At 37.6% G+C, this 127,693-nt stretch overlaps 9 protein-coding genes and 1 long non-coding RNA gene across 14 annotated transcripts; 6 read left to right on the forward strand and 4 right to left on the reverse strand.

The window, feature by feature from the left end:
• Positions 1-5,049: 5,049 nt before the first annotated feature.
• On the reverse strand, positions 5,050-24,637 carry LOC130723563 (uncharacterized). Of its 3 annotated transcripts, none has more exons than XM_057574668.1 (14): positions 24,378-24,637; positions 23,224-23,449; positions 22,715-22,889; positions 21,816-21,899; positions 21,499-21,740; positions 15,775-15,994; positions 12,888-12,967; positions 12,688-12,772; positions 11,651-11,782; positions 11,442-11,555; positions 11,285-11,332; positions 8,753-8,837; positions 8,038-8,094; positions 5,050-5,553 (listed from the first exon to the last, which is right to left on the reverse strand). In XM_057574668.1, the coding sequence occupies exons 2-14, from the start codon at positions 23,442-23,444 to the stop codon at positions 5,453-5,455; spliced, it is 1,644 nt and encodes a 547-aa protein (XP_057430651.1). In that variant the 5' UTR covers positions 23,445-23,449; positions 24,378-24,637; the 3' UTR covers positions 5,050-5,452. The 3 variants fall into 3 exon arrangements, with proteins under 3 accessions (XP_057430651.1, XP_057430649.1, XP_057430650.1); XM_057574666.1 differs by having other exon boundaries at positions 23,224-23,457; XM_057574667.1 differs by having other exon boundaries at positions 23,224-23,669.
• A 6,316-nt stretch (positions 24,638-30,953) lies between these two features.
• Positions 30,954-31,897, reverse strand: LOC130726475 (uncharacterized). The gene is made up of 2 exons (XR_009014871.1): positions 31,485-31,897; positions 30,954-31,411 (listed from the first exon to the last, which is right to left on the reverse strand). It is a non-coding gene; the product is annotated as an uncharacterized LOC130726475 (long non-coding RNA).
• Positions 31,898-49,456: 17,559 nt separating this feature from the next.
• Positions 49,457-51,897, reverse strand: LOC130722802 (uncharacterized). The gene is made up of 5 exons (XM_057573651.1): positions 50,520-51,897; positions 50,334-50,435; positions 50,056-50,240; positions 49,690-49,905; positions 49,457-49,603 (listed from the first exon to the last, which is right to left on the reverse strand). The coding sequence occupies exons 1-5, from the start codon at positions 51,895-51,897 to the stop codon at positions 49,457-49,459; spliced, it is 2,028 nt and encodes a 675-aa protein (XP_057429634.1).
• A 4,010-nt stretch (positions 51,898-55,907) lies between these two features.
• Positions 55,908-57,490, forward strand: LOC130722805 (F-box/LRR-repeat protein At3g26922-like). Its single transcript, XM_057573654.1, has 3 exons — positions 55,908-56,855; positions 56,938-57,099; positions 57,203-57,490. Exons 1-3 carry the CDS (start codon positions 55,908-55,910, stop codon positions 57,488-57,490), a joined length of 1,398 nt encoding a protein of 465 aa, XP_057429637.1.
• Positions 57,491-72,960: 15,470 nt separating this feature from the next.
• LOC130722728 (uncharacterized) lies at positions 72,961-80,482 on the forward strand. Of its 2 annotated transcripts, XM_057573555.1 has the most exons (13): positions 72,966-73,508; positions 73,586-73,739; positions 73,924-74,006; positions 74,239-74,298; positions 74,381-74,593; positions 74,687-74,815; positions 75,466-76,116; positions 76,519-76,711; positions 76,825-77,018; positions 77,298-77,402; positions 79,042-79,181; positions 79,524-79,802; positions 79,913-80,482. In XM_057573555.1, the coding sequence occupies exons 1-13, from the start codon at positions 73,161-73,163 to the stop codon at positions 80,175-80,177; spliced, it is 2,814 nt and encodes a 937-aa protein (XP_057429538.1). In that variant the 5' UTR covers positions 72,966-73,160; the 3' UTR covers positions 80,178-80,482. The 2 variants fall into 2 exon arrangements, 1 of the variants encoding a protein (XP_057429538.1); XR_009014085.1 differs by lacking the exon at positions 79,913-80,482 and having other exon boundaries at positions 72,961-73,508; positions 79,042-79,286; positions 79,524-79,663.
• Positions 80,483-81,666: 1,184 nt separating this feature from the next.
• Positions 81,667-88,295, forward strand: LOC130726978 (probable methyltransferase PMT8). 2 transcript variants are annotated; one of them, XM_057578299.1, is made up of 8 exons: positions 81,667-81,880; positions 82,552-83,016; positions 83,272-83,436; positions 83,544-83,726; positions 84,323-84,917; positions 86,120-86,232; positions 86,361-86,581; positions 87,677-88,295. In XM_057578299.1, exons 2-8 carry the CDS (start codon positions 82,735-82,737, stop codon positions 87,996-87,998), a joined length of 1,881 nt encoding a protein of 626 aa, XP_057434282.1. In that variant the 5' UTR covers positions 81,667-81,880; positions 82,552-82,734; the 3' UTR covers positions 87,999-88,295. The 2 variants fall into 2 exon arrangements, with proteins under 2 accessions (XP_057434282.1, XP_057434283.1); XM_057578300.1 differs by lacking the exon at positions 81,667-81,880 and adding an exon at positions 81,941-82,126.
• Positions 88,296-93,503: 5,208 nt separating this feature from the next.
• LOC130726979 (protein LIGHT-DEPENDENT SHORT HYPOCOTYLS 4-like) lies at positions 93,504-96,522 on the reverse strand. The gene is made up of 2 exons (XM_057578301.1): positions 95,288-96,522; positions 93,504-93,902 (listed from the first exon to the last, which is right to left on the reverse strand). The coding sequence occupies exon 1, from the start codon at positions 95,922-95,924 to the stop codon at positions 95,289-95,291; it is 636 nt and encodes a 211-aa protein (XP_057434284.1). The 5' UTR covers positions 95,925-96,522; the 3' UTR covers positions 93,504-93,902; position 95,288.
• Positions 96,523-102,673: 6,151 nt separating this feature from the next.
• LOC130722808 (uncharacterized) lies at positions 102,674-103,373 on the forward strand. Its single transcript, XM_057573656.1, has 2 exons — positions 102,674-102,940; positions 103,044-103,373. The coding sequence occupies exons 1-2, from the start codon at positions 102,674-102,676 to the stop codon at positions 103,371-103,373; spliced, it is 597 nt and encodes a 198-aa protein (XP_057429639.1).
• Positions 103,374-108,120: 4,747 nt separating this feature from the next.
• LOC130722809 (replication protein A 70 kDa DNA-binding subunit C-like) lies at positions 108,121-109,807 on the forward strand. Its single transcript, XM_057573657.1, has 7 exons — positions 108,121-108,270; positions 108,357-108,624; positions 108,899-108,952; positions 109,077-109,199; positions 109,306-109,523; positions 109,620-109,706; positions 109,793-109,807. The coding sequence occupies exons 1-7, from the start codon at positions 108,121-108,123 to the stop codon at positions 109,805-109,807; spliced, it is 915 nt and encodes a 304-aa protein (XP_057429640.1).
• Positions 109,808-119,769: 9,962 nt separating this feature from the next.
• Positions 119,770-120,282, forward strand: LOC130722813 (uncharacterized). The gene has a single exon (XM_057573661.1). It carries the CDS (start codon positions 119,770-119,772, stop codon positions 120,280-120,282), a length of 513 nt encoding a protein of 170 aa, XP_057429644.1.
• The last annotated feature ends 7,411 nt before the right edge of the window (positions 120,283-127,693 follow it).

A 127,693-nucleotide genomic window follows, 5' to 3' on the forward strand; every position in this document is an offset into this window, starting at 1 on the left:
TCTGGCTCATCCACTAGATTTGCGCCCCTCGCCTCGCGGAGTATATCCGTTAATTCAGTATTCATTACCATGTCAGCTTCCTCCCGCTGGCGATGGGACTTGGATTGTCATGGCCGGCGTTGTTCATAATCATCACGCCGTGGATACAACTGCTCCTTGGTCGGCCTCAGTGCCGCCTTCCCTTTATCTTGCCTTTGCTGCTTGCCATCCCCCTTATCTTCGCCATTCTTATCTTTTTTCGCGCGCTTGGGCGACGTGTCGCCCTTTTCCAACTTCGCGCGCTTTCTTTTGAAAGCGTCGTCCTCCTCGTCAAGAATATAAGTGCTGGCGTGAGCACGCATCTCTTCCATCGAACGCGCCGGCTTACGTGTCAATTTGCTGTTCAACCCTCCCGGTAGCAAACCGTTTTTAAATGCTAGAGCACAAGCTCGAGGCTCCTCGTCCTCTACCTTGACCGACGCCGCGTTGTACCTTGCCATGTACTCCTTCAGTGACTCTCCTTCTTGCTGGCGAATATTGTATAGGTCATTGATCGTTACCGGCTGATTCTTATTCGCCGAGAATTGCACTAGAAACTTGGATGAGAAGTCTCTGAAATTCGAAATCGATCCGCGCGGCAAAGTTGTGAACCACGCCATCGCCGTCGATTTGAACGTCGATGGGAACATCCTGCACTTCACCGCATTTGACGCCGCAATTATCACCATCTTCGTATTGAAATACAGAAGATGATCCTTCGGATCGGAATCTCCGCTGTAAGAATCCAAAACTAACGTTTTCATATTATCCGGAATCGCCACACTCTCAACATCCTCCGAGAACGGACGGAACTCAGCCACGGAATCTGCTTCTCTGCTTCCATCGTCCCGCTGCTCGCGACGGTAGATATCCAACTGAGCCTGTAGATGCTCATTCCGCTGCTGGATGTTGCCGATGCTGCGCATCAGATGGCGCCATTGCTCCTGTGTCACCGCCGGTTGTTGCTCCGGAGCAGGTGAATTCTCTGGTGAGCGCTCCAGAGATCCAACCTGTGAAGGCGATGGAGGAGGTGGTGGTGATGGAGGAGGAGAAAGCGGCACAGAAGTGCGTGTAGCCTGTACTCCCGCCGTTCGTAACGGAGAATCAAGGACAACTCGATGAGGCCGTCGAGGCGGCGAGATTCGCTGTCGCACTGGTGAATGATGTTGCCTCCTGCGTCGAGTCTCCATCAAAACCAGGAACGATGCAAACTCGATCGGAAAACGAACACCGGTTACAGAATCAAAATCAGAAGACCAGAGAATTGCTTAATCACAATCAGAGATAACTTCCTGCACAATCAATCCACGTGAATGGGAGTAGAAAGTTTACAGTCCCCACAGACGGCGCCAAATGTTCTAGCAATGAACATTGAAGAAAGGTATAGTACCTAGAGAGTGGAGAATTGTGCTGGAGAGAGAATGAGAATGAGAGAGAGAATGCTGAATTTCATGTGTGATTTTATAAAATGAACCAAAGTCCCTTACAATTGGTAACTCCCTCCTATTTATAGAGTTTGGTCACTACCTATTGGGCCAATTGGGCCTCCGAGACAAAGGCCCAACTTAAGGCCAGGGCCCCGCCTCGGGGCGGGCTACACGCTGGGCGTTGCCCCTCTAGGGGCTCGCCCAGTCCAATCTGCCATGGTGGGTTTTTGGCTCTCTGCCATGACTGATAATCCGCTATAATCCGTCATTATTATTTGTCAAATATAATGGGTGTTTTGCTCTCCACCATAGTTCATCATCCTCCATTAACAACATTGCGTGCAAGTGGAAATTATGAAACTTCTGTTCACTTTCAAAATCTTTTGGAGCCTCTCAGGCTAAGGCTTTAGCAGCCAGCTTTTGGTGTTGTTCTTTTATTGTATTCATGGTGTTTGGCATCTTCTTATATGCTTTCTTTTACATCTTTCCATTGTGAATTGTTGTCATTGTCATGATGTATGTATATTTTGCTGATAATTAGAACTCTTAAGAGTTAGGATTTTGAGTTAGACGTATTATTGAGAATGTTGGATCTGGTCTACCGTACTTTGCATTTCAAAAAACTATTGAACTTGCAATATATATATCAAGTAGTCTGCGTCTAGTAGGGATTTCCATCTCTTTATGGTATTAGAGCCTGCTAGGTTAAGATACAAACTTGATGCAGATGGTAAGAACTATGTGGAGTGAAAATGTACAGTGGAGGTCAATTTTAGAGATATGGTAGCGTTGTCTGTTAATAGAGACATGTTAAGCAAACTTTAATGAAACCGCAAAATAAAACATAGAGGATAAACATATTTTGACTAGAGAGCTTACCCTGTAAAATAGTGATTGATTTGTAATATTTTTTTGCAACTTATGGGAAGTATATACCAAGGAGTTGACTTCTCTCCGCTTACAGGTCTCTGGAGGAGATGATAGCCCAACAGAAGAAACTGTAGCCTTGACCTGAAGTATGATGTGGTCAAGTCCAAGTTCTTGTTGATTAGGCACGTTAGGAGTGGAAATAGGTCAGGCGGCTCGTCAGGGGCCTATGGCTCGGCTCGTTTGAGGCTCGGCCCGGCTTGGCTCGTTTACTAAAAAGGTCAGGCTTAGGCTTTTTAAAAGGCTTGTTTAACTAAAAAGGCCAGGCCCAAACAATTTAAAAAGCCTATTTGGCCAGATAGGCCAGCCTACTTATATATTATATTATTAATAATATAAATATAATATAGTTATATATAATTTTTTTTAAACTGATGTATACTTTAGTATAAAAGAAAACCCTAAGTCCATGCCCTAACCTAGACTAGAAACGTTCCCGACATATTCAACATAGCACATCCTCAGCCTCACAGGACGTAGGCTGCAGCCAGTCGCCACTGTTGATCTGCGGCTGTCAAGTCCACCTCTCTTGCAATGATATAGGTTTAGTTTTTGAAATGCAATGATACAAGTTTTTTTATTTGAAAAGAAAGTGCAATGACATATAAAATGCTTATTAGCCCGCCAGCCTAATGACCTTCTTTTGATAAAATTGTCTGTTAAGTTAGGCTTTTAAGAAGGCTTGTAGGTCAGGCCAGACCTTAGAAAAGGTCAGGCCAAGCCATAAAATTTGGCCTATTAATAGGCCACAGGCCAGGCTTGGGCCACCAAAAGAGAATGCAGGTCAGGCCTAAGCCACGCAAAGCTTGGCTCGGCTCGGCCTATTTCCACCCCTAGGCACGTAGATAATATCACTAAACTTCTCTTTTGGGTCATGGAGTCTTCGTTTGAGGAACCCAGATCTACTACGAATGTTGATACATCTTATCATTGTACACTAGTAGTCTATTTTGACACTCATGGTGGAGGTATAGGGATTCATGTGGTCGTATCGACAAGGTGCAACGTTTAATGTGGAAAATTGGGCCAGTTCAAAACAAATTGTCCAGATATTCTATTGCACCAACTGTATTCACACTAGTAAGCAAATCCTCGCTTTGCTAACATTGTTTCCCAATCATGTGTTTCCAAATTGTTATTGCTACAAGAGCTCAAAAGGATATGGTAAGTGCCCAACAATCTCCAACGGAAGGACATTTTGTCGTACAAAATGTTTCTCCTCCCATTCCCCCAACTTTTGGAGGGGATACAAAATTGAGTTAGGAGGGGCCTTAGCCCCCTCAATTCCCTTCCTAAAAATCAAACCAAACAATAAATGTTTAACAAAACCTCCCTCCCCTCCATTCCCCTCCAATCAAACAACATGTAAATCCAGGACACTAAATTTTCCTCTCAAATATCTACCGGCACACCCTTTTGTAAAAATGATGTTTCTCCGAGCACTGGCGTCCTTCTACAGAAGCACGATAGGTGGCCCTCAATATTTGCCTTTGACTTATACAGAGGCACATTGTGCCATGCTTAAGAATATTCTTTGCTACCTTAAATGGTGTCATCTTTCATGGCTTCTTGCTTCAAAAATCTAAATAATCTTTTCTCACTACGTATATCGATGTTGATTGGGCTAGAAACAAATATGATTTCACTTGAACCTTTGCTCATCTTGTTTATTATGGCTCTAATTTTAATTTCATGGAAATCTTCCAAGCAACGAGTCGTTACTCAATCATCAACGGAAGGAGAATATAGAGCTTTTGCAATTTGCAGAAGAAACTTCTTTGATTCACTCTATTGACAGAGTTATAGGTATCCCTATTCCATAAATTCTTTGTGATAATCTCAATGCCCACATACTTCACCCATAATCCAGTTTGTCACATATGAATAAAGCATATATAAACATCTAATTTGTTCGAGACTTTGTACAACAAAGAAAACTCAAAGTTCAACATGTTTATTCAATTGATTAGCTAGCAGATTGTCTCACCAAACTTCTTTCTAGGGCTCGTCAAAGACAGCTACGAAACAAAATCAGCGTTACTGACGCAAACAGGACCACCAAGGTTCTTATCTTTCTAGTGCTGAGGCAGTTTAGTTGTATTTAAATACTTTCAAAAAAAAAAACAATAACAATCAATTATTATTCAAATCTTCACAATTTTCTTTAGCTCAGGGTATCTACCACCAACAATGACTAATCATCTCATTACGAGCGCTCACACTAAACGATAAATAGCTGATCACAATATGCGTTTGAGGATCAAACCCCCGACCTCATGGCTAAGGGACAAAGAATATTCTTTATAAAGAAATGAAGAATCTTGGTCTTAGAGGAAGAAATTTTCGAGATTATAACTATTTAGGGGAGGTTGGAGTTATAACAAGTGTTTATTTTGAATGAGTTAACAAGTTAAAAGTAGGAAATATATTGTTGACCAAAACATTAAAAGGAAATATATAAGTGTAAGTCAATGGTAAAATGAGAAAGTGAAACGAAACTTAGTAAAGCTACTAATGAGGAAGATGCTTTATTATCAAACAAACAGGTGCTAATGTTGACAAACATTATTAGTTGTTCATGCATGCACGAGTCATATGTGTACCACTAAAATTCATAAAATCAAGAGATTTTGTCACATTAAACAGAATACTAAAAAAGACAATTTTAAAACCTGGATTTGAGGTTCAAAGATTTTCTCATAGAAATCAGATAGGAGAGAATGTTAGCCTACAAACAATTGAGTCCAAAAAGAAAACCTATAATAATCAAACCCTATATATAGTACAAAAATGGGTGAAATGATTCAGCAGTAACTTAATTACAAGATATATGTAGCCCATTGCAGCTTTGATAAAAGGTGAATTGAAGAATATACACCTTAAACGATTTTTCTACACAATAAATATCCCAGTCAGCCAAGAAACCAGCTATCCAGAACCAGAAGTTTCAGGACCTTGGATTCCAAATCTATCAACGCCTTACTAACAAAAGAATGTTGGGAAAAGGAAAACTATCAGTTGTCATCAACATTTGGTCATACCTCAGATGGCCATTCACAAGTCCTATAAATTAGTTCAGATCATTGTGATTCATTTTTCTCAGGAACTTCCATTTGAGGAGGTAAGAGGTTTAAGAAGCTCCCTTTGACAGGTTGATTGGCAGCCATAGCCGATTCGTCATCTGAATCACACAATAAAACAAAATTATTCAAATAAGATGAGGAACTACCTATACCAGAAGATATATCAACATACGCCATAAGCTCTTCTTGAGCCTGTTCATGCACGAGTCATATGAGTAATTGATAAAAACCTTGGGAGAACCATACAACAAAAGCTAGCTGTTGTAGTTGGAGAGCCAAAGGCCTTATAAACCCCACATTAGAATCTCATACTTCCATCGTGGAACTCAAGTCCCATACCTTGGAATTGGGTCCTAACAGTAACAATTAAACTTCTGGCGCTCATGTGATAATGATCTTTCAACAATTATTATGGACTAGATGAGTGTTTGCTTCCATAAACACATTTCAAAAGGCTATTAATGCTGCATTCATTTTCCGCATTGTAATGCAAGTCTGAGAAAATAAAGGAAAAAAAAATGTATTTTCCCCATACTTTGTTCTATGCTTTTAAGAGAAACATAGCAAGGAAAGGAGAGAATAAATAAAAGCAAGACTTGTATGTTGTGCAATGTCAACAAAGCCATAAAGCAATGATCTATATATAAAACCGAAGTGAGTCGTCAAGTGCTGATGAGCGATAATCTTATTGTTAAAGAAACTAAGCCGCGAAAAAACCATAACTTCAGACAGACAATTATACTGTGTGCTGAAGGAAAACATGAGATGGCTTCACCTATGGTTGTCAAGCGAGAAGAAGTCGTGAATCCAACACCTGAAGCAGGAGAAGGCCAATCGCAGCATCTGGACAGCCGCAATTATCTATGCTGCATATTCACTGAATGGAGAAAACTATCTAAAGTGGGCCCAACTCATTCATACAATTTTTAAGGGAAAAGGAAAGTTGAGTCACTTGATTGAGGCTGTTCCTAAGAAGGAGGATACCAAGTTTAATACACGGGATGAGGAAGATTCAATGATCATGGCTTGGCTACACAATGATCCAAGAAATCAGTGACATTTGCATGTTCCTGAACTCGGTAAAGGAAATTGGGGAAGCCAAAGATGCTGCCAAAGTATATGAAGTAAAGGTGAAAGCTTCGGCAGCAAATCAGGAAAATATGATTGTTACTGAATATGCTAACCAGCTTAAATCACTATGGATAGAATAGGACAACTACAGAGTCATTAAGACCAAATGTTTTGATGAGGCAGCAATACTCAAGAAGTGTATTGAGCAAGACAGGGTCTATGATTTTCTTGTAGGTTTCAAACCCGAAATTGACCAGTAAGAGAAGAGAGAGGGATTACCAGTTAAGTGGTTAGAGGCACCAAAATCCAAAAAACAAGGTCTAACAGGTGCAAAATGAGAGAGACAAGCAGTAGAACGGAGACATCAAATAGTGACAGAGGCGAACAGTCAACCTTGGGAGTTTCTTTCATGTATTTTTTTTTAGCATTCAACTTCTTAGTAGTGATTACTAGCGAACAGTCAACCTTGGGAGTTTCTTTCATGAGGACACATCAAATATAACAGACTTGGGCGAAGTGCAGAACTAGGAAACCACAAAATCAGTCAGCTGACGTCTCAAATGTGAGATCACGAACCAAAAGTGGTTAGTGCCACTAACAAACAAGGAGAATTCGGTGTACAAAACCAGACTGGTGGAGCGGTGAACGGACTGAGTGGAGGGTAGTATGTGAACTCTACACGCTGGTGAACCTGTATTGGAAAATCGCATGTGTAGGCACGTAACTGAACCTCTGACAATGGTTCACAGAAGAGAAACTAATTGGTGGTCTCTAAGACAGGTGTTGGCGTCACGTTGGACACCCAACGAAAAATGAGAAACTAGATCAGCCCCTTACGGCACTGGCTGAACTCTAAACTAGGGTTTCAAACCAAGCTCTGTTACCAACTTGAGACTAAAATAATCCAACTGTTTAATAATGTGTATGTCATGGTTAAGATATACAATATTTATATACTAAGTCTTAGAGTTTGGGCAAGGTCTTACTCTACGCAAAAAGCAAGCTTAGGGTGAGGATTGCTCTACCACTATAAGGACTTCTTTGGTTATGTCTCTAGTCAATGTGAGATCTTAACACACCCCCGGCTAAACATCTGGAGTGTAAAGTTTGCATGACTAAACATCTGCAGTGGTCCAATTATGGATGACCTAATAACAAATCTACGATAGGCTCTAATACAATCTTAGGATTTATGTTAGGCCTAAATCTACCCAAAAAGCTAGCTTGGGGGTGATTATTTCTCTACCCTTTATAAGAGATTCTTGGGCCATATCTTTGGTCAATGTGGAATCTTTAAGATACAAAGGTTTCCTAGTCAATCCCTAAAGTTTCGGGGTCATAAATCAACTAAGTAGATAATGTTATTACAAGGAAATCTGAAAATAATCAAGTTACAGAAAAAGAACCAATATATCTCAAAAGGTATCAATGCACTACCCCTTAGTGAAGGAACCAATAGTTTACAGAAAGAGAACATTTGAAAAAAATGGAAATGAGTACGGATTTCTTACCAAATAGGGCCTTAATAGATGGCCTTTTAGATTTTGTGCTCTTCTTCTTCAATTCAGCTGATAAAGTACACATTGCCCAAATTACTTGTGAAGATCAGTGCAGTGATAAAACAATTACAAATGGTAATAAAATGGAAAAAAATAATTAAGAGAAGGTAATGTCTGCTTAAACTATAAATTGCCACCAGTATGATCAATATTGAACCATGGTACATTGACATTAAAATTACTAAATACGTCAATATCCAAATATTATTACTAATGTTTGTTTCATAAATAAGTATATGTGAATAATATTTCACATGCAACGGGCCAGGAGTAACACAATCTCCAAATTTTTCCAAGACATGTTAAATTAAATGGCTTACTGAAAACAGGATCAGAATCAGATAATCAGGCATCTATTTAAGGAAACTGTAAAATTAGAAGCAAGTAAAAAAAATTCATGGCAATAAACATCTCAAGTTAAGCCATGGCATTGGCACGTTCAGTCACCATACAATATGAAATCTCAATTAAACAATTTGGGAATCAAATTAGAATGATGAAGTGAATAAAACATTCCATTATTAGCTGGCAAAAGAATCCAAGTACACAAAGGAAACAATAAATTAAAAGGGTTCTTTTTTATTCTGGAAAGAAAATAATGACAAATTTGCAATGAGATGAAAGAGATATAAAAAAAAATTAGAGAGAGACGGAGGGATATACATACCAATTCCAGGTATTTCATTCTCATTCACGATTTCAAAATTCTTATATGTATAGCCAACGAAGTTAATATCTTTAGATGGAAGCATCTGCAGCAAATTATTTACCCAAGAATTAAAGCCAGACTTCAAAAGACCATGACAGTAAATGTTTAAATACTGATGAGTGATGATCCATGATTTTCAAATCAAGAGGCATTGCATTCATAGTTACTGTTAACAGAACTTCTGTTAAATACCAGTCTCATATAAGGATTTATTTGCAAACTAAATATTTCTATAAACAGGCTGCTACACGTGGAAATGCAAAAGCAAAAAAATAAAGCTCCTGAAAATTACCCAGCCAATTCAAGGGACCTTATTTTCTCAACTACACTGTAAGTTAAATGGACAGGGTTTTTAGTCTTTCATCGTAAGAGAAACTCATCAGTCATAGAAGCTGGATCAGGACATAGAAGGAAAATGTGTTTATTCACATGAAATCTGTTGATTCAGCCAGGTATTCGAGAAACCTATTTCTCTCCCACTCTAGATCCTTCTCCAAAACTAAAGATACGCCTCTCTTTAAACGTCTCCTCCTTTATTTTATAAACATCTTGTCTCTAACTAACTCCCTAAAGCAACTAACTCTAACAGTCACTAAAAGATATCTATCAGAAACCAATCAAGATATGCAATAAATATATTACAGGATAGGTAGATATATAAGACCAAAAAAATATATAGGAGAACATATGAAAGCATGAATACTTTGAGTTTTGATAGATAACCCAGTAACCTGATTATGTATCATCTAAGGTTCAAAGAACAAGCCAGGGGAGAGCCTACAGCAAGGTAGTCAGAAGCGGGATTTAGTAATAAAGCGTGGAGGGTCCAGAAGCGTAAAGCGCTAAAGCGCTAGCTAAAGCGTAGGCTTTAGCCGCTTTTGCCAGTTATATATATATTATATATATTTACACTTATAAATATTTATATGCATCTAAATGGTGTAATTGATAAAAGGTGAATAAATAATACACACGAAATTTATAGCCACTTGAATAACAAATTATATATTATAGCCATTTTACAGAACCCATTAACAGTTACAGAACCTGTATTAATATTATAGCTATTATGCCATTTTACAGAACCAATAACAAATTAACAACAGGAAATTAATTTTCTAAGTGGTGTGCTATGTGCTATTGCCATCAAAATACCACGTGGATACACGGCTGGAAGCATCATTATTTTGGATAATATATAAATGCTGTAAGCTTATTTTGCCTAATAAAAAAATGGAAGAAAACAATGATCGAGCAGAGGTAAGTGAGAAAGAGGATCGAAGTCTCGAAGAGGAACAACACAGAGAGAGAGAGAATCGAAGAGGAACAGCAGAGGGAGAGGGTCGAAGAGGAACAACACAGAGAGTTAGAGGGTCGAACCTGCAAATTGTGAGTCGCCGGCGCGGCGGCTGTGCAGACGGCGAGAGACGCAGCAGCTTCAACGAGAGAGAGAGACTCAAGATAGAAGAGGAATACTTGAAAATTAGGTTTAAAATCCCTAATTTTAACAAGTCGGGTCAGAAACGGGTCAAAAAACCCGGAAACGGGGAATCTGGCAGAAGCGGCAGAAGCTTCAAAATCACGCTTCTGGGCTTTCGCCACGCTTCCGCCAAATTCCGCCTTAGTCGCGCTTTGAAGCGCAGCTTCACCTCAAGCGCGCTTTAGCACGCTTTAGCGCTTCAAAGCGCGCTTCTGACTACACTGGCCTACAGCATAAAAGTCAGCTTATGATTGATGTATGACAACCCAAGAGTACTCAGGTAAGGTACTCTCTTGATAAACCTAGAGTACTCCTGAAGGGAGGAGTACTCCTCCATCTCAAACGGTGTTGTTAATGGCAGATGGTGGCCTATGGTGCCGGAGAGCTAAAAACCCGCCATATATCACAAATAATGGTGGGATATCAGCCACGGTGGAGAGCCACAGAACCGGTATGAGAAACCGCTGTGGCCGATATTTGATAACATGGATCTCAAATATCTTGCACTCTATAAATGAAGGAAATTCAATATCATATGTTAATCAGAAGTGTCCCCGAGGGTTAGCTCAAGTGGTAAGAGCTAGGGACATATGGGTTGGGGCCTTGGGGGGGAATGAAGGGTGAAGGGGCCAGGGTTCAAACCTTAGTGAAGGAACTAATTTACTAACATTACTAACAACTAACATTTGCCTATCAAAAAATAAATATGTTAATCAGAAGTGCCTCTAAAGTTTACACTGAAGGTCTATTTATAAACTCAACATAGCCAAACACCCAATAAGCTATTTCTATTCTGAGTTGAAATAAGATAATCCTCAACAAAATAAAGTTCCTAAATCCTAAATAATAAATAAAATCCCAAATTTAATTCTAGAAAACCCTAAGTGTAAAGTTAAAACCCCTAAATAACCAAACTAATAACCCAATCTACATCTGTGATATTAACAAATGACACAATTACAGAAACTATTGTAGACCAACCATAAACAATTTGAATAGCAAGAACCTACCTTTCTCCACGGCCCTGCCTTAGCAGAAGGTTCAGTTTGCTTGTCCGCCTACACAGGATTAGTAAATAAACATAGCATAATTCAGGTACCCAACAAAGCAAGAGTAATTAAGTAATGAACTCTTCTATATCGATGAACAAAAAGATATATAAAATACCTCTTCAAACTTCTCAAAATTTTGAGTATCTAATTCATCATTGACCTCAGGTATAAAAGCAGCTTTCATTTGGTACAATTTGTCCCATTCAATACCATCGAACCATGGGTGAGCCTGAAAATAAAATAACCCCAACTTATTGATTGTTGTCCTACTGTAACCCTAAGTAAATTATAGAAATTAGAAAATGACAAACCAAAACACAACACCTTTATTTCATCAGCTCCTTTAGTTCCCAGCCTCTGCTCCACATTACACAGGAGTCTACAAATAAGGTCCTTAGCCTCTGGTGACAGTTTAGCTTCTTCTGGAAATTTTAAATGAGTTCTCCAATTCACAATCTGCATATATGGAATGTGAGATAAAATACAATCATAACTAAAAAAAACTAAAACTTATAGAATAAAAGGAAGCCATGCAGGCAATCAACATGGAGACATCATAAATAGCTGATAACTGTGAAATGTATTTATTAACTATAAAATGCCAAAACTGGCAACAGTAGTTTGAGATAAAAAATAATTTGCAAGCAACAGGTAAAGCGAAGAAAAAATAAAGTAGACAATATCATAAGAAAAGAAAGACAATCTCTACATTTAGACTTTGGAAAGGCATCTCATTTTTTCTAAAACTTGGTCCTAGTAAATTCAATAGTTCTAAGCCTTTCTGAACTTCTTCCAGTCTGTGAGATTATTTATATCTACAAATGATACAGCCAGTTTCTCAATTAACCCAGAGCTACATCCTCAGTTGCGGTCATGTTTTCATGCATCTTAACATTCTCTGTAAACAAATAATAGTTTAAACTATTTAGTTCAAACAGTAATGAGGCATTTAATAACAGATAGACAAATCTAATCTATTGACAGGTAAACTGGGTGTTAACCATAAAAGAAAAAGGGCTACATGCTTCAAAGGTTGGCCACATATTCAGGAATCTCAACTAGAAACGCTAGAGGGTAATATGTTCATTGGAATTCTGGGACCTCCACACACGTGTGAGGGTTAATAGTCTACGCCTCTACGGGACTCAAGAAAATATTAATGGCAAGGTCATCTAGAAATACTGGTGAGTGGTAATTCCTACTTGGCATATGCTTCTGAATTCCAATATGGCAAGATGGGCTTTTTTCACAGAATATGAGCCTTGTAGAATACAATAGACATAAAGTTCTCTATGTGATAAACTTGCAACAAACAAAAAGCATGATGCATTGCAATAGGCGGTCCAGCGTCCAGACATTACCTTTCTACAAGTTTGCATTGGTTCATCTGAATAAAAGGGCGGATACCCGACAAGCATTTCATACATTATAGCTCCTAGAGACCACCTGGAAGCATTGACACAATATCAGAATGAGGTGTAAGAACAAGTACATAAAATAGGAAGGGGAGGCTTCGAGAGGTTTCTGAAACAGGAAAGTAGATTATCATAAACTAAAATACCAGTCACATTCCACGCCATATCCTTTCTTCAGCAGAACTTCTGGAGCAATATAATCTGGTGTTCCAACCGTAGAATAAGCCTGGAGTATTGCAAGGAAAGAAAAACTTAAAAAGCCATCAATCTATATAGTCACCATACAATTATCAGGTAAAAAAACTTGACCAAACCAAAGCTAGGGATCACCAAATTTATGTTGATATTAAGGGTTAGACAAGGAGCAAAAGAGAGAATAGAGACTCAAAACAACATTATAGTAGATTGATGTTTGTAGTGATGTGTTACAACTTACAAAACAGTAGATTGACATCTGGTGTAAATGATGTTTTACAAAAGACAAAACACTAAACCCTATTTATATTAGGACTTAGGTTAAGTTCTAGACTCCTCCTAATAGCTAACTAAAGGAACAACAACTGGGTAAAAATTAAGATAAAATTCCTAAGAATAAGATAAGGAGAGTTGCTAAGTGGTTAGGATCATAAGATCTGTAAAAAGTAAGATAACCCAATTAACCCTAAAATAACATAAATCATTCAAATCTGTTAAGTGTCATTCTCTCCCTTTGAGATATTTTATAGATATTCTAATAGTCCTTGTGAAGCTAAAGATGACTGAGCTTTAACCTTGCTATAAATGGATAATTTAGAAAGGAATATACCAAAAAATATGAAGTGAGCTCAAAAAAACATGGATGTGAAAAACAACTCAATGGTTCTAGGGATGCCAAAGGTATGAGTATTGCAGGTAATATTACTCAACAAGATGGCAGGAACGATAATCCTGATGAAAATTTCTTGGCAGGCCTCTCATGCATAGCAATCCCCAAGCTTCTCAGCACAAAATTATGAACTTCAACTAGTAGGGAAAATGTCGGCAGCCCAAAATTTGAAATTCAAACTAAAGGTGGTCTGTATCACAATCATGATAATTGACCACTGAAAAGACTAATTAGTGATAAAGGATAAATCACCATTAATATGACTCACGATGAGAAGCCAGTATAAAACTATAAATTGCAGCAAAGTATCCCTATATGACTTGGTGGTGATGATGAAATAGAAATCACCGGAATTACCTTTAGTGGAAGAAAAGTCATCACTAGTCTAATTGTCAATGGATTGCAGGATTGGTCAACAGGACGAGATGTCACTATTTAAGTGTCACAGCCAAAGTGGGGGTGAAATAGGTATTTCAGCCTTGGGGTCATTGTGGGAATAGAAGCAGCTGTGGGCCAGAGTACATGGGCCAAAAACTGAAACCACAACAAAACGCCTCTCAGCATAGGTATGCAACAACCTAATGCATGATTGGACAAAATAGGGACTGATATGGGTAAAAAAAAGTGAGACAACAAATGAAATGGTGGTGAAAGCAGCCAGAAACATCATTGGACACAGTCACATGCTGGTGGAAGCTGATGGATGTTGGGAGCTTGAGGTTGCATGTGCAGGCTCTAACAGTCTGCAATTTCAAGCACTAGCAGATCTGGACATGCCAGATCTGATGATCGCAGCAATTGGAAGACACTGACAGAGAGAATGACACACAAACAAGTGCGGTTGAGAGATAGAGGATGTCTGAAGGAGAATACAAAAAGAGAGGCAGCAAATCTTTAAGAAAGAAGTAGAGTTTAGGAAGCCCGAATCTGTGCACAGTGAAAGGGATAAAAACGACATGAAGATAAAGTGGAGGTCCAAATTTTAAAGATAGGACGATACTGTAAGGACGAGTAATGGACGATGGCACCTCTTTGATACCAATACCATTTAGGAATTATAAGACTTAAGATAGAGAAACTAGGTAAAAGAGAATAGCAATATCGAAGAACAAGAATAGTAGACAGATATGTGGCGTAAGTGACGCATTACAAAAGAGAACTAACCCCTATATATATACTAGGAATTAGGTTAAATGCTAGATTCTCAGTCCTAATCAAATAAAGGAATAAATAACTAGTTGAAGATGAGATAAAATTCCCTAAGAATAAGAAATGGCGGCTAAGAATGTAAGATCCTTATAAGTTAGACAACATATCTATCATTAAAATATCATAAGACATCCTAATCTATTATGCATAATTCTCCCCAACTAAGAAGAAAATTTTAGATATTCCAACATTATGTATAACAGCACCCAGCATTTACAAATGTAAAGCATGCGTGCTCATAAGAAACAAGACGTTTATCCATTAAAATGGTCAGACCTCGGAAGTATTAAAATACAGGTTTAAACTAAAAAGGTAGTCATTGTAGTTTCATTATATTTGAGTTTTGATCCATATAGTTTATTTCTTGGATCTCTGCCTATATTTTCAATTATTGGAATACTGTTGTACTTATTTGGATTATAGTCTTCATATGTTTCATTTTGATGTTGGCCCCTATTTTCCCTGAAGGTTTGGTCCTTATAGTTTCAGCTTACAAATTTCTAAGAAATCAGTCTCTCAAAGATCAACATTCACATTAATGAGACTATAATGATTGAATTCCAAAAAAATTAGCAGACATACAATTTAGTCCTTGAAAGATGTTAACTATGTTACTTTGATCTCCAAAAGTTACCATTCAAGTTGGGCCCCAAATGGATGAACTTCTTGTCAAGTTGACAATTTCAAGAATCAAGAGGGTATTTTAGTTAGCCAGTAGACAACTTTAGAGACTGATTTGTATAAACTGAAACTTCTGGGCACCAAAGCAACACAAGTAATATCTTTCAGGGACCAAATTCTATATTTACTTGCTAAATACAGAATAGAGATCAAAATCCAAAATAATAAGGACTACCTGTTTATTTTAACCTTTAAAAAGGTGCCAAGTGCCAACCTCAAAGTTCATAAAGAATAAACTAGTCAGATCTGTTTACGAATACTATTATTGAGAGACTTACAAGCATTCGTCGATTTTTTTGCCAATGCTGCAGTTGCTCCTGTTGTGTTCGTTTAGGAGCTGCAGGACGTCCATCACTTTGAAGGGCCCCACTTCTGTTGCTCATAGCAGAGAAGTCCTTCTCCTGCAGATTACTGCAGTCTAGTGGTTTGCATAATCCAAAATCCGATAATTTCATGTGCCCATGTCTATCTAGCAGTAAGTTGTCAGGCTTGATATCTCTGGAATGCAATTAAAATCAGAATATCAAATATTCATTGAACTGTAAGATAAATACTGATAGGTACCAGAGAATTGAGATTAAGGACAAGAACTAGAAATTGTATTAATGCACTGAATTCCCCTGATATGAACCAGTAGTAGTGCTTGAAGGAAATACAAGAAAGGAAATACAAGGATATGAGCAATTTCGAGAGTGCTCTATCTCTCCCAAAACCAGTCTAATTTCTGCCTACCCCTCTCTCTCTCTTCCTCACCAACATATATTCTATTTCCTATGGTCCCCCCCTCACCCACATGGGTGCTGCCACCTCATTAGGCGGTTATCTAGGGATCCTAGCTTCTAGAATGTTGATCACCAGGTGCAGCTGGCACTGGCTTGGGCCTTCTCTCATAAACTCTGCCAAATCTGGGCCTAGTGTTTGGGTTTGCATCATCACTCCCCCCTTGAAGAATCACCTTGTCCCCAAGGTGATGGTTAGGGAATTGTTCCAGGAGTTCAGTAAGATCTTCCCATGAGTTCTCGAATGCTGGAAGGTTCTTCCATTTCACTAGAACCTCAGTTTTCCCCTGCTCCCTTTCTCTGACCTCCAGAACAGTTTCTGGTTCTACCTTAAGTTCCCAATCCTCTGTCAAGGAAACTGGTAGAGGTTGGCAAGGGGTCCCTTCATTGATTGCCTTTTTGAGCAAGGAAATGTGGAAAACTGGATGGACTAGGCTCCCTTCTGGTAATTGGAGCTTGTAAGCAGCAGGATTGATCTTTTCAATAACTGGAAATGGTCCATAGAACCTGGGGCTCAGCTTCTGATTCTTTCTTTTTGCAAGGCTCTTGAGCTTGTAAGGTTGAATCTTGAGGTACACCATATCACCCACTTCAAATTGTACATCTCTCCTATGCTTGTTGGCTTGTAGTTTCATCCTGTTTTGAGCCCTTTCCAGATTTTCTTTCAGTTCCTTAAGGATCAAGTTTCTCTCAGCAGTCATTCTTTCAACCTCATCTATTGATGTTAGGGAATCAGTCCCCTTAATTATAACAGGGGCCTCTCTCCCATAAAGAGCTTTGAATGGAGTAGTCTTGATGGCAGAGTGATAATTGGTGTTGTACCAATATTCTGCCCAACACAACCACTTAGGCCATTGTTTTGGTTTAGTTCCTGTCACACACCTTAGGTATGTCTCCACACATCTATTAACAACCTCAGTCTGCCCATCTGTTTGAGGGTGGTATGCAGAACTGAACTTCAGCTTAGTTCCTGCCAACTTGAATAATTCTGTCCAAAATGCACTCAAGAAGACTCTGTCCCTATCAGAAACTATGGAGGTTGGAAATCCATGTAGTCTCACTATCTCCTTGATAAATAGACCTGCAACTTCCTGAGCATTATAAGGATGTGAAAGAGCAAGGAAATGTGCATACTTGGTAAATCTGTCTACCACTACCAGAATTGTGTCTTTTCCCATTGCCTTGGGTAATCCACCAATAAAATCCATAGATATGTCAGTCCATACTTGTGAGGGAATTGGTAAAGGTTGTAAGAAGCCAGCTGGACTCAAAGCCTCATATTTGTTTCTTTGGCAGGTCTCACATTTCTGGACATAATTCTGAATGTCCAATTTCATTCCTTCCCAGAAAAAGAGACCTGATATCCTCTTGTAGGTCCTAAAAATTCCTGCATGCCCACCTTGGTTTGAGTCATGAAACTCCTTCAAGATAGTGAGGATTTTCCCAGATCCCTTGGGAATGACTATTCTCCCTTTGTAAAGCAATCTTCCTCTCCTCAACTGGTAGCCAGCAGCAGCATTTCCTTGAGTAATTAATTCTTGCATGATCAGCTTATATTTCTCATCTGCCATAATTTCAGCTTCTAGATCTTCCCATTCTGCACAGTGAACTGATGAAATAGCAGAAAATTGCAGCTTCCTAGACAAGGCATCTGCAGCTTTATTCTCAATTCCTGGCTTATACTTAATCTCGAAATCGTATCCCATAAGCTTAGATACCCACTTCTGCTGTTCTTCTCCCATCAGCCTTTGATCAGCCAAGAACCTCAAGCTTTTCTGATCTGTGTGGATAATGAATTTGTGGCCTAATAAGTAGTGTCTCCATTTCTGTACTGCAATCACCACTGCCATTAGTTCTCTTTCATATACAGATTTGGCTTGTGCTCTCTCTGATAGGGTTTTACTCATATAAGCTACTGGTTTTCCTTCCTGCATGAGCACAGCTCCTAACCATTTCCCTGATGCATCAGTCTCTAAGACAAAGGTTTTCTCAAAATTTGGGACTGCTAGAACAGGGACAGTGGTCATCACTACCTTCAGTTTCTCAAAAGCTTCAGCTGCTTCTTTACTCCAGCTGAAATTGTTCTTTTTCAGTAGATGATTGAGGGGTTGGGCCAGTTTACTATAGTTTTTGACAAACTTCCTATAGTAACCTGTCAACCCAAGGAACCCTCTTAGTCCTCTCACTTCTTTTGGAACAGGCCAGTTCAACATATCCTTGATCTTGTTAGGATCAGCTGCTACCCCTTCCTTTGAAATGACATGTCCCAAGTAGACCAGCTCATGTTGCCCAAAAGAGCATTTCTTCTGATTTGCCACAAGATGGTTCTCACTCAAGGCTTGCAACACCTTCCTCAAATGATCCCTATGTTTTTCCTCATTCTCACTGTAAATTAGTATATCATCAAAAAATACAAGTGCAAATTTCCTAAGATAGGGCCTTAGAACATGGTTCATGAGAGCTTGAAACGTTGAAGGTGCATTGGATAGTCCAAAGGGAAGCACCAAGTACTCATAGTGACCCTCATGGGTCCTAAAAGCTGTCTTAGGTATATCTTCCTCCTTCATTCTGATTTGGTGATACCCTGACTTCAAATCAAGCTTGGAAAAAACCACTGCAGCTCCTATCTCATCCAATAATTCATCAATTATTGGTATGGGGAATTTGTCTGGGATTGTGAGCTTGTTGAGAGCTCTATAATCCACACAGAATCTCCACCCCCCATCTTTCTTCTTTACCAATATAGCTGGGCTGCTAAAAGGACTTGTGCTTGGTCTAATGATCCCAGCCTTGAGCATATCTCTCACTAATTTTTCAATCTCATTCTTCTGATAGAAGGGGTATCTGTAGGGTCGAATGTTGGGAATAGGGGCTCCTTGTTGTAATCTGATAGCATGATCAGTGGTTCTTTGAGGAGGCAAACCCTTGGGCTCTTGGAAGACTTCTGGGAATTCTGCCAGTATTCCTTCCATTTCTTCTGAAATTTCAGTTGTGACTCTGGTTTCCTCAATTGAGATTCTCATAAGAAAGATAGTAATCTTCACTTTCACTTCTTACTGTTCTTTTAATGGCCTTCCAACCAGCAGCAACCTTGCACCATGAAGGTTCCCCTTGAAGAGACATTTTCTGACCATTGACTTCCCACTGAATTGTGAGCCTCTGGAAATTGGCCCTGATGTTGCCCAAACTGGCCAGCCAATCCATTCCCAGAACCACTTCAGTTCCTCCTAACCCAAGGATGAAAAAGTGTTGGATAATTGGAATTCCCTGAACTTCAAGTTTCAGGTTCTTACAAACCCCAGAGTTCCTTTCCTTGGCCCCATTCCCTACCTCCACTGTGTATTCAGAAGTTGCAATTACAGGCAGGTTCAGTTCCCTCACCAAGTCTTGTGAGATGAAATTACTAGTGGCACCACAATCAACCAACATTAGCACTTCTCTACTCCCAATCTGCCCCTTAACCTTGAAAGACCTATTGGATGTTAGCCCTTCTTTACTGTTATGTGACAATTGCAAAACCTTCCCTTCCAAAATAAACTCCCCATCCTCTGCCTCTTCAAAGACCTCTTCTTCCTCATCTTCCTCTTCACCCTCTACCAGAACTAATTGGTAGTTTCTCATTGCACAAATGTGCTCTTTTCCCCACTTCTCCCCACACTTAAAGCACAACCCCTTCCTACTTCTTTCTTGCAGTTCTGACTGAGAGAGCCTCTGTCCTCCATTCCACCTCCTCTCAGGAAGTTTCCCTTCATTACCTCCTGTTCCCCCTTTAGTCATCTGGTTCTTTCCTTCATTTTCTGGGATTCCAGTACCACTCTTATTGTGGTTAGTCATTGTTGTGCTAGGAAATTTCCCTTTGCTGTCTCCATTGTTGGGGAAAAATCTTACTCCCGCACCCCCTTTATCCTTCCAACCTCGTTTGTCATCTTCTCTTGCCTTCCCTCCTCTCATGGCAAAGTTCTTCTCTTCTAATAGCAGAGCTCTATCCATTAACTCTGCAAGGTCATCCGCTGGGTATAGTTTCATTTCAGCCTTAATTTCTTCATGTAACCCATTCAGAAAAACCCCCTTTAACACCTCCCTGTCGGCGTTCCTCATGGGTGCGGCTAGAAGCTCAAACGCTTCTCTGTATTCCATGACACTTCCTCGCTGTTTGGCGTTAAGCAAAGGTCCAAACGGGTTCTGGACCAGATCCGGTTGGAAACGACGGATCAGAGCTTGCTTGAACGGTTCCCAGGCGCGTTCAGGGGCTTGCTCTTCCCACCACTGAAACCAGCTGAGGGCTCGGTCCTCCATGGCAATCATCACCATTTCTATCTTCTCTCCCTCGTCGACTCAACTGAGTCGGAAAAATCGCTCCACCTTCGTTATCCACCCATACGCGTCATTACCGTTGAACATCGGTATGTCGACTCTTCTTCCGGTGACCGCCCTCAGATGATGGCGGTGTTGGTAGTGCTCTCGGTGTTCGCGACCGAGTGTCGGGTCTCGTGACCCGGTTCGCGACCCGGAATGTACTCCAGCGTCGCTTCGCATCAAAGAGAGTGAGCTTGCGTCTCTCGATGTTCGCCGATGGCGTGGGGTCTGGGAACGGCCTCGAGTGCGCCGCCTGTCGCGACCCATACAGAGTCGCCGGAGCTCCTCGAACTGTTCCTGTGCCACCTCCTTCATTTCAGTGATCGAACGCTCCAAATGATCTACTCGTGTTTCCATGGCGCCGCGGGTGAGCACCATACACAGCTCCCTTTGGATCGGGAGCTCTGATACCAATGATAGGTACCAGAGAATTGAGATTAAGGACAAGAACTAGAAATTGTATTAATGCACTGAATTCCCCTGATATGAACCAGTAGTAGTGCTTGAAGGAAATACAAGAAAGGAAATACAAGGATATGAGCAAATTCGAGAGTGCTCTATCTCTCCCAAAACCAGTCTAATTTCTGCCTACCCCTCTCTCTCTCTTCCTCACCAACATATATTCTATTTCCTATGGTCCCCCCCTCACCCACATGGGTGCTGCCACCTCATTAGGCGGTTATCTAGGGATCCTAGCTTCTAGAATGTTGATCACCAGGTGCAGCTGGCACTGGCTTGGGCCTTCTCTCATAAACTCTGCCAAATCTGGGCCTAGTGTTTGGGTTTGCATCAAATACACATGACCATGAAAGCAAGTACGGTAAAAGTTCCCGTCACTTGGTGGTATTATTGACAGCTTGAGTTTACCTATGAATATAATTATGTTTATGAATTGACTCTATGGCTAGGACAGTCTCCCCAACATAGAACCTGGCCTCATCTTCTGTCAGTATATCCTTCCGCATCAGCAACGTCATCATATCTCCACCAGGTAGATACTCCATTATGAGATATAAATTCTCTTCATCTTGAAAGGAACAATAAAGTTTTACAATGCAATTGCTGTCAACTTCTGCAAGTAAGTTCCTCTCAGCTTTGACATGTTCAACCTATAGAAAAATTATATCAGTATCCAATAAGTATAAGAAAACATATTTACTCTAATAATGTGATAATATCAATACCTGGCCTCTTCGAAGCATCTCTGATTTCTTAAGCTTCTTCATAGCATATACATGACCAGTTGCCTTCTCTCGGCAGACTCTAACCTATAAAAAGATGAAATTACAAATTGCACGAAATAATCAGATAAAATATCTGTATGAGAAATTAAAATATTTCAGTTACATGTGACAGTAATCTGAGTTATGTACACAGCAAGAGAAATAAAAAAGAAATCATTACTAGCTTAAAATTCTACTCCATAAATGCATGACATCTCAAGGCCAGACTTCCTCATAAAACTCAACAGGCTAGTCAAGTCTCCAAGATGAAAATAGCTAATATGCATAAAATAGAATGGGATTTTCTTGGCAACTGGATTAATTTAGAAAGTTTGTTGTTTCAGTAGACGATTTAAATCAGCAAAAGGGTCAAAATACCAAATTTATCTAAAATGTTAAAGGGTAAAACTCCATTATTACTACTACTTATGAAATGTGAATCTAGATTTGAAGTTCTACTTCTCCTCGGCACACCCTAAGTTATATCCTGCATCTACATGTTTCTTACATGCATTGTAATGTGTAGAATTAAATCCAGAGTTATATAACCAATAAGCTGTCAGGACATGACTTGTTAAGATAACCAAATTCAGGATTCTCATCCACCTCTAAATATCAGGAACAGCCATGGCAATAGAGCAATGTCAGAGAGATATAAAATTATAACAAAAAAAAAATTGTTTCAGTCAACATCTCCAATCACCACACATACAAGTACGTAACAACTTAAGTCATCTTAGTTAGTGTGAAACAGCAAGATTATTGCCAAGATCTGTTAACATAAAAATCGTTAAGGACAAACATATAGGAAAAAAACATAAAGGTGTGTTTACTTGGATTCATATAACGGTAGAGTATACCTCTCCAAATGCACCCTTTCCAATCATAGTCAGGGGCTCAAAGTCATCGGCCCCCATCTTATGTCTCTGAAGGCGCATGTATTCTGTCTCCTTCTTCTCCAAATACTTAAGCAAGTTGTTCTGCTCTTCCTCAGAGACTTCAGCATCAGCCAACTTTTTTTCTAGCATATTGCGTCTGCAAAAAAAATAATGAATTTCGGCCTTACTAAAGACTCCAAATAATTTCCATTTTTAGAAGGTATCTGCACATAATGTATAGTGCAACATCAGAGACATTAAAGGGCATGACGTCAAGCATGCTATACAAAATTATATTTCAGAATCCAATGTTCAAGAATACTTATTGAGCAATAAAAGGAAAAGATAATAAGGAAATCACTTATTTCGATCTGCTTAGATATGACAAATAACATGTTACAACAACTACTTTATATGGAACGAAACTCTTTAATAACATTAGATTGGATTGTCATCAAGACGCAAAACGTATGAATTGAAGTAAAGGATACCTTTCTTTTCTCTCCTGCAGGCTCTGCATCTGCTTCTTATAATGATTCTCTATGTACTGCTTTGCAGCTTCAACCTTCTGTTGGGTTACATTTGAGGGGGTTTCTTCGTTTGTTGGGGGTTGCAGCCCTTCTTTTGCCATGCCTGTATCTTCCTTATTCTTCGAAGGCTTCGTTTTATCCATCGCCTTAAACTTACTAAACCAGCGCCTTGTACTTTCCATTTTATCTGTTCACCTTTTGAACTACTGTGTTATATACTGTACTTCACGAAACACTAAAGAGTATGCCAAACAAGGATCTCACTTTGCCAGACAAACAGGAAACTAAAGGATAACCAATCAGCAAACTTTAGCATCAGCCACACAGTTAATAGCTGATCAGAAGAAAAACTTCAACGCACAAATGAGTGAAGAAGTATTACATTAGATTCACATTAACTGCCACTTCTGTCCAAACAGGAAAGTAAATGACAACCAATCAGCAAACACATCAAGCGCAAATAAACCAAAACAAAAATGGATTTAAGGGCTCATTTAATATGCGAATCAAGAACATGAAGCGGAAATGGTAGATCATAATGAATCCAATTTCAAGTAAAGCACTTGCCAGAGAAACTGCAGTACAACAAAGGAGTAAGAACCAAAACCTAAAAACATTTCAAAAGCGGAACAACCAGTGACAAAAACTCCAGAAAACAAGAGGCATTCCCTAAGATCCTCATTGACCAACAAGATTTCAAAAGCTTTTACTTTCCCATATGAACAATGCTTGAATGATGAATCTAAAGGAAACAAACAAATGAATAACACTCTCCATGCAATTCTGAACTTGTCAATTTCCTCCAAAGCACACAACACATACAGACAAAACACCCAGCAACACACAGTGATTCAATAATTGGCAGTACATACCAAAATCAAGGAATATGGTAAAAAAAATTCAATCTTTCGGACAAGCACAGTGCTGAATCACCCTCACCCCCAACACACACATACAATACAGACAGAGAATAAAAAAAATAAAAATCGGATTTTTTTTGTTACCCCACATGTTGTGAGCAAACAAAGAGAAACCCAGTAACAGAAAATTGAAATCGAAGTCAAAAGTGATGAAAGAACAGTAAAAGAGTGGAAATTTGGATTGAAAAAGCAAACCTTGAATTGAATTGAGATGAATGAATCTGAAACTGGAAGGAGTGTGATGTTGTTGGAAGAGAGAGAAGGGAAAGCAGCGAGATTAACGGTGGATTGAGAGAAAGGAAAGGAAAGAAAGGAGTTTGGTTTGGTTTGATTGATGAAGAATGTGAGTGAGACGTGAAATTGGATTCGCTCGCTGGCTATATGGCTATATGGCTTTTTCTTTTTTCCTTTTGGTTTTTGTGTTGAAAAGTTTGGAGTTGAAAGTTGGAAGGAATGCACTTTTAAATTAATATAAAAACCAAAGAAAATGGATAGAGAGTGGACGCGGTTCTATTCTACTCTACGCGGAGTTCACTTCTCTTTCTCTTCACTTCACTTCACTTCAATTCCAGCTTACCCAGCCCCCAATGAATACGACTTGTGATCATGAATCAATCAGATGAGATGAGATGAGATGAGATGGATTTTTTCTCAACTCACCAATCACCTCACTGAGACAATAACAACATCATTTCGCTTCATGATAGTTAGCTCAAGTAGTAAGAGATATAGAACATAAAGATTAACTCAAACCTTAATCAAGGAATTAATTTACTAACATTATTAATCACTAACAATACATTCGCCACATGCCCCACGAAGGACACCTCCACAACCAGAGGAATGATCGGTCTTCATTGCTCCATCGACATTGAACTTGACGGAAATTAGGTTTGGTACCCCACCTATTGGGTTTCGCACTCCACTTTATTTAATACGGTATTTAAAGTTCCGTATTTAATACGAATAATACGGAACTTAAAAAACCGTACTGTATTTGAGCATATGTGGCACATTTTCAACCATTCATTGCATACAAAAAAATACGGAATTTTAAATTCAGTATTGAATACGGAAATTTAATTCCCGTATTGAATAAAGTGGGGTGTCAAACCCAATAGGTGGGGTGGCAAACCCAATTCCCGAACTTGACCCGCCCGAACAATTGCTTCACCCAATGTTGTGGAGATGTTGTAACCTGCGTTTGGACTTGCAACACTAGAGTTGGAGAGGAACGACAAGGGAGTTGCATGATCAGGAGTGTCATTGCAGCTGCATTTCTGTGGGTTGCGTCGATCACGACAGAGTTTGGAATACGACCACGTTTCGTATACGCCACACCACACACGTCGCCATCGCGAGATTCGCTAGTAAGTTCTTGCGAAACCAAGCATTTTGATTAAGTGAAAAGAACTGGGTCACAAGGCATCTGTTACGCAACCAATTGCAAACTAGGGCAACGCGACTGCAATATCTTAAGATATGCAATAAGGATTCGGGGTTCTTAGAGCAAAGAGGTCACATATTTGAGGTCATGAAACCCCTCATAGACCTCTCCACATTTGTCATCAACCCATAATTTAGAGCTTTACGCATGAACGTCTTCACTCTATGCGGGGCCTTCACCTTCCAGTAGGATTTAAAGGGAGTCTCTCTAGGGTTTCTCATGGGTGGTGCGCATAGCAAGTCATACGTCATCTTTATGGTGAAGTCATTGTTTGATGTTGTGACCCAACACAAAGATCTGGACCTAGAAACTATCAGGCCCTCCATGAGACAGAATTTTGTGAACCAGCCTAGGAGAAAGAAAAAATTGAAAAATTATCATATAATAATCCAAAAAATGCAATAATTCAGAAATTGCCAGAACTTTTACCCAAAGAGAATATGGTTTATTAATCAAACCCCAACCAATCTTTATGAGCAAAGAGACTTTGTTAAACTCCTCAATCTGTTAGAAACCAAGCCCCCTATGGAGTTTAGGAGAATACACCATCCCCCAATTCACATGACTTACGCTCCTCGGCTCCCCAAAGAAAGCCTCGTTGCACTTTCTCCAACTCGCCACACACAACTTTTGGAAGGAGCATGGTTTGCATACAATAAGGAGGGAGAGCCTGAAAGCATAGATTTAGCCAAAGTAGCTCTACTTGCGAAACTGAGAAAACTTGCCTTCCAAGTAGATAACCTCTTCTGTGTTCTCTCAAGATAATGTCTCCTCCGTAGGTCTCTTATGAACCAGTGTGACCCCAGGATATCTTTCCTTATTCGTGGAGAAGATTGGACAAAAGTAACCCGAAAGGGATACAAGTAGCCAAGCGAGAAGCAAGTAACCCGTAAGGATACGATCTTGACCGTATCAGAGAATACCGGACATATGTAACGCCAAAAGAGATACAACCCATCGAGCAAGAAGCAAGTAGCTCATAAGGGATACAATATTGGCCATCTTGAAAAACGACTTTGACATAAGTAACCCAATTAGGGATATAGTCCACCGAGCGGGCAACAAATATTCTATTCAAGGAATAAAGTCTCATCCATCTCGCAAATATCAGATGTAAGTAACCTGATAAGGGATATGGTCCACCAAGTGGAGAGCAAGGAATCCATTCAAGCAATACATTCTCAAAGAACGAAGATAAGTAACCTGAGAGGGATACAATCCGTCGAACGAGAAGTAAGTAACATCAAAGGATATAGTCTTGCATGTCTCAAAGAACGACTTGGATGAAAGTAACCCGTTGAGGGATACAGTCCACCGAGCGGGTAGCAAGTACTCCATTCAAGGAGTGAAACCTTGCCCACCTAGACCAAGATTGAATGAAGGTGGTCCAATCAAGGAGTGAAGTTTACAAGTGGTACATAAGCAACCTACTCAAGCGAACACAATCCACCATTCCAAAGATTTAAGCTTATGAAATGGAGTCAAGAATGAAAAGCAAGCCAAATGAGTTAATTAAGAAACACAAGAAAGGAATGGCAATCAAGCGACAAATGTATGGTACGAGACAAGCGCTCTAAGAATACTATCCTTTACTATGGTGATTGGTCACCTAAACGCGTAGAAGTGGATGCATACGAGAGGAAGTAATAAACGACGATGAGAAATAAAAACAAATACATTATTTACAAATCAAAATAGGAAAAAAAAATTCGAGCACTTACAACGGCCGATTATATATTATCGACCGGAAAAAGTAAACAAGGGATAATTTAGGGAGCCGAAAGGTTCACATAAGAGCAAGGCACATAATCCTGGCCAATCAACTCACAAATTTTCCCTTATGGGCTACCTTTATGGCTTCAGCGCCCTAAAAAATGAGACTAGGATTAAGGATACAAAGTTGATCAACAATATTTTCAAATGTGATGTCAAGGGAACCCTCCAAAGAATCCTGCAATTGATCAATGATGGTTTGAGCATTGGCAAGCGAAGCTTTTTTTGTTTATATTACGGGCAAGGGCCTTTGAAGGCTCAACTTCCTTTGATCTGAGTGTGTTGGAAGATGAAGCGAGCAAACTCTCAGCCTTTGCACGCTTAATCTCCACCATCCGAACATTTGGTTTTTATGTTTTTAATCTCCTTAGTGAAATAAGCTTCCTTATCATTGGCTTGCAAACTATTATATTCTAAAACTTCGATTTTCTCTGCAATGATAACTTTTTTCTCAATCTAACAATCGACTTCAACTTGGTTTTTAACCCTAGCTTGTTTGAGTAAGTGCTTAATCTTAAATCTTTCGCGAAGGATCCTGACAGCTTACTCAGAATCCGTCCAAAATTGGAAAAGAGTAAGTCTTAATGAATCAAGCAATCATTAGCGACTAAAAGAACTGACAACACCGAAATGGTCCAAATCTTCTAAGTGGGGCCCTTTGTAATCATTTGATCGATATGGACTCCAAGCTCGATGATGTAGGGATAGAATTTTTACCCCGATCCTAGAAATATTTGACAGTTATACTATGTGCTTTTCCATACGGTTTGGATCCATAACCAGTCTAGAAAAATTTTCACCGAGGATTTGACCTTTTTTTGTTGTGGGTTCATCGAGATTCTTTTGAAGACGCTTCTTTATTGAAGGGGACGTTTCGTTTTGGATTCTTCTTCTCTTCTTACTTAAGGTGGGCATAGGATGAAGAATGTACTCCTCATCCTTTCTCTTGGTCGCACGTCTTTTCCTCTCTTGGGTTCAGGGTTTGTCATCTGAGTTTTCAACTTCTTCTTGAAGTCCTTGATTTTAATCTTGAGATCCTTGAAAATCTTTTTTCCTTTCTTCTTTCTTATTCTCACCATTTGACCAATAAGCTTGAACTCAAACATGATGGAATTTGCAGAGAAAAAGTATGGGAGCAATAATGAAAAGCCAGAATTAAGAAGGTATAAGAGAATATGAGAAATGTGAAATTGGATTAATCAAGTATTGATTTCCTAGACTCATAATTTCTTTACAATAAAGCATAATTTTGTTTCGAAGACCCAATAAAGAAGCAACATGTAATACTTATGCTCGTAAATGATGTCCATTCAACATAAACCTCCTTGCAAGATCTCTCGGGAACTTTCCCACTGATTGGAAATTTGATAGAATTTTCATCATTCTTCCAAAACACTTTTAAAATCGGTAGCATTGACAAAGACAAACTCATCTTGAAACCAGGTTTTAGTTTAGGCTTAATTGCACATTTGGTCCCCCACATATAAGTTTCTCACGATTCTGGTCCCCAACAAAAATCAATTGCATTATCCCCAACGAATACCTTTGTTTGCATAATTGGTTTTTCGTCCCATTCCGTCTAAAACTTAACATTTTTTGCTAACGTGGCTTTTTAAAATTATATTTTAATTGAAAATAATAATTTTTATTAAATAGCAAACTCATAAATAAGAGAAAAAAACATGGTGAAGTTAAACCTAGGAAATCAAAACATCTTCATCTCCTTCTTTACAATCTCACAAACATCTTCATCTTCTCCATCCCATCATCATCTATTTTTCAGTACTCAAATTAATAAACCAAGATCTAGAACCTCAATCTTAATAATTTTACCAACAACTTAATCTTAATAATCAAAAGCCAAAAATCTAAAGTTCTAGATACCCATATATATTCTTCTTATTCCCTTTCACTTCCACTGTGCCTCTGTTGCTTTGGATTCTTCTTCTTCCATTCACCCACCATGCCCCTGCTTTAGATTCTTTCTTCTTCAAAAGAAAATACCTTCATCTCCATCTTCACCACCAATGGACCCTTTGCTTCTGACATGATCCACAACCCAGGCCATCACCACCACTCCCCTCGTCGATCCACCAACACTCGCATGAGTTGCTTGCTTTGATGTCATCGCTATTCAGATCCAACGATTTAGCGAGGAGAAAGAGAGCTTCAAACGGAGACAAATCTTTGCACAAAACCTAAGAAGAAAAAGCTTCGATTTGGAACAAAACCCAGGATCAAAACCCCTTTGAACAAAGCTTCAACCTTTGAAGCGACAAAGCTCAGATTTGGTACTTTCGTCTTTCGATCTGGTGGCGCGGTGCGATTTGTGATTCTGGGTTTTGCAGACAGAGGGGAAAATGGAAGAGGAGGAGAAGCAGAAGCAAGAGTAGAAGACGTTGTTTCTGAGGTTTCATCTCAAGCATGGTCACTAGGGGTGGGCATCGGGCGGTTTCGGGCCGAAAAGTGTCCAATCGAGGAAAACCGCAGCATACATATTTCAGTCCACCTCCGTCCGTTTATTCCCTTGGATTGTGCGGATTTCGAGTTGTGCGGGTTCCGGTTCAAGCGGGTGGGTTGAAACGGTTGTGGATCTGGGGGACAACATGCAGCGGCTGCACAAGGCAAGGAGAAAGAGGCCCCTCGCTATTTGATGGTCGTCGTTGGTTCCTAGACAAGGCATGGAGAAAATACACTCGTGGAGCGAAGAGTGGGTGGTGTGGTTTTGAAGAGAACGGGGGAAGAAAAAGAAGGTTTTGAAGAGAACGGAGGTATTCGTCGGGGACGCATAATACAATTGATTTTTGTTGGGGACCAAAATCGTGAGAAACGTATATGTGGGAGACTAAATGTACAATTAAGCCTTTAGTTTATTTGGTGTAACCTTGAATCAAATTCCGATCAGAATGGCTTCTAAGTGTGACAAAGCTACCACCAATTTATGAGACATAAAAAGGGAAGAAGAATAGATCTTCCAAACCTGGAATATGGAAATAATTAAATAAAGGGTTAAATATGTGCGGGCCCCCTGAACTATAGCGAGAAATTGACATTCTTCCCTCAACTAAATTTTCATTATTTTCCTTTTGTTTAACTTATAAAATTGTTTGTCCCCGTAGGATAGCTCAAGTGGTAGGAGCTGGGGACATATGAGTTGGGTAGGGGAGGTTCAGAGATCAATTCCCGGCGAGTGTAATTTATCTTTCTGGTGTACCAAAAAAAAAACTTATAAAACTGTATTGCTTTCATCCCTTTACCGAATTGGGAGCTGAGTTGGCATGCACATGTAGGTTTTATAGGTTTTTATTGATGTGGAATTGTTTTTTTATAATGCTCGCTTGGAATATCACATGGACTAAAATAAATAAATAAATTATCATCTTTCATCATCTTCCAACCCTGCTTATCTTCTTCTATCTTCAATCCCCTAACATTAAAATCCAGGGAATTTATCTTCTTCTTCATCACTCATCATAAAAAAATTAAGCTAATCTAACCCAAAACCTTGTTTTATACGAAAAAATTGGCTTTAATAAATAGACATAAACATATAATCTAACCCATAACCAATTTGTATGTGTACACTTGAATCATGCTACAAGTAACAAGGAGATCGTACAGACAAAAATGTTGATCATTGGTTGTGTTCAACAAATATCATCTGACTCACAAATTTTTTCTTTACAAAATCAAGTGAGTATCTTAATGTTGTTTTGGTTCTAAAACGCATACACAAACTAGTGGAAATCAGCAAACAAAACGCATACACGAAATCAAGTGAGCACCTCGTTCTTGTTGCTTAATGTCATGATCTTCATCTTCATCACAGAATCATCAACCATGATCTTCATCATCATAATCTTCTATTTCAAACCAAAATCTCGAAAAGATAAAAACCTAGAAACCCCAAAATCCTACCTTTCTCACCAACCTAGAACCCATATTCCTCTCTCCCGTTCTTTCCCACCTCTTTGTCTTCAACAAGCATCTCATACCTGCAAACAAAGGTCTGCCACAAAAAATTGAAAAAATACCTCAACTTTAGCCAAATATAGAGAAGATAGGGAGATGGAGCTTTCGACCTTGGATGGACAGATCTAACCCGAATCGTGACGGTGAATCCCGACGGTGGTTGTAGACGGCGGCTCACCCTTAACTTGCGACTGCAACTCAATCTTCACTTGCTGCGAGAGCTGAAACCTTCATGCAATGGTGAGGTTCAGAGGCAGAGTGAGGTTGTTGTGGAGAGTTTGAGAGGAGGAGGAAGGGTGCAGTGGTGAGGAGAGGCTCAGAGGGAGTGGTGGGGGTGGTGGTGGAAATGGTGGGCATCTGAAGATGGAGATTCCAAAGGAATAAACAGATGTCATTGCAAATCTTTGGAAAATAATGTGAATTTTGACTAAAATATTCATGCAGCAAATTCAATTGTAGTACAATGAATTCTTAAATTACTGGTTTGACCCTAAAGTTGCAAAAATTTCTCCTTTATATAATATATGGATATGGATATGGATATGGATGGATGGATATGGATATGGATGGATATGGATGGATGGATATGGATATGGATATGGATGGATGGATATGGATATAGATAATATTAATTGGTTTACAGACGATTTTGAACATTTTAATATTACTTGACTCAAATTTTTTTAATATTTAATGATATTAATATTAACTATTGAGTAAAATACATTTACCCCCCTCAAGGTTTGCTAGAAAAACACTCCACCCCATTCTTATTCAAAATATACACTCCACCCCACTCATTTTATCATGTTAACTCCATCCAAAAGATGCTAACGGAATATTCCATTCAAATCAAAATTATTTAATGTAAACTTATTTTTCCATTTCTTTTTTTTTTCTGGTTATTTTTTATTTTATTTTTTTTCAAAAAAAAACCTCACTTTCAAATAAAAATCGTTTAACGTGAGTTCCATTTAAAAAAAAACGTTAGTTTCAACAAAAAAGAATATAACATCACAATTACTAGTAATACCCAGTTTATAAAGGATTTTTATAAATAGTGAATTATATAAAAATATTTCGAAATTAATTTCATCTATATACTTTAGAAAAGAGGAAGGCTGTAAGACCCACCTAGATGATTTGGCAATCCAAGAATGACTTTCACCCAACCCCATCTTTGCCTGACAAGTGTCACCTTCTTATTGTTTTGGACCAAACTAGTGGAAGCCCATTTTGATTTCAGATTTTTTATGAGACCTGGACTGGGCGGGACATAAAGAAGATTATGTCCCGCCCAAAATGAACAAATAACCATTGAAGATAGCCATGGCGGGAAAGGCGACACGACGAGCTTCATTGCCCTCCCTTAGATGATGGACCCACAAGCCAGCTGGAAGATTCCTTTGGATTTGTCTTATATGTACAGGGATTTGGGCCCTGATTGTCAGGCCCAAATATAGGAAAGATCCATATCATGACCACCCCCTCTATAAAAGGGGAGGTCATCCACTTGTACGAAACCAACTTTTTCAGCATTAATGAGAATATTCCTTTTATGGTAGTTTTGCTATTTTAGTGCTCTGCTAGGGTTTACTTTTTATCTTTCTCTTACATAAGCTTGCCCTAGTACAGAACATTGGCGCCGTCTGTGGGGAAGACTCAGCTCTTCCGGTGACAGAAGGAGGAATCGCGAGCCATGGAGACTCGTTCATACGGCGTAGGTCGGCGCGATCATCGCCGGCGCGGTGGTGGTCGACACGGCGGTCGCGCCGGCGGACGAAACAACAACCGTCCCGTACTGGACGACCGAGAGCAGGAAGCTTCCTCGGAGGGGGTCCACTCAGTGGCGCCGTCGCCGGCGTCATTGGTGAATGCAGCTCCGGGAAGACCTTCAGATCTGATCGCTAAATCAGATCCAGGTGTTCGGCGGCGTTCAACGCCGCCTGACTACGTGAACTTGGAAGATCTTAAAACAACTGCTCCACGGAGAGCGCAAGAGGCAGTGACAGGTATCACGCCTGCGGCTTTGCAACAAATGTTAGATACCTTGCAGAAGGTGCAGTCCCAAAACGAGCAGTTGCAAGCCCAAGTTGAGTATCTTACTCAGCGGCAGAATTTTAAGCAAGAACAACGCCTGGAGGCGGAGGATGTAGTTGAATTCCAACCTTTTGTTCCAGCCATCACTAGGGTGGACATTCCAAAGCACCTGCAAACCATGGCATTAGACGCCTTTTCGGGCGAATCTGATCCTATGGAGCATCTTAGATACTTCAATACTAAAATGGTGATCGGCGGGGCGTCGGATGCGGTAAAATGTCGATTATTGCCTTCCACGTTCAAGGGCATGGCGATGCAGTGGTTCATTCGACAACCGCCCTTCTCCATTGATAATTTCACTGATCTGTCCACTAAGTTTCTGACTCAATTTTCCGCCAATAAAACCACAAAAGCAACAATGTTTGATCTTATCAGCATACATCAGCAACCAGGCGAGAAATTAAAAACCTACATGGCACGCTTCAGCAAGATGGCGGTGCAGTTGGAGGATGAAAATCCAGATGTCTGTTTGGCGTCATTCAAAAATGGCCTTCGGGCGGGAGATTTGAATAGAGACTTAACAAGGCGACCGGCGAAGGATATGATGGATCTTCGCGCTCGTGTTCAAGAGTTCATATTGATTGAGCAAGATGACCAGAAGAAACAAGAAAGAGAGGAAGGACGTAAGCAGTCTCAATCTGGCGGTGTTTCACAAGACAAATCTAAGGCGGGGAAGGAAACCAGGATAGCGCAAACCCCCCGCGTACCAAGACCGGGACCATACCACAACTCTAAACCTGGCTTTCAAAATACATGGCACAGAAATTCACAAGGTCCCGCTGCTGCCACAGCTGGTCAGCCTGGTGCTTCGCCAACGCCAATCCCACTTACTAAGTTGAATGCACCCTTAAGTACCATTTTAAGGGCGGTTGGACAGACCAACGTTGTGCAGTACCCACCACCCCCACGGCGGCCGCCAGCTAACGTGGACACCAATAGGTGGTGCGAGTACCACAGAGCGTTGGGGCATACGACAGATAATTGCTGGAATTTAAGGCGGGAAATTGATCGCTTGATTAAAGCTGGCCATTTGGCAAACTTTGTCAAAGACACAGCAGCGCCGGAGGTAGCTAAAATCACTCAAGGGGACAAAGGCAAAGGTAAAGAGATAGTTGAAGAGTTGGGCGATCCTGCTGGGGAATGCTCATCTATTGCAGGAGGATTTGGCGGGGGTGCAATTTCAAGTAAGGCTAGAAAACGCTACGTAGCGGCAGTACACTCAGTACAGGAGTCAAACGAAGGCGAGTGTTGGGTGAATCATTCCCCTATTATATTCACCCCTCAGGATTTTGCGCATGTAATTCCCCATGACAACGATCCAATTGTGGTAACAATTAGGGTTAACAATTATGTGACAAAGAAAGTATTCTTAGACCAGGGATCTTCGGCAGACATCATCTATGGAGACGCCTTTGATCGCCTGGGACTAAAGGAATCAGATTTGAAACCATACAGGGGAACTTTGGTGGGATTCACAGGAGACCGTGTCAGTGTGCGGGGATACGTCGAAATTCCGACTGCCTTTGGAGAAGGAGAGTTTGTCAAGAAGTTTCAAGTAAAGTACTTAGTATTGGCGTGTAGAGCCAATTACAACGTACTCTTGGGGCGAGACACCCTCAACAAGGTCTGCGCGGTCATCTCAACTGCTCATTTAACTGTTAAATATCCCGCCTGCAACGGGAAGGTCGGGATATTGCGTGTAGACCAGAATGCAGCAAGGGAATGCTATTTGAGGAGCGTGGCGCTCTTTGGGCGGAAGGCCGCCAAGGAGAGCCACCGAATTACAGAAATCTTCCCACAAGAAGGATTTAGCTTGGACCCAAGAGATGATGCTGATGATTTTCGCCCACAACCGCTGGAAGAAACCAAGCAGGTGCAAGTCAAGGACAAGTTTCTAAAGATTGGCAGTGGGTTGACAACAGAACAAGAGGACAGACTAATCACCCTTCTGGGTGATAATCTAGATCTCTTCGCATGGACCATCAATGATGTACCAGGGATTGATCCCAAGGTGATCACCCACAAGCTAGCCATACGACCAGGGGCGACCCCGGTCATCCAACCAAGGCGAAGAATGAGTGAAGAAAAGAACAAGGCTGTACAAGTAGAGACTGAAAAATTGATCAAGGCCCGCTTCATCCGTGAGGTACAGTACCCAACGTGGCTCGCCAATGTTGTAATGGTCAAGAAGGCCAATGGGAAATGGCGAATGTGCACGGACTACACGAGCCTGAACAAAGTGTGTCCCAAAGATTCGTACCCACTTCCCAATGTTGACAAGCTTGTGGATGGAGCTTCAGGGAATGAACTTTTAAGTCTCGTGGACGCTTATTCGGGCTATAATCAGATTATGATGCATCCCTCGGATGAGGAAAGTACAGCATTCATGACCAATCAGGCGAACTATTGTTACAAGACAATGCCTTTTGGTTTGAAGAATGCAGGAGCTACGTACCAACGGCTCATGGACAAAATTTTTTCAAAGCAAGTAGGCAGGAATATGGAGGTGTATGTGGATGACATGATTGTAAAATCCGCCAGGGCTAGTGATCATGGCGGCGACCTTAAAGAAGCGTTTGATCAGTTAAGAACATATCAAATGAAGTTAAACCCTGAGAAGTGTTCTTTTGGGATCCAGGGAGGAAAATTCTTGGGATTTATGTTAACATCAAGAGGAATAGAAGTAAACCCAGATAAGGGAAGGGCGATCTTGGAAATGAAAAGCCCAACAAGTGTAAAGGAGGTTCAGCGTTTGACAGGGCGAATGGCCGCCTTGTCACGTTTCTTGCCAATGGCGGGTGACAAAGCGGCCCCGTTCTTCACATGTTTAAAAAAGAATTCAAAGTTTCAGTGGACAGAGGAATGCGAACAAGCTTTTACCAAATTGAAAGAAACATTGGCCACATTACCGGTACTCTCCAAGCCAACACCAGGCGTTCCATTAGTGCTCTATTTGGCGGTTACTGACAAGGCGGTAAGTACGGTTTTGCTCCAGGAAGAAGGAAAAAAGCAGAAAGTTATATATTTCGTGAGCCATACTTTACAGGGGGCAGAATTGCGGTACCAAAAAATTGAAAAGGCGGCTTTGGCGATTCTGAAAACTGCAAGGCGCCTCAGACCTTACTTCCAAAGTTTCCAAGTCAAAATTAAAACTGATGTTCCCTTAAGGCAAGTACTTCAGAAGCCTGATTTATCAGGGCGATTGGTTAGCTGGTCAGTTGAGCTGTCAGAGTATGACTTACAATATGAGCCAAGGGGCCAAGTCACAGTCCAGAGTTTAATTGACTTCGTGGCGGAATTAACACCCACTGAAGGAGAGAAGACTCAAGGAGAATGGGTCCTGTCTGTGGATGGATCCTCTAATAACACTGGAAGTGGGGCGGGAATAACAATCGAAAGTCCAGATAAAATGATCATTGAACAGTCTCTCAAGTTCGAGTTCAAGGCGAGCAACAATCAATCTGAGTACGAGGCTCTGATTGCCGGCTTAAGGTTGGCCATTGAATTGGGAGTCCAGAAGTTATTTATCAAAGGAGATTCGCAGTTAGTGGTTAAACAAGTGAAAGGTGAGTACCAGGTGAAGGATCCGCAACTGTCCAAATATTTGGAAGTGGTGCGCAGATTGATGATGGAGGTCAAAGAAATCAAAATAGAACATGTCCCGAGGGGACAAAATGAGAGGGCTGATGTATTGGCGAAGTTGGCAAGCACAGGGAAATTGGGCAACTACCAGACAGTCATTCAAGAAACCCTGCCTCGCCCGAGCATTGATTTGGTAGAAATAAAGTTGAAAGCTGTAAAGTCAGTCAGTGAGGGCGAGATATCTTGGATGGAATCGATTAAAACCTTCTTAGAGAACCCACCAAAGGAGGATGATTTGAACACGAGAGCAAAACGAAGGGAAGCCAGTTTTTACACACTGGTGGGTGGAGAGTTGTATCGGCGAGGAATCATGTCTCCTATGCTCAAATGTGTCGATATCAAGGACGCCCTCGGAATAATGGCGGAAGTCCACGAAGGCGTGTGTTCTAGTCATATTGGCGGGCGATCCTTGGCAGTTAAGGTGATAAGAGCAGGATTCTATTGGCCAACGATGAAGAAGGATTGTTTGGAGTATGTTAAGAAATGTGAAAAATGTCAAGTCTTTTCTGACCTACACAAGGCTCCACCAGAAGAATTAACAACCATGATGGCGCCTTGGCCGTTCGCCATGTGGGGGACCGATATCTTAGGACCATTCCCTGTGGCGAAGGCACAAATGAAGTACATCATCGTGGCGGTTGATTACTTCACTAAGTGGATAGAGGCTGAGGCAGTAGCAACTATCACGGCCGCTAAGGTCAGGAGCTTCTTGTGGCGAAGGATTATTTGTAGATTTGGGGTTCCCAGGGCATTAGTAATGGACAACGGAACACAATTCACAAGTAGTGTTACCCGAGAATTTTGTACAGAAATGGGAATCGAGATGCGATTTGCCTCTGTAGAACATCCACAGACCAATGGGCAGGCTGAATCGGCTAACAAAGTTATCCTGAAGGGTTTAAAGAAGAAACTGGATGCGTTCTTTGGGCATACAACACCACGGAGCAGTCAAGCACAAAGGAAACCCCGTATCGTCTAACTTATGGAACTGACGCCATGCTCCCAGTGGAAATTGAAAACCAAAATTGGCGAGTGGCTCGGTTTAATGAAAATGACAACGGAGAAAACTTAATAGCAAATCTAATTATGCTGCCCGAGGAACAACGAGAGGCCCACATAAGAAATGAGGCGGGAAAAGTGAAGGTGGCAAGAAAATTCTCAACAAAAGTGGTGCCAAGAAAAATGAGGGTAGGAGACTTAGTGCTCCGAAAAAATACAATGCCCGATAAACACAACAAACTCTCACCCAACTGGGGCGGGCCTTACAGGATTATTGGCGATGTTGGAGGAGGAGCTTATAAGTTGGAACAACTAAGCGGTCAAAAGGTTCCACGAACATGGAACGCCTCTCATCTAAAGCAGTATTTTAGTTAGTAGAAACAACAAATGTGAACGAAGTCGCACTCTTTTTCCCTTTCTTTGGAAAGGTTTTTAATGAGGCGACAATTGTAATGAAGGGACAATTGTTCCCATACGAAAGAAAATTAAAGAAAAGATCATTTCAACAGAATCATATATGTTTTGAATTTTTATTACGAGTTCATGCAATGCAAATCGTATCAAGGTATGCAATACCGCGAGTAAACCTTTCGGAATAAGAAAGTATCGCCTTCAAAAGTTAAAAGCCTTGGCAATTCTAGTGGCCACTAGAAACCAAGCCTCGTCGAAAAATCGGCTAAGGTATATAACAACGAAAGTTGGGAACAACTAAAAACAACGAATGAACTTAAGATGATATCCATTTAAAGTAGAAAAAAGGGGGCGATGCCCATACATGATTTGGAATGAAAATAAAACAGGGCAATGCCCAAAGAAAAATTTCAACTTCATAAAATAAAAACAAATTCAAGCCAGGTTCTCGTGGTTGGCGTTGTTGTCCTGGCTTGTCCCAGCTTGAGGATCTTCCTTCCCTTGATCCTCATTCCTGTGCTGCTCATTCCCATCCTCGCCATCTTCTTCAGGCTCACTCTCATCATTGAATTGGGGAAGGAGATCGAGGCTAATGTCATCATCACCAACTACTTGACCATCCTTGATCTCCTTCAGCCACCCAATGCGGGAAAGATCAAAGCCCGGCTCAACTACACTGATCTGCTCTTTGGCCGCCAGAAAGCCTTGAGCATATTGGAGAGAAGCACGCCCTAGGATGGAAGCATTCAGGCGATCATGTTTCTTCTCCAACTTTTGATATTTGGCTTGAATGGCAGTGTGCTTGTCATTTATGGCTTCTTTAAGAGACTTTGTCTTTTGAAGAAGCAGGTCCGAAGCAGCCAAGTCTTCAGTTAACTTAGCACACTTCTCCTCAGCAGATTTCAGCTTGTTGTTGGCAGTCTCAGCATCAGTTTTAGCCTGCTCATAGGCTGTTTTGTAATCAGCTGCCTTCTTCTCAAAACGGTTCTTGGCTGAGATCAACTCTTTTACACACTGAGCCATTCCCGCCACAGTGCTGGCGGCAGAAAGCGCGTGATGGATCGCCATGGAAGCAATGTTGGGGGGACCCTGACCGGAAATGTCCTTGTGAATCCGGTTGTCAAAAGTACGGGTCATGAATTCCAGCCCATTGAAGTGAGGATCCGACAAGCTCAGCAAGGGGGGAGGAGCTTCGCCACCAATGGCTGAACTAGGGCCAGCCTGGCCAAATGGAGTTGATGGGCGGTTGATCAGCGTGCTTGAATCTTGTTGAGGGGGCGGGACATTGTCATGTCCCTTCTTTTTCTCAGCTGGACGACTTTTTGAATCAAGAGTTGATTGGTGGAGAGGCTTACCACCAGCAGCACCTGAAGTTTTTTGACGTTTAGGGTCCCTGACGTTGTCAGAACCCGAGGTACCCTCATTTTTCTTCTTCTGCTCAGTTTCGGCGGCCCTCTTTTTCGCCGCCGCAGCAGACTGGGCGAGGTACTCCTTCATCTTGAGTGGGTTCGCGTCAACCTTGCCTTTTCCCATCGTAGCTGTACGGAAAACATCAATTAGACGAGATACATGAACAAAAAGAAAAAGAAGTTACGTACAAAGATTATAAACTTACTAAAAAATTGATTTAAAGTGCCGGACTTCGACGCCTCAATCAAGTCGTGACCGGAAATTACTGGTAGTGTGCGGAGGTAATCGGCGACGCCTTGTTCAGATTCATCCAAGGCGTCGTATGAAACAGATATTTTTCGGCGGGGGTTCTTTGTCCAGTAAAAAGGGAAGAGGGGGTTATTGTCAGAATCTCGGAACAAGTTCTTTATTTCGGGCGACTCCACAACTTTAAAGTATTTCTTCTGCCATACTTTGTAATGGCTTTTAAGGGCGGTAAACCGACTCATGTTCTTACGGGCTAATAGTGGAACCCATTTCACAGAAGTAGGTTTAGTAGTGACTGATTTATAGAAAAGGAAGAACAAGGGATAGGTTGGAGTGAAACTCAAGTGTTCACAAAGAATTTCAAAGCAGCGGAGGAAACCCCAGGCGTTGGGCTGGAGTTGGCAAGGCGCCACATTCAGAAAAGAAAGAACGTGACATATAAACGGCGAGAAAGGAAGTTTAATGTTTAAATCTAAGAAGAAATAGCCATAAACAAAGAAAAAATCGGGCGATCCATCGTCTGGTTCTTTACGCAACAGAACACAGTCATCTTCGCCACATGGGAGGACATTCAACAGATGATCTTCATTATTCGAGGTGGCGGGATCTATCTTCGTGAACCCTTGAGCAGAAATTCGAAGCGAACTAATGCTCCCAACGCTGCTCCAGATAGAATGCAACAGACATTTATCTTCAACTAAATGCACGTCAGAGCGCCATTCAGGTGAAGACAAATCTCCATTAGAGGAGAGAATTGAGTCTACAGAGCCGGCGGGACCGGAATCATCATGGGTAGAAGGCGAGGAATGAATTTCAATTATAGAGGGGGCGACAACTTCCTCCTCCGTGGAGGGTGAAGAAAGTTCTAGGGAAGAAAGGCTAGCGTTTGGTAAAGACATGCGAGGCAGTTTCATAAAAAGAAGATGAACAGAGTTAAAAGTAAAAAGAAGATGAACAGAGTTAAAAGAAGAAAGAAGATGAACAGAGTCAGAGAAAAAAGAAGTAAACGAAGAGTCTCAAGAAAGAGAAAAACTAACCAGAGGGAGAACCGTGAATTTGAGAAAGGAGAACGTCGGCGATAGGGGAGCACCGCGCAATGACGACGGCCGGAGGAAGAAAAGGTTCACCGGAGTTCAAAGAAGAGAATGAAAGCTGCGGTGAAAAGGGTTTTCAGAGCAAAAGTTTTAAGAAAGTGAAAAATGAAAAGTGAAAAGGGGATTTTATAGAGAGAAAGGAAGAGAGAGAATGAGTGGGGGAAGATCGTGGGATCGTGGGATTTGAAATTCGAAAAGTTAGGAAGCGAAAAGACATTACTCCTCGAGACGCGCAACTGAAGATTGCATTTATAACAAATGATGACGAAATCCCGGAAAATAAGGATACGTGCGTCAGTTGAAAAGACGTGGTTGACGGTTATGATTAATGGCGACATATCTTTGAAATGGCAACAAAGGTGGCGAAGCGTGAAAATGGCGATGTAACAACGAAGGTAAAATGGCGATGAACGAATAAACAATAGAGGCGAACTACTAGGTAACATGATGAAGACATTTCAACTCTCTACTCGAGTCTCATGTCTTGGGGGCATGTGGACTGGGCGGGACATAAAGAAGATTATGTCCCGCCCAAAATGAACAAATAACCATTGAAGATAGCCATGGCGGGAAAGGCGACACGACGAGCTTCATTGCCCTCCCTTAGATGATGGACCCACAAGCCAGCTGGAAGATTCCTTTGGATTTGTCTTATATGTACAGGGATTTGGGCCCTGATTGTCAGGCCCAAATATAGGAAAGATCCATATCATGACCACCCCCTCTATAAAAGGGGAGGTCATCCACTTGTACGAAACCAACTTTTTCAGCATTAATGAGAATATTCCTTTTATGGTAGTTTTGCTATTTTAGTGCTCTGCTAGGGTTTACTTTTTATCTTTCTCTTACATAAGCTTGCCCTAGTACAGAACAAGACCCATTTTGATTTCAGATTTTTTATGAGGCCCATTATTGTATATTAAATTGGAATGGTGTTATTCCAAGCATTAAAATGGTATTTATTTTGCTTACAAAAGAAGTCAAGAATTACAGGCGTGATAATTTTGTGGAGAAAATAACGGGTCAGTCAATTTACGTCAATCATTAACACCATGAAACAATTTTGAGATTCATGGTCTAAAAGGTCACGCTGATTTCAAATTAAGTTTGATTGAACATATTAATTAATTTCATATTTTACTGTATTAACACCACTTTAATTGTATTTCATTTTTTCCTAAAATTCCTCATTTTGATGATTAATTAACGTGCAGCCTGAAATTTTGGTCCATATTAATTAATTTATTTTGGTCAAAGTCCATATTAATTAATTTAAATGACGAAAATTGAGCGGAAAAAAAATTCCTTTCAAAGCACGCTCATGGTATTCTTCAACTTCATCATTCCTTCCCATCAAATATTAGCTTTGAAATATACTTTGTTCTAATGGCAATCGACGATCTTGTCACCATCTATGCCTCAAAGGAGAACTGGACTATTGTTGCAAAGGTAAACCGTTTGTGGCTTAGTCCGAGCTTATATGGCTCCAAACTTCCAATGTTTATATGAGTTTTGTATGGAGACTCATTTGTTGACAACACATTTATTTGAATTAAACCTATTTATTTTAATGCAAGGTCAATTGATTCCACTCATTTATTTGAAAAAATCAAATTGAAGAGTCACAACTATAGAATACAAACATTAGGATATTGGATTTTGCTTTTTCTTATTTAAAAAAATGGATTTATTTCCGAAATAAACTTTTAATGATTAAAATATAATAGTGAGATTTGAATTTGAAATACATAATGTCATAATGCATTTCCTTTGATTTAGGTGGTGATGCCCATCATTGACAACCTTTATTTTGCTTGACTTTTTGTGTTTAATGCTTGACTTTTTTTCATTTAAAATATAAAGTAAAATTGATTCTAATTAATGCTTGACTTTTATTTGTATGAATTAGAGTCCAATCAATGCTGTCGAATTTGAGCTAACTCGAATGGAAAAAAAATTATCTTATGTTTAGTCATCATATTCAAATTATCCCTAAAAAGTCATTGCAATGAAAAAAAAAATCTAATAAAAAGTCAATGGAATATTGTTGCAAAAGTCATTCGTTTATTGGTAAGTCCGAGCTTATACGGTTCTCTTTGGTTCAATTTTCAATCGACATTTTATTTCCCTTATATCATATGAAAGATTTTAACCATTTTTTTTAACAAGTTGAATGCTTTTCAATTGCAGATGATGATTACCATATCATTGTTTGGAACTTCATATGCACAGGGGAAGTCAATTTTTGATTTTTCATTGTTTATAATTTTCAAATCGATTTTTTATCTCCCTATAATGTTCACTCATAACGTATTGATTTTAAGAAGAAAAAAAGTTTCATGTGATAAATCATGTGCATTGAATGCCTCTAGGAATATTAAAGGTAATTTTTTGGTATATCATATGCGTTGAATGTATCAGGTGGACGATGATGGACTCAAACTTACAAATAATTTTAAATTCTGAGTACCAAGTCTACATGGCTCCCCCATATCACAAAAAAGTTATACTATGTTCCAGATTTCAGAGTACCAAATTATCAGCAAATTCACAAACATCACGTCCAAAAAGGTTTTAATTTTCTGATTTGGTTTCCTAATGCACAAAGATCAACAATTTCCTATTATTAAATTTGTAGTATAAACTTTTGATTTGATTGTGTCTAATTAATTTTCAAATCTTAATATTTAAATTAATATTTGACTAAAATCTATTTTTTTTATTCAAATATGTATATTTGGTATCAAAATATAATTATTTAATGGTTTAAATCTGCAAGATTTTCCTCCATTTAAATGCTATATTCAATTTTTTTTTAAAAAAAAAACCTTTTGACTAAACCTATTTAATGATTATTTCAAAAATTGAAGTTAGTCAAATATCAGCAAAATTAACGTTAGTCAAAATTAATGCTAAATTTCAGGTTAATTAATTTTAGTCAAATACTATATCCCTTACATTTTTTTATTTTAGTGATTAGTGCACTTATTAAATGATTTTTGAATTAACCTATTTAATAATTATTTTAAAAAATAAAGTTAGGTAAATATCAAAAACATTAATTGCTAAATTAATTTCCTTTTATGAAAAAACATTATTCAGTACACCTATTTAATAATTCTTAAATACATTAATTTTTACTCAATTAATAAATTCAATAAATGTTTTATTCCTTTCCTAAAAAATGATTTTAATACACCTATTTAAAATTTTTTAATTACAGTAATTTTTAGTCAATTAATGAAAGAAATTAAATTATATATATATATACAATAAGTGCTATATTCAAAAAAATTTTAAAAAAATCTTTGAATTAACCTAATTAATGATTATTTCAAAAATTAAAGTTAGTCAAGTATCAATAACATTAACGGCTGAATTAATTTCCTTTTATAATAAATATTTGAATATTTAAAAATATTTGAATCAGTTTATATAATGGAATAATTAATATATCATAAAACATGCATTTTTATTGTTTTAATTCATTTTCTATTTTAATATTTATTCAAATTATTTTTACTATCAATAAGATAATTACGGAGCAAAATACAACACCTCTTTAATGTTGATTAATCAACTATCGTTGTATTTAATTAATGTCATTATTTAGAGCAAATTATTGACAACATTAATAATGTACAATTTGTTGCAAATTTCTTACATTTCCGAACTAATTTATGCCTAAAAATGTTTTAATTACTAATTTTCATTGACTTCCACATCATGTTATTAAATGACGCCGTGCCTTAAAACCAAGTAACATAGTCTGTTACTAAAAATAAATCGAATTTCCCACAAATAGAACCAAATATGATGGCCTAAAAGGTTGATTCCTATTATAACTCCACACTATAACTCTTTTGTCCGAATACCCGATGTCCTAAACCTTGATGCCAACTACAACTATTTAATCGGTGAGACTGTGGTATATTTACCCGTGTCATTGCATCTATGACGAAGGAGTTGTATCTAACACCACACACAACGTGGTGTATCAAAAAGTATTCGATAATATTTGACACGTAAGTGCTTATTTATCTTACAATTAATTTCAAATTAAATGTTATTATTATGAAAACTGATATGGTTATTATTTTTATTTTTGACAACATAAAAAGATGTCAAGCAGTTTATTGATCATGTAATTTGAAGGTTTATTGGCGCTTTTATAAGGTTCGTTTATCATTTTCAAACTATACACAGTTTATATTTTTATTGGTTAATTATTATTACTCTTATATAAATTTTTTACCTTTGTAGGTTCTATACCTCAAATATGCTTGATTGACAACAAGATCGGTTATGAAGTTTTTATCATTAATCATAGACTACAACTTCTAATAAGCGTTCATGTCGTTGTCATTGTTATGTTTATCTTATTTCAATTTCAATGTAATGCATTCCTTCAAAATTTGGTTCTTATTACTATTCAAGTGTTGACATTGTGAGGTTTATACAACCGTGAGGTTTATACAACCTCATCAAATTAATATATTTATTGTTGCCCATTCATCTACCTGTTTGTATCATATGTTCGGTTTCATATCTGTTCTACTTACTAAAAAGAGTCTAAACTAAGTTAAAACATATTTCTACTGATTCATCTTTAAAATAAATGTAATCGCCGTGCAACGCACGGGTAAAGAACACTAGTACTAATTAAAATTTCACCAAATAAATACTAATTAAATTTCTTTTTCCTAGATTTATAAAAAAATGTTGCTTATGAATTCATTGAGTAATGTATGGATATTATTTAATAAAATTCTCTTATCATATATCAATAACATCCCTCATTTTCAATTACTAAAAGTAATATATACTTTAACATTTAACATGTTATAACCAACGCGATCATATTATCCAAATTAATTAATTAATTAATTAAAATAATAATATAACTTTATATTCTTTTATGGAGTGGAAGTTTAACGTACTTTTACCATAAGTTTTAATTTAAAACTATTTCATACATATTTATTCTTGAATTATTTTATAAAATGGTTACTTTATATACCAGCTCCAACAGTATGTAAGCATTGAGAATATTTGTTTGGTCAAATATTAGAAAGTGACGTTTTTTTTGGAAAAAAAATAACCAGAAAAAAAGGAAAAATAAGTTTACATTAAATAATTTTGATTTGAATGGAATATTCCGTTAGCGTCTTTTTGAATGAGGTTAACTTGATAAAATGAGTGGGGTGGAGTGTATATTTTGAATAAGAATGGGGTGGAGTGTTTTTCTAGCAAACCTTGAGGGGGGTAAGTGTATTTTACTCTTAACTATTTTATAATATTTATTATTATTTTATATTTAATATTATATTTTAAATTATTATATAATATAAATATAAAAAAAAAATTTATTCAGATTATTAATAAAATAATATAAAATATTAGCTAACTAATAAAGTATTAAATTATTAAATAAAAACTTTATTTGATATTAATTATGAACATTGACTTGAAGAAACAATTATACAATAACATAAATTATGCTTATTACAAAATTTATTATTTATATAATAAAACTTTAAAGACTATAAATATTATATAATAATATATCACCAATTACTCTATCTTATATTTTTATTTATTAAAATTTTACATTTCAATATTCAAATAATATTTTAATATTTTTTTGTCACAATATTTTTATATTTTCATGAGAGGGTGTGTTTTCATGGTGATTTATGTTTCAATAATTTTTTTTTTTTGAAAACGACATGAATAGTATTAAGAATTGCTTGAGACAAAATAGTCCCAAGACCAGAGCCAGGTACAATATGAATCAGAGAAGTTCCTGAAAAACGATGTGCAAAAGTGCACCAAACCCACCACCAACCCGCAGGGTGACCACTAGCATATTCCCAAGAAGGAGCCTCATTAAAACCTTACTGAGAAAAACCCATTGGGAAAAACCCCAGCAAGGAAAAAGAGTACCACCAACTTGGGATAGCCACCCAGCTACTAGGAAACATGAAAAAAGTCCAAAACAGCATCTGAAACTCGTACACCATTAAAACAGCAACATTTCTAAATTTTATATGACACATAAACAGCAAACAGCAACAATAAGCAGGCCAAACAGCAAACAGAAAACAGGCGCAGCAGCAACAGCAAACAGGCAGCAGCGACAGCACTCAGCAACAGCAAACAGACACCAGCAACCAGGCAAAAACAGCTGCAACAGTACTCAGCAAAAACAGACAGCATTATCAAACGACGCAGCAGCAGTTACAGCAAAACAGAAAGCTACAAACAGCACCAGCAGCACTCCAGAAAACAGCAACAGCAAACTGAAAAACCAGCAAACAGCAAGCCCCTCCAGAAATTTACAAAACAGCAAGACAGCGACAAAATTGATGCGAATACTACGCCGCAAAATCTCCCATAGCTTTATGACCCTGCAGAAACACAATAAGAAACAAAACAACCAGCCAAGCATGTTATGTTAGCCTTGTTGTCCAACATATTTCCAAATTGGCACCTCACGAGAACATCCCTCCTTTGCGAGTGTGTCCGCCTCCATATTCCCTTCCCTCAAAATATGAGACACCCCACAGCACTCCACCAATGGATATAAATAATCAATCATATTCAACTCATTAGTTAAATTCCAAGGTCTATTTTTTGTTCCGCTCACCCAATCAACAGCAAGACTTGAGTCACTCTCAATTAGAATCGAAACTATCATGAATTGCTGACAAAATAATAAGGCATACAAGATTGCCAAAACCTCCGCCTCATCAGCTCGTTTTACCTCCACCTTTCTAGAAAACTCCCCAATCACCTCCTTTGCACTATTCCTCAAAATCCCCCCAATGCCTGCTCGTCCTGATTGAAAAGAACCATCCACATTGAATTTCAAAATCTTCCCTTGAGGTGGTTTCCAAGGGATAAGAGGCCGTACACTAACCTTGGCAGATAGATCAATTTTTGAGAAGCCCCTTTCAAACTGAGTTGCATCATAAGGACAATCTTTCCACCAAGCTCTTATCCAAGTAAACAGTAAAAATACATGAGACTCCCAAATGGCTTCCACATCAAAAAGTTTATCATGGAAAATCACATTATTCCTTGCCATCCATATCTCCCAGCATAATGCATAAGGAATCATCTCCCACAGAATTCTTGATGTATTTTTGCGTAACTGACTCCACTCAGCCAGCAATGTCAAAACTGATTCTGGAATAGACCACATAATGCCCTCCCTCTGTAACACTGCTGTCCATAGCATCCATATCTGGGGACAATGCAAAAAAAGGTGTGCCACTGTCTCTGTTGTAGACAAGCAAAAAATACAAGATGCACCATTCTCTAAGACCACCCCCCTTTGTTCCAAGTTCTCCTTTGAAGCAATTCTGTTCTTCTGCACCTGCCACAAAAATAAAGCAATTTTTGAAGGTAAGATAGGCCTCAAGAATTGAGGGACAGACCATCCCTCCTCAGTGAACCATCGGGCTTCCACAACTGCACACATAGACTTTACACTGTAGAGCCCCATATTATCATGTTTCCAAATTATGGAATCTCTGTCCGCCCTCTCCCCCTGTTTGGGAACCAAAGTCTGAAGGAGTGCCTGTAAATCATCATACTGTTGTCTCTCCCAACCCAGAAAATCACGTACAAAAGCAATATTCCATATCCATTGAGGACCTAAAACCGTGCCATACTCCCTCACCAATGCCCTCTTATTAACTGCTAGTGCAAACACCCGAGGGAAAGCCACTTTTAGAGGCGCAGAACCTATCCAATGATCCAACCAGAAAAATACATCACTTCCCCTCCCTATCTGACAAACCAAACCATCCCTAAAGACATTGCCCACTAACCCACTATCACGCCAAACACCATACACATCTGCCAAAGGCTTAGATAATTTTTTCACATCAGCCGGGTCAACATTAAAAGATATCAGCTGCAGTGGTAAACCATATTTTTTACAAACCACCTCCCTCCATAGAGCATCTCTCTCCCGACCAAACCGCCACACCCACTTTAAAAGCATAGCCTTATTTTTCCATTCAAGAAAACCCACTCCTAGGCCTCCAAACCGGGTACCCTTACACAAGTCTTCCCATGCTATCCACATGATTTTATTTTCACCAGAAGGCCCCCCCCATAGGAACCGACGCATAATCCTCTCTATCCGCTGAATTATCCCCTTCGGAGCTTTATAGAGAGCCATATAGTACAATGGAATAGCATTGAGAACATATTTTATCAGAACAAGTCGACCACTTAAAGTCAAGAAGCGTGAACTCCACAAACCCAATTTTGCAGTCATATTTTCTAGCACCGGATTCCAGAAAGACAATCTTCTAGGATTGCCACCCAATGGAGACCCAAGATAAATGAAAGGTAGCGTGCCGATTTTAAAATTCCACCAAGTTGCAGCTTGTTGTACCATAGAAGAATTGGCATTCACCCCATAAACCGCTGATTTGTTAAAATTTACCTTCAACCCTGAACTGTATAAGTAAGCTTCAATTGCCATGGCTAGAGACTGGAACTGAAGCTCATCACAATCAGAAAACAGCAAGGAATCATCTGCAAACTGTAAATGATTTATGCGGAACCCCGGCGCCAATTCCACTCCACATGGTGCGTCCCCTTCCAGTAACTGATTAAGCATGCAGGACGTCCCGTTTGCCACAATATTAAATAGTAAAGGTGAGAGGGGATCACCCTAACGTAGTCCCTTCTGAATATTAAAGAAATCAGAAGGCGAGCCATTAACCAGGACTGCTAAGGAAGCTGTTGAAACGCACACCTGCATCCAGCTAATCCATTTTTCCCCAAAACCCATTTCCTGCAGAAGCTCCAGCATAAAATCCCATTCAACATTATCATAAGCTTTTGCAAAATCAATTTTAAATAGCAAACCTCCTTCTGGCCTTGAAGCCATGGTGTGGACAATTTCATTAGCAATTAGAGAGCAATCCGCAATCTGACGGCCTGTAGTGAAAGCGAATTGGTTCTGACTTAACAGACATGGCAGCATCGAACTCAGACGCACAGAAAGGACTTTTGACAGCAGTTTATAAATACTTCCAATTAAGCTGATTGGCCTGTAGTCCGATATTTGCTCTTGTTCACCCCCTTTAGGAATAAGAGCTATAAAAGTGGAATTTAGACCCCTCACCAGCTGTCCTGACATGAAAAAATCATTGAAAAAACATAACAGTTCATCTTTAATTAAGTTCCATAATTTTTTGAAAAAATCCATGCTGAAACCATCAGGACCAGGAGCTCTATTCCCATCAAAATTCTTTACCACCTCCCATATTTCCTCCACTGTAAAATCTGCTTCCAAAAAGTGTTTTTGTGCCTCCGACACTTTATTTAATTTGCTGTTTGAGAACCACGGCCTAGGACCACCATCCTTGCGGAAAAAATTAATAAAATGTGCTCGCATAGCTTCTTTTATCTCATCTGGGGAAGTTAACAGACGCCCACCATACCTTAGCTGCGTGATGGTTTTCTTTACTGTACGTGCCTTACACACACGGTGAAAGTATTTTGTGTTTCTGTCTCCCTCCTTCAACCACCTTACCCTTGACTTTTGTAACCATATTCTTTCCTCCTCACGGTATGCTCGCCACAAAGCCTCTAAAACCATCCTTCTCTCCTTATTCAGAGCCTCTGAACCCCCCTCTGCTTCTAACTCACTCATCACCTCCTGTAATCTTTTCTCTAAATTGGCAATTTTTTCTACACCCCATGCACCCTTCTTTCTACGCCACTCTCGAATTTTTCCTCTCAATCCTCTTAGCTTTTGTTGCAACACATAACCCGACCACCCTTGATACACAGCAGATGTCCACCAAGCCTCCACTAATTCTTTAAAACCCTCCTCATCAACCCAATGATTAAAATAATAAAATGGTTTTGGTCCCGAATCAGGCACCCCAAAAAATAAACCCACCGCCCTATGATCAGATACATTCCATGGTAAAACAGATTGAGAAATATTAGAGAACGTTACCAGGACCTCATCAGACACTAACCAACGATCCAAGCGACTCCAAATCCCTTCGTTCCGACTAGAAAACCAAGTATAATCGCCATTATTCAGTGGTAAATCCAATAAATTGCTGTCTTGTACAAACTGCTGAAAGGATGAATCACCCACGTCAAGGACATGACCTGATGTGCGTTCAGAGGCCAGTAGCACCGCATTAAAATCTCCCCCTATACAGACCAAACCGCCATGGCATAAAACCCGTTGCTTTAGAGCTGCAAGACAAAGACTACGATCTGACACAGAATGAGGACCATAAACATTTCCAATCAGCACTGTTTGATCAATATTAGGCAACTTCACAGTCAGAAGAATAAACCACGTTTCTACGGCCACTGTCAGAACCTGCAAAGAACTCTCCCTCCACAAACACATCAACCCCCCAGCTGTTCCAACAGAACTAGATTCAGCATGCTGCATATTGAGACTTTTAGTCCAAGAAATTACTGTACGCTCCCGAAGTTCATTCAGTTTTGTTTCCTGTAACAGAACTAGTTCTGGTTTCAAATGCAAAATTGCTTTCTTTACTGCTTCCCGCTTCGTTGTTCCTCCCAAGCCACGGACGTTCCATGTCAGCCAAGGACCTGACATATTAATTGAGGTGTGGATGATTTTGGCGAATTTGAGTTTCTAAACCACGGAGCATCAAAGCCTCTGATCCTCGCGGTTTCAAATCCAAACGTTTTCCAAGTAGCCATGTTCTCTGAGCTCTAGTTGACACTTCATCCTCCCCGGGCACCGGCTCTAGAAAATCAAGTGGGAGGGGTTTCGGTTTGTTCTTGCTTCCCTTAGGACGACCCCTCTGTGATGACTTCTTTGACGAATTTGTATTCTGGCCGTTCTCTTCTAATTGAGTCTCAGGGATAGCAGCAGCAGCAGGCGTGACTGGACCAGGAAACACAAAAGATGGCGAAATTGGTGAACATGAACGTATTGTTACCTCAGGTGTGGAAGCTAAGCGCACAGTAGCCTCTGGAATTGCACGATGTCGAATTATTTGGTGTGGTGATGTATGCACAAACACGTCTGTGATTCCCCTTGACTCAGAAACTTGCAAATTTTCATCAGAACCCGTAAAAGCACCGACTGTGTTTTTCTGGTTTTTCCTGATAGGTAAACACGGCTTAGTTTCTGATTTGTTTGTAAATAATTGTGGGTCCCAGTTCAATGCAGAATAAGGCCAACAAATATTTGATTTCTGATTCAAATCATCAGCATTAAAGGAATAACCAGTAACAGCAAAACCTCTTCCTTGATTTTGAATAAATTTATCCAATATTTGATTTCCATTAAAACAAATCTCATCAGATTTTAAATTTGCTCTCCACACCTTAATTTCCTCAATTGAATAACCTGAATTGATGATATCCTCCAACTGTTCCTTCTGTTGCTCCCCAGAATTGATTACATTCGTATTTTGAATGTTTTCTGTAACGTGCAAAACTGCTGTCCCCTCAGCTTGCAGACGCTCAAACTTGTCGACAACCCCCTGTTCCATCTCCGGCGCCGCCACCGTAACCGGCAAAACCACTCCCGCCGTGAGACTCACTTCTTCCAGCGCTCCAGTGGATTCGGATTTACAACACGTCTTCAAGCCCTCTGCCGCACCATCCCGAAATATCTCATCCTCTTCATCCAAAACATCATCAAACGGAGTTTCTCCATCTCTCCCATCGTCTCCCCCTTCTTCCCCCATGCTTCCATCATTAGTGCTCAAATCCTCATCTGAATTGTACACTTTTACTGGTGTTGCCGGCTTCACCTCTACAGCCCCATAATCATAAGCTGTAGGATCCTTTTCAACCAAGACAATACACGACGTACCACTCACATCAACCGCCATGGTAAAACAGTGAAGAATCGGATGATGTGTACGGACCAAAATGCGAGCAAAGTCTGCTCGATGTCGCAACAAAGTAGCAGAATCAGACATAACATAGTTCCCTAGCCTGTTTCCGACGGATGTAAAGAATGCTTCGCTCCACAAGCCCAGTGGTACCTGCCATAATCGAATCCAGATAAGTTGGGTTACGCCAAAAGAAAGTATTGTACAGGGCTTGATATCACACAGCTTCTGTTCTAAAAAGAAACTGCATTCTGTGATGGTTTCTTCCATCTCATCCTTTGTTTCAAATTCCAGTAGCACCTCATCTGCTCCCAGGGGAATTAAACGAAAGTTGAACAAACCAATCTGGCTAAATTGTTCCTGTAATATTTCCACTGGCATGGACAGTAAGGTTCGTGCCCTGGCACATCTCAGAACCCATTCTGCATCTAAGTCAGAATCCACCACACGTAATTGGCATGTTGCTGGTTGGACTGCAGCACCAATCAGCCCTAACTTGACGTCTGTTGCTGGAGACGGTTCTTGCTTCCTCCCCTGCTGTTGTGCCTTTGGTCTCCACACTTTCCCCGGAACATTTTCCCCTGATTTATGAGCCACAGGTGTGCGCAAAGGTGGCTGAATATTTGCTTTTTGAACCACCAGGTATGAGCCATCTAGCCTCATACCATGGAACATACGAATTTCTTCCCAGGCCTCATCATTACAATGAAAACGAAGAAAGCCAAAGCGAAAACGCCGGTGATACTTTTTCTTCTGCTGAATGAAGACACTCCTCAGTCGTCCTACCCTTTCAAAGACTGATCGCAATCTCTGGGTTGTCATTCTATCACCTAAACCATCCACAAAAACTGAGAATGACTCATTTTGATGTTTGCTTCTTTGAGTCCCATGAATTCTTGACTGGTTTATTGGAGCTTGCTGCTGTCTTTGTTGTTGCACGTTTGCTCCGTGTTGGTTAAACCATGGTTGCTGCCGAGTTGTTTGATGATCCGTTTGCCTCCCAATTCCACCATTATTAGTAGTTCTTCCATCTCGTTCCCAATGTGTACCTTGCTGTCTGAAAGTTGTACGTTCAGCTCCATAAACCCGATGATGTTTCTGGTATTGGCCCCCTCTGGCTCCCGTGGAGTAATTTGAAAGCCGCCACCTTGGAGATCCCTCCCACCGCCGTACATCCTCCGATTGACTCCAAGGCCGGTGCCACCGCGCCGGAGGTCTCCAACCAGACCCTTTCTCTCTCTCTCTCATCTCTCTTTTATGTTTCAATAATATCTTTCATTTTCGGAAAAAATATTAAATATTTTTAATGGATAATTATGTAAGAACTAATTAATTTTTTTGAGTGAAAACTAATGAATTTAATTATATGTTATATTAATATATATTTAATTCATTAAATGTCATAGACTTTACCAAAGTGTGGTTTCCTTCTACCCTTTTGCATGAGAGGGGTGTTCTCATGTTTTTTCTTCACTCAATAAACTTTTTGTTATAAAAAAAAAATCATAATATTGAAATTACTTTTGCTTAGTAGTTATTATTAGCAATAGTTTAAAATAATCATATTATTAACCATTAATTATTGATACATGTATATAGTGATATGAAATATTAATTTTATTCCGTAATAAAATTAATTGGTTTACAAATGCTTTTCAACATATTAATTTTGAGTCAACTTTTTAATATATTTAATGATATTTATGGTAATTATTTTAAAATATTTATAATTTTTATATTTAATACTATATTTTAAATTATTATATAATATAAATATAATAAATTTTTTTTTATATTGTAATTTTAATTATTTCCTTAATTACTTTCCATATGTCTAATATTGTTATTTTATTTGCTATTTTTTAAGTAAGAAATTTATGTAGTCAGATTCAATAGTTTATAAATAGGGCAACTTGTGACAAATTTTATCATTAGCATTGGGTGAGTGCTTCTTTTTCTTCAAAAGTTGCAAATTGTAAAGGAAAAGTGATAGTTTATCTTCTGTTAAGAGTGGGTGGTGGTGAAATCTTCTGATAATAGTCACTATTTCGAATAGAGATTGTTCTTTGGTTTCAACATCAGGTTATCATTTCTTACAATTTTTTATTTTATTTTTAATTCTTGCTCTCTTGTAGCTATAGCTTTACACCTTTTCCTTTAATTCTTATGTTGTTGGTTTCTTTGGGCTTGAGTGAACTGTGATTTCAAAGATTGAAACTCATTATTGTTTTGTTGGTTTTAGAGCGTTAGACTATTCTTAGCTTTAGATTGTACTTTTTTAGCTCCCTCTCAACCCTCAAGTTAGGGAAAATAGTGGCAAATGATAGATGAGTTGAGTACTTGTGATTTAATAGAGCAACCTAGATAATATATGGTGTTTTTGATTATTGTCAAAGAATTATAAAATGGAATGACTCTTTAAATTTGTGTAATTAAGATAAAGAAACGTTAATTATGTTGATAAAGCGTTTTCGTGAATCTTACATGAGTTTCTTCAAATTGGTGCAAATTATTTTGTTAAGGTCTAAATAATATTATTTTCTCTCCTTGTCTCTAAAGGAGAAAAGCATGCTTTCCTCCTGTAACCAAAAAAAAAGGAGAAAAGCATGCAAAGTATTTAAATAATATTAGTTGTATTAATGTCAACAATCATTGTGAGTATATTGTACTTTTTCAAATTTAGTTTACCATTGGAGTTCTTGTCCTTCCCCTTTAATTTCCTTCTAATGATAATTTGTATAATATAGTTGTAGGCATGGATGTGAATTCACTTATTAGTAACAAGTTCCAAAAGTATCACGATGAAGAGAGAAAAGATCATACAAGTATCAACATATGTGATCTCCCAAATGAGATTCTCCAAGCGATCTTGTCAAACCTACCCATCAAAGATGCAGTGCGAACAAGTGCACTGTCTAAAAGATGGATAGACCAGTGGAATATGGATATCTCAAAAGTTGACTTGGAAGAAGAAAGAGATGAGAAAAGACAACAATTTATACACTTTGTGGGAAGATTACTTATGGTGTGTAAACCATCATGTATCAAAAAGTTTTCTCTCGTATTCAAAGTTGGCAAGGATGCTCCACAAGTGCATGAATGGTTATGTGGTTTCATAAACCCTAAAGTTCAAGAAGTAAATATTGATCTTTGGGGAGTGGAGGAACCATTAGCTTTTCCAGATCACATGTTTACCTCTGAAACATTGGTAAAGCTTAACCTTTGTATGCAACATGTTATCAATATTCCTTCTTCAATTTTTCTACCAAACCTTAAGACTTTGACTTTGAAAGAAGTTATATTCCCTGGTAGTTACTCAACACAACAGCTTTTCTCTAGGTGCCCGTCCCTAGAGGAGTTGACCTTAACAGATTGTGATTGGACGAATGTTACACAAATTTGCATTATTTTTCCATTGCTTCAAAAATTGATAATAAGGGAGTGGAATGATGATGTTGATGTTGAAGATGATGCAAATGATGTTGACGCTCCAAACAAATGCAACATATTTATCCTTGGAGCTAACTTGAAAACATTTTCTTATGATGGTGATCTCATAAATAATTACTTCTTATTTAATACAACCTTAGTCAATGATGCAACTGTGGAGGTTCACACATGGAATGCTGGTTATTTTGTGTGCAAATTTCTCATATTCGTCTCAAATGTGGAAAAACTATCACTTATTGACTCAGCTATAGAGGTTTGGTCTCATCTTCTAATATTTTATTAAATAGATTCTCTTACATGTAATTTTAAAATTATTTTGATGGTGTATGTCACAGGCTCTATCTCATACCTATTATTTCATGGAGCACTTACCTTTGTTTCACAAGTTGGTTGAGCTTCATATGGGCGCATCGGAACTCCCTATTAACTTGGCTAGTGAAGGCTGCATGACCATATTACGAAAGTCACCTATTCTTAAACTTGTTAACTTTGTTAAGGTAACATCTTTATGGTTGAAATTTTTTTATTTCTATTTCCATATGCATGCTCACAAGTTTTTTTAATGGTTAGCTAATATTTGTTTTGTCAATAACAATGTAGGGGGTCTCTCTTCCTCTAAATGGTGAAAACAACATTGGTCCACTACCAGTGTGTTTTAGGACACACCTCAAGACCATCAAGATAAATAATTTTTCTGGGAAGGAAGAAGAGTTAAATGCCATTCAATTTCTATTTCAAAAAGCACTGGTCTTGGAGGAAATACATATTTATAGAAATGAAAATGAGTTTGACATCGATGGGGGACCAGAGAGACTTGACATGTTAATGGAGCAGATCGTAGAGTTTCCTAGAGTTGCGGATTGTGACATCATTTTTGAGGAAGAGTAGAGAATGATCATTGGTTGATCAAAGAATGTCATACTCTTTTTCCTTCACTAGATTTTTTTCCCAATGGGTTTTTCCTAGTAAGGTTTTAATGAGACACATTCTTTTGGATGACCATTAGGGGGTGTTTCGAATAGTAATGTTGTCTGGATTTATGCTATTTTTCTCTACGACATGAGAGGGTTGTTCTCATGTGGTTTATCTTTTTCAATAATATATTTTGTTTTCAAAAAAAATTTAAATGTACCCAAAAAAATAATAAATAAATTTATGAAGTTAATTTTAATTAAAAATATATTTGGATTAGATAAAAAAATGTGAATTTGACATGGTTACAATGAAGTAAATTTATTGACCGTTTTTGCAAATTTAAATATACAAAGATAATTTGAGTGAATAATATTATTCAAAAGAAGTTTTTACTTATTAATTTTAAGCCTTAATTTTAAATGTTATACCTCAATATTTTGATGAGTGTTGACTTTTAGTATTTTAACTTCGATAGCCTCTCTACAAGTGTGTAGAGTTGCCTACAGTAATAAAATATCGATGACTTAAATACTCTTTTGGCCCCTGAAATTGTAAAGGGAATCAAATATGGTCCCTATAAAATTTTCGCCTCAAATTGGGTCCCTAAAAATATTTTTTTAATCTAATTGGATCCAAAGTGCGCCTGAGTCTGATGTGTCATGTTTTTTTTATCAGGTCAGCTTTTCCACGTTGCTTCCATGTCATATAATTAATTGTTATTCCTTTTTTTATTCCAACTAATATTATTTAAAAAACCTAATCTAATCTTCTAAGAATGTAAGAAGTTATCGAAGAAAAAGGAAGACAAGGAAGAAGGGAAGAAGAGAAGGAAGAAGGTTTTCACACAACCGGTCGGTGATGGAGGCCACGGTAGGGTTAGCTTGATGGTGGTTCAATTTGGTGGAGGGATAGCTTGATGGTGGATCTAGGGTGCATGATGGTTGTAAGACCCCGAATTAAATAATTAGATTATTTATTTACTTTCGTCGTGTTGATTAACTAAGTAATTATATTTTATTGTTTTATGATATTTTCACGACTCGAATCCTATTACGAGTCACAAAAATTATTTATATAATAATTAAGTTCAAATTATGTTTAAGGTTGACACTGTAGTCAGCTTAAGTAATAGCACGAGCCATATTCGCACCCGACTACGGTCGAGAGTGTCCGGAAAAGGCTATATCCGCTCCTAGAGCACTGTTTAAGAGAATTTTAGAATTGAAGGGAGAATAAGAACCTCTACAGTACCTAGACCACGGTTTCAGAATGAAAAAGTACAGAAGGTGACAGAATCTGAAAATCAATTATTAGAAGCAGCTTTTTCACAGGAAGAGATTTGGGATGTTGTTAAAAATTTTGATGGAAATAGAGCACCTGGGCCCGATGGATTTAGCATGGATTTTTTTAAAAAAAATTTGGAACCTAGTGAAGGATGATTTGCTTAATTTTTTTGATGATTTATATCACACAGGTAGATTGGTAAAGGGGCTGAATTCTACTTTCATTGCACTTATTCCCAAAGGAGGTCAGCAGAAAGAGATATCAGATTATAGGCCAATAAGCTTGATTGGGAGTGTGTACAAATTGCTATCCAAGGTGTATCAGTTCGTCTGAATCAGGTGCTTCCAAGGTTGCTAACTCAGAATCAATTCGCTTTTACAGCAGGGAGACAAATTGCTGACTGCTCGTTGATTGCAACTGAAATTGTCCATTATATGTCCTTAAGGCCACAGGGAGGTTTGCTTTTTAAAATTGATTTTGCAAAGGCTTATGACAGTGTTGAATGGGCTTTTCTTTTGGAGCTCTTGCAGGAGATGTGATTTGGAGCAAAATGGATTAAGTGGATGCAATGTTGCATTTCTTCAGCCTCTTTGGCGATCTTGGTTAATGGGTCGCCGTTAGATTTCTTTTCAATTGAAAAGGGGTTGAGACAGGGCGATCCATTTTCTCCTCTCCTTTTTAATATAGTTACAAATGCAATGTCATGCATGCTGAATCAGTTATTAGATCAGGATAATCCACGTGGGGTGGAAGTGGCTCCGGGCATTTATTTAAATCATTTACAATTTGTTGATGACTCTCTGTTATTTTTTAGATTGTATTCAGACTCAGTATGAGACCTTGGCCTTGGTGGTTGAAACTTTTTTGTTTGCTTCTAGCCTCAAAATTAATTTTAGCAAATCATAGCTATTCGGTGTGAATGCGCCATTGGTGGTGGTTCAGGAAGCAGCAAATTGGTGGAATTTTAAGGTTGGCTCATTGCCATTCATATACCTTGGCACGCCTCTTGGAGGCAATCCCAGAAGGTTATCGTTTTGGAATCCAGTGCTTGAGCGACTGACAGCAAAATTGGGTACATGGAGTTCTCGCTTTTTATCATTAAGCGGGAGGTTAGTACTTCTTAAATCTGTTTTAAATGCTATTCCTCTATACTATATGGCACTTTATAGAGCACCGAAGGGGATCATTTTGAAAGTTGAGAAAATAATGCGTCGCTTCTTGTGGGGGGGGGGGGAGTACAGGGTGTAAATAAAATTATGTGGGTGGCTTGGGATGATGTATGCAAAGGGTCTAAGTATGGCGGTTTGGGGATGGGGTATCTTGAGTGGAAAAATAAGGCTTTGCTGTTGAAATGGATTTGGCGGTTTGGAAAGGAAAATATGCGTTGTGGAGGGCAGTAATTTGTGGAAAATATGGTTTGCAGAGGGAGCTAATATCCTTTAGTTTGGATTTATTGCTTAATAAAAATTTATCTATTCCGCTTGTTGATGTGTGCGCAATATAGCGTGAGAATGGACCGGTTGGGATTGTATTCAGGGAAGGAATAGCTTGACAAGTGGGGAGGGGAAGTGGAGTTCTGTTCTGGTTAGATCATTGGGCTGGTGCGGGACCTTTCCGGCTTGTTTTTCCACGGATTTTTGCTCTTGCAACACATAAAAGAGCAACAATCATGGAATGTGGTGTGGTGGATGGGCATAAGTGGGTATGGAACTTATCTTTTGTGAGAGAATTTCTGGGTTGGGAAAGACAACAGTATGATGATTTTCAGGTTGTTCTCCAGCAATTGGTTCCTAAACAGGGGTGCATGCAGATGTTGATTGTATGGTATGGAAACATGATAATTTGGGCATGTTTAGTGTGAAATCCTTATGTACAGTTGCTAAGGCAAGGTCGTTCACGGAAGATGGCTGGTCGGTTCCGAAATCATTAAGGCCAATTTTGCCATTAAAAATTGCTCTCTTTCTATGGCAGGTCCAGAAGAACAGGGTTGCTACTAAAGCAAATTTGTGCCGGCGTGGTGTGGCTTTGGAGGATGGGGTGGATTATGTGCTGTGCTCTGCTGCACCTGAAACGGTGTGTCATCTTTTTCTGCATTGTCCCAAGGTTTGGCAGTTGTGGGCAAACATGTTGTATAAAGAAGGTGTTTGGTGGGGGTGCCCGAATCTATCCAGGCGTGCTTGGCCGAATGGGGTCGCTTCGTAGAAACACAACAAGAATTTTATGGGATTTGATTCCTTATGCTCTATGTTGGGTGGTGTGGTCAGCTAGAAATAACGTGATTTTTAACGAATTATCTTTTGTTGCATAAAAGGTTTGGGAGTCTCATATGTTTATAATATTTACATGGATAAAGGCCTGGTGGAAGGATTGCCCATATGGGGCGGATCAATTTGCCTAGGGTTTCGCCAAAATAGATATACAGGAGAGAGCGGGTGTTCGACCAGTTGTGCCTTGGAAGCCTCCTGCAGGAATGAATTTAAAATTTAATGTTGATGGGTCTTTCCAATCGGGGTGTGCCGGCATTGGTGGTATTTTGAGGAATGGTGCGGGGGTTGTGCTTGGCAAATTTTCCAGAAGAGTTGAGGTACATAGAGCTGATGTGGCAGAGGTGTTGGCTATCCTTTATTCTCTCTTGTTTTGTCAACAATTTATGGTGTCTTTTGTGGAGGTTGAGAGTGATTCTACACTAGCTGTTGGTTAGGTAAAAGGTGAACAAATGAGACCGTGGAAACTTACAAATGAGTTGAATATGATAGATTATTTGATGTCGCTTGTGACTTGTCTTGGGGTGAATCATATCTTGAGGGAAGGGAATGCAGAGGCGGACGAGTTGGCAAAACAATGGTGCTTTTGTGAGGAGCCGGTTTGGTTCTATTCCCTGCACTAATATTTCATTAGTACCAGGAGGTGCTTTTTGGTTTTTTTTCTTGTTTGCAGGATAAAGGTTGGCGTGTATTTGCTTGATGGGGCTTGGAAAATATCTCCATGATTTGCTCGTTGCATGGTTGGATTTTTACTGTGTTTGTTGCTGCTGAAAACATCATGGTCGTGATTGTTGTTGCTGTTTTTACTCTGTTTGTTGTCGTGGCCTCTTACTGTTGTTGTTGCTGTTTGGCCGAAAATAACTGATGTTGTTGTTGCTGTCGAGCTGCTGTTGTTGCTGTCACTAATGGTGCTGTTAAGTGATGTTGGTTGCTGTTGCTGGTTTTTGTTGTTGTTGTTGCTGTTGAAATAATCAGGATGTTGTTTGCTGTTGTTGTTTCCTTTTTGTTGTTGCTGTTGGTTGCTGCTAGTGCTGTTGCTGCACGAAAATGACTGTTTTTGTTTTTGCTTAATTTACGTTTGCTGTTTGGGGCAATGAGCTGAGCTTAAATAATTTTAGACATCTATTACATGTTTTAGTTGCAGAATTGGCTATCTCAAGATTGTGGTACTCTTTTTCCTTGCTTGGTTTTTATCCCAATGGGTTTTTCCAAGTAAGGTTTTAATGAGGCTATTTCTTGGAATATTGTTTAAGTCATTCTGCGGGTTGGTGGTGGGTTCTTTTAAGCTCACGGTGTGTCCGTTGTTCATCCCTTTGGTTACCTTAGATTGTATTTGCTACTTGTCTTGAGTTGTTTTATACTCAGGATTATTTTTAATAATATTCATTCATCTTTCAAAAAAAAATATTCTCAATGTTTTTCGGTGATCGGGATTGCTGTGTTATGCAGCTTTGAGGTGTTTTTTATTTTTTGGATGCTACTATTGAAGTGTTGAATTGGTTGAGGAAGGATTTTTGGGATGTATTCTTCTGTGTTTCAAGTGGGGGGTTGGTTTAAAGAGGAGATTGGCTTTCGTTTTTTAAGGGACCAGTGCATATTTCATCTGGTTAAAGTTCATAGAGTTCTCTAGCTTAGGACTATAGTGAATTATGCTTGGCAATGGTGTTTTTATCGAGTTTGGTCAAGATGTTATTTTTAGCTATGTTTCCTTTATAGTCAGCTGATATCAGACATGAGACTGATCTTGGTTTTTTTTATGGTTGTAGCCTTTGGTGGGTTACTTTTACCCTACATGAGAAAGGTTGTTCTCATGACTATCTTTCTTTCAATAATACTTTTCCTTCCAAAAAATATATTTTTATCCAATTTCTCCAATTTTTTAGATTTTGTCTAGATTTTATTTATTTATGAAACTCAACCAGCGAGCCAACCCGCGAGCCGGGGCGGGTTGGCCTGACCCAACCCGTGACGGGCTGGCCCATAAGGGTCGGGCCAGCCCATTGACAGCTCTAGTAGGGGCGATTTGTCGTAGTAGGTGTTTGGCGGTTGCATCTTTTGGGCTATTTTGATCCGTTTCTTTTCTTTCAAAAAAAGGAACTTAAAAATTTACTTTAAAAAAAATTTATCAGAACAAGTGGCATTACTCAGATTTAAAAAATAAAACAAAAAAGCAACGTGGAAAAGCTGACTAGATAAAAAACATGACACATGATACTCAGACACACTTCAGACCCAATTAGATTAAAAAAAAGTTTTAAGGATCCAATTTGATTGAAAACTTTACAGGGACCATATTTGATTCTCTTTACAATTTCAGGGACCAAAAGAGTATTTAAGCCAATATCGATCCACATGGATTATGTTACCTTATGCTCTAAATAAGTTTGAAACGTGATTGTAGTAGCTAAATTAAGAAAACAATTGAAACGATTCAATAAAACGTATGGAAAAAGCACACTAGGGAATTGATCTTGTTAACCCTCGCTATGTTTCTAACCACTCTAATTATATATAAAATTAATTAAATCTATTCTCAGTGTTATGCCTAATTGTTTACTTGTTTGTTCCTCAGTCAAGATCTCTTTTAATTAATTAGTGACAGTTAATATCTCAGTACATAATTCTAATTAATAGGAGACAAATATTGATTTCAGGTAATCATATATAATTCGCTACCCTTATCCCAAAGGTGTAGAGACCCATTTTCAATTCTTCCACAAATTTATACTGCCTACTAATTTCCCAATCGAATAAAAACTAGTAAGATAATTTATGCACAATTAAATTCAATTAAATCGGAGAAGGAACTCATGAACATAAGCAGTCATTCATAAATAATTCATAGTATAATACCCTGATTTCTCGAGCGTCATTAGTAACACAAACACACTAATTTTTGTTGCCAACAAATTTAATGCCGTTAATGAAGTACAATTAAAAGAAACCATTTCAGAAACCAAGGGCAAGTAATTTCAAAGTAAACTTGCTCTTTGGCGCCAAGCAGGGCAACACACAAGAGACTTCTCCAAAAATCAAATACAAGATTCATGCGGAAGCAAAAACTAGTTGATCGACTCTCTACCCAAAAACACTACTTAATCACACCACTCGTAGCTAAAGCATGGTTGATGTGACGCACTAAGTCGGCTATCATAACATTAATCCTCACATTGAGCATGCTCCACACATATCAGGTGAGTCCCTTTCAAGGAGCTCGCAGTCCATGCTCGTTGCACTCAAGTTCCACATCTCAATTGCTAAGGTCTTGGCAATAAGTGCACACACAACAAACAGAGATAGTCAACTTCTAGAAAGAAATGTCCATGGGAATAAACATGAAGTATAGTATGGTTCAAACAAAATCAATCACCAACATGTATAAGCGGTGACAGATCCAAAACTTTTAGATTGTGGGGGCAATATATATAAATTTGTAGCATCAAAATTAAAACATATATTATTAAATATATATTATAGCAGATCTCTACGAGTTTTTATATATATAGCAAGAGCCTTTTTAATAGTTATCATTCGTAATATATAAACTAACAATAAAACTTCGCTCTCACTTAAATCCACCCGCCATTAATCCAGAGAGATAAGAAAAGAGAGAAAAATGAGAGATATACCATGTAATGTCATAGAAAAATAAAAGAAACATAAGAAGTAAAAGTGGGTAGAAATGATAAAATAGAAAAAAAAAGATGTGAATGAATCAAAATACCTAAATTAACTCTAAGATGCACTAATATAGAATACATCTATAAAATAATTTTCAAGCTAACAATCTACATTCAAAAGTTATATGGATTTTTTTAAGATAGATAGAATTAAAATAAAAATTAATAAGTGAAAAATTGCATACAAAACCAGATTTAAAATTGGATTTTGAAACTGGATTTGGTTCAAAACCGAATTTTAAACTGGATTTAGCCGGCTGAAGTCCATATTTTGTATGTAGCCATTCTTCTCTTAATTACCAAAACATATGGGGAAACATATAAAAATCACTACATGATGTGTTTACTTCCCATCTTAGTAAAATGTTTTTTCTCTCACTTTTTTAGTAATTTGTTTTTTTTATACAATTTTAAAGAAATCAGAAAGAAACCTGGCAGAGGAGATATAGAAAAATGTCGTGACTGTTTGGGAACACACATGCTTTTGTAACCAAAATAGATATCATATGATTTTACCATCACGAGACAAACATAACACAACACAAGCAGTCTATGACTCTATCAATTCATTCGAAGCTTCACCCCACTGAATGAGCAAAGTAACAAACAACAGCCAATAAATCCAAACTCTTATCCATCTATTCATAATAATGTCCACAAGAACTGAACATAAAAATTCGTAACACTAATTGCGCAACATATTTGTTCGGGTAAGGAATGATCAAACTTGAGTAATGACGTATGACATTATGAAAGACTATTTTATTAGGCTGATCCTCCGTGGAAGTTGTCAAAACATTTATTATTTATAAAACAATTAATTCTAAGATATTTTATATATTTAATTTGAAACTATTTTTATTTATTTTTATTTTTTAAAAATATTATAGAAATGGTATATCTTTTTTTCTAAAACTGAACTTTATTGAAAAAATCATAGAACATGAGAACATCCCTCCCATATAAGCTAATTGTTTGACAAAACCCATAATACATCTGATCTCCCACAACCCTGATTAGCCCAAAAATCAGCTTGTACATTTCCCTCCCTCAATACATGTTGTATTCCCACACAAGAGACCAGCTCCCACAGGTAATCAATCTGGTTAAATATTTGCTGTGATTTCCAAGGTCTTTTATACCCATCCAAAACTCAGCCAATTGCTAATGTGGAATCACTCTCAATAAGAACATTATGGCAGTTAAAATGATGACAGAACAGCAAAGCATGGAGTATGGCATGGACCTCTGCCTCATAAGCCCACATAAAGCCAGTTGACATAGAGAAGTATCCCAGAATTTGTCCGCTCGAGTCGCGTAACACTCCACCAATTCCACTTTCCCCTGGGTTACCTTTTGAAGCTCCATCCACATTAAATTTCAACACTCCAGATGGTGGTGCCTGCCAATCCACTGCAACACGAGAGGTAGCTTGGGTTTGCAGCCTCACAAATTCAAATCCCGCCACAAATTGTCCTAAGGAATATGAAAAGTCCTCCCTATGACCCTTTACCCACCAGTAAACCCGAGCTAACATGATGTCCCATACATTCTCCAAGTTGAAAGATTTGTGATTGAAGACCACTGTATTCCTCTCAAGCCAACAAGACCATATGATATCAAAAGGAATTAAAGTCCAAACCTGTTTATCTGTCATGACACACACCTCTTCCCAACTTTGAATCAAGCAAGATAATTTTCCCGGCATCACCCAAAGGACCCTTTCGCGTTGCACTACCCGAGCCCACAAACACCAAACCGCCGGACAATGCAAAAATAGATGGTCTATTGTTTCCAATTCAGCTGTGCACATCACACATCCAGGCCCCTCGTCTAATTGAATACCGTGTGACACCAGATTGGCCTTTGTAGCTACACGATTACTTTCAGCTTGCCACACGAATAACGCTACCTTTGCTGGTAGCCACTTGACTACTGCACCTGGAACCCGCCATACTGTTTGTGTGAGCTGATGATCCTCCACCAAAACTGTCAAAGCCTTCACCGTGAACAGCCCCAGTTTGTCACCCTTCCAAAGCAAACAATCGACTACATTTTTTGCTGGTATCATTGCATTTATCCGCTGCATATTAATCCTTATTGCTGGTATATCTTATAAATATGTTTACCATAATAAATATAAATAAAAAATAAAAAATTAATTATTTTATATTTTATCTAGAGATATTTAAGATATTTTATAAATATTTAGAATATTTATAAATAATATATTTATTATTTTGTTAGAAGATAATTTTTTTAGAGAAGACAACTTCACCATTAAACAGAAGTCCTACAAAATTAAAATATCCATATAAACTTCATACAAAACCCATGCATTTCATCTCGACGGTTAGAAGATAATTTTGTATATTTATTATTTATATTTAAATTAATTAATTTTTCGTTAAAGAATTGTTTGTTAGCATCTTTTAGATGGTATTTAAGGGGTGATGTAAGTGTAGATTTTAGAGAAGAATGAAATATGAGATATTATTAATGGGATGAAGTGTAGATTTCAGACAAATCTTGAGGAGGTGAATGTATTTTATTCTAATAGAATTAATTGTTGTGACACATATTTAAAATCTAATTGATTGGCGACACATCAAAGTTAAACTCTTAATTTTTATTGAATGATTTCAGCTCTCCAACTCACATTGCTCGCCTTACTTAACTCACTAAGAGCATCTCCGATGCTAGTTCTTGTAACACCCCGATTTCGGTGGCGTCACTTTAGTAACTCAAAATAAAATAAAGCCGAAAAGCAGGTATTTTTTTTCGTTTTGTTTAAATAAAAAGACTTGTCGAAATAAAGACTCAACCCAATCGCGATTAACAGCGATTAATATACAATACAAGCACAGCCCTCGCTGCAACTAAAAACATCGTCACGAGTGACCTCCAGTGACGGAAAGGTAGTGCCCGTCGGCAATTATGTACAAACTAAAACAAAAGGTCAAGTATTCTGAATACAGTCCTCCAACGAAAGTAAGTCGGCCCAAAACGGCCTCAAAAGACTTCCTACGTCCGACAAACTCCCTGTGATCCTCATGGAAGGGAATCACACGAAAAGCTAATAGTCGGGGACCTGCCCTGCCCCAAAATAAGGAATGACAATCAGAGCTATGACTCTAACAACCAACTCAAAGACTCTAACCACCCATATCCCACACTACTTTCATCGACCCTTCCTCGATCAGGCCTGAAGTCCGGGTCCTCGTCGAAAGCTTCAGTAATAGTCATTACGCTCCTGGTCCTCCTCGAGTGACGAGTCATCACGAATCGGCTGACGGACGCCTGGCAGCAGGCCGACCGCCCAAACACAAACATACAAACAAAGCCAAGGCGCTAGGGTCAACTTACAGAATACAATTGATATACAACCAACATGCGATAAAGGGGGTATATATATGTTGTATATATACATATAAGTTATGCGTTGCCTACCCTAAGGTATATACATGACATGTTATCAAATCTCTTACACAATTCAATCATCAAAACACATAACGATGTTTATCAACATCAAATCATCAAGTCTCAACAATTATAGTTAGAGTGCATGATATGTCATACAACGGTAATCATAATAAGATGCATGGTGTGCCAATGCAGAATATGCTGACACAAACCCGAATAACGTCACTCTGCTTGGCGACGGGACAAACCAATGGTATTGCCACTTAAAGGCTGGGCACCTCGAGACGGTCGTAACACTGGCCTCGTGTTTAACCATTTCTGCTCGGGCGTCGCTTATCACCTTTGGCTATAGTCAAGACGATCCAACTCTACATGGTTTGACCATTTCTGCTTGCTATGCCGGACATCAACAGGCACGATACAACTCTACATGGATGATCGTTACCTCCTGTTGTGCCAGGTATAGTCAGGACCGATTCAACTCTACACGGCTGATCGTTGCTTCCTGCTATACCGAAGTACTCCACTTGGCACTTCATCGCGTGTATGCATGGGTGCAATATGGTTAGCTAAACAACGATTCGTCCTCACAGGTAAAATTGGTTCATTGACCAAAGACATCTACAATGAGAAACCTAGGCTATAGTCAAGTCGGTTGTGACCCCACGGGTTTAACCATTCTGCTTGCTACGCCAGACATCAACAGGCACGATACAACTCTACACGGCTGACCGTCACTACCTGTTGTGCCAAGTGTACTCTACTAGGTACCTTACTAACGCCCAGACCCTTGGCTAAAGCCCGTCTTCAAATTCTTTCCCATAAAATGAGTTCCCTTAAAACAATAGTTCTCTTATTAGGCAAAATGTTCCATTGTGAATTAGTCCATTATGTCGTTAATTCCAAAGTTCAGTTTTTCATTTCCAACACCTTTCAAAATAAAGTTCCCAAAGCTAGGATCACCGACCCATTCCCGTTTTCCAACTCACTTTCATTCCTAAGTCTTTTCCGTTGAATCATCGTCATTAATTAAAAACATTATATTCTTAATAAATATATTATGGATTTATTTACATAAAACAGATTATGATTATTTTCAGTCCAAAACTCTATAAGTTCAAAGTTTCCATCAAACCCAAACAACTCCCCGAGAAAACACTAGATCCCCTAGAACAATGAAGGTTCGAACCTTGGTCCGACCTAACAAACGTTCCCAAAACAAACCCGTCCTTGTCATGACGAAGGTAAGTGTATTCTACACTCCAAAAGTGGCATCAAAATGCACGAATATAGTCAGCACAATTTAATCATAAACGCAAATACATCAAGCTCTATCGAGCGATGAATCAATATGGCAGTGCTGTAAACATAACCTTGTCATATCCACTAGAAAGCGATAAGACAGAAACCAGTAAACGGCCGAAGCCTCTCAGAAAACGGAGACACACGTCTCATATAAGTTCACCCGGCCGAAGCCTCCAGAAAACATTTTCCAGTTCAAAACGATAAACAACATTCAATATCAAGCAATATTCAAGTCGAATTTATCGACGCCTATAAATCAATAGCTAGTAAGTAAGTTGCCCTAACCTCGAGTTGTTCTAGTCTCGCGGTGCAGGTCTCGCTCACAAGCTTGCTCAGTCAATCCCAAGGTTTCCACAATTGAACCTTTGAGCAAACAAAGCAATAATGAATCAACACAAGTCGATACAGTCGAAACAATCCTAACTAATGGTCGACAAAGCTCGAGAAGCTTCAGAGTACAACATTTAGGCACGAATGGAAGGGCTTCCCCCGAATGGATGAGTTTTGACTCGATTCAAGTTTTGTACAAAAACACTTTATTCGCTAAAACGTGCATAACTCGAGCTACAGAACTCGGAATGACACAAAACCAGCGCCAAAATTTCGACAATTGAAAGAGCTACGCAATGGCTCAGGTCATAGAGACTCAAAAATTATTTTTGGACACGGTACCCAAGCAAATAGGTTTCGGCCACTATGGAAAATAGGGTTTTCGAACTTTTTCTTCGATCTAAATCAATTCCTAGGTATTCTTAGGCGATATCTAGGCCAGGGAAACTCTCAGAAAAATTATCGGGTCGAAAACTGTCGCAGGGGTATTTTGGTCAATATTTTTAGCTCGGAAACTCAAAATCAGAATTTCGAAAAACAAATTAGATGGGGTCGATCCTAACGACACTTATAACAACTAATCCTACTAAAGCTAAGCTCAGTCGAGAGTTTTTGATCCAAAAAGCGGAACCTCAGCATAAAAATGGGTTTTTGAGCAGAATTGAAACTCGGCGGCAATTCGGCGAGATTCAACAGAAAACAACCGGATATTCATGCTCTAGAGCACGTAGGCAATAAGTTTAGACACTGAAATCAAGTTATTTGGACAGTTTTACAAAAAGCTCCAAACTTTGAGCTCAGAAAAACATATGAAAAGTCGACAGATCTGACGATCAGAAGTGAGGGATAGTAACTATACCTCGATGTCTTCGATTAGCAACGAACGGAACGACGATCGGTCAAGAATTGGAAAAAAAACACTTTTCCTCCTTTCCTCCAAGAGCTCTCGGCCGTGTGTGTGTGTTTTGGGATTTTTTTGTTTTTTTTTTTCATTTTTCATACTATATATAGGAAATGGAAAATGCGGAAAAATGAAAATTTCGCAATTCCGATTTTTCCTACTGATTCCAACGTATTTTAGACACGATATTCTTCCCGCTGAATCTTCTAATTCTTCAAAGAAATATCAGTATGATTTTTGGTTTTCGAGGCTTGTTTTTAATGCTTACCGGCATAAAAAATGCACTTTATGCACTTTATGATATTGACCTCGGATGCAGAAACTTCCTTCTGAAGAAAGATTTGGAACGTCGATTAGAGTGGGCGTGCGCGGATGAAATATTTATTTGAAGCTCCGAATAGAAAAAGTCTTCATCGTCCGTCGATTTTAGGGTTTTTGAACTATCAGGGATTCCGTTTCGGCAAACTTCCGAGAATTGGAATTTGACGTTCGTACATTCCAGGGATTCGCATCGAAATACTTGTTTATAGACGAATAAGAGAAATTCTAACATTTCTCTGAAGATTTTTGGAATTAGTTTCCATCGCGTCCTAAAGTGTAAATTAGCTATTTACTAGTGTCTTTGACCTAGGCTTAGGCGAATATTAATCGTGCTATAACTCTTATCGGTTTTGATACAATCCTTGAACTTTTCCTGAACCTTCTCCTTCATAAATTTATTTCATCCAATAAACTCTTGTTCAGGTTTCCCTTCACGATACATCGAACTTATTCGTTAATAAGGAATTCACTAATTTATTTTAAGCTTAAAATCTTGGGTCTCACAGTTCTTAGAGATGAGTTCTTAAGCTAAGAACTAAGAACCAGGTTCTCAAGCATTAGAGATGGTTGACGCGAACTTCTTAGTTCTGAAAAATAAGAACAAGTTTTTATATAAGAATGTTTTCGATGTTAGTTCTTAATTTTTAGTTCTTAGCATTATTCACATGAGTCTGTATTGTCACATGTTCTCTAAGCAACTTTTGCTCCAATCATAAGTTCTTAACTTTGAGTTTTAGCATTATTCATCTGGTCACATCACATTATTATAGCTTTTATTTTCATAGAGAAATAAAATAAAACTCATAAAGTAATAAAGCAATTTGAATTAAAAAAAAAACAATTTGGATGAAAGAGAAAAAATGGTTTTTAATGCTAAAAACTTATAAAGCAAAGTTGCTTATATAAGAACAAATTCTTGTTTTTAAGAACTAAGAACTCTACGTCAGTCATCTCCAATGCTTAAGAACCTGGTTCTTAGTTCTTAACCTAAGAACTCACCTCTAAGAGCATCTCCAATGCTAGTTCTTATTTCTTAGTTCTTAGCACTATTGATGTGAGCCCTTATTGCCACATGTGTTTAAGCAACTCTCAAGCAATTTTGCTCCAACCATGAATTCTTAGTTCTTAGTTCTATCACTATTCATTTGGTCTCATCAACCGCATTATTTATACTTTTTATTTTCACAAAGTAATTAAAAAAACTCATAAAGTAATAAAGTAATTTGGATGAGAGAGAAATAATTAATATTTTAAGCTAAGAATTCAAAAAGCAAAACTTCTTATAATAAGAACTGAGTTCTTATTTTTAAGAACTAAGGAGTCTATGTCAGCACCTCCAATGGTAAAGTTCTTAGTTCTTAGTTCTTAACTCCAAAATAAGAACTAAGAACCTTGCATTGGAGATGCTCTAAGAACTAGTGTCTCCAAAAGTTAGCTCAAGTGATAAGAGTTAAGAGACAGAAGGGTTTGGGGAATGAAGGGTAGGGGTCTAGGGTTCGAACCCTGATGATGGACTAATTTACTAACAACTAACATTTGCCTATAAAAAATATCCAAGAACTAACATTGAAGATGCTATAAGCAACTTGTTTAATGAGTTCTTAGCATCAATTTTTTTTTTTCTCATCCAAATTGCTTTATTACTTTATGAGTTTTGTTTTATTGCTTTATAAAAATAAAATTATAAATAATGTGGTGTGGTGAGACCAGAGAAATAATGTTAAGAACTTGTTGTTGAAGCGAAATATGCAAAAGTTTCTCGCGAGTTGGTTAAAATAGTAGGAACCTACACGAATAATGCTAAGAACAAAAAATTACTCGCGGAGAGCCAACCTATAGGGTTTAACATGTATTTTTTCTAATGGTAATGGGTTTAGGTTACGGGTTACCCGACCCATCAAAAAGCAAGAAGTGCTTGCATAGGGTCTCAGTTTCTCACTTCCCCTAGTTTCTGCTCGCATCCTCGCCGTGACGCCGCCTGAGAAGTCCTCGCCGCCGCCACCCTCGACCCACCCGAATCAAAACGGGTTCTTATTTATTAACCTAATTTGAGCTAAGCAAACAGAAAACAACAGTGAAGTGATTTTCTTCAAGACATAAACCCTAAACCCTTGTGTTCGCGAACCAGAGACTCCATGGCGAACCCTAATAGCCAGAAGAAGAAGAGCAACAAGAAGAAGAAAACCAAGTCTGGTCCTGAAAGCGTAGCCATGAAGGTGAAGAAGGCTACGACGGTTAACAACCCTTTCGAATCGATCTGGTCGCGCCGGAAGTTCGACATCATGGGCCAGAAACGCAAGGGCGAGACCCGTCGCATGGGTTTGGCTCGTTCCCATGCCATCCAGAAGCGGAACAACACGCTCCTCAAGGAGTATGAGCAAAGCGTCAAATCCTCCCTCTTCGTCGATAAGCGAATTGGAGAGAAGGATGAAGGTCTTGATGAGTTTGGCAAAGCTATTTTGAGATCCCAGCGTGAACGCCAGGTAGTACTTGTTCCTCAATTTCTGATTGGTTTCATGTTGGTTTTGAATTTTAATCTTGATAGTTTTTGAAATGCTAGTTGAATGTGAAACTGAGCAAGAAAAGCAAGTATCACTTGTCTGATGGAGAAGAAGATGATGATTTTGAAGGAGTTGATGCTCTTGGAAGAGATGATTATGAGGACCAGATGCTTGCTGATGGTGATGGCGACGACGACGCTGGTGAAACTGGCAGTATGTAACGTTCACTATTTGAATTCTATTGTTTTCGCATGGTTTTGTTTGCACTCTGGTGTACTAAGCCTTATTTTCTACTGTTATAGCCTTCAGCAAATTTTTTCATTCATAATGAACTTCTTAATATGCTTATTGTGTTGTTTTCGTGTCTTCGAGTGCATGATGAATGTTGGTTTTGTAGGAAATTCAGATTTGGTTCAGCACCTTAATGCTTATGGTGCGCGGAGTTCAGGGGAAATCGGTGTGGCAGGCAGTGAGGAAAATGTATGATCTGCTATGCTATTGTGTTTGTTTACCTTATTTTCTTTTTTCCCCTGTTATGATGACATTATGCATATATGAGATTATGCACCACATATGGTTTGTGTAATCTGCCGGTTATTTTTCTTTTTGTGACTGTGAAATCATAATATCCTCATCTTATTGAAGTTCTTCTCAATTGTCACTGTATTTAAACTTCTTCAAAGCTGTTTCTTAATGGTAACTTATCCTGTAGAGGCATAAAAGCAAGAAGGAAGTGATGGAAGAAATTATCTCAAAAAGCAAATTTTACAAGGTATATTTCTTTTACCAGGGCTGTGGTAGTGTATGTGTCACCTATATTGTTCACCTTATTTTCCTACTGTGATATTTTCCAGGCTCAAAAAGCTAAAGAGAAGGAAGAAAATGAAAACATGGTTGAAGAATTGGATAGGAATTTCACTTCCTTGGTTCATTCTGAGGCCCTATTGTCTTTGACTGAACCCACAAAGATGAATGCTTTGAAGGCTCTGGTGAATAAGAGTATTCCAAATAAACAAAGTGATAAGGATAGCTCATCTGCTACTCGGACTAAGAATGACTTTGTGCAGGTACTATTTACCCATGAGGGTTCATCTCAGATCTGGTAAATTCCTCTTATTATAAGAAGATCCTACATTCCAACTTTCTCTTTATGGAAGCAGGAAAAACCTGATGATTATGACATACTTGTCAGACAAATGGGATTTGAAATGCGTGCTCGCCCTTCAGATAGGATGAAGACACCTGAAGAGGTTGCTCAGGAGGAAAAAGAACACCTAGAGCAATTGGAGGTAAGATAATATGATATTTTTGGTACATTAGGTAACATGACTTTTGACCTTAGGTTTGTTATTTTAGTATATATTTTATTCTTATGATACAAAGGAGCATTGTCCTCATTTTTAAGTATTATTTAACTCCGACTCTCTGATACTGGTTGTGTATCTGAACTGCATTTTAAGAAGGTTTATATCACTTGTTATGGCCTGGGTATAGGAGTTGGAACAAACTGTGGACAGCCAAACTAAAAATCAAGTTTGATGTCATATTTTAATATAATGCAGTATCTTGTTGTAAGGAGGTTGACTAGGTGGAGGACAACCTGGCAGTTAGTTTTGGAGACAAAAATTATAGGACACACCCGTTAAGAGAGATTTAGAGGTCGATGATCTATCAGTGAACTCAATATAGTACAAAGCATTATGCCGTTATTTGACTCAGGTGGCTGACCCCACCTAGTGGGGAAATACTTGGTTGTTGTATAGTATCTTCTTGTGAAGTTGAATGAGCCTTGTCACTGTAGTAAGGTTACAGCCTTGTACCCTAGTACTTCTAGGTTATAGTCTAAGTCATGGAAACAGGCTCTTGCACATGGGGATAAGTTGTGTAAATCTTAATTTTTACATTTTCAAATAATTAATCCTTCTATCCATGATTTCAGGAGGAGAGGCAGAAGAGGATGATTGCTGCTGAAGATTCAAGTGACGAAGAAAATGAGGATTCAGAAGAAAGTGAAGATTCAAGTGATGAAGAAAATAAAGATTCAAAAGAGTCATCTAAACAGAAGCAAAGATTTCCTTCTGGTGATGATCTTGGTGATTCCTTCTCTGTCAATGATGAAACTTTGACTAAGAAGGGTTGCATTGAAAAGATTCTTGAAAGCATAAATGAAGAAGATTCTGGTAGTGAAGATGGTGAAGACTCTGATGATTCGGAAAGCTCTGAAGATTCTGATGAAGGATCAGATGAAGATTTTGGCAAACATAAGAATGATCTTACTTTGAAAGATTGGGAACAGAATGATGATGATGATATTGGTGCAGGTTCAGAAGATGAAGGTGATAATGATGAGGACAAAGATAAAGCTGCAGAAGGACTTGATGAGTTAAAAATATTGGATACCAACAGGAAAGTCGGAGGAAAAAAGTCGAAAGACTTCGACATTCCTTATATAATTCAAGCTCCTCAGACCTTTGGAGAATTATGTTCACTTGTGGATAAATGTTCAAATTCTAACACTATCTTGGTTATCAACCGGATTCGGAAAAGCAATTCAATCAAACTTGCTGTAGAAAATCGAAAAAAGATGCAAGTATGAACCTTTATTTTATATTTTGTTAAGATTCAAATATTCTCTTCTTGCTTTGTATATGTGTACTGAATCTATTGATCTTTTTATCTGAGATGTTGTCAGCTAAAAGTGTGTCTCGAGCTTTTTCAACTTGATATTGTCAGTTATGTTAATATATGTTCTCATTGATACATGCAAGGTTTAGTTTGTATAATGCCTGATTGTTGTGCTTGTTCTTATGTAGTTTAGTCTAGGATGCACTATTCTGAAATGACATTTGACTGTTTTGTATACTTGGTTAAGGGTAAACTCTCGCTTTCATTCTGTTCCTACATATATATTATTAGGAATTTGTGGCTCATGATTATTATATTTATATTCCAATTGTATGGGAGGCATTTATAATTCTTCTTTTCTTTTCAGACATTTTATGGAGTATTACTAGAGTACTTTGCTGTTTTGGCAAATAAGAAACCGTTGAATGTTGAATTGCTTAATATGCTGGTGAAACCATTGATAGAAATGAGTTTGGAAACCCCATACTTTGCTGCTGTATGTGCTCGTACCAGAATACAAAAAATAAGAGAGCAATTTGTTGGGAGTATCAAGAACTCAGGTCAGATTGAATTGAAGTTTACTTGTTGCATTCTCTGCCTTAACTATTTCCAAGTACTTTGAATTGACAGATTATTTGGTAATGCACTATCTGAAGTCCTTTTTTTGTCACAGAAAGTAGCAGTTGGCCTTCTTCAAAGACATTGTGTCTCTTGCGTTTGTGGTCCATGACATTTTCATGTTCGGATTTTAGACATCCAGTTTTGACTCCTGTGATATTATTGATGTGTGAATTTCTGATGCGTTGCCCGATAGCATCTGGTCGGGATATTGCGATTGGTTGTTTCTTATGCTCGATGCTTTTATCTGTAAGTACCTTGTAAGGAAAGATATTTTATTGAGTTTATTTTGTCTGGTACACCTGTCATAGGGTATGATCAGTAACGAGTTTTGAAGAAGTATGCTTGAATTGTATCATGGAATGGTGGCAACTAACCTAATCTTCATGGAAATCTATAGAAGTAGGATCTGTTTCTATGAATGAATTTTGCTTTTGGACATTTTGCTTTCAAAATATGTAATGCATTATCTTCCCTGCTTTTCAATAATTGCATTTACAGCTTGCTCACATACTGAATAAAATACAGGTATTTAGACAGTCTCGGAAGTTCTGTCCTGAACCAATAATGTTTCTTCGAACTTTGCTGTATGCAGCCACTGAAAGTAAATATATTTCAGATGAAGATGCCCTGGTATGACTTCATTGATCATTTGCAGTTCAAATCATATTATGGTGTGTACAGGGTGCATGCATGTTTGTGCAATACTAACCCCTTCTCATCCTGTGTTAGATATTGAAGTTCTTTCATAGAAGGCTAAATTCCTTAAAACTAGTTGGTTATTGTTGTCTAATCCTTACATTTAGACGATTTTCTCCTTTTGAAAAGTTTTTCTCACTGCTTGAAAACTCAGTTGAGTGAACACATTCAAACAGTTGCTGTTCATTTCCTGGACATTACTATTGATGCCCATAACAAGTTATCTTTTTCCTGAGTATTGTTGAGAGTCTGCTATGCTAAGCTGGATTGAGTACCTTCAGTACTCATATATAAACAAAAGGAGATGATTTTCTCCTTTTGAAAAGTTTTTCTCACTGCTTGAAAACTCAGTTGAGTGAACACGTTCAAACAGTTGCTGTTCATTTCCTGGACATTACTATTGATGCCCATAACAAGTTATCTTTTTCCTGAGTATTGTTGAGAGTCTGCTATGCTAAGCTGGATTAAGTACCTTCAGTACTCATATATAAACAATAAATAAAGTAAGGCCATTTTACTTTTATTTTTTTAAATCTGTAGTTCAATACAACAAACATATTAAATGGCCATTAGAAAAACATTTACTGTAGAAGCAGATAATGGGGAAGGGTAGATGGTCTGTGGTGAGAAAATATCCTCTTTTAATTTGCTTGCTGAATTTACATTCATACCTGTTGTCTTATGGGGTACATTATGTAAGTCCTGCTTAGTCCTCCCCCTTTGATGGTCATTTTGATACGAAGAAACTACTTGAAGAAAAAGGGGATCAGAGGCAGGGAGAGAAATGTATTTCAGAAAAGATCTGACAGAATATAATAGTGTTATTTTTAAGAATTTGGTTTACTAGAAATGCTAAATCTTACGGAAAAGATCTCAATAATTTGTTATACTAAAGATATTATCAGGGTGTGCGTAAATCTTGTGGAAAATTATACGGATAAGTTGATGTTTTTATGAGCATAATCTAAATTATATGAACTTCTTATCTGATGATAAATTTAAGGAAACATATATTCTATGATGAAACTATTTAGTATTTACTATTGAATCATGTAACTTTGAAATTTGAATTAACACTTACAGTGTAACTTCATGTTTGATCAATATTTTTAGCCAAGAATATGGATTTTGAATATTTTTGATGTTAAGCGTTTGTAAAACCAGGGAAAAAACTAATTCAAATTTCAAACTCACAAAATCTAAATGATTCTTACGCCGAGAAAAATGTAGTGATGAATGTTTCACAAAACCCGCTGTTGGATCAAGAGCTCTTGATGGTTCCCATCTTATTTATTCTCTGAACTTTTTTTTTTCGAAAGTATATGTCTCTATGCATTTTCCTTCAACTAATAGATCAGTTATTTCTATGCTTGCTGTCCCAATCTTTGGTTCTCAAAAGATTCTTTTCATGGTTTTGCATTTGAGATCGGTATGCTGAGGATATCACTTGATTTAGTCCTTAATCTAGCTAGATCCTGCTTTTGGTGTGCAATATCAGCATAATGGTGCTGTGCATGGTACTGCAATTTCAAGGTTGGACTCTGAACTCACCATGTTCTTTGTTTTCTGCCAGTTTAATCATCTTATGGAACCGAAAGCTCTCAAGCCTCTCCTCTGCATACATGAGACAGTAAACGAGATTAGCCCTCTGGATTTCTTTAAGATAATAAATATGCCAGAAGACTCTTGTTTTTTCACTTCTGATAGTTTCAGGTAACCAGTAATTTGTTACCACCGAAAGAAGAATGTTACCACCTTGACTCTATTTTGGTTTTGGATGGGGTCTGTGCTTTTTAAACTATTGGGGAGGGGCATGAGGTGTGTGGTTGATTTGAGTTATCAAGAGCTCATCATTTAGATTTTGTATGGTAGCTGTTATCTCAAGAAACAACACTGCATGAGCTAATGACTTCTTTCTTTGCATCATTTAGATTTTGTATGATAGCTCTAATCTCAAGAACCAATATTGCATGCAGCTAATGTTGAGAACTTCTTCTTTCAATGCATTGATCCTTGATTACTTTTTAAAGGTTTATGGTAATTCTTTGATCACAGGGCTAGTGTGTTACTTTCAGCTGTAGAAACTCTACAAGGATATATCAACATCTACGAAGGCTTAAGCTCATTTCCTGAAATGTTCTTACCAATTTTGAGATTGTTACTAGAGATAGCAGAACAGAAAAATATACCAAATGCATTGCAGGATAAAATTAAAGATGTGGCTGAGCTCATTAAGTTGAAAGTAGATGAACATCACTCCTTGAGGCGACCACTCCAAATGCGCAAACAGAAGCCAGTACCAATCAAATTATTGAATCCCAAGTTTGAGGAAAAGTAAGTCCCTCCTCTTTTCACGCATTAATTTGATACTGAGTTTCCTTAGCTAATGCGGATCAGAAAGGGAACTCAAATTAAGTACTTAAATGTCATATTTTGCTGTGCAGCTATGTGAAGGGAAGAGATTATGACCCAGATCGTGAACGAGCTCAAAGGAGAAAATTGGAGAGAGATTTGAAGCGTGAAGCCAAAGGGGCTGCTCGTGAATTACGTAAAGACAACTATTTCTTGCTTGAGGTGAAGGAGAAAGAGAGGTCTTTAAAGGAAAAAGAAAGAGCAGAGAAGTATGGAAGAGCTAAAGCTTTCCTTCAAGAGCAAGAACATGCTTTTAAGTCTGGACAACTAGGAAAAGGAAAGAAGAGAAGGGGATAAACTCGACACCCTTCTTGTAATCTGCATATTTAGTATTTACCCCCTACAATGTCCCGTTCAAACATTTGAGCCTTTCCTTTTCATATTACTCAGTTCAAGGAATCAGTTTTTATGCAGTCTAGTGTAGGGCGGAGGAACGTAAGGGTTAAACGTTGGTTTTGGTTAGAGTAGAGTACTGTGTTTAACGTGATTGCATTTTCATTCTAATCCATAAGAAGAGTTATTTTTCTTATGAAGATCACATGTCGTGCTTTTAGAAAATTAATTTTTTTTTTGCTTATAAAAAAAAATGTCCTTTTATTTACGTTGTCTTTCTAACATACTTGCACCGTCGCCACCTTTTAGGGAATTTTAGGGAATTCTTCATATGGATAATAAAAAATAAAATATGAAGCCCCACATTGAATAAATAGAAGAGTGTTCAATAGTATATAAGTGAAAGTAATTTATTTTTATTTAAGAAAAAAATAATAAGGAAGGTTTTAAGGAGAGGTATAAGGAGGATAGAAAAATGTATCTTATTTTCTTATGAAGACCACTATGTGGTGGTGCAAACAACTCGTTGAAGAAATAAAATAAAGAAAGAAGTGAAGAGCCTTCAATATCATATAAGGCTCAGCGTAATACAACAGGAACCATGCTGGGAGTTGTACATGTAATTTTCAACTTTTAATCACATACGTTCAGTTTTTAGGGTTAAATATGTTTTACATTTTTCTCTCTAACAAATACACATTAATCTAAGGGTAAAATATGTTTTTGACCATGAATTATATACCCTAATCTAAAATGACCTCTATAAAATTATTTCATAGTGTTTTTAATTTAGTCCCTAAAAATGTTTGTTTGATTGAAAATAATAATAAAACATTTTTAAAATATTTTTTATGCAGTTAGCGGCTCACGTGACAATCTTAGTCCACGATTGTAGAGTAGGATTGGTGAGTGACTTGTTGGTTTTATAAGAAATGTGGGACATAGATATCCTCCATATGGAGCTAGTAGCGCTATTTTACATGGGTTAAATTGAATTTGAACTGTATGTATCGACATGTGGTTTGATTTTTCGATTCACTTCATGCTTTGACTCTCGTCCTGAATTCCCCTTCAATATACCATGCTTATCCTGTGTTGATTGAGAACATCAAGGACATGCTCCACAGACGCTGTTCAGTTGCTTTATACTTCTCTAGAAGGTTAATGCGTGTTATTTAGTTGCTTCATACTCTCAGAGAAGGTAATGCGTGATCAAATTCCCAGGCTAGAGACTCCCTCCTAGTTCTGAATCCCCAAACGATCTTGTTCCTCTCCTCTTAGCGAACGCTATATGAACTAATTTCACTCAGGCTTAGCTTGCCCTTTTTGATTTATTTTCTTAGGCTCTTGTTTTAAAAAAAAAAAACCAAGTATGATTGGGTAGTTTGTTGAGAACATGGTCTCTCCCAACAGAAAAAAGAGACTCATAAATTAACGACCTCAAGAATGGGACAGTGTGACACATACACACACCCTTGTCTTCCTCTTTATTATGACTTCCCAAAATAGAAAACAGAAACCAAACACTGAGATCTCTCTCAAGCGTTCTCTTTCATAGTTTCATATAGCTATTGCTATTTTTTAGAATCTTTTGTTTTCACTCCAAATCTGAGTTCGATCTGTTCTTTAACTTCCTTACTTATATTAGATTTCATCCTGACCCAGCAGTAAGCATTTTCTTCTCATTCTCTCTGTTTTTTACTTGTTCAATCACTACTCCCTTCACTTTCTCTGCTGATTTTTACTCGATCTGTAACGTTTTGCAATCTGGGTTTGTTTCATTGCTCGTGGAAATGCTTCTATTTAATGCTATTCCTATTCCATTTTGATTTCATTGAATAACAAACCCAACCGTACTCCTTTTAATGGGGATCTAGGGGTTCCATTAATCTCATTCATTTCGATCCGATGAGGTTCGCAGAATCAGATTTTCCATAACGCATTCATTATTCAATTGTCTGCTTTCTTTTCATGGTGTTTTTTTGGATCCACTACTTTCATTGCTTTCTAGTTAGATATAGGAATAAATCCTGGATTCCTAGTGTTATAAATTGGCCTCGATTGTTCGCGATTGATTTCTTCTTTCACAAGTGCTACCATGATTTCATTAAACTATTAGCTTGCCATGCTACTTGTTTTGAATAATATCACATAGTGTTATGTGATCAATGACACACTAGAAAAGATTCGAGTTTTAAATTGGTTTCTGTAATTCGACCTACTTTTTGTTTTTATTCTTTTCATTTCCATGATTTGATCAACGTGACGAAATAGTAATTGGTTTCGGTAATTGGACCTCTTTGTTTTTGCTTACTACTGTCCCCTTTCTTCCTTGCAGGTTAATCTTTGAATCAGTGTGTCGATATCTGACAAACCTGATGAAGAATCTTGATTAAGTGGTTCTTTGGATGGTGATTTTGGTGCTTCATGTCTAAACAAGTACCATTGTTTTTTTATCAGTTTTAGTTCATAACTGAGCAGTGAAAAGTGTATTTGGAGTTCTATTACTTTGAACTGATAAATGTCGAGAGGCAGATCTGATGGATCGCAAAAGAAGCGCTTAGTTGCTTCCCTTTGTGCCGTGGCAATTTTTATTGGTTTTCTATATGTATACCAAGGATCCATCTTTGGTTCTCAAAACAGTGGTTCACCTGCACTTGAATATGGAAGCAAATCATTGAAAAGACTTGGGGCATCATATTTGGGTGCAGATGAGGATGCTGCAGATGGAAAGCAAGATGAATCTTCATCAAGTTTTGCACAGGGAGATGGGGAGGGTGATATTGTACCGAAGAGTTACCCCGTAAGTTTTCACGCTAGTTTAAGCTTTAGACACATTCACTCTATTTTGGCACAAAACACCCTTATTTTGGTTCTAAGCTTGCACTTTATTATGCCTCTACTATTCCATTTATTGAGTTTATATAATTCCGAAAGCCTGACCAGACAAATAATAAATGTTTGTTGTGAGTTGGTAGGAGAAAATGCATATCTGAACTATAGAATTCTTTGAGTAAACCCCCATTTTGATTCTTAACAATGCTTTGTCTTTTTCAAGGTTTGTGATGATCGTCATTCAGAGTTGATTCCCTGCTTAGACAGACATTTTATCTATCAAATGAGACTGAAGCTGGATCTTTCTTTGATGGAACACTATGAGAGACATTGCCCTCCTGCCGAAAGGCGGTTCAATTGCTTGATTCCTCCCCCGCCAGGATACAAGGTAAAATATGCTGAAATTAGATGTGATCTTTAACTTTAACATGTTCTCATTGATCCATTTGTATCGTTTGTCAGTTTCAAGCAATTGATGTTTCTGTGGTGTTGCAGGTCCCTATTAAGTGGCCTCAGAGCAGAGATGAGGTGTGGAAAGCTAATATACCACATACTCACCTTGCAACTGAGAAGTCTGACCAGAACTGGATGATTGTAAAAGGTGAAAAGATATTCTTCCCTGGAGGGGGTACTCATTTCCACTATGGAGCTGATAAGTACATTGCATCAATTGCAAAGGTAAGGCTTCCTTCTTATCCCTATAAAGCAGAGTGAAATCATATATATAGTCAGTTTTTTCAATTGGTAGTCTCATTGGACTTTATGTGCTTATGCAAAGTATATATTCATTGGTTTTATAGATGGAGTGGAGATATGATTCACTCATAATAATATTCTTTATATCATTAAAAGACACTGAAATCTTATGTGATGTCTTGGAGGGTCTGCAAGCACGGATGTTGCGTGTTAATATAAACCTGTATTTCATTTTATATAGGGTTGTCGCTTGTATTTTAGACTGAGTTGTTTCTACTACCTTGTAAGGCTAGTAAGCGTTCTATTAAGAAGTAATAAGAAAACTCTCTATCTCCTGTGGACGTAGGCCCACATGCCGAAGCACATTAATTCTGTATGTTGCTGTTCTTATACCTCATTTGTCATAAACTCTCTTGCGCTATTTCATTTCGGTTCCCGATTTTGGCATTTGCATTACATTATTTAATAGACTTTCCAATACCATGTTTGACAGTATTGGTTGTTTGATGCATTCTGCTTATTTAGACTTACTTTCAGTTCATAGATAAGTCAAAATCTCAGTTCTTTTGTATCACCAGATGCTCAACTTCTCCAAAAATAATCTTAACAATGAAGGAAGACTGCGGACAGTGCTTGATGTTGGCTGTGGAGTTGCTAGTTTTGGAGCTTATCTTCTTTCATCTAATATCATTGCAATGTCTTTGGCACCCAACGATGTGCATCAGAATCAGATTCAATTTGCTCTAGAAAGAGGAATTCCTGCATATCTTGGTGTCTTGGGAACTAAGAGACTTCCTTACCCAAGCAGATCTTTTGAACTTGCACACTGTTCTCGCTGCCGGATTGATTGGATTCAAAGAGATGGAATACTTCTCCTTGAGCTAGACCGGTTGCTTCGGCCGGGAGGTTATTTTGCATACTCGTCTCCAGAAGCATATGCTCAGGATGAAGAGGATCTAAGGATATGGAGAGAAATGAGTGCCCTTGTGGGACGTATGTGTTGGAGAATTGCTTCAAAGAGGGACCAAACTGTCATCTGGCAGAAGCCTCTGACAAATGATTGCTACATGGAAAGAGAACCCGGTACTCGCCCTCCTCTATGCCAGTCTGATGATGATCCAGATGCTGTTTGGGGAGTGAACATGGAAACTTGCATCACTCCTTACTCTGAACGTGAGTACCTTTTTCTCATGTGCTACAAGTTATTTGATGGTTTTTGCATTTTATTTTCATGCTTTCTAGTTGTTTCTTTCTTACTGCAATATATTCTTGCTTCTTTTCTATTTGGTGTATCTGCTAAATGTATATTTGTTTGTGGATTTTATGGGACATTCTGCAAATGAGTTCTCTTTCTGTTATTCCTATGGATAGTTTAGTTTCTCAGAAGCAAATAAACTGGGCCCGAGAAGTGAGGGTTGCTAAACATGAACTCCCACTTGGTAGAGCAATTGTAAATTATAAGAACTGCTTATTTATAGCATTGATTCAATGAATGACTATTTAGGTCAATAGTCATTTTCATCTTCATCCTATCTAATTTGATTGGGGAGTATCCCCTGTTTAAGATTTACCTGGTGAGTTGATTGGAACATGTTCATTATGAAAAGAGAGGAAGGGAAGGAGTGAAAACATTGAACTACTAGGCTGATTATTACTAGGGAATGGCCAAAGGAGAAACTGTGATATAATGGCAATGTATTGAATGCTTACTGAATTATAATAGTTAAAAATTCCAGGTTCATGTAGACAAACAGTGGTAATATTTTCCCCCTCTATGGAAGAAGAAATCTACTTAATTAGGCCAACGTATCCATCTTGACTGCTATTACAAATTTGCAATTAACATGGGTTAAATATGCTTTTTGTCCTTGTAAAATTGACACATTTTGTTTTTAGTTCCTATTAAAATTTTATTCGTTTTATTCCTTAAACAATATAGAAGTTATGTGGTTTTAGCCCTTCATGGGGTTTAAAGACTGACTAAAACCACCTATGACTTTTGTATTTTGTATTGACTGAAAGCGAATTAAAATTTTCTAGGGACTAAAACCAACAATTTCAAATTTTACAGGGATGCAAAACATATTTAACCCGAGTTAACATTACTCATTAGTCAATCCTCTAGTTATCTCGTGTTATATGACTTGTATCATTCTTGAATGACTTGTTGTGAGCTGATACTGATTGCTACTAAGCCCTTAATGTCTATCATTAGATATAATTAATTTTTTTCCATCTTATGCTAAAACTTTGCTTAGTTTTTTTTTTATTCAAGTTCTGATTTATTAAGAAGACCATTTCTATTGAGGTTTAGCCATTTATAAGAGCTGTGGGTATGAAACTCCATCTACTGAAACTTTTGTTGATTTTATCAGATGACCACAGAGCCAAGGGTAGTGAGTTAGCTCCATGGCCTGCAAGATTGACCAGTCCTCCTCCTAGATTAGCTGACCTCGGCTATTCAAATGAAATGTTTGAAAAGGACACGGTAATTGGAATTTGCGATTTAACCTCATGTAGTTAGGCTTTTGTTCCTGTGAGCATGTAAATTATTGAATGATAACAAAGATACAAGATAAATAGGCTATAGGCTTAACTTGTGTCAATGTGGTACAGGAGTTATGGCAAGGAAGAGTTGATAATTACTTCAATCTCTTGAGTCCAAAAATGTCGTCAAACACGCTGCGGAATGTGATGGATATGAAAGCACACATGGGTTCATTTGCAGCTGCTCTTAAAGACAAGGATGTTTGGGTGATGAATGTTGTACCTCATGATGGACCAAGCACACTTAAACTGATATATGACCGAGGCCTCATAGGGAGCACCCATGACTGGTACTAGTACTGTTTCCCTGAAACATAAATTGATTGCTTCTTTGATATCTTTCTATTCAATTGATCACTTTCACCTTTTGGCCTCTTTAGATGGTATCTGATTTCAAGATTCATGTATTAGCTGGGCTTTGTTTTCTGTACTTTAGCTGTGGCGTTTAACATGAGAGCCTTGTTTTTTATTGCTTTTCTGATGAACACTTAACAAAATTTCATCTTGATTATAATTTAGACAATAGTAAATAGTATCTTTGTAACTAACTTTTTAAATTATAATCTTAAACAAATATTTGTAATGAGAAAAAAGGTTTTCTTTCTTTGTTGTTCTTGTATAATCTTAAACACACTGTTAATAGACCATTGTATGAAAAACATTATTTTCAATCAATCAAAATCATGGACTTATGCCTCTAACAAGTAACAATGTTGCTTAAGAAATTGTATTTTGAACATGTTATCTTCAGTTGGGTCTTCCTTTTACTTTTTTCTATTTTTTTAAGGAATACACGAACTGTTATGTAGAAGATCTCCAATGACCCAGCTGATTGTGAGAGAACTTGGTAATTTGACTGAATAAGCTATTGGAAGTTGGGTGTGTTTGGGTAAACAACTCAGTTAAGCACTTATCAAATGTTAATTAATTTGATAAGATTATTGAAATAAGCTCACAATAGCTTATAAGTAGGTATAAGCGCTTATTCATAAGCTACTCTCATCAACTTATGAAAATAAGTTCAACATAGTTTACAGGTAAGTCATAAACTTTCCAAACACTTGCATAAACACTTATGGTCTAAGATAAGTTCAAATAAGCTCTTCCAAACGCGGTTGTTAGTTCATGCTAGAACCTGTTGTCTATCCTTGATTCAGTTATTTATTTTTGTGAGCGTTTCCTCATGATTAGATAAGGTAAGTCATAAGATATTTTCATAAGCTTACCAAATGCTTGTATAAATGATTATGATATAAGCTCAAATAAACTCTTATCCTCGATTCTGTTATCTTTTTTTATTAGCATTTCGTCCTTATATTCCTTGGAATTGATCAGATAATTTGAGTTTGGATGTGATTGACTAAACTGATGATCTATTTGAACAGGTGTGAAGCATATTCAACATACCCCAGGACTTATGATTTGCTCCATGCATGGACTGTTTTCTCTGACTTGGAAAAGAAAGAGTGCAGCGCAGAGGATCTATTGCTTGAGATGGACCGCATGCTCAGGCCTACTGGTTTCATAATCATCAGGGACAAACAACATGTGATTGATTTTGTGAAGAAGTACCTCACAGCAATGCACTGGGAAGCAGTTGCAACTGCAGATTCCAGTTCTGACTCTGAACAGGATAGCAATGAAGTTGTTCTTGTTGTCCAGAAGAAATTGTGGCTCACCACTGAAAGCTTTAGGGATACAGAATAGGACAACCACAAACACATGCCCTCAGTGTTGGAAGCAGCCAGCAACTACCATTTTGTAGCATTACATAATTACATAATGTTCACATTGCCCATATCCTTCTATTGATTTTCATTTCAATTTGCATATTTTTTTGTGATAATGATGCAAGTTATTAAGCCAAATAGGCCTTATGTCTCTATTGGTTATTCATTATTTTGCCCTTCATTTTGGGTATTAATGTAAGTTACTTAATAAGCAACATATAGTATCTTGTGGTGACGGGTTAGGACTTGTCATTAATATAGCATACTTATACAAGCTTATTCCTGCTTCTTGCTTTCATATTACAGTATCTCGTGTTACAACTTCCAGGTTAAAACGGGAAAACTGTAACTACCAAAGTTAATGTATCTCTTAAAAGATTATAAGAAGTAATAATGTAAACTATTACTCATTTCAGACTTCAATCTTAATTTTATTTATTTTTGCCACAACTCCAATCTGTAATTGATCTTCGATTTGGATGTCAATATGTCTAATCGTTTGTAGGAGGATCAATAACCTATTTAGATAAAAGGATATGCTTAGAACATTCAGAAAACAACCTTGAGGCCTCTTTAATGATTCTATATACATTTATATTTGACATACTTTCTTTGTTCTCTTGCATGCTCATAATTATTCAACCTTTTAATTGCCTAAATAATGTACCCATCTCTTTTGTTTTGGGGCGACTTCAACTTTTATTCAAGAGAAGAAACAACACGCTTAAGCGAGAACACAAGATTGACAAACCCACAAGCCACAAGTCTTCCTCCCTATTACATCCTTTTGTGGCAAGGTAATCAGCCACTAAACATGTCTATCTTGTTCAACACATTAACACATTGTAATGTTTAAGAAGCTCAATTATCTACTAACTATGCTAGCCTTTATTAATATTACCTTTTTTTTTAAGTCATAATTACTCTAAAATATTGAGATACTACATTATATACATTTTTTATAGTCTAACTATATATATCCACGCGCGTGCATGCATGTGATATCTTATTAATTACACAAACCTGAAACTTCTAACTTAAACCAGCTCAGTTTTAGTACAAGATTTGCCACAGTGAACCCACTACAAATTAGAGAGCTAATGTAAAGATATTATTGCTTTAATAAATTCCCTCCACCTTTATCTTTTTCTTAATAAAACCTTGAAACATCTCGACAAATAAACAAAGAGATCGAATCTGTACGGATGATCAGCATTTAGTGCAAGTTGAGAAAGCCAATTGAACTGTTCTTCTCAGATGTATCTGTAAGCCAATTATACACAGCATATCCCACTGTTATTAAGGCAACTTCTTTTTAATTTTATTCTTCCAACAAATATTGGCTCATTTGGTAAAGATAAAGTGTTTTCCGTATAAAATTATAAGTTCAATTTCCACTATTAATATGAGAATTGTGTTGGTGGATAATTTGTCATCTTTAAAGTTAATGTATTTCAAAAGTTTCATATTTCTTATGCATTAACCATTTTAAAGGCTTATATATCAAACTTGAATTAGAGGTGTTAAAGAGCTTGGTAAAAGGTAGGCCTTCGCGCGCATGAGATTGAACTTCGTTGGCCCAACGTAGTGCAAAACAGAGGATTCCCCTGTGCACATGTCCAATATGGGCCCTTGCTGCCCATAAATTAATTTCCCATTTCCCACTTCCTTGTATGGTGCTAAAGATATGTTCTGACTCATAGTGTGAATATCGAAAAGGGATGCACCGTCATCCCCGTAACTCAGCTAGATGGTTACTGTTGAGTAGACATAGCCGACTTAATGCGCATAGCCGAGAAGACAAAACAGACATAACAATTCACCTAGCCAAAGGGGGGACTAAACCAACTGAAACATCAGAGGTATGCCTTACTCATACCTTGATCATCCGGACAAAGGGAGCGAGCTCCAATCCCGCCGCTCGGAGATTCGCGGTCCAACACTTGTGAAAAACCAAACGAATCACCACCAACTTAAGTGATGGTAAGAGTTAGGGGCTGGGACATGAGTTTGGGGGAATAAAGGGTGAAGGGATCAGAGTTCAAACCCTAATGAAGGAACGAATTTACTAACATTGCTAACAATTAACATTTGCCTATAAAAAAGCTTTATTTGTACAATATAATTATCCTCTTTATTTTTCTATCACACCATCTGTTAGATCTCTGCGAAGTAGATGTTGAGACAATTTAATTATAATTTATAGTATTTTTGTTGAGACTATGATATCCATCGCCGATCATGCTTGTTGGAATCAAGTGTTAGAGTCAAGTCCCACATCGGAGAAGTCAAGGTAAGAGGGAGATAAGGAGATGAACCCATAAACCTAATGCCTTAAGGTTTTGGGTTAAGATGTGGTGTCTCAGATCTCCTTGGTGTTTCCCCTAGACCTTGCCCCATGGGTCCTCGCTGTAACTCTCCCCAACAAGTGGTATCAGAGCCGATGGTTCGTGGGACCATGGTAACGGCTGGACAACTTCCGCTGAGGGACCGATGGTTAGTAACCATGGTAACGGTCGGATAACTTATGCGGAGGGGCCGATGGTTAGTAACCACAGTGACGGCTGATATCTTCCGCTGCGAAGGGAGGTCAACAAGGTGGAGGAGTGAAGCAACAGGGTGTTAAGCATGGTGGAGTTCAGTTGCAAGGTAGTGCGACTATTAACCATGCTAGTCACCAGTGACAGGTTCGAGTCGGGCTTGGACTTGTTACAAAGTTCTTGGTGTTAAGCATGAGGAGGAGTACAATCCCAAGGAATTAAAGTTCTGAAGACTGAGGCAGATATCTTCACAGGGTTCGAGAATTCGCCAAGGTGGAGATTGTTGGGATTTTGGCTCATTAGAAAGAGAAAAAATCAGAAAGATTTGTTTCAGATTTGTTTCTGTTTTATTTTGGGTTAAATCTGTTCAGTTTATTAGGATTTGATTTAAGGAGATTGTGTATGGGTTTAAAAAGATTTTATCATGTTTTACTAGGGTTAGTAGTATCCTATAAATAGGATAACAATGTAACCCTAAAAGTTGTACTTAGTACCACATGCTTCATGCCACAAGTAATACAAAGGAGCTATAGTTACTCTATAGCCGCAGAGGTAGGCAATTTGGCCGAACTGCGTGACCAAAGATGCTGTGTGCTTTATCTGTGATTTCTCGCTCTACTACTTCGTGCAATCGAGGTGCTTGAATCCCTACAAGTGGTATCAGAGCCGATGGTTCGTGGGACCGTGACGACTCCTTGTGTCGAAAGTCTTCCTAGCAGTGTGGCTAGGCGGCGGGTTCCGTTGGCAGCGAACGGCGGTGCAAGGTGGATAGTTTCCGCAGACGGGAGGACCATGGGTGATGTGGTTGAGGGACTCACACTTGAGGGGGAGATTGTTGGAATCAAGTGTTAGAGTCAAGTCCCACATCGGAGAAGTCAAGGTAAGAGGGAGAGTTTATAAGGAGATGAACCCATAAACCTAATGCCTTAAGGTTTTGGGTTAAGATATGGTGTCTCAGATCTCCTTGGTGTTTCCCCTCGACCTTGCCCCATGGGTCCTCGCCGTAACTCTCCCCAACAAGGGCTTGTAGGGGATTCAAGCACCTCGATTGCACGAAGTAGTAGAGCGAGAAATCACAGATAAAGCACACAGCATCTTTGGTCACGCAGTTCGGCCAAATTGCCTACCTTTGCGGCTATAGAGTAGCTGTAGCTCCTTTGTATTACTTGTGGCATGAAGCATGTGGTACCAAGTACAACTTTTAAGGTTACATTGTTATCCTATTTATAGTGGATTCTATTGATCTTTATTTTACAATAAAATCCTAATAAATCCTATAACAATCCCTTAAAACCTTTTACAATCCACATTAAATCAAATCCTAATAAACTAAAGATTTTAGCCCAAAATATAATGAGCCAAATCTCAACAATCTCCACCTTGGCGAATTCCGGACCCCCCCTATGAAGATCTGCTGCTTTAGTTTCCTGATTCTGATTTCTGGGATTGAACTCCACCTTGCTCAACACCCTGTCGCTTCACTCCTCCACCTTGGCATCCATCCACATCTCCTTCCCTGGCGTGGCCATCGCCTCTTGAAAGTAGACAGATCTCCACCTTGTTCCGTGTCTTTCAAATCCGTTGGTTTCTCCTCTCACAACGTCTTCTGCAATCCTTGTTGACCTCCCTTCGCAGCAGAAGATATCAGCCGTCACTATGGTTACTAACCATCGGCCCCTCCGCAGAAGTTACCCGGCCGTTACCATGGTTACTAACCATCGGCCCCTCTGCGGAAGTTGTCCAGCCGTTACCATGGTCCCACGAACCATCGGCTCTGATACCACTTGTAGAGGATTCAAGCACCTCGATTGCACGAAGTAGTAGAGCGAGAAATCACAGATAAAGCACACAACATCTTTGGTCACGCAGTTCGGCTAAATTGCCTACCTCTGCAGCTATAGAGTAGCTATAGCTCCTTTGTATTACTTGTGGCATGAAGCATGTGGTACCAAGTACAACTTTTAAGGTTACATTGTTATTCTATTTATAGTGGATTCTATTGATCTTTATTTTACAATAAAATCCTAATAAATCCTAGAACAATCCCTTAAAACCTTTTACAATCCACATTAAATCAAATCCTAATAAACTAAAGATTTTAGCCCAAAATATAATGAGCCAAATCTCAACAATGCTGATTAATTTTATCGAAGTAGATGTTTTAGTTAAGTAAACGGCTGACCACAAGTTATGCTTCATTCCATGAGCGTCGATGTTCGAACTAAAGGATGAGACAACCACCGCTCTAAATTTATGAATATATTTATAGTATTAATTGTTAACTCAATTGACCTTCACATCACTTTATCAGTTAAATATGTTAGAATTTTTGCTAAATATATATAATAAGGGTAACGATTCATTCATACTTCAATTCACTTTTTCTTTCATCTCATTTTCACAATTTTTTTCTATCTATCTTTGTATTTTCTATCACATCACATATTCATTTATCTTCTTATTTATCAAAGTACGTCATCACAACATTGTTGATTCAAGAATGCAATTAGAATAACCAGAAAAATTTCCTACCGATGACAGATTAGAATCATACTTTACATTGTAAAGTGAAACATTATTCATTGTCAGTTCACCGAGAACCGTCTCTTCAATTTTACTCCCGCTGAAGTAGGAGAAGTCATCAGAAACTTGAAAAAGAGAAAAGGGGAGAGAGTTTGAGTTGCTCAAAGGTGCTCAAACTCCAAAGAAATAGTAATTACTACTAGCAAACATGATGCTCCCAATTGCATGACAGTTTGAAGCATTGTCCAGTCTCACTATCTACAGTTTCTATATTTATGAGGAACCAAAAACAACATGAAATTAATCCCCCTTGAATTCAACTCTCAACAGGGAAACTGATAAAGCTACCAGGATGGCCCCCCTATGGCTTCTGAAAACTCAAAACACAAAAAGAAAGACCGAAAACACCATGACATAGATAGTGAATAAAAGCTAGCTAGCTAGCTTGATTGAACATAAACCAAACCAGTGGATGATTAGGTGCTAGACGTTACAAGTAATTAAAAAGGGGTAAAAAAAGAATACACAAGAAATTAGAAATTGCATTTACCGCATCCAATGAAGACATGGAATGGAACATGATCTGCAAAATCCATTAATCGTCATAAATGACCCACCTTCAAGTACACACACATATTTATTACAAATTTGACGGTGAATAATAGGTAACACAATTGTAGTACCCTCTTCTTCTTCTTCAAATTACTCTATCACTGCTTCTTCTACCAGTAACTGCAGGTTCCATTGCATGTTTTTGATTCAAGTTCCACAGAGCATATCTTACATTGCAGTAACCCCATCTCAGATCACTACTACTTCTGCATCATAAATAATAGCAGTAAAAGAAAGAACACATATATTAATTATATTTAAGGTATGCAATCGACCAGGAAAGGTTAATTATAGGATTTCACAGAGCGTATCTTACTTCACAGCCCAATACCAAACATCCAAAAGAAAATCTTTATGACAACTATATATCTACTAGAAAAGGTTAAGTAGTATATATAAAGGTTTTTGATATTGTCAACTAATTAATCACATTTCAAAAATGTGAAAAAAATATTTTCTTATTTAATTCAATTATTTGGTGTGCTTATCTTTAAAATTTGATTGGTTGATAGTGTAAAAATATTTACACTGCATCAAAATTAAGCCTTTATATGAAATATTTTTTTTGAGAGCATTTTTTTTTTTTGAGAGCAAGCCTTTATATGAAATATACAGTTTTATATAAGAACTATCCACCCATATCATATCATATGTCTTTAAGATAGTTTGATTTTTTTCTATTTTTATTCATTTTTCTAAATAAAAAATTCACACTTAGAAAATTTAATTGTGAAACCAAATAGTATTTTAGATATTTATAGAACCATTCATTCATATATATTTTCATTAATCAAATTTTCTTTCAAACACAGTAATCAACTTTAAGTTTTAAGATAGTTGAATTCTCATTTTATACAAGAGCCTTGCATGTGATCTAGCTAGTGTTTTTTTTTTACATCTAGTGTTTTATTCTTATTTGCTCTTATAATTATTAATTAAGAGAAAATTATTCATGGTTATACATAAATTAAATACTACACGTACAACTTTAGGACTAATTATACAATCTTTTTATAACCACACACTTTTTTAAGAAAAAGCACTTAAATAAACATATATACATTAGCTTAAGATTTTGAGATAGTGAAATTCTCACATCATATATGATATAAAAAATGTTTGATAGACATTCATACGCATACATCCAACAGAACATTGTTAAGATGAAATTGAAGAAAAATTAAAGTGTATGAAATGTGTCTATTTAGATATTTGCACTATTAATTGTATTTTTCTGTATGTATAACTTTAAAATAATGATATGTTTACATTAAGTTTTTTTCTCCACGTCATTTTCACTTGATTTTACTTCTCATCTCTCATAATTTTTATTACATCATTAACCATATTTTTTAATTCTCTCTTCTTTTCTTAACTCTGTTATGTAAATGTAAATAAGTGTGAACTGTGAAGTTAGGTAACTTTATAAAAACATATGTAATGTAACCATATGTAGGATTTTATCCTTGTTTCTTCTCGTTGTACTAAATAAAAAAGTTTAGTTGATTCAACACTATAAATATAATATGCATAAATATGACCAGATTGACTTAATGATTTGGCTACGTAGCGCAGGAAGTTGAAGTCTTACACTAGTGAGTTGCTCTTGCTCCATTTGATGGTGGCAACGCCGCAGGAGGTGGTGGTGGGTGAGGTGGACGCTTGCGCTTCTTTTTCTCGTAGCTGATTCCCCTGGCTTTAGCTTGTGAGTCACGCACTTCACGAAGGTAGAGCCTCACCGCTCGAGCACCGAAAGGGTTCGCCTCCGGCTTCCCTCCATTCTCTTCAAACGCAGCCCTGAGCCTCCCTATCAGCGCGTCCAAGCTCCCCCACGCTTGGCGCAGGGGACATGGACACGGTGCAGGGGGGTTCGGGTGTCCGAAGAATGGACAAACATGTGTGTGAACCTTTGTCTTCCCGAATTGGTCAAGGTACCTTAGGAACTCAAGCACATGAGCGCCGCTGCAGCGTGAGAGCGACAGTGGCGGTCTATGGTTTCTAAGGTACTGGCCAAACGTGTTCCAGTCTCTTCGCTTCTGGTTCTCGTAGCGGCTCGGAGTTGTTGATGGTGGTGATGATGTTGCTGCTGTTGTTGATGATGATGATGAGGCTGATGAAGACATAGTCATCATCAAATTGGAGCTGCTCCCTGCTATGTTGGTGATGGTTGTGCTGATGCCTTTGTTGTCCTGGTTTGGTGATGATTCAAATTCTTGAAGAGAATTCATGGTTAATTGGCTAGTTAGATTGGATCTTCAATCTCACTATATATTGGGGATTATGATACAAGAAGGAGAGTGAAATCTAAGCATAAAGAAGCAGTAAAAACAACAACAAATTAAAAGTCTTATCCCATAAAAAATCCTGACAAGAGAAGAAGTAAATAGAAGGAAGAATGATTTATAAAGAAAAAAGAAATAAAAAAAACTTGGATGAGATTTGAGCAAGGAAGAATTAAACTATGGTTCATAGAGAGAGAGAAAGAGAGAGAGTTTGAAGTTTGAAGGAAGATGGAATGGTTATGATAATATTATAGGACAGAGAGAGGGTGTGTGTGGGAATTGAAGGGTAGGGTAAAAGAACAGTGGAGGAGACTATAAGCTGTTTTGTTATGAGGGTTCCTTCAATTCCTTTGGTTTTTGATTTGTTATAACTCCTAGAATGAACAACTTGAAGATGTTTGAATTGTGAAGTGCTTTTTGTTAACCCTGTTTTTCTGAAAACATATTTAGGAATTGGTAGATTTTTATTTCCGGAAAAAGGGAAGCAACTGGGTTCCTATGACCCCCCAAGCAAATAGAGAAGAGAGAGAAGGGTGCAATTGAGAAAGGAAGAAGCTGTGTTTTGGCCTTTAGGGCTTTTGTGGAAATGAAAATAGGTTGATAGTGACACTGAAAGATGACTGATGCAGACAGCATAAAGTTAATGGGTAAAAAGGAAAAATAAAATAAATAAGGGAATAACATGATTTTGCTGCTTCTCTCTTTTGTGTTGATTGACAACACCTCTTGTGAAATTACCTTTCTGCCCTTGCCTGTCTGATATGCTCAACTTTTCTTCATCAATGGGATCATCATATCCGCCAAGAGTTGAATACACACATGCACAGTAGGGTCACCCATCATGTTATATATGGTTGCTTTCCATTTTTTTTCAAAGAAGTGCTAATCCCCATAGATCGATCTAAGATTATAATGATTTCATTATCCATCATGAAATCATTGACTGCAAAAAGAACTTCAATTAAATTATGAATAATGTTGTATTCACATTACTTTTTCACTTTCATCGCTAGATATAAAATAAATGAGAGAAATGAGTGATATGATATATGATGTAACATAAAATGTTTGAAAAAAGGAATGAAAATGAGATATAAGCAAAAATGAAGTGTAAATAAAATCATTACTCTTAAATTATTGGCTTAATTGCATTTGGTCCCCCAACTATTGCCTTCCTGCGAAAATCGTTCCCAAACTTCAAAATTAGCAAAAAACGTTCTCCAACTATACATGTCGTTGCACTTTTGGTCTGCCGTTTGCCTTCTGTGAGAAAACTAACGTGAGAAGATGGTGTGGTTCCCTCACGTGTGTCTCATGTGACTTTCTTTAGAGAGCTTGATGACTGGACAAATCACATGTTTCTCACGTAACTCTAAAATGCTCAAATAGTTATGAAATTGCAAACCCTAATTAGACCTGATTACCCCATTTTAGAGTCACGTGAGAAGCATGTGACTTGTCCAGTCATCAAGCTCTCTGAAGAAAGTCACGTGAGACACGCGTGAGGGAGGCACATCAGCTTCTCATGTTAGTTTTCTCACCAAAGGTAAACGACAGACAAAAAATGCAACGACATGTATAGTTGGATGACGTTTTTTGCTAATTTTGAAGTTTGGGGACGATTTTCGCAGGAAGGCAAAAATTGGGGGACCAAAAGTGCAATTAAGCCTAAATTATTAACTACAGACTTATAGACCAAACTTAAAAAATAAACTGGAGAGTATGGGAGATGATGTTCTGTTCATTGGTGGTTGTGATTCTAAAAGTGGGAAGCTTGTGGAAAAGGTGAAAGTTGAGAGTTTGGGAGATGATGTTTTGTTCATTGGTGGTAGTGATTCAATTTCTGTGTCGGCTTCTTGTTTTTCTAGTTGTCTACAAAAGGACTCGATTTACTATTGCAGTGATTATAATGATAAAACTTATTACTCTCGAGGCCCATTTGATTCGGAGGTCTATATGTAAAGGATGGAAGCTTTGATCAACAACATTCCCTTGCGATCCTTCCTTCAAGTGCACGCTGCCTTCATTTTGGGTTCTACCTCCATTTCAATGGGATTGATTGTCAATGTTTATCTTAATCACACTTAATGCACATACTCAGGGGAGTATACTCATGCGATGTAACTCTATTAAATTGCCATCTTAAAAAAAGGGGAGATTGTTAAGTTCAAACGTCTAATCATATTATTTATCACGTTTTGTACGATAACAATTTTAAGGACATAAGTGCTACACTAATATTTCCACCTTCCAAGTACACTTATTATCATCGTCTGAACCTAAGGAGCGTCAATCAAGCACAAAAGATCTACACAAGGAAAAGAAATGAAATCGACTATGAAAGGGAGACCGTCAGAAGACTACGCGCAACAGCTGTAAAACTCTGAAAAGATCGTACACAATCTTAGAAATCTCCAGAAAAGAAGAAGAGCACGTGATCTGACAAGCTCAAGTACATAAATCAAACTACTTCAAGTTAAGATAATCAATCCCATTGGAAAGGAGGTAGAACCCAAAATGAAGACATCGTGCACTTGAAGGAAGGATTGCAAGGGAAATGTTGTGGATCAAAAATTCCATCCTTTACATTATAGACCCCGAATTAAATGGCCCTCGGGGGTAATAAGCTTTATCATTGGAAGGTCCCGAGATCAATCACTGAAGGGTGTAATTTACCTTTCTGATGTATCCAAAAAAATAAAAAAAATTATACTGTAAATCAACGACTATAATTTATGATATATTTTCAACAATCACATAATTTTTAATCACATTATACTGTAAATCATTCATTACTTATATAAAAGTTACTTTTGTTAAATGTGTATAGAATTACTCGATCAAAAGGATTGTTTTAGTTTTAAATTTTTATAATCATTAAAAATCATAATATTTATGAATATGAGTTTTTAATGATAATGAGTGGTGTTTTATTTTGATTAAATCAGTTATTATCATTCTAGATTCCAGAAACGTAAACATAGATAATAGTTTCTATAATCTCTATAATCTAGAAATCTAATTTAATCAATCATTACCTAATAACTATATTTTATTCACAATTACCCAATTCAATTATTTTTTTACCTAATTAACTATAATGATTTCGAATAAGTAATTTGAAAAGGAATGGATTTACACGACCTAACCCATGCGGATCACCTAATAAATCTTCACCCAATTACTTTTATTTGTAATTAACTGTAACTATTTTAAATTAGAAATTAATGCATATGACTTAGATAATATTGTTGTTTTAAAAAAAAATCTCTGAATTCATGTGCCTAGGATATCAAAATTTGAACCCCAACTTTCAGCACATAAACTTCTTCCTCTTTTTATATTAAATCGAATATATTATAAATGCATGGATTTCACTAAATTTTATCTGGGCACACAAGGAGCTCATTATAAGCACTTCATTTTGCTTTTACATACTTACATTCACAGTAATGGAGGCTGGTTGGGAAATTTTAGAAGCAGATCCTCTCAGCTTAATCCTTGACAAGTTAATAAAACGAATAGATCATGTTTGGTTCATTGCTGTGTGTAAGAATTGGTGCTCGGTTGCGAAACCCAACCATGAAAGCTAGTAATTCAGGACTAATGTGTTGTCAATGCTAACATTTCGATTAAAAAGAGGTTTGTACAACATCCCATCTCATAGATTCTACATTTTTCAATCAAAGATGCCTTAAAGGAAAAAGATATGTGGCTCTAGCCATGGTTGGGTAGCAATATGTGAATCCAATCTTACCACTACTCTGTACAATCCTTTTAGGAATGTAACTCCTACTCCTCTGCCACCATTCCATAAATTCTACATAAGTGATATGCATAAGGTTACTTTGTCTGCTGACCCAATAACAAGCCGAAATGATTATGTGGTTGTAGCAATTTTCAACATAGAGTGTTGCATTCTTTCTTTAGAGCAGGCCAAACCGATTGGGGCAATGTACACACTAACAATCCACCTTACGCATATATTATATTCTACAAAGTTCTATTATATGTTGCCCAAAACAATATTGTTTCCTTCTTCAATCTTGATCATTCAGGTAATGAAAAAATTATAAATGATGTTTCATTGGGAAGTGTTGAAGAAATAAGGCCTTGTTATGTGAAGAAATAACTTGTGAAATCATTGGAGGGCGACATGTGGATGGTGAGAAGATTTTACATTATAAATAACACTAGGGGTTTTCAAAGTGGGAAGCTTGTGGGAAAAGTGAAACCGGAGCGTTTGGGAGATGATGTTCTGTTCATTGGTTGTTATGATTCAATTTCTGTGTCAGCTTCTTGTTTCTGTAGTTGTCAACAAAAGGACTCGATTTACTATTGTAGTGATTATAATGGTAAAGCTTATAGCCCTCGAGGCTCATTTGATTCGGGGGTCTATAATGTAAAGGAAGGAAGCTTTGATCAACAAAATTTCTCTTGCGACCCTTCCTTCAGGTGCACACTACCTTCATTTTGGGTTCTACCTCCATTCTAATGAGATTGATTTTCAATGATTATCTTAATCACACTTAATGCACATACTCATAGGGAGTATACCCATGCGCTATAACTCTCTTTAAAATTGCCATCTGCAAAAGGGGGAGATTGTTAAGTTCAAACGTCTAATCATATTACTTATCACGTTTTGTACGATTACAATTTTAAGGACATAAGTGCTACACTAGTATTTCCACATTCTAGGTACACTTATCACCATCGTCTGAACCTAAGGAGCGCTGATTAAGCACAAAATATCTACACAAGGCAAAGAATTGAGATTGTCTATGAAAGGGAGATCATCTGAAGACTGTGCACAATAGCGGTAAAACTCTGAAAAGATTGTACACAATCTTGGAGAGGAAGTCTCAATAAAATAAGAAGAGCACGTGATCTGACAAGCTCAAGTACAGAATTCAAACTACTTCAAGTTAAGATAATCAATCCCATTGAAATGAAGGTAGAACTCAAAAAGAAGGCAGCGTGCACTTGAAGGAAGGATTGCAAGGGAAATGTTGTTGATCAAAGCTTCTATCATTCACATTATAAGCCCCGAATCAAATGGGCCTCGGTGGTAATAAGCTTTATCATTGGAAGGTCTTGAGATCAATCATTGAAGGGTGTAATTTACCTTTCTGATTTACCCAAAAAAATAAAAAATTATACTGTAAATCACTAACTATAATTTATGATATATTTTCAATCACATAATTTTTAATCACATTATACTGTAAATCATTTGTTACTTAATTAAAAGTTACTTTTGTTAAATGTGTATAGAATTACTCGATTTATTTATAAATTAAGTAATATAACCGAGATCAATCATAAGGATTGTTTTAGTTTTAAATTTTTATAATCATTAAAAATCATAATATTTATGAATATGAATTTTTAATGATAACGAGTGATGTTTTATTTTGATTATGTCAGTTATTACCATTCTAGATTCTAGAAACGTAAACAAAGATAATAGTTTCTATAATCTAGAAATCTAACTTTATCAATCATTACCTAATAACTATATTTTATTCACAATTACCCAATTCAATTATTTTTTTACCTAATTAACTATAATGACTTCGAATTAGTAATTTGAAAATGAATGAATCTACACGACCTAACCCATGCAGATCACCTAATAAATCTTCACCCAATTACTTTTATTTGTAATTGACTGTAACAATTTTGAATTAGGAGTTAATACATATGACTTAGATAATATTGCTATTTTAAATAAAAATTCCATGAATTCATGTCTCTGGGATATCAAAATTTGAACCCCAACTTTCAGCACATAAACTTCTTCCTTTTTTATATTAAATCGAATATATCATAAATGAATGGATTTCACTAAATTTTATCTAGGCACACAAGGAGCTCATTATAAGAACTTCATTTTGCTTTTACATACTTACATTCATAGCAATGGAGGCGGATTGGGCAATTTTAGAAGCAGATCCTCTCAGCTTAATCCTTGACGAGTTAATAGAAGGAAGACTTAATTACAACTTTGGTCCCTAACGTTTACCAATGCCACAATTTTGGTCCCCCACTTAATTTAATTACATGGATGGTCCCCGACGTTGTAGGTCGTGTGCAACGTTAGTCCTACCATTTATTTCTTAATGGAGGAGGCTTACGTGGACGTCTAGTTGGAGAGAAAAAGGAGATCTGAGGAGAGAGGGAAGCACGTGAGAGTATCACGTGAACTCACGTGAACCTTATATGAACTCATTATACCCAAATCTGAAATCCTAGGGATCTAAATCGCGTTACCTTCTTCGTTCCAGGGAGGTCAGGGGTTTGGGTATAATGAGTTCAGATAAGGGTCACGTGATACTCACGTGCTTCCCTCTCTCCTCATACCTCGTTTCTCTCTCCAACTAGACGTCCACGTAAACCTCCTCCATTAAGAAATAAATGGTAGGACTACCGTTGCACACGGCCTACAACGTCGGGGACCATCCATGTAATTAAATTAGGTGGGGGACCAAAATTGTGGCATTGGTAAACGTCGGGGACCAAAGTTGCAATTAAGCCTAGAAGGAATATATCATGTTTGGTTCATTACTGTGTTCAAAAATTGGTGCTCGGTTGTGAAAGTCAACCATCAAAGCCAAGTGCTGCTAACATTCCCATCAAAAAGAGGTTTGTACATCATCCCATCTCATAGATTCTATATTTTTCAATCAAAGATGCCTTATGGGAAAAAGATATGGGGCTCTAGACATGGTTGGGTAGCAATATGTGAATCCAATCTTACTATTACTCTGTTCAATCCTTTTAAGAATGTAGCTCCTATTCCTCTGTCACCACTCCATAAACTCTACATAAGTGAAATACATAAGGTTACTTTGTGTGCTGACCCAATAAAAAGCCCCAATGATTATGTGGTTGTAGCAAATTCCAACATAGAGTGTTGCATTCCTTTCATTAGAGCAGGCCAAACCGATTGGGGCTATGTATACACTAACAATCCACCCTACGCATATATTATATTCTACAAAGGTCTAGTAGATGTTGCCCAAAATAATATTTTTTTCTTCTTCAATCTTGATCATTCAGGTAATTAAAAAATTATATAATGATGCTTCATTGGGAATTGTTGATGAAATAAGGGCTTGTTATGTGAAGATCTATCTTGTGAAATCATTGGAGGGAGACCTGTGGATGGTGAGAAGATTTTACATTGCAAATAACACTAGGGGTTTTCAAGTGTATAAGTTGGAACTTGATGCCCAAAGTCGGAAGCTTGTGGGAAAGGTGAAACTGGAGAGTTTGGGAGATGATGTTATGTTCGTTTGTGGTTGTGATTCAATTTCTGTGTCAACATCTTATTTCTCTAGTTGTCTACAAAAGGAATCGATTTACTATTGCAGTGATTATAAGGCTTAAATATGTTCGAGGTCCCTCTAAAATAGGGGTGTTTTGGTTAAGGCCCCTACAATTTGTTTTTGGGAATACACCCTTATACGCAAAATAATAGTGTGATTTAAGTCTCTGCTGTTAGACTTCTAATGGATCTTCTAACAGAACTGCCACGTCATTAGACCATGCTGGCATCCTTGCCAAGTAAGCATAAGAGAAAATGTTAAAATTTCAAAAATACACTGAAAAGGATTTGAACCTCAGACCTGAGGCATTAGCCAGAGCTTCCTCACCACTAAGTTGCAAGATATTTTGGTATCAATAGTTCGGTTTTAAATTTATTTAAACTTACCTCATCACCTTTTCAAGAATATTCATCTTCCAGAACATAGTCACCATAGCCACCCAAAACACAGTCCCAAACCCTAATTGTGCCGCCGCCCAAAACGCGTGCGCCGCCTCCTTTCGTCCCCAATACTTACCTCAAATCGCGCCACCCCGGTTCCATCTTCCCCTTTCTAGATCTGAAAATCGCACCATCGAAGCCTTCTCCCTCACACCACTACACCCCTAAGTCACACCATCGAATCTGTCATAGACATCACCTCCCTCTCCGATCTGAAGCTTTGCGCACCACCGCTACCTCACCATCATCCCAGAAGCTGGTCTTCGACGGCGTGAAGATCACAATCGTCGTCCATACGCGAAGAGACACAGTATGAAAATGTCTATGTTCTGAAAATGGGGGATTTAGGGATTTTGAGCAAGGGACTTAAGGATTTCGAGGATAGACGTCGTGGAGGGGGAGACAGAGGAAGAGTAGAGGAGGGAGGTGATGAAGGTTTCTATGGTGGCCTTCGAATCAGCTACCGTTGAGGATGGAGGTTTCTGGGAAGTGGGAAAGGGAAGTTGGAAGAAGATAGTTTTTTTTCAACAAGATAGTTTTTTTTTCTAAATAATCTTTAATTTTCAGATGTGGAAATCAAATTTAATAAAAATTATATAAAAAATGCCACTTAAGCTTTTTTTTAAGTGACTTAACGTTTTTGTAACGGATGATTAACGGCATGGACCTAAACCACGCTATTATTTGCATTTAAGGGTGTATTCCCACAAAAGTATTTTATAGGGGGCTTAACCAAAGCACCCCTATTTTAGAGGGACCTCCAACATATTTAAGCCTGGTTATAATGATAAAGCTTATTACCCTCGAGGCCCATTTAATTCGGGGTCTATAATGTAAATGATGGAAGCTTTAATCCACAACATTTTCCTTGCGATGCTTCCTTCAAGTTCACGTTGCCTTCATTTTGGGTTCTACCTCCATTCCAATGGGATTGATTTTCAATGATTATGTTAATCACACTTAATGCACATACTCAGGGGGAGTATACTCATGCGCTATAACTCTCTTTCAAATTGTCATCTTCAAAAAGAGGAAGATTGTTAAGTTCAACCGTCTGAAGACTGCGCGCAATAGCGGTAAAAGTCTAAAAAGATCGTACACAGTCTTGGAGAGGAAGTCTCAAGAAAAGAAGAAGAGCCCGTGATCTGACAAGCTCAAGTATAATGCACCTGACAAAGGTACTCAAGAGCACCAAAAGATCCAACGGATAGGAACCAAGACTCAAAGCTACCTACCAACTGTCATACACTCTTCTGAGCATAAAGTCTTCATCAAACAATACCATGCATTTAATGCACCTGACAAAGGTACTCAAGAGCACCAAAAGACCCAACAGCTATAACCTACATGAAGAACAAGCTCCAACAACTATATTCAATTTTACTGAAGATCAAGGAATATAAAAGGAGAACTTGAAGACCTTAGAAGATTACAATTGAAACTCAACTGCAATATCTTTCATCATTCCAATCCAAGGACAAGAGAACTCAAGAAAAACCTCAGAGTCAAATCTTTAATGCATAAGTTACAGTCAAAGTGGTCGGTGCGTTACTAACGCAACTTCAGAGTGTGTCAACCTCGCACTTTTAAGCTGCGTGTGTATCGCACTTTCAAACTTCATGATAAGTGCACTCGCAAACTGCGATACAAACGCAATTCGAAAGTGTGAGTGACAGAGGTGTTTCGGTGTCTTTTAATTTTCCAGCGGTACAAATAGATGTAGTTTGAATAACAATTTCCGTCACTTTGTAATACTAATGAAGCAATTAATACTTTTTTCCAAACTTACCCTCATATTTAATATGAGCGAGATAATGTGATTTTGAAAAAAAAATAGTAATTCGGAGAGAAAAATTCATGGGTAATCTAGGAAACTCAATAAAACTTTTTAAAAATTTAATACTAGTAACTTTTTTTTTTGAAATTACTAGTAACTATTTTTCTTAATCTTATAGAATTTGGTTAAATTGACTTATAAATGAGGACGGAGAAAATACTCAGTTTGTTCCAAAACTATTATAGTTTTAACTTTTTTGTTTTGTTCCAAAACCATTATTGTATTAAATATCCAAAACACTTTATCTCATTATTTTCAATTCATGTCCTCATTTAATATTGCATATCCGAAGTAACAAATTTATTTTCACCAATCACAATACTCACAATTAGTTGATCAATGATTTAATTCTCTCTCTTTCATTTAACTCATATTAAATAATGGTGTTTCAGTCAAATCATAACATCAATTAATAAAGTCTTAAACTTTGTGCATAACCTTAAACTATAAAAGCATCTCCAATGCAAGATTCTTAGTTCTTATTTTTAAGTTAAGAACTAAGAATTGAGTTCTTAACCATTGGAGGAGATGACGTGGAGTTCTTAGTTCTTAAAAATAAGAACTAGGTTCTTATATAAGATGTTTTACTTTTTGAATTCTTAGCATGAAAAGTTAATTTTTTCTCTCTCATTCATCAATTCATTTAATTTAAATATTGAATTAGAATTTAAATTTAAAGCAAAATTATATGAAAGTAAAAAATATTACTACTATAGTGATATTGTGGGACCAAATGAATAGTGCTAAGAACTAAGAACTCATGGTTGGAGCAAAATCTGCATAGAGTTGCTTAAGCACATGTGCTAGTACGGGCCCACATGAATAGTGCTAAGAACTAAGAAATAAGAACTAGCATTGGAGATGCTCTAATGCAAGGTTCTTAGTTCTTATTTTTGAGTTAAGAACTCAGTTCTTAACCATTGGAGGTGCTGACATGAAGTTATTAGTTCTTAAAAATAAGAACTCAGTTCTTATATAAGGAGTTTTACTTTTTGAGTTCTTAGCATAAAAAATTATTTTTTATTTCTCATCCAAAATACTTTATTACTTTATGAATTTTGTTTTACTACTTTATGAAAATAAAAAGTATAAATAATGTGGTTGGTGGGACCAAATGAATAGTGGTAAGAACTAAGAACTCATGGTTGTAGCAAAATTGCTTGAGAGTTGCTTAAGCACATGTGGCAATACAGACCGACATGAATAGTGCTAAAAACTAAAAATTAAGAACTAACATTGGAGATGTTCTAAGAGCATCTACATCCATCATTCATCATACTCACTAAAATATCTACACTTCATTTTTTATAATTCCCCATAATGTCACATTATCTACACCACTTTACTAACTTTTTCCTCCAACCCAACAACTCTTAAAAGTTTATATAGTGGAACCCACCATCAACATCACATTTGTATTTTTATTATTTATCTTCACTTTAATTAATTATATAATTTAATTATATTAATTGTAAATGCTTGTAATAAATAAAGCACAATTTTCAAGTCTAGTGTAGAGTATCTATTCTCACATACTCATCTTAGCCATGTTGAACATGAATATGTACTACAATGGTAATAGATACTCATATGAGTATGTATTTAACATTAGATACTATCATTGGAGATGCTCTAAGAACTTTAAAACGGAGGCTAATCTACATCTATATATATATTAAAGCAGTAACACTCCAAGCATGTCATTATCAAAAACCTCAGCTCCTGAATATTTTGCAATATTTTATTCCCTCCCCTTTGCATCACAACGTGACACGTGTCCCTCCATGAATATTATATTCATTTTTATTCCTCCAACCTTCATTTTTCTTCTTCTTCCACTATCTCCATTAATTTAGTCTCCCCCATTATCTCGGCATAAGCATAGAATCATTGAGTGTTTATTGTTGGTCAAATTTTAATGTACAATTAACATTAATCTTCATTGATTTTATCTCTCTTTATCCTCACTTTTCTCATGTTGTTGAAAAACAGATTATGAATCCGGTCCCTTTTTCATTTATATTCGAAAATGATTTAATTATTCAGCCTCCTTTATTTGTATTTCTACATTCCCTATGTATTATTTAAATCGCCCACTAAGTAATTAAAATAAAGAATATTTAATTTTAATTTCATCTATTTTATCTCCTTTCTTTTATTCTCTTTCTCTCATTATGTCTTCACGTTTATACACATGAACCCCTATTCCTTATTAACACAATATATTTCAAATTCATCATCCTCCATTTATTGGCTCAACATTCCATTCTCCATTCCCTGATTTTTTTTTCACGCCCCTTTAATGAATATTGGGACTTTGTGTTTTGATTTTCTCTATATGTGCCCAATAATTGTTTGTTCATCCCCCCTTATTTTGTTGTTTCCAATTCTTATTTTGAAATGAAAATTCAAAGGTTTCAACCCATGTAGAGTCTTCTATATAAGTAGTTGTGTTGTGATGCCCTCATCCACAATCCCTTCTGAATTAAGAGTTTATCTTCTTCATAATTTGTTCTTCATCCCCTCTTGAAATGTCTCTCCGAGTTGATGATGTGTCCAAGATTGATGCTTCCAAAGAAACTTGGGCCATTGTTGTGAAGGTTGTAAGGTTGTGGTTAACTCCTAGCTACTCTGGATCTAAGCTACCTTCACCGTTGGAGATGGTTTTGATGGACTCCAAGGTTTCATTTTTACCCTATATTCCTCAATGTTTATGGGTTTATGTTTTGAGAATCTTATTTTAACGTCCTTTTTTGTTTTTATTTAGGGTTGCAAAATACATGCTTCAATCCGGCGTACTTTAGTCTACCGATTCAAGAATCAGGTGCTTGAGGGCCGTGTATACCAAATATCATTTTTTGGTGTTTGTGAGAACGACGGTGATTTCAGGACGACCTCTCATCCATACAAGGTTAATTTTCAAATTCATACCAGTGTTAGGCTTATGGCTAACACCCCCATCACAGGAAAACCTTTTACCTTCATGCCTCTATCTGATGTTGTCTTCAAGGATCCTGACACATCCTTCCTCATAGGTAGATTTTATCTGTTTATTTATTTTTTGATATTTTATCTGTTTATTTTTTGATTCATTCTTCTTTCAATCTATAAATTATTCACCCCTTAATTTGATTATTGCTCTTTTTGTTATCTTTATACGTAATTTTTTTGTTATTTCAATTTTTGTTTTTTCTGTTAATATATTTATATATAGAATCGTTGTGATTTTGTTGTTATTATGTTTTATTTTGTTTTTTTTTACATTATATAAACGTTGTTATGGCCCTCTAAAAGTTTTATTTTTTCCAGATGTCATAGGTATCTTGACTGGCTCCTCTGGTGAGCAGGAGTTTGAGAAGCATGGTAAAGTGCAAAAGAGGATCACACTAGAAATTGAACAGGAAGGGTATGTGTAAATCTGTACCATAATTTTGATTCAATTATCTTATGTGGTGTTTATTGATTTGGTTTTTTCTCTTTTGCTTAGAGTTCGTGTCGAGGCAGTTTTTTTTTGGAAAATATGTGGATGAAATTGTTGGGCAATTGGCTTCTGGGGATATGACGAACGCTGTAGTTGTTGTCCAATTTGCGAAGATAAAACCTTTTAAAGGTTTTTTTTTTGTTTTTCGTTTGTTTGTTCTTTTGTAAATCATTCTCCTTAATTAAATTCGTATGGCGTCCTTAGATTCTAACTTCCTTTCTTTTGTAATTCACAGGGAGGCCTAGCATTCAAAACATGTATGGGGCAACCCAAATTCTTTTTAATCCTGCTATTGATGAAGCTGGTCCAATTCGAGAAATGTTTTTTGAGGCTAATGGCCCTGCTGCTAAGGTCATTTGCCAGCTTCAGGATTCGGCAAAACTATCTCCAGCAGAGGATTTTCTAAAACAAAATGAAGGGAAAACCATTGAGCAGATTAAAGATTTGGCTGAGGTTTGTTTATTTTATTTTGTTTTTTATTTGTTGGTTTGGTGTTGATTTATAGTGTTTTTTCCATTTCCCTGACTTTTTCTAATTTCTTATCGTCAGAAATCTGTTTGTGTTGTGTTTGCCACTGTTAAATTCATTCCTGATGACAACAGTTGGTATTACCCTGCTTGCAAGTGTAACAAAAAGGTGTACCCAGCTGAGGACATGTACTTTTGTGAAGCCTGTGTTCGCCATGTTGTTACTGCAATTCCTAAATACAAAACTCGTTTTAGGGTTATGGATGCTAAAGATTCGACAACCTTTGTTTTATTTGATCAAGAGGCCAACAACCTTCTTAATAAGCCATGTTCAGAATTGGTTGAAAAATGCCATAAGGTTATTTCAGATATACCTAAATCCTCTACTTTTCAATTAAATTTGTACTATTTTTTCTCTAACTAAATTATATTTTTCAATTCTAGGACCTTAGCGATTCTCAGGTTCCGTCGGAGATTATGAGTTTGATTGATAAGTCATTTTTATTCAAGATTGAAGTTGACAACAGTTCCAACACATGGTTTGAGCCATCTTAAGGTGAAGAGAATTTGTTCTAATTCTGAAGTCATTTCCCAGTTTAAGAACGCAAATCCCCACTTAGAAAGCTCTCCTCCCTATATGCTTTTAACAACTCCTAGCTCAGGGAGTGTTGGCCAAGGATCTTCTTCAAGTTTTGCTAAGGTTTTGTACATCTTACCTGATTTTTTGATTTTGTTTTTTCCATTAGTATGATTTTTTATCTAATTTGCTTTTTTTATGAAATTAGGATCTTAATGAAGATTTTAATGTTGCTGGTGGGTTTTCTTCAAACAATTCCCCTGCTATTGATATAAGTAGAGGTTGTCAAGAAGGTTCTATAGTGTTGGCTCCTGTTTCTGAACTGAAGATGCAGTTCGAAACCCAAAAGAAATCCAACAAGGGAAATGCAGAAATTCTACCTAAAAAAGATGTTAGAATCGTATTTGATTTTACTCTGAATGCATTTTTTGAACATTTGCTTAATATAATATAGTGTTGTCTTCTTCCATTACAGTATCTTGATGTTTGTAAGGCTTCGAATGGTGCTCCCGGTGGTTCTTCTACAGCCTGCGATCCATCTAACTTGATCAATGAATCTGCTGCTGTTGAAGCCTCTTCTAAATCAGTTAGTGGTGTTAATGGATCATCCCCGCTGTAACACACCATTTTCTGTTATTAGGTTATTTATTATTTTATTTTAATTAGTATTATGGTATATGGTAATTAAGTGATTTTGTTAGATAATTAAGTGATTATGTGATATAGATAAATAAGGTTTTAGGGTTTAGTGTGAGTAATTGAGAGTGGGGCCCATTGTATGGCTATTTAAGGGTTAGGAGTGAAATAGAAAGAAAGAAAAGAAAAAAAATAAGGATTAGAAGAGAAGCAGAACAAGAAACACGTGAAAGCAGAGAAGGAGAGGAGAAAAGAGGAGAAAACTTAGAACTGATCTACAAGAGGTAAGGGTTTGAATTCATGTTTTATGGAATGGTATGATAGTGGATAATGATAGAAAGCATGATTTAGGAACCCTAGGTTGCAAAAATTCCCAAATTGAAATAGTTAGGGTTTGGTTTTTAGATGATTTTGGGGGTAGATGATAGGCTTGCATGATGCGCAGAAATTTACGTTCTCTTGTACCCTTTTTCGTGCTATGTTAATGGCCGAATTTGAAGAAGTAGTCTTCATAAAAGTTGTAGGTTTTTCTGTTACGAAACTTTTGCCACTGGTTTCACGTCATTCCGACGTCTGTAGCTCGAGTTATGTGTATTTTAGTGAGTATAGGTTAAGCTGTCCAGTTTCTTACGAACTGCGGTTAGTGTACGATTTTTCCAGATTTTTGTACTTTGAATTGTGACTTGAAAATTTATAGAGGTTTACAAAACGTGTATACGAAACCATGATAAAAATATTAGATTTTTCTGAGTATATTTGATAATTTACATCTGTTTAATAGTTCTTTAGATGTGTGGTGCGCGCACATGGCGAGTTGCGTAGGAAGATGTCGCAAGATGTCGCGACATGGCGAGTTGCATAGGGAGATGTCGTGAGATGTCGCGACATGGCGAGTTGTGCAGTGAGATGTCGCGAGATGGCGAGCATGAGCATGTCGCGAGTTTTTGGGAAAATTTAGAGAGAAATCCAGTCTTTAGGAAATAGTTGCAGAACCTGTTATATATGAATTATATTTAATTTACATCTATTTTTAATAATCATTATATGATGTTGTTTCTGAATTGATGTTATGTTTGAGATGCTAAGTTGTTGTGATTGCAAGTTGTATAATTGATAACATGTAATATGTGTTTTGTGCAACTGGTGATGAATATGCTAAAATAATTAGGACTTGGAGATGGTCTGAATATGCATATGTTAGTTGAGTTTTGCACAATACACTGCATAGTTGTCAAGAGGCAATGTTTGCTAGTTCTCGTGGAGGCTAGTGACTTGTCCCAAAACTGGAGTGGATTTGAAGCCTAGAGCGAGGGCTTTATTGGTGGTTATCTGTCTGGAGTGGACGCGGTGATACCGCTAAGGATAACAACTTTGGTACCAAAGGCATTTGCACGGGTCTCACTTGAGTCATATGTGTTATGGTGATATTTTTGGAGAGATTTGATGTGGTGGTAATTAGAGACTATTATATATGTTCTAATTGAGCTATAATTTATGGAGTATTTGTCATAACTGTGAACTTGATTAATTATGTTAAAATTACATAATTTATTATTTGTTAGTGAATGTGAGTAATTTATGTGGAGCATAGATAAGCTTTTACATTATTTATTATGATGCTTATCCATATGATATGAGTTCTCACCCTTCTGTTGGAATGATGTTCTATGCGACATCGCTCAGGTACCGAAGATAGTGGAGCTTCTCGCGAGGGTTAGTTGGAGGAGCTAGTCTTTCATTTACGGTTTAGTTAGGGGAGTCAAGCTCTGTTATGTAACACCGGGAAACGTTTAGTTTTGTACCTTGATGTTAAGAGTTACCTATGAACTCTCTTTATGTTAAATTTTGGAGTTGAAATAAATCCGCTGTGCTATGCATATGATGTTGCGACATTAAAGTTGGAAAATTTATATATTTATTATGAGCATGACAGGTGTTTTGATTTATGTTTCTGGAGAATAAGTGTGACACCCTCTGTGTTATGCATTTTACTCTGATTTATGATATATTATTATGCGGGGTTTAGAGGGTGTTACATTAGTGGTATCAGAGCATGATTGGTCAGTAGTCTAGGATTATTAGCATGTCTAATTCTTTTTGTATTCGATATGTGTTTTATGACACAATCGATACTGTTTTGGCATTCCTATCCCGAGTTGTTCGTTTAGGGCAATTTTCGAGGGCGAAAATTCTTAAGTGGGGGAGAGTTGTAACACCCCATTTTCTGTTATTAGGTTATTTATTATTTTATTTTAATTAGTATTATGGTATATGGTAATTAAGTGATTTTGTTAGATAATTAAGTGATTATGTGATATAGATAAATAAGGTTTTAGGGTTTAGTGTGAGTAATTGAGAGTGGGGCCCATTGTATGGCTATTTAAGGGTTAGGAGTGAAATAGAAAGAAAGAAAAGAAAAAAAATAAGGATTAGAAGAGAAGCAGAACAAGAAACACGTGAAAGCAGAGAAGGAGAGGAGAAAAGAGGAGAAAACTTAGAACTGATCTACAAGAGGTAAGGGTTTGAATTCATGTTTTATGGAATGGTATGATAGTGGATAATGATAGAAAGCATGATTTAGGAACCCTAGGTTGCAAAAATTCCCAAATTGAAATAGTTAGGGTTTGGTTTTTAGATGATTTTGGGGGTAGATGATAGGCTTGCATGATGCGCAGAAATTTACGTTCTCTTGTACCCTTTTTCGTGCTATGTTAATGGCCGAATTTGAAGAAGTAGTCTTCATAAAAGTTGTAGGTTTTTCTGTTACGAAACTTTTTCCACTGGTTTCACGTCATTCCGACGTCTGTAGCTCGAGTTATGTGTATTTTAGTGAGTATAGGTTAAGCTGTCCAGTTTCTTACGAACTGCGGTTAGTGTACGATTTTTCCAGATTTTTGTACTTTGAATTGTGACTTGAAAATTTATAGAGGTTTACAAAACGTGTATACGAAACCATGATAAAAATATTAGATTTTTCTGAGTATATTTGATAATTTACATCTGTTTAATAGTTCTTTAGATGTGTGGTGCGCGCACATGGCGAGTTGCGTAGGAAGATGTCGCAAGATGTCGCGACATGGCGAGTTGCATAGGGAGATGTCGTGAGATGTCGCGACATGGCGAGTTGTGCAGTGAGATGTCGCGAGATGGCGAGCATGAGCATGTCGCGAGTTTTTGGGAAAATTTAGAGAGAAATCCAGTCTTTAGGAAATAGTTGCAGAACCTGTTATATATGAATTATATTTAATTTACATCTATTTTTAATAATCATTATATGATGTTGTTTCTGAATTGATGTTATGTTTGAGATGCTAAGTTGTTGTGATTGCAAGTTGTATAATTGATAACATGTAATATGTGTTTTGTGCAACTGGTGATGAATATGCTAAAATAATTAGGACTTGGAGATGGTCTGAATATGCATATGTTAGTTGAGTTTTGCACAATACACTGCATAGTTGTCAAGAGGCAATGTTTGCTAGTTCTCGTGGAGGCTAGTGACTTGTCCCAAAACTGGAGTGGTTTTGAAGCCTAGAGCGAGGGCTTTATTGGTGGTTATCTGTCTGGAGTGGACGCGGTGATACCGCTAAGGATAACAACTTTGGTACCAAAGGCATTTGCACGGGTCTCACTTGAGTCATATGTGTTATGGTGATATTTTTGGAGAGATTTGATGTGGTGGTAATTAGAGACTATTATATATGTTCTAATTGAGCTATAATTTATGGAGTATTTGTCATAACTGTGAACTTGATTAATTATGTTAAAATTACATAATTTATTATTTGTTAGTGAATGTGAGTAATTTATGTGGAGCATAGATAAGCTTTTACATTATTTATTATGATGCTTATCCATATGATATGAGTTCTCACCCTTCTGTTGGAATGATGTTCTATGCGACATCGCTCAGGTACCGAAGATAGTGGAGCTTCTCGCGAGGGTTAGTTGGAGGAGCTAGTCTTTCATTTACGGTTTAGTTATGGGAGTCATGCTCTGTTATGTAACACCGGGAAACGTTTAGTTTTGTACCTTGATGTTAAGAGTTACCTATGAACTCTCTTTATGTTAAATTTTGGAGTTGAAATAAATCCGCTGTGCTATGCATATGATGTTGCGACATTAAAGTTGGAAAATTTATATATTTATTATGAGCATGACAGGTGTTTTGATTTATGTTTCTGGAGAATAAGTGTGACACCCTCTGTGTTATGCATTTTACTCTGATTTATGATATATTATTATGCGGGGTTTAGAGGGTGATACACCCGCTAGAAAATACTGAGCTTTCAGCAACTAAGCACGATGATCTGGTCCTGAAATTTCCTTTGCACTTTTTAGTTTCTTGAGTTGGATCTAAATCTTATTAATATTTTATTATATTGTCTTTCTAACGTTTAATATTACACCAATTAAGGCTCAGGATAAGGAGGTCAAAGTCCCACAAAAAATGAAATCAGTGGCTTCTAAAAAGAACATTTCTGCTTCTTCTAAAAAGAATGTTCGTTTGTGTTATCTCATGTGAGAAATTTATTAAGATTTTTGTTACACCCTTTAATATTATATAAGTGTCTTATCCAATTTTTGTTTTTTTTTACTGCAGGACAAAGCTCTTAATGTTGAAACGGAGGGTATCATCAAAGATTGGATGTTGTTTCTTCCTTCCACATGAATGTTATCAACTTAATAAATTTTTTTCAAAATTGGACCTCACGCACATAATTTTATTTTATATCAATTTCAGGTAGAAATATTGAAATTTGTTTATGAGATATTGAATTCATATGTAAGATAAATTGAATTATTTTAATACTTTGAGTTTCTATAACAACTTAACAACCCAAAATGCGAATTTGAGTTAATAGATTACTCTTTTTTTATTGGTCAAAATTTCTAAGTAATAACAGTGTTTAATATTATTTAATTCAAATTTTTGTATTTCATTCTATATAATTCCCTAATTTCCTATTATAAAAATAATTTTTCTTAAGTCCCCCCTCCTTCCTTAATTTGTTTCTATCTTTTTGGAAATATCCGTTATTTTAAAATTAGCATACGTATTTTATTGAAAATATAACATATACGTATCCCTTTTAAAAATAAGGGTTTGTTCTACTTAGATGGTATCCATTTTTATTTTTTCATGTTACACAAAACCTGTTTGTTAGTATATAGATTTTTATATTTTGTTTTCAGAAGTAACAAAAAAATATAGAATTTTATATTTAATTCATTTTAAATATGTCCCCAATTTAAAATGATTCATCTATCACCAATATATGATTAGTTAATAACTTATTCCCCCTCCTTCCTTAACGTGAATTATCTCCCATTCATAACAGATTTTTGTTAATTTTAAATCATGCCAATAATGAATCATATGGAAATATCAGATATTTTAAATACGATATTTTTATTTTAATTTTCCATTAGTATCATATCAGATGATTATGGTGTAATTTTTATAATATTTATTTGTTTGGAAGTTAATATATTTATATTTTCTAGAAATATAAATAGATTCTAGGTTATAATACCCTATGAAGAAAAATAAAATTACTTTTTTTTTTATTTTGTTTAGTTCCAATAATTATTTTTGAAAACCGTTGTCCCTTATTATAACCCACTTCTTTCTATCTTCTTATTCATCCTTTTGGATTCCCAAAACCGTTTATAATTTTTTGAAATACATTAACATCTTTTTATTATTTTAATGACTTCCAATTTCTTCTTTAAATTGGGTAGTGCCTTATAGTTCCTCATTCCCAAAACTATTGATAGCAAAAAAGGTATGTAGACACGTGAAGACCAAAAGAATCCTTCCTTTACACCAACCTTTCATATGTGAACTGATGTTTTGTTCTTGAATCTAATCATTGCTCATTGAATGTGGATTGAATGCAAAAATTCATATTCCCAATCATATTCTTTTGAAAGGGTGAAATTGGTTAACACATGTGTAACCTTCACATTTTGCATGGAAACTCAACCACCATGCCATTTGATTCTTTCTCTTCTATATAAACTTCTCTAATTCATACGTTCCAATCACAACTTCTCCATATTTCTCAAAGTCTTTTTTGTTTCCAAAATTTGTTATGGATCCAGTTAACCATCCACGCCTCTTTATAAGAGTTTCTTTCCTGTTAGAAGTTGCTATTTAGAGGTAAATCAAAGTTTGCTTAATCCTTTCAATGTTCTTCATTTTCTTCCATTCTCTTCCTCTTATTAATTTTGCCTTTTTACAGAGGGAGGGTGAACTGAGTCGTGCTTACGTGAGGAAAAACATCAACAAGCTAAAGCCACAATGGGTTCTAATTGATGATGCGATGAAGCAACATACTGTTGGTTATAACATGAATGAGCAAAGGCCTCGCCTAACAACAGGTTGGTATGAATTGAGGCAATTCTACAACTTGGAGGGGAATTGCACAATTTGGTTCCATGAGGTTGATGATTCAATCTTCAAAATTGATGTTCGTGATTCAAACCACAAGGAAATACAAGTGCCTGGAGGTCCTCCTCCTATAGACTGGAGCGTGGATCATGAGACTGATTCTCTTGGTGTTCTGGACTTTTATCCTGACTTTAGGTTTGCTGGACAGTCCTCTCAAGGCCCTCCTTTGTATCAGGGAAATCCTTCAACTTTTCCTCCTGAAACTTCTGAACCTATTTTTTTATCAGATGATGATCAAATTTCGTTTCAAGTGGGTGAAATGAATCTTGATGTTCCTGAACAAACTGTGGTTCAGGAAACTACCTATGAATTTGAATTTGATACCCAGATCACTCACGAGTGGTTCTCATTAAATCAAGTTGTGAGTTCCATTTAATTTCGTTTAACTTTTTGTGAAGGTATGTATACAGTAGAGTTTCAAAAACGTGGATTGCCACACGCGCACATTCTTCTATGGTTGAAACCCCAGTACAAATTAATAACCGGAGAGGACATTGATAAATTCATTTCAGCTGAGCTTCCTGACCCGCAGTTGTATCCAAAGCTTTACAAGGCCGTTTCCTCCTTCATGATCCACGGTCCGTGTGGGGTTATTGATCCAAAGTGTGCATGCATGGTTGATGGCAAGTGTTCTAAACACTTTCCCAAAAAACTGCACTACCATTGATGATGATGGTTTCCCAATTTATAAGAGAAGGAAGACAGGAATTACAGTGGCCAAGAAAGGAGTTCCTTTGGATAATGGTTTTGTTGTTCCCTACAATCCTCGACTTCTGATGAATTATCATGGACATATCAACGTGGAGTATTGCAATAAATCGAATGCAATAAAGTATCTATTTAAATATATCAACAAAGGCAGTGATAGGGTGAATGTTCAAATTTCAAATGCTGGAAATGGAGAATCGAACCAGGATGAAATTAAACAGTACTACGATTGCAGGTAAGTAATCACATTGTTTTTCTTTATTTTTTTTAATTTTTTTTACCCAGTTATTAAACTGAAATGAAATGGCAGGTATCTAACTCCATGTGAGGCAGCATGGAGGACATTTAAATTTGATATCCACGAGAGATGGCCGCCCGTGAAGCGCTTATCATTTCATCTTCCCGGTGAACAGTGTGTAACTTTCAACGACGATGAAGACTTGGAAGGCGTTGTTGAAAAATGTTCAACTAAAGATACTCAATTCCTGGCATGGATGAATGCGAATAAGCTATACCCGGAGGGAAAAAGTTTAACATATGCTGAATATCTGTCTATGTTTGTTTATAAGAAAGATAAGCAAGTATGGGAGCCAAGAAAGAGAGGTTTCTCCCTTGGTCGTCTTCAATATATCGCTCTAGGCATGGGCGAGGTATATTACATGAGGATTCTATTAACCAAACAGAGAGGCTGTGACAGTTTTGCAAGTTTAAGAACTGTCAAAGGGGTTGTTTATCCAACATTCCAAGATGCGTGCGATGCTATGGGATTAATGGAAGATGAGAGGGAGTATGTTGATGGGATTATTCACATGAGTGAGATTGGTTCAGGGTCTTATTTGAGGCATTTGTTTGTAACGTTGCTCTCAACAAACGTTATAGGAAAGCCAAGAGAAGTGTGGGATAAGACATGGAGATTTTTAGCTGACGGCATTTTGTACCACAGAAGAAGGTTGCTTAAAATGCCAGGTATTTTTGTACTATGTTCTTATTAAATATATTTAGTGACGTTTTTTATTTTTGTGTGTTACTTGAAATGGGCATCTTAGAAGGAATCATTTCCTTTGCTATATCAAAGAAACAACCTCTGTACAATTGGATTTTATTATATAGATTACGTGATTTAGAGAATGTTTTTCTATATTGTTTTAAATCCATTTAATATTTGTTGCAGATCTTCAAATAAATGATGAGGATTTGATGAACTTATGTTTGATTGAGATAGAGAAGGTGTTGAGAACCAATGGAAGGTCACTTAAAGAATGACCTAGCTTACCTTATCCATCATTTTGTGAGACCTTTCGTTTTGAAAATCAATTTGTTGCAGATGAGCTTAATTACAATAAGGATGAAATGAACGTACATCATCAACAATTGGTTTGTTCCCTAACTTCTGAACAGAAAGGAGCGTATACCCAGGTAATAAATTATGATTAAAGCATAATAGAAGAAAAAATGAATAAATTCGATTATTATGTGTTTCGTATTTTCTTTTTGACAAATAATGTCAATTTATAGATATTGGATGTTGTTTCGTCCAATAACGGATGATTTTTTTTCTTATATGGATTTGGCGGATCTGGTAAAACTTTTGTGTGGAATATCCTCTCAGCTGCGCTGCGTTCTGAAGGAAAGATTGTTCTAAATGTTGCGTCAAGTGGCATTGCTTCATTACTATTACCTGGAGGTAGAACTGCTCACTCTAGATTTTCCATTCCTATCACTATCCATGAATCATCAACATGTAATGTCCGTCAAGGTTCTCATAAAGCTGAAATGCTTTAGAAAGCAAGTCTTATCATTTGGGATGAAGCTCCAATGCTTAACAAGCACTGTTTTGAATCTCTAGACAAAACTATGAATGACATCATGAAGACCCAAGCAACTTTTGGCCACGATAAACCCTTTGGAGGAAAGGAAGTTGTTTTGGGTGGGGACTTTCGACAGATTCTGCCAGTAATTTTGAAAGGAAGTAGATCAGAAATCATTTCTTCTTCTGTGAATTCATCATACCTATGGAAGCATTGTAAAGTAATGAAGTTAACTACCAACATGAGATTACAACAAGCAGGGTCCTCTTCTTCATCCTTGGGGATCAAAGAATTTGCGGATTGGCTTCTTCAAGTGGGTGATGGCACGGTTAAGCCAATCGATGAGGATGATTCTATTATAGAAATTCCCTCTGATTTGTTGGTGAGGGAGCCCGATAATCCCTTACTTGAGTTAGTCAATTTTGCATATCTCAATGTTGTTGCTAATTTGGAGAACCATGCATATTTTGAACAAAGAGCACTCCTTGCTCCCACTCTTGAAAGTGTTGAAGAGGTTAATAACTTCATGATGTCAATGATCCCTGGGGAGGAAACATAATATTTGAGTTATGACACACCATGCAGGTCAGATGAAGACTCTGAAATAGATGCAGAATGGTTCACTTCAGAATTTCTAAATGATGTTAAGTGGTCAGGTATTCCCAACCACAGAATTGTTCTCAAAGTTGGTGTCCCTATCATGTTAATTCGGAACATTGATCAGTCTGCTGGATTGTGTAATGGAACAAGATTGATAGTGAGCGCTTTGACACCTTATATCATTGTTGCGACAGCTCTTTCCGGTTCTAAAACAGGTAAACATGTTTATATTCCTAGGCTTAGCTTAACTCCTTCTGGTACTGGCCTTCCTTTCAAATTCTCAAGGAGACAGTTCCCTATTACTGTTTGTTTTGCTATGACTATAAATAAGGGCCAAGGCCAGTCGTTATCGCATGTTGGATTATACCTTCCTAGGCCGGTGTTCACGCATGGCCAGCTATATGTAGCTCTATCAAGAGTAAAATCTAGAAAAGGGTTGAAGATACTTATAGTCGATGACAAAGGAGTAGTATCTAATTGCACTCGAAATGTTGTGTATGAAGAAGTATTCCAGAACATATGAATGGTTAGTGTAATTCAGGTTCCCTCTGATACGATTGTCCTGCACAATGCTGGGACAAGAGGTTCGACAACCGCTTAACAGTAAAACAAAACTTAACAACTGAAACAATAACACACAGTAATTGTTAACCCAGTTCAGTGAAAACTTTCACCTACGTCTGGAGGGTTTTCACCCAAAGAAAGGAAATCCACTATCTCAAGATTCAGGAATTACAGACACTCACGAACAGCTCAGTTCATAGTTCACTTCCTAATCTACCCAGTGTATTTCTACTTAGAATCTCAACCTAAGTATGGGAGCCCCTCTCACTTTCTCTCAATCACTGCCACAGTGATTGGTGAACACAAAGAACAAGTAAAGTTTGAATACAATCAAACGACACAGAATCCTTCTTTGCTTTATAGAATCAGTGAGCAAAGACAGATTCACAACTAACAAAGGACAAAGCACAAACATAAATCCTAAAACACTCGATCTCTCTCTATCAGCTTCGACCGTCTTCATGTTTTAGGTCTTCATCCTTTTATAGACTTCAGCAGCGGTAGCATGGGCTTTAGGGTTGGCACGGGCTGAAGAAACAGATTGCAGTAACAGCAATTCAAAACGCAATCTTGATAGATTCGGTTTCTTATTGCACAAGTAAAGATAGAAACCAATCTTTTAACAAAGATTGTTTCAACAAATAACAACCCAACAAATAAACCCTTCTGGAATAGATACTTGCTCCTCAAGTAACTCAAAAACATATCTTCAGTAAATCTTCAGAGGGCCCACAACAGAAACACAAGCTGAGGACTGATGCCCTAGCTTCACGAGATCAGATGTCACGACATCTGCCTCGACAATCGGTTGTTTTGACAAAATGCATGGCAACATGTTCCAACAATCTCCCCCTTTGTCAAATTTTGTCTAAAACAACTCACAATCAGAGAGGATAGAAACTAGAGAAACAATTCTCCCCCTTAGTCAGAGCTCCCCCTCAAACTGATGCATATACACAACCAACTACCATACTTCAGAAGGCATAGTCGGAACATACCAGTTAGCAGCACAAATACACAACCAGAGATACAATCAGTCTTAGCACATGATGACACCAAAACAGATCAGCTTGAACATCATCGTATCAGAAATACTACCATCAGAAGTTGGCAGCACATGATCAGAAGTGCTACTATCAGAAGCTAACGTTTCAGAAACAACGTTTCAGAAGTAACGTTTCAGAAGTAACGTTTCAGAAGTAACGTTTCAGAAGTAACATTTCAGAAGTAACGCTTTTAGAAGTAACGCCGTCAGAAGTTGGCAACACATAAGCTGTCAGAAATACTGCTAATCGAAAATGCCTCTTGAAAACAAACATAGCCATGATCTTGAACTTGTCTTCAACTTAAACAAACCAAAGCTAACACTATTAGAGCTAACACGATCAGAAGCAACTTCACAATAAAACTTCACAATACAAACATAGGTCTTCACAAACTTCTGAAAACTCAACATCTGCAACTTCACAGTAAAACTTCACAGTAGAAACATAAAACATTACAGCAGATAGAATCTTCAATCCAACTCTTCAATCAAACTACTCCCCCTTTTTAGCACAAATTTGCAAAGGGTGCATCCAAAATCAAAAGAAAATAGCACAAGAACAGATCAAACTAGTCTTCAGAACTTGACTCCTCCCCAGACCCGTATGCTCTTTCTTCAGATCCTTCCTCCTCTTCATTACTCGCTTCCTGAGCAGCTGTAGCAGCAGCACGGTGCTCACCACCTTGACAGTCTTCTACTTGAAGCTTGCGTAGCAACGCATCAACGTTAAGCTTCCTAGCAGTGCTCACCCTGATTGTCTCCTCCAAAGCCTTGGAAACTTCCTGTAATTCAGCAATTATGGCCTTAGTACCAGATTCAGTCACAGGAGGAGCAGATGTTCTGCTGGTTGGTAAAGCAATGTCTAGAACATGTGGCTCCATAAACAAACGTTGATCTAAAGTGATTGGAACACCACGAGACATAGCCACATCATCAGCCCTGAGAATCTGAGGATGTTGCTTCAGAATGATCTCAGTAAGAAGTGAAGGAAAAGAAACAGGCAGCTTCACAACACAAGTATCAGCATGCTTCAATGTCTGCTCAAACACAAAAGCTCCAAAATCAAAAGCAATAGACTTGCCAATCCTGTAGATCAACTTGGCAAGTGTTGCAGAAACACCAGAGGTATGCTGAGTAGGAACCCAATTCACAGCACCAATCCTGTTAAGGATAGCATATTTCACACTGAGAGTTCCAGTAGACAACAACTTCTTGCTGGGCCACTTCTGCACATGACCTGCAGTAAGCTCCTTGGCAACATCATCCATGGACACTTCTTCATCAATAAATTCAATAGCACTTCTGCCAAGTGCTTGATTGACAACAGCAGGTGAGAACATCACACATTCAGCCCTCACATAGACTTTCCTGAATTCTGCACTTTCAGGAAGTCCAACATCAACAGAGAGATTCACTAAGAACTCTCTCACAAGCTTCTCATAGCACCTTCCAACATTCTGAATAGTCTTCATCAGACCTGCTTTCTCAATTAGTGCAATTACATCTCTGCATTCAAGAACATCAGAACCAACTTCCCTCTCATTGGCCATTCTCCTCTTACAAACAAACTTCCACTTCTGAACATTCTCTTCTAAGTGGAAGGACACTCTATCAATAGGAGCAGCAGGAACATTCTGAGGAATACGCTTACCAGAAAACTTCTTTTTCTCAGAAGATCGAATGTCCTGGACACCGACTTCAACATCTGACCCAGAGTCTTCAACTTCAACTGAAATCTTCCTCTTCTTCTTCTCAGTGGGAGTCTTTTCTTCCTTTTTCTTTCCCTTACTCTTCACACTGGCCTGTCTGGATTTCTTTGATGGAGTCGGAGTGATTTCAGGAGAAGAAATCCTTCTTCTCTTCTTCATCCTCGCAGCAACACTATCAGCAAAAGTCTCAGTCAGAGGAACATCATCAGAAGCATCATCAGAGATGTTCTGAACATTGACTGGATCCTGGATGGGCTCTTCAGAATTGATACCCGCAGAGTTATCATTCTTTGAATCAGCATCCTTAGAAGAGGATGATACAGAGATATCAGGCTGGGTAGCACCACCTGAATCTTCATGAGAAGTGGAATCCTTTCCAGAATTTTCTTGAGCAGAACTTTCCTTAGACCCATATGTCTCAACATCAGGCACAACATCAGGGGGCGATTTCACAGGAGAGTCTTCATCATTGATTTCCTCTTCGTCAGGAACATCCTCAAGGATAGGAACATTCCGGGCTTTGCTATTCTTGACCTGTGATTTGTAGACCTTACACGTTGGGTTTCGTGATCTCATCTTCTTGGGAGCTTTCTTGGACACAGAAGATGGTTGAGAAGAATCACTCTTCAAACCCATACACTTGACTCCTTTAGCAGTTCTTTCAATCTTGGTCTTGACTGATTCCTTCTTTCATGAACTTTGAGACATGATGAATTTAGAGCAAATACAAACAAAGTACAGAACAACAAAACAGAAGTGCAAATGAGAGATGATAAATCTTGAAGAAGATAGATGCACAAGCGGTTGAGAGAACACAATTTGCCCGTTGGAGGTAGTTATGGGATAAGTGAACCAAGAAGTAACTTTCTCTCTGCTGATGTCACAACGGCAGTTAATGATGACCAAGAATAAACTAGCCGTTAACATACTGGGGCAAGCTAATTGTTATGCATCAGAAAGACAAATCCCTAGACTTCCTCTTAATTTTTCAAAAGTGATTGCATCAAGGGGTTTTGTGAAAATATCAGCCAATTGCTTGTCAGTTGTAACATGATCCAAATTAACAATCTTATCCTCCACCAAGTCTCTAATAAAATGATGTCTAATGTCAATATGCTTGGTCCTGCTATGCTGTATGGGATTCTTAGAAATATTAATTGCACTGAGATTGTCGCAATACAATGTCATGACATCCTGTTCAACATCATACTCTTTCAGCATTTGCTTCATCCACATGAGTTGTGTACAACTACTTCCTGCTGCAATATATTCTGCTTCAGCTGTAGACAATGAGACACAATTCTGCTTCGAGCTAAACCATGAAATTAAATTATTCCCTAAGAAGAAACATCCACCAGATGTGCTCTTTCGATCATCTGCACTACCTGCCCAGTCTGCATCACAGAATCCAACTAAAGAGGAATTTGTATCATGAGTATAGAGAATATCATAGTCACTTGTGCCATTGATGTACTTCATAATTCTCTTGACTTGTAGCAGATGACTGGCTTTAGGAGCTGCCTGATACCTAGCACAAACTCCGACAGCAAATGTGATGTCTGGTCTGCTAGCAGTGAGATACAACAAGCTTCCAATCATGCTTCTATAGAGACTTTGATCAACATCTTCCCCCTGTTCATCCTTGGAAAGTTTGATGTGTGTAGCAGCAGGAGTTCTCTTGTGACCAGCCTTTTCAAGGCCAAACTTCTTGACTAACCCTTTAGCATACTTACTCTGTGATATGAACATAGAATCCTCCATTTGTTTGACCTGTAGGCCTAGAAAATAATTCAATTCACCAACTAGGCTCATCTCAAATTCAGATTTCATTTGTCGGACGAAATGCTCCACCATGGAGTTCGACATTCCTCCAAAGACAATGTCATCCACATAAATCTGTGCTATCATGAGCTTACCTTTGTCATTCTTCACAAACAGAGTTTTATCAATTCCACCCTTGCTGTAACCATTGCTTACAAGAAATTCAGTTAACCTTTCATACCAAGCCCTAGGTGCTTGCTTCAAACCATACAACGCCTTCCTCAACTTGTACACATGATCTGGATGATGCGGATCTGTAAATCCTTTAGGTTGTTTAACATAGACTTCTTCATTCAAATAGCCATTCAGAAAAGCACTCTTCACATCCATCTGATATAGTCTGAACTTCAAGAGACAAGCTACACCTAACAAGAGTCTTATAGATTCCAGTCTAGCTACAGGAGCAAAGGTTTCATCAAAATCAACTCCTTCTATCTGAGTATATCCTTGAGCAACTAGCCTTGCTTTATTCCTTGTGACTGTTCCAGTTTCATCTGATTTGTTCTTGAAGATCCACTTAGTACCAATGATGTTTACTTCTTCAGGTCTAGGAACTAACTCCCACACTTCGTTTCTTCTGAACTGCTCTAGCTCCTCTTGCATAGCATTTATCCAGTATTCATCAGTGAGAGCTTCATTGACATTCTTGGATTCTATCTTGGAGATGAAACAACTGTGAGCAATTATACTTCTGGATCTGGTAGTCATCCCTTCTTGAAGATTACCAATAATGTTTTCTTGAGGATGATTCTTCTGAACCCTGATTGATGGAGCTTTGTTTGATGTGATATCTTTGTCTTCCTTTTCATCAGCACTTGTTTCTGACTCATTGTCGAGGGCGGTTGCTGAAGCATCGGTTGGAACATCAGTACCATCATCATCTTCATTCAGAACTGCTTCTTCCTTCTTGCTTGGTTCATCATCTACAGTCACATTCACAGATTCCATCATGGTCCTTGTGCGAGAGTTAAAAACTCTACAAGCTTTGCTGTTCATAGAATATCCCATGAAAATTCCTTCATCACTCCTAGGATCAAGCTTCCTCTTAGGATCACGATCTGCAAGGATATAACATTTACTTCCAAATATGTGAAAGTATTTTACAGATGGTTTTCTACCTTTCCATAGCTCATACTGTGTGGAGGATGTCCCTGCCCTGATGGTGACTCTATTATGTATGTAACAGGCAGTACTCATAGCTTCAGCCCAGAACTGGTGTGGAATCTTCTTAGCATGTAACATTACTCTAGCTGATTCCTGGAGAGTTCTATTTTTCCTTTCAACTATCCCATTCTGCTGTGGAGTGATGGGGGCAGAAAATTCATGGCTAATACCTTCTGTTCCACAGAACTCCAAGAATTTTGAGTTTTCAAACTCCCTTCCATGATCACTTCTGATTCTCACAATCACACAGTCCTTCTCATTCTGAAGTCTCATACATAGATTCTTGAATATTTCAAAAGTCTCTGATTTTTCTCTCATAAACTCAACCCATGTATACCTTGAAAAGTCATCTACACAGACAAACACATACCTTTTTCCTCCCAAGCTTTCAACCTGCATGGGACCCATGAGATCCATGTGAAGCAATTCCAGAACCTTTGTCGTGGTCTGATGCTGGAGCATCTTGTGTGGCACCTTGGTTTGCTTACCAATCTGACATTCTCCACATAGCTTTCCTTCTCCCAAGCTCAAATTGGGCAATCCCCTTATTGCTTCATCTGCAAGAATCTTTTGCATGCTCCTGTAGTTGAGATGTCCTAGTCTTTGATGCCATACATTCACCTCATCTTCTTTAGTTAACAAACATCTGGAAACATGAGCTTTATCTTCTGATGTCCACATATAACAGTTGTCTTTTGATCTGACTCCTCTCATCACAACTCTCTCATCATCAGTGGTCACAACACATTCTATCTTATTGAACTTCACATCATATCCTTGATCACACAGTTGACTTATGCTGATTAAGTTGGCTGTTAAACCATTTACAAGTAACACATTGTTCAAGTTAGGAGATTCTGTGCTAACAAGATTTCCTACTCCCTTGATCTTTCCTTTAGCTCCATCTCCAAAAGTAACATAGTTGGTGGAGTGACTTCTGATGTCTTTCAAGAAGCTCTTGTTTCCTGTCATGTGCTTTGAACAGCCACTATCAAAATACCAATCTTCCTTTGATGATGCTCTGAAAGACGTGTAGGCTACCTGACATCTGACTTCACCCTTGGGCT

Source organism: Lotus japonicus, chromosome 6, assembly GCF_012489685.1.
Source record: "Lotus japonicus ecotype B-129 chromosome 6, LjGifu_v1.2".
In the NCBI taxonomy this organism is placed as follows: domain Eukaryota; kingdom Viridiplantae; phylum Streptophyta; class Magnoliopsida; order Fabales; family Fabaceae; genus Lotus; species Lotus japonicus.

What these genes read in the sequence shown, in the direction of transcription:
- LOC130722808 (XM_057573656.1), top strand. Translation starts at nt 102,674, where the DNA reads ATGCCTTATGGGAAAAAGATATGGGGCTCTAGACATGGTTGGGTAGCA. An exon ending in GCCAAACCGATTGGGGCTAT is followed by an intron (nt 102,941 to 103,043) that starts GTATACACTAAC and finishes TTGATCATTCAG; the next exon opens with GTAATTAAAAAATTATATAA.
- LOC130722728 (XM_057573555.1), top strand. Translation starts at nt 73,161, where the DNA reads ATGGCGAACCCTAATAGCCAGAAGAAGAAGAGCAACAAGAAGAAGAAA. An exon ending in CGACGCTGGTGAAACTGGCA is followed by an intron (nt 73,740 to 73,923) that starts GTATGTAACGTT and finishes TTGGTTTTGTAG; the next exon opens with GAAATTCAGATTTGGTTCAG. An exon ending in TGGGAGTATCAAGAACTCAG is followed by an intron (nt 76,712 to 76,824) that starts GTCAGATTGAAT and finishes TTTTTGTCACAG; the next exon opens with AAAGTAGCAGTTGGCCTTCT.
- LOC130722813 (XM_057573661.1), top strand. Translation starts at nt 119,770, where the DNA reads ATGAATGACATCATGAAGACCCAAGCAACTTTTGGCCACGATAAACCC.
- LOC130722802 (XM_057573651.1), bottom strand. Translation starts at nt 51,897, where the DNA reads ATGTCAGGTCCTTGGCTGACATGGAACGTCCGTGGCTTGGGAGGAACA. An exon ending in AATGGATTAGCTGGATGCAG is followed by an intron (nt 49,906 to 50,055) that starts GTGTGCGTTTCA and finishes ATGCTTAATCAG; the next exon opens with TTACTGGAAGGGGACGCACC. An exon ending in TGAATGCCAATTCTTCTATG is followed by an intron (nt 49,604 to 49,689) that starts GTACAACAAGCT and finishes TGGCAATCCTAG; the next exon opens with AAGATTGTCTTTCTGGAATC.
- LOC130726979 (XM_057578301.1), bottom strand. Translation starts at nt 95,924, where the DNA reads ATGAATTCTCTTCAAGAATTTGAATCATCACCAAACCAGGACAACAAA.
- LOC130726978 (XM_057578299.1), top strand. Translation starts at nt 82,735, where the DNA reads ATGTCGAGAGGCAGATCTGATGGATCGCAAAAGAAGCGCTTAGTTGCT. An exon ending in CATCACTCCTTACTCTGAAC is followed by an intron (nt 84,918 to 86,119) that starts GTGAGTACCTTT and finishes TGATTTTATCAG; the next exon opens with ATGACCACAGAGCCAAGGGT. An exon ending in AAATGTTTGAAAAGGACACG is followed by an intron (nt 86,233 to 86,360) that starts GTAATTGGAATT and finishes AATGTGGTACAG; the next exon opens with GAGTTATGGCAAGGAAGAGT.
- LOC130722809 (XM_057573657.1), top strand. Translation starts at nt 108,121, where the DNA reads ATGTCTCTCCGAGTTGATGATGTGTCCAAGATTGATGCTTCCAAAGAA. An exon ending in TGACACATCCTTCCTCATAG is followed by an intron (nt 108,625 to 108,898) that starts GTAGATTTTATC and finishes TATTTTTTCCAG; the next exon opens with ATGTCATAGGTATCTTGACT. An exon ending in GAAGATAAAACCTTTTAAAG is followed by an intron (nt 109,200 to 109,305) that starts GTTTTTTTTTTG and finishes TGTAATTCACAG; the next exon opens with GGAGGCCTAGCATTCAAAAC.
- LOC130722805 (XM_057573654.1), top strand. Translation starts at nt 55,908, where the DNA reads ATGGATGTGAATTCACTTATTAGTAACAAGTTCCAAAAGTATCACGAT. An exon ending in TTATTGACTCAGCTATAGAG is followed by an intron (nt 56,856 to 56,937) that starts GTTTGGTCTCAT and finishes TGTATGTCACAG; the next exon opens with GCTCTATCTCATACCTATTA. An exon ending in AACTTGTTAACTTTGTTAAG is followed by an intron (nt 57,100 to 57,202) that starts GTAACATCTTTA and finishes ATAACAATGTAG; the next exon opens with GGGGTCTCTCTTCCTCTAAA.
- LOC130723563 (XM_057574668.1), bottom strand. Translation starts at nt 23,444, where the DNA reads ATGGAAAGTACAAGGCGCTGGTTTAGTAAGTTTAAGGCGATGGATAAA. An exon ending in AGATGCTTCGAAGAGGCCAG is followed by an intron (nt 21,741 to 21,815) that starts GTATTGATATTA and finishes ATTTTTCTATAG; the next exon opens with GTTGAACATGTCAAAGCTGA. An exon ending in ATTTTGAGAAGTTTGAAGAG is followed by an intron (nt 11,333 to 11,441) that starts GTATTTTATATA and finishes AATCCTGTGTAG; the next exon opens with GCGGACAAGCAAACTGAACC.